A 144179-nucleotide genomic window follows, 5' to 3' on the forward strand; every position below is an offset into this window, starting at 1 on the left:
TGTCAATTCGAGAGCAATAGCTCTGGAAGTTTCTGAGCTAGATTTAGCATGTGTGTTGGCCATGCTTTGTCTTCCCACAGATGGTTTAAGAAAGATGACTGAGTCACGGGGGAGACACCGGGCAGGGGGTGTTAGCTGTGGGAAGCAATTCCCTCGCTCACGGCGTCATTGTATTTGGTCTCCCAGGACAGGCACACTGACACACTGCCCCTTATTCAAGTAGGACGGGCTGCTTGAGCAGCACAGTCTGAGGCATGTTTTGACATTATTTCAGCCATCCCTCCTTTTTTATCAAAGAATTCACCCGGCAGTGAGATGTGGCAAGTAACCCTGACGGGTTTTGAAATCTCATCCGGGCTTCCATGCTGATCTACTAATAAAGGTATTCAGAATGAGCAGAAATAAAGCACTTTCTAATCAATAGAAACATGCTTTTTTTGTTGTTTGATGCCCTATTTAAAATACACAAATTTCTTGTCTCCTACTAACAACAGTTAAAATGGTTCAATGAGCGATAAAACTGGAAACAAGGTCATCTGGCTTAATCCTAAAGCAGGAAAACACTTATTTCAGGGCTGTTTTATTAAGCCAAGACACATAGTTCCTATCAGACAAAAAGTTAGCATAATTTAAAAATGTATTAGAGAATTCCTGCTGTGGCAGCATATGGAATGACTTTTTTTCTTGATACACTGTTACCAACCAGAGGTCAACGTAAATTCTAAGGCTCCCTAAGACCACACCTTAGCACATACCTCATCTTTTTGTCTTCTGAGCCTACAAATATTGACACATGTAACACTGAGTTTTTAGGAGTTTAGTAACCAAATGTTAATAGTCAAAAGGACTATTCACATGACTGAAGTTAAGCCTCTGACTATGTGTTTGAACTGTCAGGACTTCGCACATCTTTTGTTCTACTAAAATTGATAAACACAATTTTTTTCTGGTGCTTGAGTTGGAAATCCTAAACCTGTTTTCCCTGAATTTTGTCACAAGGACATTTGACTTTCAAGACTTGTCAGTGTATGTGTGCAGTTGCAAAAGTGTCACAGATATTAATTTAAAATGCAGATAGAATCAAAGAAACAAACCAAAGGCCTCACAGAAATGGAAGAATTAAATTTACAATTACTGTGAATAAGTTTGTATGTCCTCTAGCAGAGAAGTAATATAGTATAGGTGATTTTTATTATTAAAGTTATGGAAAAAAACACTAGGTGACTACTCATAAAATCTGTGTTTACCTCTGCGGGGCTCATGACCAATCTGAGCTCACTTTCTGTAAGCAGTTCAGGCACAATGAGTAATGCATATAAAACCCAACATTTAAGTTTGCTCAAGTACCATCCAAATGAAAATTCTGGATTTGTGCAAACAAATATTTGCTTCCACAGAGTATGGTTTAGATGGGAAGAAATACTGTTGACACAGCCAAAAGGGAGATGAAACTTAGATACAAAAGATTCAGACAATTAAATGAGTTCAAGAAGGATTTATCTGCACCCTTCACAAGTAGAACTTCTGCCTCCAGTTACTGTGTGAAAACAGAATGACAAAAATTGTGTGACTGTGCTAAATGCTAACTAGCTACACATTCTGCTTTTTCAAAGAATTCTGCAGTGAACAAGCCTGGTTCTTCAGGGGAAATAAAACAAATAAAATAATAATAAAAAAACCAAATATAACATAATTTATTTATTTATTCCTAGTCTGAGATTTTAAAGATTTGTGTCTCATTGCAACAGACACATTCACCCCTGATAATTCAAGAGAATCACACATAAATTGCAGAACTTTCAGACATCACAGAGTTCCCAGTGTAGGCAGGGGAATATAAGTGTGCTCTTAAACTAAGCATTTTCCTAAGTGCTTTCTTCTATCTCTGTCTAACCCTTTATCTAGGGCTAGGATCAGTCAAAACAAAACAATTCCACACAATCTTTGGGACTGAGAATTACAAATGAATATCCAACAGTATTCAACAGTCCTGTGCAAATGTTTATAATTAACTAATAAATACTAAAACGAGTTTTAAATGCTGGTTGACTTGAAACTTTGCTCATTGATTTTCCAGAGGTAAGAAAGGGAGGGTCTGTGTAACAACTGTACCATTTTTCAATGATTTGGTCATCTATTGTGTTGGAACTTGAGCTTAACTATCTATCTCACTTGTCTGACTAAGCAAAGATCAAACAGTTAACAATCTAAGACCTGTACTCTACAAACAATTAGATGAGTGATCTCAGACTACAATGGAACTTCATGCATTACATTTGTAGGTTGAGGTATTGGAGAAATACCTTCCAGAATTTGTTGCTTCTATAAGACACAATTTCATTAGTTGACTACAACCACAGGTGAAAATGGGGAAGTAAAAGAGACCCAGGTGATAGTGATAAAATCATGATGGTGTCTTGGCTGGTAATGCATCAGATGTGGGTTTGAGGAGGGTTTAGTTTTAACCCTTGCTCCTGTAATACTTAGTCTGTAAATCACATTTAAAGTGATGATAAAGCTTCTTGAAGTCTTCCAAAATATTAATACAATCCCCATCAAAACCAAACCAAAACACAACCCCCCCAAAAAAACCCCAAACAAACAAAAACCAAAATCACAAACCTACCTACTTGGCCACATTCTCCAAGTGCAAGCAAGGTATAATTAATATTTTAAAACAACTTTTACAGATGATCTAAAAAGGTCTGATTTTTAAGTATATTGGCATTAAGGTAGACCTGACTAGTCTAAAGGAAGCTGATTTTTAAAAGATCACTAGAACTGTCAATTTCTGCAAGCATTTATTTAATAAAAACTTGTGAGAAAACTTCCCTTTCCAGAAAGTTCAACATTATTTCATGAGAATTAAAATAAGGACTGAAAAATGCCTCAGTAGGCGTTTTGGAATCAGTCAGTAAACCCAATCAACCAACTAACCAGCCAACTAAAAACAAAACAAGAAAGGAAGATCAAGACTTGACTTGAACTAAGAGAATGCAGAAGAAGAAATACAGCTTCTTCAGAGCTGAAAGGTGAGAATTTTCTTGTGAGTACTTCTCTTAGAAGGAAGAAAAAAATTGCATGCATCTTTGCAAATCAACTTGGAGACTACAGACAGCAATATTAATGAACACAGAAAAGCCTTCTGTCTGAACTAACAATGACAGCTTCATATAATTAAAAAAAACCCAAACCCATTCACTAGTTTTTTAAAAAAATATTTATTAAGCAGTCACACAGGATCTAAAACACACATCAGACTGATTTGCCATGATTCTGACTGTCTTGAGTAAAAAACCCCATATTCCTGTTTGTTGGCTTTATGATTACTCTATATGAAGAAATAAACTACTGCATATCCTAGGATGAACGCACACAACTGTATAATTGTGAAGGAGCCAAAGAGAGAAAACACTAAACTACTGCTTCTTCTAGTATCCTTGGACATTTTGTGGTGGCAACAAGGCTTGTTTCCTGTCTGAAGAAACATTGCATATATGGGAGACAGACATCTAAATATTTACACTGTGAAGATCTTGTTCTCTTGCTCTAACCTGAATTACAAGATTTTAAGGCTGAAATAAGAGTTCTTCCAGACACTCACTCTTCCTACCTGGCAGCAAAGGCTGCATCAAGCCCATTCTCATTTGAGAAGCATGTATGTAGGAGATGCAATCCCAAGGGATTCCTCTATATGGGCAACCCTCCAGCAGTCTTCAGTCTCCAGCTGAGGCAATGATGGGATTGCAGGACCCTCTGCCTTGTAGTCACAGGCAGTGACAACAGTGAACAAGCTGCTGGATCCATCCAGTAATGACACATACCTCTGGTTCCAGATAGTCAAAAAACATCAGGTGGACTTTGGTAATGTCACTTCCTGTCCATATGTGAAGGAAGTCAGTTCTGTTGTGGCTGAATTTTGGAGTATTTGGTGTTTTGTGTGTGATGACATTTATTTCCCACTTTGAACAACAACTAGATAACACAATTCATAACGATCAAATTATGTATTTCAATGTTTAGTTTCAATGTTTAGTTTCATAAACCTTAATGGATATGAAAAGCAATCAGAATCTTTGAGAATGCTATTCCCATGCTTAGACTCAGGCTTACGAAATATGAAAGAGAAGTGTAAACACATACTGATGAAAACATATAAGCAAAGAAAAAATGATGTAACATGACATTTTCATATTTACAAACAGCATTAAAAAATCTATGTCACACATGGCACTTCAGATGTGCTTTGTCTAGACCATCATTTGGATTAACTGTCTGTTGACCACATTATGCAGAGAAATTAGAACCGTTCCCTAAATTTCATTTTTCCTTCAGTTTCTCTTGTATAAGAAGAGAACTATATGGATAAAATTTCAAGAACTGTTTCACATGCTGTAGTAAGAAGTTTATAGCCCAAAAGATTACCAACTATTCAAGATGAATGTCAGCTAGTTGCTGTGGGCAAAAGCAAGCCTGTAACCAATGACAATACTACTGTTTTAATTCCTTTTCAGGCTTGTGGATGTCTACTAGGGGTATACAAATTTTCTAGCTCAATCGTTTTTGAGTTAATGTTTGCACAAATTTGTAAGGTTATACACAGATTAATCTGTATTCATAGCCTATGTGCTTTAAAAGTAGTTGGACTTTGTTCAAACATTCAAAAAATTATCTTGGGCTCCAACTAATCATGGAAGATTTAATTCCTCAAGGAAATTGTTCTGGGAAAGTTGTAAGCAGACTGAACAGGAATTTATAATGGAAGTTGGCTTGAAACCTCAGACTCTCATCTCAAAACTGTTTACACATGTGGGTATCTCATTGAAGACACACATAAGGCCTCAGTGTTGCATCAAGTACGAAGATGCAGACAGATTGTGGGCACCTTTGTGATGCTTTCCAGAAATCTGAGGGTTACACAAAGGCTTCTTCCAGTAGGGAGCTCATGCTGTTTTATCTGATCATCAGTTCTAAAAAATAATATTGTCTTGCTATCAGAAAAGGCAGAATCTTATTACATGTCAACTGTTTCATAGTGTCTGTATACAGGCAGTGTCCTAGAGCTGCAGAAGGAGCAAAGGTTGCAAGTCTGCCTTTCAGACAACTGAAGACCTGAGCTACATATCTGCATTCCAGACATAAAAGGAATTACGCTGCAAAAGGTGGGATTTGCTCAAAGCCACCCCTGTCCACACTCCAAGTGAGACCTAGATAAACTAGGCTAACAGGGAGAGGCAAGATGGAAGGGTGAAATTCAGGAACAAGCAGCAAAACCTCCCACTGTGTTTTGTGACCTTGAATCCTCACCCTTTTCACAAAATGGGAGCTAGAAAAACAGCTTTTTTAGTACCTTGGCAACTTAATGCCACGCAGTGAACATGGGAGACTCAAATCTGCTCTCTGCCTGAAGGAACTATTTACATCTCCCACAAGAACTCTCTAATGACTCAGCTGTATGATATAATACCTTGGACTCTCACAACTTTTCTCCTGTTAAAGCTCTACTGCTCTTCCCGATGTGCCTAAATACTCACTGCAGCAAACAGCAAATCCTCTTTCCACCCCCCGTGCCCTGCTGACTGTCCTAACCAGCGGGCTACTTCATAGTCAGGTTGCACAATTAGCCTAAGCCTGTCAAGTCCTGCAAACATTTTATTGTTCCATGCAAAGCAGACCATTTTAAAGCAGTGATTTGAAACACCTCCACCTGCTCATGGATGCCTGTGTTTGGAGACAAGGACGTGCTGCCAGGAGGTGGGAACACTACCAGCACTTCGGGCACTGGTGCACACCCTGCCACCGGGATGCTAGAGGAACAGGGGAGACGGTATGGACCTGTCCCCTTCTCTGCGGGAAAGAGGAATGCCCAATTTATCAGTCCTGGAGAGGGTCCTGCTGATGGGAGAGGTGGAGCAAAGGCAGTGGTGCCCACCTGCTAGATTCGTGTGGCCACAAGATACCTGCCCACCTTCTGGGCAGCTCTCAGCGTGCTACCAGCCGCAAGGACACAAAGGAAAATCTCCTGGCACACACGCATCCATCGAGCGAGCATCTTCAGAGATCGGACGGTCGTTGCTCCGAGACCAGGGGACACCTGGGGCAGCCCCACCGTGACAGGTGCACGGAGCTCTGCCACCTGGCTCGGCAGAAGGCCGCGCCGTCTTTCTTCCCCAGCAGGATCCCGGCACTGAAACGAGGGAAGACGGGTGGATTTCACCCTCGATTCCGCGTAGTGACTGAAAAACACCTTTGAACAGCCTCACGTTCGGAGCAGCGCTGCTGAACGATGCAGATGAACCATCTCACCTGACCCGGCCGCCCCGGGGGGGGAGGGGGGCCCCTCCCCCTCGGCACCGCGGCTGCCCCCCGCCCCGCCACAGCCCCGCATCCCGGCAGCGGGCCCGCACCTCCCGCCCTGCCAGCCACCCCGCTCCCCGCCCCGGGGCCCTTCCCGGCCGGCCGGCGGAGCGGGGAGCAGCCCGGGGCACCAGGGGGGATGGGTGGGTGGGCGGCGGCCATTTCGGGGAGCGGAGGGGAGGCCCCTACGGAGACCCCCCCGCCGGAGGGGGCCGGGGTGCGACCCACCGGGGGCACAAAGGAGAAGGCGGTCCCCGAACGAGGCGTCTCCGCTTTCCCCATGCGCGGGGGGGGGGGGAGAAAGGAATGGGCAGGAATATTCTGGACGGAGGGAGGGGAGGAAGGAGAAGGTGATGAATAACTTGAATAAATCCGCAACGGAGCTGAGGATGGGGGGGGGGGGGAAGGGAGCCGGCAGCGGGTCATGTGAGGCACAGTCACGCTGCGGGCCCGGGGCAGAGAGGGGCACCTCGGGGGGCCGGGGGGGCTGCCGGGGGTGCCCCCCGCCCCGCCGGGAGCGCCGCCACGCGGGGACACCCCCCGCCCTGCCCTGCCCTGCCCCCTCGGCGGGCTCGGCGCCGCTCGGCAATTTCCGCCACGCGAGCCGAGCCTATTTCCGTCGGCTCCGGCCAGACGGGCTTTATGTCTGCCAGCGGGGCGCGCATGCGCGGCGGCCGCCATCTTACGTTGTCTCTCGGCTGCCCTCCCCTTGGGTGCGCTTTCCCCTCCCCCCCGCAGCCCGGCGCAGCGACCTCTTCCAGCGCTCCGTAAGGAGACGGGGCCGGGAGGGGGAGAGACCCGCGGCGGCAGGGAAGCCGGGAGAGACCCGGAGGGAAGAAGGAAGGACGAGGCAGACGCGCAGGCGGGAGGAGGCCGGATCCCAGGCGCGGCTCTGCGGAGGAAGAGCGGGTGCCGTCTGTTATAAAGGGGGAGGAGGCGGAGGGGGAAGGAAGAGCGTGCGGAGCGGAGCCTCCTCCAGAGACAGCCAGACACAGAGGGAGGAGAGAGAAGCTGCCTGGCTGGCTCCCCCTTTCCTCCCTCCCTTCTTTTCATGGACTCTCTCGTTGGGCTGCTGCTGCTTTTCTTCCCTCCTCATTCCGTCTCTCTCATACCCAAAATGATTCAGCTCCATGGCTGCCACTGACGGGGATGTCCCTGCCCGGCTCAGCCTGCCGCTGCCGCCCTGCTGTGCGCCAGTCCTGTACGTATCTGCGCCCTCCTCCTCCTCCTCGAGCGGTGATGGTGAGGGGCGCCGGCCGCCGGGCCGGGCTGCCCTGAGGGCCCGCCGGTGTCCTCTCCTCGCCCCGCCGAGGCGGCGGCGGCCCGGCGGCGGGGAGGGCGGTTCTGCCGGCTACCGGCGAGCCGGGGGAGCCGCGGGGAGGAAGGGGCTCACCCCCGGGGCCGGCCGGCTGCCGCGGGCATTTCCTCCGCCCGCTGCCCACCTCCCAGGAGAAGCGCAGTCGAGAGGCGGGGGTGGTGGAAATCAGAGGTGGGGGCCGGGGGGGGGGGGGGGTTTGAGGGGTAGAGGGAGAAAGAAAGTGAATGGCGGAGGATTGAAAGTGTCACATTCAGAGGCGCTAATCTAAAGGACCCGTCCTCGCCCCCTCCCTGTCTCGGAGGGGAGGAGGAGGAGGGGTGGGGGGTGGTGGTTAGCGGCGGTTCCGAGGGCTTAGCCCGTGCTCTGCGGGAGCCGGGGAGGAGGGGGCGGGGGGTGGGTTGTGCGTGCTGTGTCTCTGCCCTGCCGGGAGCGCAAAGCTAACTGTGTGTGTGTGTGTCTGTCTCTCTCCATACCGGGGGATTGCACTCTTAAAATACACCCGATACAATGCACCAGCCTGACTCAGCCGCAGACATTAGTGCTAGGAAGATGGCGCACCCGGCAATGTTTCCTAGAAGGGGCAGCAGCAGTAGCAGCGGCAGCAGCTGCGTTACTGCTCCCACTGCACCAGGTACCGGCGTTGGGAGCACTACCCTCTCCGGTGAGGATTATCAGCCGCCTTTGCTGGTCCAGTCGCCGCCTCCATCTGCTGCATCTTCATCAGCGGGTCCACAGCCGACACCCCCTCCTCCACAAAGCCTGAACCTCCTTTCGCAGTCTCAGCTCCAGCCACAGCCTCTTGCACAGACTGGAGCTCAGATGAAAAAGAAAAGTGGCTTCCAAATTACCAGTGTGACCCCTGCTCAAATATCAGCTAGTATGAGCTCTAATAACAGCATAGCCGAGGATACAGAAAGCTATGATGACCTGGATGAGTCCCACACTGAAGACCTGTCATCTTCAGAAATCTTGGATGTTTCGTTATCCAGGGCCACTGACTTGGGAGAACCTGAGAGGAGCTCCTCTGAAGAGACTTTAAATAACTTCCAAGAGGCAGAGACTCCTGGGGCTGTATCTCCAAACCAGCCTCATCTTCCTCAGCAGCATGCTCCTCTGCCTCATCACCCACAGCAAAGTGTTGCGATCAATGGAAGCGTTCACCCCCATCATGTTCATCACCACCACCATCTTCACCACCACCATCATGGACACCATCATCCATCGCACCCTGGGATGGGCAGTGCCCCAGTTTCAGGAGGACCACCACCCAGTCCATCATTTAGAAAACTATCAACAACTGGAAGCTCTGACAATGTTATATCAACTGCACCAGTTTCTGCTGCATCATCCACTGGTTCCCCAGCATCTATTGTGTCTAACATCCGCACCACAAGTACTCCTGGCAATTTAGGTGTAAGTCCTGCTACTGGAACTGGTACCTTAAATAACATGGGTGGTGGTGGTTCTAGTGTGGCAAGCAGCGTGCTTGGTACTATGAATTTAAGCAACATCACAAGTACTGGTAATGTAAATGCTTTGTCTGGAACTAGCAGCAATGTTAATGTGAATATCTTGAGTGGTGTTGGCAATGGTACGAGTGCTTCCTCTAGTGTCATTAACAACGTTACTAATCCAACTGCAGGAATGGCAGTGGGATCAAGCCAGCAGCAGCCTGCATCTGGCACCTCAAGGTTTAGGGTTGTAAAATTAGATTCTAGTTCTGAACCTTTCAAAAAAGGTAGATGGACATGCACTGAATTCTATGATAAGGAAAACACTGTTGCAGTTTCAGAAGGAGTAGCAGTAAACAAAGCAGTAGAGACGATAAAACAAAACCCGCTTGAAGTGACTTCTGAAAGGGAGAGCACCAGTGGGAGTTCTGTTAGCAGCAATGTAAGCACACTGAGTCACTATACAGAAAGTGTGGGAAGTGGAGAAATGGGAGCACCTACTGTGGTGCAGCAGCAAGCATTTCAAGGTGTGGGTCCGCAGCAGATGGATTTTAGCAGCACTGCTCCGCCGGCAATTCCAGCATCTAGTATACCACAGAGTGTTTCTCAATCACAGCTTGCACAAGTCCAGCTGCATTCTCAAGAAGTAAACTATCCACAGCAGAAGCCAGGGGTCCAACCTCCTGCACAGGCTAGTCTAACCACTGTTACTGGGGTTCAGCCAGCCCCAGTTAATATACTAGGTGTATCCCCGTCTTTGGGCCACCAGCAGCCTGCTATTCCAAGTATGGCTCAGCAGCAGCTACCATATTCTCAGCCGGTGCAGCCTGTTCAGACTTTGCCAGTTGTGCAGCAGCAGCAGTTGCAGTTTGGACAACATCAACAACAGCAGCAACAGACAATTCCAACGCAGTTGGCCGCAGGTCATGTTAAGCCGGGGAACCAAAACTCTGTCACTGGGGCTATGCCAGACTACCTTCAACATCAGCAGATGCTTCAGACTCCAGCCCCTGCCATGCAGCCCAGCTCTACAGGAGTAGGAGCAGGGCAACCGGTTCCTGTTGCCCAGGCACAGAGCATGCAGCCTTCAGTACAAGCACACCCAGCTGCTGCCCCAGCTCAGCCTGTTGCACATGCTCCAGCAGTGATACCAGGTGTAGGGTCCAGTGGTCAAATGTTGAACGTTGGGCAGCAAGGAAGCGTAGCCACTGTGGTGCAACCACCATCTGCTGCAAACCAAATTCCACCTCCAGTGATGCCGTCAACGGCTGCTCCTCCATCTTCACAAGTAGTGCAGCCTGTGCAGACAGGAATAATGCAGCAGGGATTACAGGCTAGCTCTTCAGGCCTTCCTCAGCAAATGGTCATTGCTCAGCAAAACACCTTGTTACCTGTACAGCCGCAGGCACAAGGAGTGGATTCTGTAGTCCAAGGAATGACTGGCCAGCAGCTGCCCGCGGTTAGCCCTATACCATCTGCTAGTACTGTTCCTGCACCAAGTCAGCCTGGTTCAGCTGTGCCTCCTGGCATACCTTCTGCTTCTGTAGGTTTGGGACAGCCGCAGAATATAGCACAAGCTTCGGCTGTGCAGAATGGGAGTTTGGCTCAAAGTGTTAGTCAGCCTCCCTTGATATCAACAAGTATAGGTATGCCAGTGGCACAGAGTGTGCCACAGCAGATACCACTAAGCTCTACCCAGTTCCCCGCACAATCAATAGCTCAGTCAGTTGTAAGCCAAATTGAAGATGGCAGACGGCCTACAGAACCTTCCTTGGTGGGTTTACCTCAAGCTGCCAGTGGTGAGAGTGGTGTTGGAGCATCAGCTGTTTCAGAAGGCAATAGCAGCAACATGCCATCTTCTGCTTCTCTCTTTCCGCTGAAGGTGCTGCCATTGACAACGCCCCTTGTAGATGGTGAGGATGAGAGGTAAGAGTGCTTGTAACTTTTATTAAAATGTTGGCTGATAGTTTGATTTGCACTAACTTGAAAGTTTCGTTACAGCCATTCTGTGAAATGAAACGGTGTGATGTTTTTGTCTAATAAGAAATACTGTTTCTCAGGTCCCAACACGTGTAGGTATATATTAAATACTTGTTTTTCTCTTGAGGGGTGGGGTTGTATTGATTATGCTCTGAAGCTGCTGTGTGGGTAAATTGTGTTTAACAGTCTGTGACAGTGTGTATATTCCCATTGTATAGAGGAAGACAAAAGAATACTGTGGAATGTGGGTACGCTAGTGATGATTGCAGTTTAGATTCTTTATTATACTGAAATAATTAATATTTATTCTTAGGTAGATTTTTTTTTTTTTTTTTACAAGCCTAGACTTCATCCTGCCTCAGCTTCTCTTTTTCAAGTATTGACTTTACTCAGGTTGGACCAGTTGTGAGTCTGTGGTATATGTAGAAGTCTTGTCTTTGACAGCGAAGCAATGCTTTAGGCAAATGAGTATGGTGGGAAAAAGGAGGTTCAGCAACACCATTGTGGCTCTTTAAATTGAACTTGGGGCATTTTTGGTCTTGGTGGTTTTGCTTCAAAGCGTTAATCCATTGTGAGAGCCGCTCAGGCCTGTGGAGGGGTGGTTAGCCTTTGAATCTGGTGCACCAGTTCTGTGCAGAGTAAGAAACTGCACGTGTTCTCCCACCTTCACCTTTTCAATAAATGACCACTGGCTGATCTTGATAGTGTGTACATGGGCATGTTCCCATTTCTTTGACAGTGTGTGCAGAGAAGTTGTGTCAATTGTGAAAGGCCCTTGCACATGCAGGTTGAAGCGATATGAGCAGCAGTTTTAAAGTGCAATTGTTTTATACTAATTACGCATGGAAATTCCTCATGGTGTTGAGGACCACTTGTGATATGCATTTAGAAGTGGACGGGAAGACTGGTGGTTCTCCCCAAGAACTTCTTGTCTAAGAAGAAGCTATGTTAATGGGAGAAGACAGGAAAGAACACTGGAAGAGAGAAACTGAGATTCAAGTGAGGAGACAAAGTACTGCTTCTAAGGTGGGAAAAATGATGTAGCAATGGGAGGTGAACTACTTAAATATCTTCTGGGTGCCATGACTTAAATCAGAAGTAATATCAGTGGCTAAGCTTTATTAAAAAATAAAATTAATAAAACAGGTTACTGGGAGAGGCTGGATTCTTTTCTCAATATTGAAAATACTAACTCTATCAGCAGTCTCTGATTATGTTGATCAAGAGGTGTTGACTGCCTTAGTGGCTTTCATCACATCTTTCTAAGATGCCAGTGAGCTATAATGAGTAGCAGCTTGTCTTCCAGGAGTGCTAGAAGACAAGTTCCAACACTGTTTCATTCTGATTATGTTTTTTAGTCAATAAGTATGTGAAGGTGGTAGAAGACAGATTGAGGTGTTAAAGCCCAAAGTGTCACCATTATGCTACTAGCAGTCAGTTTTCTCAGAAACATATTTTTGGTTTTCCTTCTCTCAGTCTTTCTAAACCAGGACACTAATCCTTCTCTTTGTGGGTCCTGTGTGTGTTTTGGTAGTGTGTGCATTTTTTTTGTTTGAAAAAACAACCAGCCAAAAAAAGCCCCCTGAGATTTCAGCGGATCCTAGCTGAGTGAGAGGATTCATAAGCTTATTGATATTTTGTGTTTTGGAAAATGGCACATGACTGTACCCTGATTTTAAGAGCATATGTTGGCTGTTTGTCATGATTGGTAGTTTTTCCAGAATGTCTAAATCCCTCAGGTTAACAATAGCGAGAAATACCTTCTTCCTCTGTTATTTGGCTAGCCAGAGATCATATCCTTTCTTCTCGCATGCATGTTGCGTCTTTGTTCAATCTGTCATCTCCAGGTAGACTACACTTTTGTTTAGCTGCAGTTGGAAAATCATTTAGATTCTTTACACAGAGCAGGATATGACTCTATTACATGGAGACCAAAAATAATTGTGTTGGTGTTTTGTTTTTTTTTTTTGCATGACAGTAGTGGTCAGGTCACTTTTGTGTACACTTAGATAAATTACAGCAGCACTCCTCCCTGGGTATTTGCCTGTAACATTTAAAACTTGGTGAGACTGTTTCTGTATCTGTAGGATCACGAGGCAAGGTACTACTTAAATTGTCATATTGACTGGAATTTCTTCTGGTCGGGAGCTTAGACCTCACTGCTTATTAAAGGGTAGTGCAAGGTATGCTGCTTTATTCTGCTTGGCTTCTCATTACTTGAGCAATGGGATATCTCTAACTAGAGTTTTCTTGATATATATTTTTTTTTTGTCTGTTAGTTTATTCCCTCTTTTACCCAAAGTGTAGTGTGTTGTATATAAACATTTAAGAAGCAGGTATTTTGTAAAAATGTATATAAAATCCTGATTTCTCTCTTGATCTGTCTCGTGCACACATACATATGTCACTGAAGGCTTATATCAATTCATTTAAAGTGATTCTAAACCTGACAAGGGAAAAGGTAGGAGAAAGAAGTAAGTGATGACATAATTGGGCCAGTGAAGAAGCTGTAAAATTCCATTTAGTGTGCCTTTGAAAAAACATCTGACCCATGTAATACCTTGTTTAGATTAACTCCCAGCTTTCCTTAAACCTGTATATAATTGCATCTAAAGACGTGCCAGTATCTTTAAGTCTTTAGCTCTTTTCAGTTTTTAGAACACCATTTGCAGCATGTCTGTTATCAGAGCATGGCCTTTTAGATATAGACAGTGTGGATGGAGTGTATCTGCTTTGAAGACTGTAACCTTTATTTCCCCAGTATGAATTATTTTTCTTTTTTAAATCTTCACTGACTTGAAAGATGAGATACTAAAATTTGACTGCTTGGCAGGGTGCTATATGTAAAATTAATTTGCCAGCTTTGTTTATTAAAGAGAGTATAACTAGTGAAGTTATAGTTTATTAAAACAAAACAAAAACAGAAAAAAGCCACCTGGTTCTTCTGTCTAGTCTTTCTTCTTCTATGGGTATGGAATAGATGTTTATATTTTGGTAGATTCATCATCTCTTCTAATATTTCAGTCTACAAAAATGTAGGCCAGTATTTTGAAAGTAAATTTTTTTTTCTTGGCTTGAATCATCGTATGGATTCATTTTAGTGCGTGATTATCATATAGTTTCTTGGATTTGCAGCAGTTACCTCACTTTATTCAGTTCAATTATTAAATCCTGTCAGTTTTAGACATGGTCTTCTGAGTTGATTATTTAATCTTTGGAACTGTAGAAGAGAATTTATTTTATTTTTATGCTTTTGAAACTTATGTATGGAAAAAACATTTATATTACCACAAATTATTTTGTGTATTTTTTCTTAGAGTTGCAAAATCAGTTTTACATCTTCCTAGACAATGCTTTATTATGCTGTAGATGCTTGCAATAAGATTTGGTCATTCTTAAATTAGCTGTAAAGCAAAAACTTTAAAAAATCAGCGTATTTTACAGCACTTGTAAAGGCTGCCTAAGTGAACTTAATCTGAAATGTTGTTTACCGATACTCAACAGCAGATTTTGTGAATGAAGGACAAGAGCACTAATAACTGTCTCCCTGTCCTTGACAGCATTTTGTGAAGAGTTGCTTTCATTCTTTAGTCTGATGCAAGTAGTTTTCACCTGTTTGTGCATTTCATCCAACAGTGAGGGAAAAGAAAAAGGAGGAAAAGGTGAAGATAAACACTGACATAGAGATTGGAAATATTCTTTATTATCTGACAATCTCTCAATTTTTATTTTTATGAAAAGATCCCTCTACAGCTGGATGGAGCAAAAAATACGGAGGAAATGTTTTTATATAGGATGGATGTTTTAGCTTGTTATTAAATGTGTGGAGAACCTCAAGATTAAAGGTGAATGTGAGAATCGAAAGATTGTGAACAGCGTTTGAGAATCTCTAGTAGTAATAACTAGTACTAGCTTGTAAATCAAGAGTACAGTTAGGAAATTGGATGAATTTTCACCAGGCATTCAAATACATTGTAGGAACTTTGATCAGGTACAAATGAAATTTTTACAGATGTATTTGTACACTGGTTGAAGATGTTCATAGGAAGTAGTGAATGAACATACTGAAGTTGAACTGGAAGTTTCAATTCAACATTGTTTTTTTATGGTAACTTTTTTGTTTACTTATTTTTTAAAGTTGTTTTAGAGTTTATATGGGCTTTTTATTTATTGTAAGCTTTGCTTCAGTGTATTTGATGAAAAAGGGAGAAGACACTTTTAGATACTTCACAACAAAGGATTTATGGTGGCTTAGCATAGATATATGGTGGTGGTTTTTTTCAGTTGCATCCTAGGGGCAGTGTTGTTGTTTTCCATTTTTCAGATTTTAAACTTGCTTTAGAGTCTTGCCACCAATTTGAAACTTGCATAACTGAAGTTCTAGGAGATTGACTTCTTAAGAAAAGTCTCTTCATATCATCAATTTGACTATTTATGGAACTTGAAAACATAGTTACTCTCAGTAATGGCAAGTCACTTGAGTAAAAAGAGCACTTTGGTGAAGAAAATGTGGGTGCTGTTGTGTTATACTGAGAAGTCCAACTTCTCATTTCATCTGGTAAGATAAAATACCCACTGTTGGAGGAATTGATTTTATTAGCTCTCTGCTCCAAAGAGCAGTGAGGCATTTAGGGTCTGCACCTTATATATCTGCTGGCCAGCTGCAGGTGGCAATACCTGTTTGGATGGACCTTTTTCCGGTGTCTTTTATAGAAGCATTTTCAGCATGCCATGCTGTGCTTTGAATTGAGAAGTGCTACAGTGGTTGGTATTGCATTGTCTTTAAATACAGGAAGAACCAGCAGATTTCAGGGGTTGTAAAAGCAGTAATTTAGGACTTAAGATAAAGCAGATAGTTGGAGATGCTGAGGAATGTTCCTCTCCAGCTGATAATGTGATTTCCAGAAAATGTTCCTTAGAACTACAGTTTTGGCTGCTTTTTGGAAATTGTCTGTGTATAAGCAGACTAAACCATCCATATATGTAAAAACAAACAAAAGGCTTTAGAATATTTAATGTTGAAAAGTAATCTTTGTTAATTGTCTCAGGATTTGCTTTCTTTATATTACAGGCTAATCTGAAAATTAGAATTATCAGTCTGTACTGGTAGTGAAGTGTTTTCAGCCTTTACAAGTTACCATGATCTAGATAATGCCACAATAGAGTAATGACTGTGAGAGTCAGTGGTAAGCTACCAAAAGTAGAAGGATGTGAATGGAAAATTAATTTTTAAAAATACCCCAAAATAAACCCACCCTTCACCCTAAAACCCCTCTAGATTAATGTGTCTTGCTGAAGTTTAAGAGACCAATTGATAGCATGCTCATACTACAAAAAACCCCTGAGAACAAACCACCCTATAATAAAGCTGTTCAGTTTACAGAGGATAATAAACTAAATAAGCAGTTTCAGACCTGTCTTTAGCAGTTTAGGAAGTAGATCAAGTTGTAAGCAGTAGTTTTGCTAGTATAGTCTATTAGAAGAAGAAGAAGAAACTACACACACCTGAGCATCATTGTAATATTAGCATCTGTATTTTTTGTATGACCTTTTTGGGGATAATTTGTGGTCTGGGTTTGCAGTTCTTTGTAGATGAAACGTAAACAAGAATAGAAAAGAATTGTGTCTCTGTTCTCATTGATTTAATGCACTGGTTCTTTTCTATTCCTGATTAATTTATGAGACTAAAGTGTGCTATGTATAATATGTATTATACTTGAACAAATGACTGAACACTTTTTTTAAAAGTAGACCTATACCTTTGATTTACTGCACTGGGGCCAGGAAAGGCAATATTGTTAAGCAAAAACATGCTTTAACAGCATACTAAGCAGGGACTTAAGGGTAAGATTATTCTGTAAATTATTTAATGGTAATGATCACTGTAAATAAGGAACTGGTTTATTCTCAATGTGGTTGTACAAGAAACCATAGCCTAAAGCTAAGATGGAAAGAGCTCTTGAGTGACTGGAGATGCCACTTTATTTTAGCCTGTTCTAAAGCATTCATAGAGTTAGAAATTGCATGATGGAATTGCAGCATAATTATGGTGTCAGATTGGAGCACCTGTTCATCCTTTTGGCTTTAATGTCTTGCAGTGCTTTAATTCCTGGTATGTCTTTGGAATTTGCTAACAAAGATAGTAATTGTGCGAACAGTCTTGATGTAGAAACCCTTATCAGCTCATTTTGTGCAACCCTCCAAACACCTATTATGCATTATCAGTGTTTGAAGCAGGATTTGGTTTGTGGTTGCAGTTATATGAAAAGGCTCCATCTTCCACTGAAGCTGGTTAGAGTTTCCTGACAGATATGTAGAGGTTATAAATGTTTGTCAGGCAGGGATTGTAATGATCCTACACATGCAAATGCTAGAGAGTATTGTGTGTGATAGTTCAGGTATTTTATCACTATTGCTTACCTTATGGACTAAATTACTTTATAGGACCTAATAAATGAGGACTTCTGACTTCGGTGCTGAAATTAAGAGTAATATTAATCACAGTTCGAATACAACATTACACTTCCGTTATTAAACTTGTTCAATGTGACACATTTTTTATACTTGTAAAGTAGAATCTTGAACACTTGTTTTGGTATAAAAGTCACAGTAAACTTGTTCACTGTTTTCTTTGAGTAAGCAATTCATTTGTTTTTACACTTAAAAAAAATTTCTCTTCTACCTACTTTATTATCTCACTCTAATTTAATCTTTTTTAAAATTCAGTAATTTTCCAGAATTTCGCTAGTTTTTACTACGTGCAAATGTATGAATATATTTAAATCTAAGTGTTGCTCCATGTGTGTATATAAAGACAAGCTTTCACCACTGTGCTAAGTATGAAAAATTCACATGGAGGTATGCCTGTATTTGGGCACTTCAGCCAATGTGTGTTGTAATGTGTTTTTAAAATGTTTTTTCTTGGTGTCTAAGTGTTTATTATACTGCTGTCATGTTGTATGTACTCTGGGTGAAGCCTCATATATTGAGTACCTTTGACAATCACGACATATATTTAAGTACTGTAGGCATTCAAGCTTGCAGCTTTTGTCTCAGTTTATATTTCTTCTTGCTCTGCAGAGCTAGTGATGATCCAGGAGGGTGAATGTAACTTCTCTTTGCTCAGCAGAGAACTGCTACCTAAGCAAACTACCCTTTATCAGCCTTTCTTGCTGGGAGTTCTAAGTGGTATAAAAGCTGAAATAGGTTTAGAATTTTGAAAGTATGTTAGCCTAATAGTGAAGCAAAGAAGTCTGAGGGGGTTTTATCATTAAAGATTAGAAATTTAACCCTTTTTTTGAAGCTTACTGCAGTCCTTGTAGAGGAATAAATGCAGGTACCACCAAATTTTTTTTTCTCAAGGAAATTTTCAGAAAAACTCTGCTTTGTAGTTAATTTAATAAAACCTGAGGATTATCTTGATCATCTGTTTATAGAGTTTTGAATAGCCCATGTGGAGGAGTACAGTTTCATAAATTGCTTAAACAGGCAGCAGAAGATCTTCCACAAGTTTAGGCCTAAGAGATATGGATGGGCCTCCAGTCTGTAAACAGAAGATGTAAACAGTATTTCTGGTAAGGTACAGATTTGATAGCAACTGGAAGTTGCTTGCATAGCATTTTCTAGCCTGCTGCTTAAATGTGCTAAACCATTTGGCCAGGCAAATATGTGACTTAAGTACTGTTCATACCTTCTGTATGTCATATGGGTTTTTTTTGTTCTTTTAATTAGCCCAGAGATCCAGCAGGAATTTTTCAGGGCTTTGATTTCTTAATGTGTATGAAGATTTGAACTCTTCCAGCAGTATCAAGTACTGAGCTAAGTATTAGGAGAGTACTAAAAGCTGCTGAAAATGATGGTACCCATTCAACAATAGCCTTAGTATCTTTCTGCATTTAATAATAGGTTTTTGTACTACTGTCCTGTACTTCTTAAAGATGAGTTATGCAGATAAGGTAATTTCAGCACGCAGCACAGTTAGTGTATGCTTATTTCTGTATCCTCAGCATTACTTGGTTCATTCCTGTAAGATAAGAAAGTGCAAATCAAATGTAAGTTACACCATTTTTTGTGCAGCATTGTTCTTTTTTTATTTCTAATCTATTGTCTCATGGGTCAGTAACCTTCCTAGTAATTGGTAACTGAGTGTTAATCTTCAGTGCTTACGCCTCTGGTCAACTGTCCTTTTTAATTGCATGAAGTGCTAAGTTGCTGAACTTAGTATCTGTTGTGAGTTTCTTGTGCTCAGTTTAAAAATGGTATTTTCCTTTAAATAATTGTAAACAAGTATGTGCTACAGAAATATCTTTTAATGTTTTTCTTTCCAATAACTTTGAACTCCCTGTGTAATGCAGAGGGATGAAATCCCTGTCAAGATGAGAAAAAACTCAAACGCGTTTTAATCTTCCTCTGACCCTCACTTCACCCAGTTCTGTCAAAGTTGTGTATAGATAAGAGATGGATAATAACTGATAGTCATAACTTACATATAAGAAACTGTAAAAATCAAAGAATTCAGAATGTAACCATACAAAATTTGTTTCTAAATATTCAGTGCTGTTACAGCTAGTAAAGAAGATTGTGATTAAACAGTAAAGCAAACAACTCCTGTATGATTGCTTTGACTTCTGTTGTGACTGCAGTTTTGAAACATTTCTCTTTTAGAAGTGCAAATGAGAACTTCTCAGGCAGAATCTGATTTGTGAGTGACTTTTTTGGCATATGTTGCCTCTGAGTTGGGGTGAGCATAGTAAAAAAACCAAAACCCAACCAAACCACAACCAAAAACCAAACAACAAACCCCCAAACTTTAAACAATTTCCTGCAAGATTATTTTCAGCTTGGTAATTTTACTGCATGCATATGTATGTTGAAAGTATCATAATGAGTTTTTGTACCATGAGAAAAGATTCTGTATTTCTCTGAGGAAGTCTGTCTGTGAACTATAAACAGCATTTTAATTCTTAATTCCAAGTTGAGCTTGACAGAAGTGGAATGCTTTTGTTTCCTCTAGGATTTTGTGAGGGTTCATGTAGAAATGCCTGCCCTATAGAAAGGCATGGAAGGGGAAGCAGAGCAACTCAGGATGTTCCAGGATTGCCTTGTGTGTGGAAACTTGTACACTAGATTAATTGTCATTGTCCCTCAGTGTCACTTGCAGTGTGGGATTCTTAAAATCCGAGTATCTCTGAAACCTGGCAAGGAAGAATTCGGTAGAAACAATTAGTTTCTATTCAGTATTATGATTTGTTTATTTTAAAAGTTGTTTAGTGAATATCTTGACCTCATTTTAACTTGATTTGTTTACTAAGCATCTTGATTAATTTTTTTTGGAAATTCTTTGATCAAAAATTCTGAAAACTGCATATCTGTATACATGTATATAAGGGTATATAAAGCTTAATTCTTGGTTTAAAGAAAAAGAAAAAAACAGAAAAAAACATCTCTAAACAAACCTGCTGGTGAGAGAGAAGGAAGAATGGTTTTTATGGTTTCATTTCTTGCATTCTTAGAAAATATGACCAAATGAAAATAAAGTAAAAGAAACCATGAGTTAATGACTCCATATTTTAAGTACTTGTTAAATAATTTACTGTAGCACTCAAATGAATTCAAGGTATAAATGTACTTCTGTAATTGGTTGAATTAGGTTATTATGTTAAGAATGGATCAGCATACTGCACTGCCAAGTGTTTCTTTAGTAGGCCTAATATCCTAAAGTGGGTGAAATGGCAAGTTACTCATAAATGTTCAGGGAATGACGCAGAATGTGCATGTGTCTCCATGTTCTTTCTTTCCAAGTTGGTGACACTCCTTCCAATTCTGTAATTGCTTGTGAAGGGGAGGAGTTCCCAAACATATATATGGAGGGAGAGGAGAGAAGAAACAAGGTGTAAAATATTTGGTGGTGGTTGTGACTTTCTTCTTTCTTTTTCTGGTGGGGAAAGGGATTTTAGTTTTTCAAATGGTATCAGGCATGCATCTGTTAGAGCCAAGGATATACAGTTGTGAGCAGTACAGCCTCTTATTTATGGGATAGATGGTAGCTAAAAGGCCTAGTTGTGAATTTGGGCTCTGCTTTCCTGGCTGCTTTATAATGAGGAGCAGAAAAGGTGGTCCTAAAGGACTTGTTGTCTGATGTCCATATTTCTGAACTGATTTTATGATGGAGATGCTTTAAACCAGGCAAAATCTTAAATGTTTTTAGTGCTTTATGGAAAAAATAGAGCAGCAGAGCAGGATAGTAATCTCTGTAGTCCTGTAGAGATGTACCCTGTTAATAATGAAGTACACCATCTTTGGAATACTGCTGCATTGAAAATTATTTGAGTCACCCTTTTGTCATAACAGCATGGCTTAGTATCTTTTGTAAGATTTCACTGACTCTGCTCTTGGTATATGAAGATTCTTATTGCTGCTTGTTTATGCTGGAGCATAGTAAAGTAATTGAACAGTCCTTTTATTTCGTTGGAATTTAGCATGTAAATGGTAGGTGATGATTTGCACAAAGGTATTTTCAGCTTCTGAAGAGTACTGTGGTCTGTGGAATGGGAAAACAATACTAACATGTTATAGCAGAGAGTTGCGGCTAGCAGTAGTTATCTTCACTTCCTGTATCTGCCTGACCATCAGAATCCAGTTTGGGAATTTTTAACGTGTACATTTACTTACTGTAGAAAATACCTAAAATACTCAGAACGTAATTTTTAGTGCCTGTGAAGCTATTAGGTGAAAGTGTTTTCTCTGAAAGCATCGCAAACAGATGACCAAAGAATTCTGTAAAGGACATTGAAGTCTTGTTAAGTGTTCATATCTGTTTTCAAATTGAAGGCTGTCTTGTTATTTACTGACTTAAAAACTGTTTCAGAAGCGATGCAACCACCCTTTAAATACTTTTTGAGAGATGTGTAAGGAAGCTTGCTTTTTTGAACATTTCTTTTTAAAAGCAGTTCTATTTCACTCCAACCTCTGAACATGATAGATAAAACCGTTCTTAATGATTTAGGAACGTGCACATTTCATAAATATATAAAATTTTTTTATTTGTAAATGATGGAGTTTGCATATTATATTAGATGGAAGACCAAGTCAGATCAGTGCAAGATCCATGCAGTTAACAAAATTCCCAAACACCCTTTATTTCTTCTTTTCTTTTTAAAAATTCTATAATTAAATGAGTTTAGAAACACTCCCTAGAATTGCTTAAAGTTGCTGTCACACAACTCTGCAACAAAAATACTTCATGATAGGCACTAGACTGGCTGTGATTTAAGAAGGTAATTCATAGCTTCGGGATTAAGTCTGTAGCCTTTGTGTATGCAGACAAATCTTGCCATGATTTTACTATCATGACTAGAACACTAATGCAGATTGTATTCATCAGATAATACTGCCATGTAGCTTTGCACAATTTGGCATAGGCAGCTTGGTACTGGGAGGTCTGTCTTCAGAAATACTCACGTCTAAGTTTTAGTTTTCTGTAGTAAATTGCAATATGTATATGTAGAACATCTGTAAATTATACACTAGAATTGAGTAATGCTGTTTCTACCAAAAACTTTAACTTTCTTGGACACCATTTTTTAAAATGTAACTATAATATGAAAAATCATATAATAGAAAATTAATATATTCTGTTGCATTTTAGATACTAAATATATACACTATCCTAACATTTATAGTTTATAATTAAGTTATTAAGGTTATTTTTCCCTGTGCAAAATACTTTGAACATGATAGGTGAACACTAGACATTGTAGTTTCTGATCATCAGTTGCATGTTTTCAGCCACTGATTTATGTTGTCTACCTGTAATGAAGTGGCAAAATTTAGGGAACAAAAAAAAAGGCCTTTCGGAAATCGTGAGGATGCTGGAAAGATCTAAATTTTGCTTCAGAAATAAGAGATAGAAGAAGTAACTACCACTGGTAGTCTACTCTGCCTAAAGTGATTACAAAATAAATGTACCAAATATAATTGCTGGCAAAGCAGGCTTTTTTCTTTCTGCAAGAAGATCCGGCCATGTCTGAATAGTATCAGCGAATGTGACTAGTTAGTGTGAGATTGTCTTAAAGTGGTAAACAAGGGTTGCTTGTAATCTCAGACTGGTAGGAAATGGTTTTAAATGTGCTGAGAAGAGATTTGCAGTTTTTTTTTTTTTTCTGGTGAAGTAAGCAGTTCTCTCTTTTAAGTATATTGTTGTCAGAGTGTTGAATTAAGACTGCACAGACATGGAACATGATAATTAAGACTCTCTCATCAGTTCTGGCTTTTCTGAAAACTAAAATAAAAATTATTAAAACAGAGCAGTGATCACCTAAAATGCCAGAATGGTTGCTGCTGAATTGGCACCTTGGTCTTCTTGAAGGCTATAGTTGTGTTAATCCATCTAATCAAGTAATTGGTAATAGTAATAGAAGAAAGTGCTGCTGAATGAGGAAGTTGCATAGAGCCCTGTTAAGTGGAGGGCTTGAAAATCCTGAATTGAGGTTGGCATTTTGAAGCTATCAGTAATGGAGATGTATGAACCTTTAACCTTCTAAATGAAAGGTATCTATAAATGCATGAACCTCTCTTATCTTTGGCATGATTTCTTGGGAAGGAGTGAGAGAGTTTCTCTCTGCTCCCTCTTGGTGGATTATGGGCCAGAGACCCACTGCCATAGGAATAAGTGACTAGTGGAGAAGCTTTTAGTCAGTGTCAGCTAGAATGGTTTTGTAAAGTATGATTAAGTATTGTGGGGATGTTGTCTATCCTTGGAGGTGAGGCTTAGCTGTTGGGCCAGCATCTTCCAGAATTAGAAGTAATAGAAACAATTGGTTGATGTTAATTAGATATTTACCAGGTTAGCTTATTTTTTGTTTGTGCAAATTGCATTTTAAAATTTCCTAGTGTATTTGCTTTTCTTGACGTGAACTGTTTTTATTGTAGCTATGCTGTGTTGCTCTGCTTACATACTCAAGCTTCAAAGCTTTCTTCTGCTTTCCTGACAACGTTGGCAAAATGCAACACTTACAGAGCTAGGTGATGCTGCTTGAAGTAATTCATACTCTTCTAAGCCTGAAGTGATGTCTTATGTGTAGCCTGCTTCAGCACTGTGTTCTGTGCTATTTCCATTTGTCCAGATTGGTTCCACATGTACTGTTCTTTGCTTGAGAACTAATGAATTGTAAATATTTTGGTTCAGGAAAATGAGGATGACTGTTGGTGAGTCTTTACAGCTGAAGCAATGAAAGGGGATAAGAAAAAGGATGTTATCAGCGGTTAACTAAATTATAAGTTGCATGCTGCTAATTCTTCTTGTCAGACTGTGGGTGGACCTCCTTTTGTATTTTCCCTTTTTGCTTTCCTAGAGAGTCACTTAATCAGAAACCCTTTATATTGTCCTTGTAGTCTAGGTTTGCTTGGTCCTTACCTTTAGTGCAGGAAGTGGAGCTAGTGTTAGGGCCAGTGGCGTTCCTTTTCTCTTATTTCGCTCATGTTATTCAAGTAAAGTGTAGTACCTTACCTGGTCACTTTTGCCTTTCTAAGGATTCACTACTCTTACCCCCAATTACTGTTGTGAATTAATCTGTTTAAGGGTTCCAAATCTGTGAATGTGCCACAATGGTCATTCAGTTTTGGTGTGAACAGATAAAAAGCCCAGAATGTCTATCTTGTAAATCAAATGAGTGCTTTAACTTGAGCCTTTGAAAACAAAAAGCTAATGACTTAAGGCCTGATGTGTCCCTGGAGCTTGTCCTACAACATCTCAGAATTCAGTTGTGGTGTTCTGTGTTTTTTAAAAATGGCCAAAGATGTTCTACACTGAAATTACGAAGTAATACCTAAACCAAGAAACAAATCTCTAAAGATGAATGGTAAACATACATCAGAGTTTTGGTTGAGAAAATGACTCATAAGGAGCTTAAAGCTATGATAACCTTTCCACTTTTGTACTGCAAATCATAAATGAGAACTAGTTTTGAACAAGATGTGGACATCTTGTTCTAAGTTTAGGACAAGATGTGGAACTGGTTGAAAGGAAGAAGTCAGAGAGTTGTGGTTAATGGGACAGAATCTAGTTGCAGGTCTGTGACTAGTGGAGTCCCTCAGGGGTCAGTACTGGGACCAGTACTATTTAATATTTTCATCAACAACCTGAATGAGGGAACAGAGTGTGCCCTCAGCAGGTTTGCTGATGACACTAAACTGGGAGGAGTGGCTGTGCTGTCATTCAGTGAGACCAAGACAAGCTGGAGAGTTGGGCAGGGAGAAACTTGGTGAAATTCAACAAGGGCAAGTGTAGAGTCTTGCACCTGGGGAACAACAACCCCATGGACCAGTACAGGTTGGAGGCTGACCTGCTGGAGAGCAGTGTAGGAGAAAGGGACCTGGGGGTCCTGGTGGACAGGAGGATGACCATGAGCCAGCAATGTGCTCTTGTGGCCAAGAAGGCCAATGGCATCCTGGAGTGTATTAGAAAGGGTGTGGTTAGTAGGTGAAGGGAGGTTCCTCCCCCTCTATTCTGCCTTGGTGAGGCTGCATCTGGAATATTGTGTTTAGTTCTGGGCCCCTGAGTTCAGGAAGGACAGGGAACTGCTTGAAAGAGTTCGGTGCAGAGCCACAAAGATGATGGAGTGGAACACCTCCCTTATGAGGAAAGGCTGAGGGAGCTGGGTCTCTTTAGCTTGGAGAAGAGACTGAGGGGCGACCTCATCAATGTTTACAAATACATTAAGGGGGAGTGTCAGGAGGACAGAGCCAGGCTTTTCTCAGTTATGTCTAGTGATGGGACAACAGGTGCAAACTGGAACAAAGGAGGTTCCATGTGAAAATCAGAAAAAACTTCTTCACTGTGAGAGTGACAGAGCCCTGGAACAGGCTGCCCAGAGAGGTTGTGAGTCTCCTTTGCTGTAGACATTGAAAACCCACCTGGACACGTTCCTGTGTCATGTACTCTAGGTGATCCTGCTCTGGCAGGGATGTTGGACTAGATGATCTTTCGAGCTCCCTTCCAACCCCTAAGATTCTCTGATTCTGTGACAGTATGTGCCCTCAAATAATTCAGGAACAAGAGGACATAGGTAAAGTTGCCTTGGCTAATTTCGAGAAAGGTTTTGTCTGTGGAGCTTATTGCTACAAGATACTGTGGAGGCTGGGAAGTTACCATTGCTTAAAGAAGAAGATATGTCACTGCATATATATTATGTATGCTTTTGTAGGAGACTATGCAGAATTCTAATAGTAAGTGGAAAAGTAAGTTATTTGGGTCTTCAGCTTCTGGGACTGCTTCTAGCTAAATCAGGATAAGCAAGTGTATCTTTTTGAGGTAGATTTTCTCTAGCTACCTGTTGCACCTTTTGCAGTGACTTCTGAAATACTAGATGCTGGCAACTATTGAAGGCAGGATACTGTTCCATACCTTCTTATTCTGAACTGGAAATAAACCACAACTTAATTTTTTTAAATTAACGTGTTATTGAAAATAGAAGTATGAGGGCAGGAGAAGAAACTAGTAAGAGTCAGGTGGAACAACAGAGGAGCAGAAGACTGACTTGATGTAGTTGCTAAAGTTGAGAGGTTGTTGCATCTTTAAAGTAGAGAAAGCTGTGACAGCTGCCCTACTCTTTCAAAGTGAAGTCACAAATTAAGATGTCGTGTAAGCATAAGCAAGATATTTATTGTTACATTAACAAAAAAACCCCACTTATTTGCAGTTGTTTTTGTTTTTAGGAAGCTGTTCTTGTGGTTGAAAAATGTAATGGTCAGTACAGCAATGGCTGAAAATAGCATTTTGAATGCTGTAGTACTGGCATTAGAGCCCCATTGGCAAACACCCAGGAGGCCTGTAAAAAAAGGAAAGTGCTTTAAATGTTAATGCTTGAAAAGGCAGCTTCAGATATTTACAGTTTCTAAATGTTTGAAGTTGTATGCCTATTGAACAAAATAGAAATAAAATCCTGTAAAGAGTAACTTGATAGAAACAATTCTTATTGGAAACACAAAATAATTAAGTGTTGTAGGAGTGGATGGTGGGAAGCTAGCTGCAAAGAATTACTGAAGTTGTACAGAGTAAAGTGATTGCTGCACCAGTGAGGTAAAAAGAAATAAACCTCAGCAGTTGGATTTTTCTGCTCTCTGTGCTTGTGTATTTCTCAAATGCTTGGTTGTAGATCAGGATACACTTTAGGCCTTCCTAGGCAAGTTTTTATTTATAAACTTATTTATATGTTTAGTGGTTGTGTGGTGGAATTGAAGTATGTAGTTTGTCCTTCTGCAGGACACTGCAGGTACCAGGAGGAGGGATGGCCTTTAGCAGCCTGCTTCCCTGCTCCTCCCTGAGTCATCCTTGGTAGTTATATCCTGCCTCAGGGGAGGAAGGATGCCTTCCATTTCGATAACCCCTCTTAAAGTGTCTGTGGGTAACTCCATTAGCTGTTGCTAATGAATAAATAGCCAAGTAGCAAGCATTTAAAATTACCAGGTTCTCAATTTTACTGCTGCCTGCAAAGATCTCTGAATAAATGATGTGAAAGCTTCTTGCACTTCTGCTTCCAGTTGTGTCAGGTAAATGCTGTTAACAAAGTTGCTTTGAACTGTCTTCACAGAAAAAAAACCAAACCCAGCAAAACCAAACAATCAAGACCCAGGACAGTTCAGCTTGATTCATGCCTGTGTGGTCACATTTGCAACCAGAGCACTAAGTCTTTTTTAAAAGAGTGTTACAAGGGCTCATGGCATCTGGCATAATTCTTTCAAAACACTTCCTTATCATAGTGCTGCTTTTTCAGATGCTTTAAGTAACATTCAGAAGGAATGTGACTTTAAGCTGCTAATAAATTCTGAAGCAAGTTTTTCAGGACTTCCATATTTCTACAGTTGCTGGCATATAAGATGCTCTGCAGATCAGCAAGCGTGTCAGAGGTCACTAAAGCCTAAAGGAGACAAGTAATCTACTTATATTTTCCCCTGACTTTATTTAGAACTTGTAGTTTGTAATACATTATTGAAAAGAAAGCTAGTTTTAATATGATTTATCTCTATTGTAATCTGTCCAACAGCAGAATAGTTGCACAAAATAGAATGTATCTTGTCCAGTCTTTGGAAATAAATGTTTTGCTTAATGAGTTTGTGCTTGGACAAAACCTGAATAGGATCCCCAAAAGAGTACCATTGTGGGGAGGGCTTCAGTCAAAAGCTGAGTTAAGACAAGCCCCAGGTACCGTATCTGCTGGTTTCCTTATGTAGCTATTAGCTAAATACTAGTATTGTATTTGATTTACAGCACGTTTTCCAAGAACTCTTCTTCAGAAGCTGGAGGAGCCTGCATACTTTTCAGGGATTATACTTCAAGTTTGGAGAGGATGTTTGATTAGATTCTAAGGTGGAATGTGATGTGGATTATACACAGATACTGTTAACTTGCAGCATAATCGCATTTAAATGAGTAATAACTGTAGAAATTCAGGAAGCTTTTTTTGTTGAGCTTGTTTTAAATATAGAAAGTTTGGCAAAACTTTTTATTTTGTAATTAATTGTAGTTACTATAGCCAATAAATTGCGTTAGTGTTTTCTACATATCAAGTACAAACTATCTCAAGTATTTCCTGTTGGCTACGGGATCAGGTAGTACTGGAGGGCATTACTATGTTTGGCTGAAAACACAAAATTCAGAGAACAAATACTCTAAGTCACTGCGTGGTACGTAACTAATGTGTAAGACCAGTTAGCAAATGTAATTTTGTTTAGAGTTAGTGTCTTGATCTGAACTTCTATATTTAGTAAATTTTTCTGTCTGTAGTTTACTTTATCTAGTATGTTCATCTAGACTGTCTGCCTTAATGAAGCATCTAAAATATGAGATTAGTAAGTGCTGTATAACACTAAAATAGGATTAGCCGTGTTCTGTTTACACTTTGACTACTGTTAAGGAAATTGTTTTTTTTTTTTTTTCTTCCTTGTGCTGGATAATGTGTGTTTGAAATTTGCATCATGTTATCTAGGTGATATTGTAAAATGCTGCGTTTATGGGAACACTAAGATAATTAATTAATTGTTCAGCTAGTTTTGAATATCTTAAACTTTTTGGGAAACTGGTACAGAGTTGTTGGAAGTGGAATAAGATGCCCGTAAAGAAATAATCATAATTCTTACTATGTTAATACTTACCACATCCTCCTTACTTTTACTGGAAGAGAGACATACATGTGCATCTTTCATTCTTTGAAGATAAACCGTGTGCTAAATATTGTGGAGGGGGTTGCAACCACATATATAAAACCCTGATTTGTACCTTTACTCTTAAGAAAATGTGCCTGACCCCACTCTGATATAACTTTGTTGGTATCTCTGTAAAATATTCTAGGAGAAAGGGGTCTGAAGAAGTTGGCTTAATTGATGTGTTTTTTGGACTTGATCTGTATCATGAGAAAGCAATTTGTATATCCCTGAGCCATGCAGGACAGCACGGCTTTGGAGATCAGTAGTAGGAGCTTAACTGCAAGGAAGAACTATGCTCATGAAGGAGTCCTTAAAAATGCAGAAAGGGAACAGAAACACTTGCATCTTAAGTATATCTCTACTGAAAAACTTATTACTCTTGGTTAGTATGTGACTTATTTTAAAATCCAGAAGCTTTAGGAGATACCATGTGGAAAAGAACTTAAGTAGAGTTTCAATGATTGTATTTATTAATAAATGTATTATTCATTGGACTGATACTGAAATGCAAATATTTTTGCATTGTTTAAAATTAATATAGAAAATATGAACTTCTCTAAGGACTGTGGAACCTGATTCAGATACTTGTACAGTGCTGTTTTTCTATTTTTGTTTGAATGATCTGATCCCCCATGTTATTTAGGCTTTTCAGTTGCCACACAAAAGAACCTTACATAGCATTCCAGCATCAAAACAAGCTGTTAAATTCTTTTGTTTGTACTAATACTTTTCATCTTCTAAAGGTTAATATAATCAGTTCAAATAATTAGCTGTGTAATAGAAAGCCTACTTGATAATTACAAAAACCCGACACCTGAGGTTTAATGTATGGAAGTCCCAGCTGTGAAGGAGGAGGACAAACAAATCTTTTCCTTAACTTTTTAATTCATACTTGATCATTCTTGGAATTCTGAATAGATTTAGGAAAAGGATTCTTAAAATATTTGGCATTTATGATGCAGTAATTACTTTTGTGCTGCATCTAGGCAGGATTAATTTCAAAGCCTTTGACAAATCCTTATTATTTCTAGATATTTGGAACCCATTTTTCCTTGGAGGAAAATGAAGAGTGATGTAGCCAGGGAAGAATTTCCCATTGGTGTTTACTCATAGCTCTCTTTAAATTCATTGAGATTTTGTACTGCAACCGCTTATTTATGTTTCTTGGTGGTTTTTTTTTGTTTTTTTTTTGTTTTTTTTTTTTTAATCTAAATGGCTCTCTGAGGGAATGCTAGAAAGGAGGGGAAATGTGAATTGCCATAGTTTGACACAGATTTGATTATTGTAGTTCTTTGAAACTCATCACTCGCACCAATGAACTGAAATAGGCATCTTCCCTTTGAGTATTCTGATTTTTCCAACGTTGACTTTTGTTTTAGTAGTTTCTGAAATGTTTTGTATCTTTAAGTTTTCTAGTAATATAGCTTTAGTGGAAACCTACATGAAATTAAAGAGTTCTTATTGAAGCCAGTAGAATTGTTCACAAGTTGTGTTACATCTATTTTGTTTGCAGTATAGTGTTTTCTGTATCATTAATGTGGCTATTAGTTTATAAAAACTAGAACAGGTGTCATAGCTTTAAAAATTCCATGATCTTTTTTGTAAACCTTATGCTGTAATACATATATATAAATGTAATATGAAGTGCCCATGATAATTTCAGTCTTTTGCCCAGTTTAAATAAATCCCTGTCTTTAAAGAGTCTCAAGGGATTGTGTTTACTTAGCAACTAGGTAGGAGCAATGTAGTGCCCTTAATTCTGCTTATGGATTTCAGTTAATACAACCCAACGCTTAAAAAACAACAACAAAAACCCCTCAACCAACTAAGAAAACTCATGCTAATATTCATGCTTCAAGAGCAGTTAGGTTATTTGTTTTGTTCCTCTTTTTTTTTTTGGATTATTTTGTAGTCTTGGCATGTATTCTCTTCAAATGCAATGTGTTCCAAAGCGTCCCAATGAAAATCTCGTCAGTTGGTTAAAAAATTAAGTCCCTTGAATATTCCTTGCTGTCTTTGCTCTTTTTGGAACTGGCTCTTTGAAGCTTCTGTTTCTGTTCACGCTTTCTTTTTCATGTCTTTTGTTATTTTGTTGGTTAAGACATACAAATAGATAAAAGGAATTTCACACATTTTCTGTAGCTCTCTCTTGGCTCTTCAGTTTGAAAACAAGGAGTTTTAAGTTGAAAAATACTGTTATTGCACAGATTCAGGACTGTATCAGTTGGAAAAGAATTTTCCATCTTAAATGCTGTACACTCTTGAAAGGAAAACTTTTAGATACAAGCTTTTTATGTGATGCCCTAGTTTTGCTGTATATAGATATTTTAGTTAAAAATCAGTAATAGGCAATTCTCATCAGTGGAGGTGTGGTATATTGCCTGGAAGAGGTTCTTGACAAGCAGAGAAAGGCTTTCCCCTCAATTGGGAAATACCACATTGTGAGACATGAGTAAATAAGAACATTTACTGGTTTGATAGTGACATGTCAGAATGATATGTTAAATACAGTTACTTAATGGCCTTGTGGCACATTGTGCTTCACTGAATGTGCTTTAGTTCCTGTAAAGAAAATTGCCTGCTTTTCCAAAAATTATTCTACAGATCTAAATGCAGCTTCTGTTCCCATAATGAGGCACAAGTACTGTTTCTAACCACCTGTTAAAAAATGAGCTGGAAGAGGGGAAGGTGGTCTGTGGCTAGCTGCTAACTGTGCTTTGCTTCTGAGTCTCAGAAGTTGGTACACCGGAACATCTTGCAGCTTACTATCCCTTTTCTAGCTTGCTATTCCTGCTAGGTGACCCTGGTTTCAGTAGTGAGGTTGGACTAGGTGGTCTTCAGAGATACCTTCAAGCCTCAACTACTCTGTGAGAAATTCAATACCCTTTTATAAATTGCTCTTTTAAATTATAATACTTATGCAGCAAGGAAGAATGACTACTTGTTTGGTGATTGTTTCATTTTTTAAAATAAGAAATTAACATAAAAATTGAGACCTGTGATGGTAAAACAGGAACTGGATGTGGTCCTTCACTACAACACAGATAACCACCATCGTCCATCACACAACTGAAACCAAAACCTTAACTATCTTACTATGTTGATGTGTAGACTGCAAGCCTGACTTGCGTTAGCCCTCTTAAGCTTGCAGTTAATTCTTGTTTCTCTAGAACACCTTTAACTTACTCTGGATGCATACCTGCATTTTTTTTTTAGGTCCCCCCCCGAAACATTTTTCAATAAACTTGATGTAGGTACTGCTGTAAATTTCAATAGCTGGCTTTTTAAAAACAGCTTGCTCCCTTCCTAAGGTCCCTTTACCTTTCTCTGCTGTCTGCATCTTTGCCTTCCTCCCCAACCTGTTGGCTTTACTTGAAGGCTTCAGATGGGTAATTTTGGCAGGGGAAAGGAAGGAAAGTGTGGTGAATTCAGCATAGTATCTTATCTCTGTTAAGCCCACAGTTCTGGCACTGTTTACTGGCCATATTTATTTTAGTACACAATACGGTTGTTAGTTTGACATAAAAGTAGTAAGTTTTAGCAAGCTATAGAATTTGTGTAGAGCTTGCAAGTGTTACTGTGATGAGTATTTATTTTTAGTGAATTTAATTTACTACACTGTAGTAAATAATCTAGTTTTCTGTAAAGTAACATTGCTAGAAGGATCATAAGGAAACTTACTGGTTCTTCTCTAATCTGTAACTAATATTTGCCAGTTTCACCTTTTGTTGCATTATAGCCATATCGTGTCCCCTTTCTTGGCTCACTCAGTCTGGGAATCCACAATGCAACCAGCAAAGCAGGCTTGAATTCAACCCTTTGAGTCTGAGGGATTTTTAATTTGCTTATGTGTATTTTTGAAGGAGACCTCTAAGGAAAGAAAATGACTTCGTTTTGTTCATGTGTTCTGAATTTGTTTTCACTGGAGCTTGTGGAGGAGAAAAGAGGCTTGAAGTAATGAACTATAAAGTTTGACAGTGTTGCAGGAGAACCTGCTGACCTGCTGTTGTCTGTTTGCCAACACTTCCACTTGTCGTCATATGCTGTTAACCCATTGCTTTGGCCAGCAGCCTACAAGCTTCTGCACAGCTGTGCAGGCTCTGAAACTCCTTCTAGAGGAAGCAGCAGCTAGGTAGGTGTAGGCAGTTACGCAAGTGGAGAGGCAAATCCATTGGACTTCCTGTATACATCTGGGTAAGTCAAGAGATTGCTAGCTCTAACAAGGTACTTTGGGCCTATTGTTTCCCGATATTCTAGCACGGGAAGGTTTCTGTTCATCACTTAATTTTCCTAATTTTGTGTCTTCTGAATTACTAGAGAATGTGGCCTTAAGTGCATGATGGAGTGAAAATAACATGCTCAGATTTTCTTTATACTAGTAATTCAGGACTTGTTAGGTTTTTTTGTGGTTTTACTTTGGCTGGTGAGCAGACCAGAGTGGGTGTACTGGAGCCAAGAAAATTGAATATGCTTTTGAATCCTTGTTCAAATTTATTAAAACTATTTTTTTCCCCTGTTTTTTGAATTGCTGAAAGGCTTCGCTGGATAATTTGAGGCAAAACAAAGGTGGAGGAACTGGCACCTGCATGTCCCTTTTCAAACATCCCTGTCTTGAGCCTGGACTTTACCTTTTTAATGAACTTCTGTCATCCTGAATATTCCTTGATAAAAATGAAAGCAAGTCCAAGGATAAAGTCAGCACGAGGAATAAACCAGTGATTGTAGCCTTCTAATTCGGTTAAATTACCTCACAAATCAGACTTCTGAGGTTGTGAACTATCTGAAAACTGAAGGAAGGTGCATTTTTAGATACACAGCATAGAAACTGGGGAAAGTTCAGCAAAACTGTAGAAATAATTCTGTTGCATTTCTGCTGCAGTCTTAGGTTGAGAAGTCCCAAATTCTTCTTCTCAACTAGCCTTTTAGCAAGCTCTTTTTTTTTTTTTTGGTGTTGAATTCTTCTGAGAGGGTATTCACTACTTTTCATAAGTATTTCATAAATGTGGTTTTGCTTCTATGGAAATATTTTTAATTTTGCTTTGTTAAAGAAAACAAAAATAAGATTATATATAGTGAAGGGCATTTGTTCCTTCCCAGGCCCAGAGGATTGGAGAGAAACATTATTTTTTTTTTCCAGTGAGATCTCTTGTACTTTTGACTCAACTGTTGCATTCCATTTTATTGCAGCTTTATGTTCTACTAAAACCTCTTAGGTTTTAGTTGATTCTTTATTTCATGCTGTCTCTTGGATGTTATTTATTCTAGCACAGACTAGTGTCAATTCGTATTTTTCTACAATGCACTTGTATTGGTGGTCTCAAAGGAATGCTCCTGAAACTGGGCCAAGCATACTTCAAACTGGGCTCTCAAAATCCTTTGCAATTGGAGAACACTTCCAAGACATTAGTCCGTGCTTTGGTTGTTTAAAAGGGAAGGGATTTCTAAAATGTTAGGGTACTTAAAAAATGGGAGCTTGATGTTATTCTCCCCTAATGCAGGCAGTTCAAAGAGTGGGGAAAAACAATTGCATCTATTACAAAACGTACTTGACAGGGCCTAATTCTTGTAAATTCTTAGTTGCTAGCTCTTGTAAGTGCTAATGTATGCACCAATCACCCAAAAACCCTGCATGTACAGTTTTCTGGCTAAAATTTTGAGCTGTAAGTTCAACTCATTGAGCTTTTTGAAGTGCAGCACAAGTAAGAATGTGTATTGGTTAGAAGTTTTGAAGGCTGAAAGTTGTGTTACTGTGAATCCTCCTACTTTGTTTAAACCTTGATAATCTGATTTTTCAAAATTTCTATTGTAAATTGTCATGCTTTTTGTTTAGTATATGCCTCTCTGAAGAGCTTTGGTTTCAGGGTTTAGTACCAGTGATGCCTTTTCACTTCTTTGTATAGTGGTGCCCTTCATACAGCCTAAAGTAATAAAATGGAAGTAATAACAAAATGTTTTGCCACACTGCATGTTATTTAGAATATTAGAATATTAGCAGCCCTTGTGTCAAACATAGCAGTCACTGCTTTTAATAAATATATTCACTGGTAGACATGATTGTGTGGTATTAGAATGGCTCTTAAATATTTGGCAAATAAGGTGATATTTGAGCTGCATTTGAACAATATTTAAGAACAAAAACATAGTCTTGAAGTAAAAGCTGAATTGTCCTTAAAAATAGCATGGCTGATGCAATAGTTAAGCTAATGTTGAAGCCTAAGGAGTATAGTCATAACTTTGGCACCTGCTAATGGCTTTAGAAATGAAGAAAGTTAATGCTTCAGGAGTGTTCTTTCCAGTCATTGGAGTTCACTCCAGTCAGTGGTTCTGCTACAGGGAAGGGTGTAAGATACAGGAACCAACCTTGAAAGATTTGACTTTCAAGTCTGTTCCTCTCTGTGGGTATGTTTGTTTATTGTTTCAGAAACAAACAAAAAGATCAGTGAGTACTGGAGTTAAAAAGAAATAAATGAGGAGGGGCTGTGTGTAAAGCTTTGGTGCATTTCAGTCATAAGTCTTCTTGACTGTGTCATTGCATTTAACCTAACCTTTTCCTACTGCAAGCTGCTCTTGCCTTTGCCCCCAGTAATTTCAGTTCTTGTATCTCCTTTGCCTTCCCTGCTGTAGTTTCCCTTTTGCTTTTTGGCTTTTGGCTTGCTGGCTGCCTGAAAAAAAAAACAAACAGGCTGAGCTGCTGCTCTCTCATCTTGGGATGTTCTACCTGGATAGCTGGTTGTTGTCCATCAGAATGAGTAATGTTGAGGTGCCACTTGCCACCCCTTGCCTTGCGCTTGTGGAGGCCGAAGTGAGGCCCTGCTCATCTACTCCACTGCTGTCACTACACTCCTGTTCTTTGAGATATCAAACTGAATTTAAATTGGACAGTGGCTTCAAAAGTTGTTTTGTAGGGAATGTGCAGCAGAAATACTTGGTTTGTCATGTTTGGTTTGGTTTGTTGTTGTTCTGAACACTTGAATCAAAATTGAGGTAGAAATGTGTAGTGGGCACTAATCCTGTGCAGTCTGGGGGGTTTGTGACTGCAAGCCATGCAAGAGTAATAACTAGAAATATGCAAGTTTATGGAGTTTTAAGCTGTGTATGTAAAATCAATAAATTGTATTAACTTCTGGACACTAAAGAGAATTAATAACTAATACAATATGGTACTGAGTTTATTGTTATGAATCCTTTTTCCCTATAACTTGTAGTTTTTTTGTGTTCCATGTTAGCTGCAATTCTGAAATGGATTGTTAAGCTTGAGTGAATTTGGCTTCCTCAGAGTAACTCTGGTTCCTCCCACTGAATTGTGTACTTTATGATGAGGCTATATGGAGATGGATTACTGACGTCCTTGTCCATAGTGTCATGTTTTTACCTCAGATTAACTTTGTTTACACTACATGTTCTTGCTCCAAATGATCATGTAGTGCTAGTTCAAATTTACCTTATGATAGATGGAAGACAGAGTAGTCATATGATACTGATTTCTCTGATTGCTAGCTGCTAAATGGGCACTTTTTTTTTTAAGATTAATATTTAGGACACTGCTCAGAATAGGCATTTGCTATGATGTAAGTGATAAAGAAGAGGGAAGAAATGTGTGTTGTGTTAATGCATGCTGGGGAATGGGTGGGGAAAGAAGCCATGAAGTAGTTGTTTAGTGAGAAGAATGTTAAAATTTACATTTTGTCCCTTCACTTTCCTTTTAAAATACTTACACATTCTCAAAAAAGTCTTTTGCCACTATTCTTTAAGTTGCAGGTAAAGATTCCTCATAGATTGGCATACAGTATTATTTGCTACAGTTAAAAAGCTCTAGATACTGTGGAGCTCAAAAATCTGTACAGTCCAGTTCATAATTCATTTTCTTAAAGACCAGGTGGTCTTATGGTCAAATGATTAGCTCTTCAAGAATGGCCTGCCAATGCTTGCACACGCTGCTCATAGGTGTTCCTATGATCCTGTTGGAGTTGTGGAGTATCTCCTTCCCCTTGACCTCTTCCTCCCCCAGTCATCTATGTCCCCACTGTGGAGATGGGAAGCATCTTCCAGATAGTGTTGTTGAATGCAGAATATATGTTTCATTGCACATTCTTTGTAACAAACTGCAGTAGGTATGAAAACAAATTATTACTTGATTGTGGTAGTGACAGACTATCAGTATTTTGTTAGCGCTTTTGGATTTTCTAGTGCACCCATTTGTGTATTTTTTGAGAGAATATGCAAGTACTATTAGAATGCATTGTATTTGGTACCATATGCGATTCTACTGTCATACTTAAATGGTTAAATATATATGCATGCTATATTTTATAAAGCAGAATGAAAGAACTTGACTAGTAAATGGCAGTTGCCTGATGACTTGAAAAATGGACATTAAAAGATTGGGCTAGGAATAGCAGGCTGTTACAGTGAGTTGCTTCTTGAAGTATGAAGTTGGCAGTTCTGTGTGAAGAATTTTTCTGTTGGACTGAAATCTACAGTAAAAATAGCTAAGAAATGAAGACTAGAAAATTACTTGATGTTCCCATGTATAATTATATAAATGAAGTAATACTCGATATAATGCTTGTCCAACAAAAAAAGGAGTCAAAAAAGCAGTTATGCAATATGAAACAGTGGTCTAGTATGAAAAATGCTTATGGGGATTTCAGTTATGCAGGTGTTAAACTTTGAAATAAAAATAATTTAAAACTTGGGGAATTAGCTGTTTGGAAGAATAACTACACCTAAAATATACAGCCTCGTTCTCAGTTAAATTCTATATAATGTCATGCTTAACTCTGCAGCCTCTAGGGAATTGATTTTGAACACATACCAACGGTGAAGGACTTTTACTTTATTAGGCATCTGTATTGCAGTTTTCTTTAACTTGTGTATGTCAGGCTTTGTGACATGCTTTCCTTTTTGTACATTTTAGTAAGCTGGAAGATGGAGTTTGACTTAATTCTTGAATGTTGAAGTAACAGCAGCATGGAATGTTTGTGAGATTTTTTTTGCTTTGTTTTGTATCTGGAAAGCCATTAAGTAGAAAATGCAGTAGTTTGCGTATAAAATAGCTGAAGTCTGAGAACTGTAATGTAAATCTCTCTTGTTCTTGCTGTTAACTGTTAGAATCTTGCCTTCAAAACAAAATGTAATGGAAGGCAAGGAGCCTTGCTGGTCTTTTATAGGAGAGCTGATCTTAGGAACTTACAAGAGCAGGCATTTTATTAAATATAACAACTGTTTTGAGGAAACACTGACCTTTTCATTTTGCCACAGAAATTGGAGATCAGGCAACTCATTTCATGCTAAAAGAGTCATGTCAAGAATATCTCTGGTGTTTGTTTTTGTCAAACTTGCTTTAAAATAAACTGTGAGTGTTGTAGATATTAATTGTATACAGAAGTGTTCAGTGATGTTTCAAATGGTGTTGTTTTTTTTGTTTTTTTTTTTTTTTCAAGAGGGTTCATAGTATCTTGTGTTTGGTTGAATGCATGGGAAGCTCTTTTTAACTGTCCTGGATTGTGTTTATTTTTGTCAATGAAATCTTGACTTAAATGAAGGAAAGAGGGTCCTGTGAGATTCGCTTTATAGTTAAACACTCTCCAACCCAGATCAGTCAGTGGGTAAGTTTCTATTTTGGTATGGTTGTTTGATGTCTGTTGTTTTCCCTGTTCTGAAAAATTCTGTGAAAGCAGTTAAGCCTAGGCTAGAAATAGTTCTTAATGTTCTCCTATGTATTTTTTTATGTATGACTTGATACTGTTCTTTATTTCTTGCATGCAACCTAAACCAAGTGCTAATATTTCAACAGATACAGAATGACAGTCAGACACTGCACACTGGTATGCCTGTGAAGAGGCACTGCCAAAGTTAATTGTGTCTAGTGCAAAAGCTGGGAGTTCTGGCTGGTCAAAGCAGGTAGGTGTGAAGGTACTTGCATGGACAGAAGATACAGGGACAACTCAATATGAACAGTTGTACTTAAGCAGAGACAAATGATACATTTCAAATGGCCTTTACCTCAGCTGAACATATTTATTGTAAAACTTGTGATGGTCTTAGTCCCAGCTGTATTTGAGAGAATGACACAATTTTAGTTTGATACAAAAACATGAGTGAATTTGAGGCACTAGTCCAGGAATTGAAGTTAATTCAAAAAACAAGTTGTTCTCATCTAGCACGTAACTGACTGAACATGAGACTTTTTAAACTTGAATCTTGAACCTGAGAGTCAGACTGTATGTTTCTTGCACATCATTTGCAGGTCATGCCTCTAAATTGGTTTCTGTCTCCACTGTCACCAGCTTGTGTTATAAAAAAGTAAGCCTTAGTTACATCATACATTTCTTAGTGCTGGAGAACTAACACAGTTTGCAATAGCATTTGACACCAGTTTGTGTCTCAGCAGTAACAGCTACTAGAAAACTCGGTCTGGTTTTGACTATTGTTCTTACTGGTTGATCAGACTGGATGCTAAATTTGTAAGAGATTAAATAGAATCAAGAAGTTCTTTCAACATAAAAGATGTAAAATTAGTATTTGATATGGAAAGTAACATAAGTGCTCAAACCTGAAATGCATTTTTTGAGCACTTTCCAAAGTAGAACTTCTTAAAACTGGTAACTTTTAAAAGAGCAACTCATTTGTTTAGATTTATTTTTCTGTTGCATCCATGTTGCCCTCTACTAACATTAATCTATTAACAATATATATTTGAGCAAATATTGCATGGAAGGGACATTTTTGCTGTGTTTGAGTTCTCCAGAGATACCAGACTTCAGAGGAAAGTCATGAAGGGGTCAAAAAAAATCAAAGCTCAAAACCTACAGAGAAAAGCCTTGAGCTGTTCTCACCTCAAAATTCAGTCTGGAGCTCACCCCAGCCCCTTAAAACCCACCAAAATCGCAGGCATCCAGTGCGGTGTAACCATTGAACATTACTGGAATCATTCCTCTTAACATTGCTTATGTTGAGTATTTCGGCTTCCAGGTTCTGCAGATAGACTTACCCAGAGAAGTGTAGGAATTATGTGAAGATTGAGAACTCAGTAAGAAAAAATATGCTTTAAAAAAGAAATAAGAAATTTATGTAAGGGAATTGCATATAAAAAGGGGAAACAAGTCAAGCAAACCATGTACTAAGAGCTAAAAAGGGAAGAGGTATGACTAATGGCAGCAGGGCAACAAGTACAAAACCTAGAACAAGTTTTATTTTAGGAACTGAAGGTACTCCATTTAGCTAGTTTCAATTTAAAGTATCGTGTAGTTTAGATTTAAAAATTCAGTTTGAAGGTTGAGAAATAGTTGATCTAACTACAGGTAACTTGAATCGGGCATGGCAATTTGCATTTTGTTTCAGTGTTCTTTCACTTGGATCCTGCAGTTGTTTGAGCTGCAGTATTAGAAAAAAAAGTGTTGTTGCTTACGAATGTAGTTTTTTGCTTATTTTGCAGATGACATTCTGTAGACTTGACAATTGTTTAAACTCTTCTTTACTGGCTAGTGAGCTTCTGCTCACTGATGCAGAAAAATGGGGATCACTCTTCATTAGCTCTTGAATGGCAGTGAAACCTGCCATGTAGAGGAAGGTGGAAGCAAGCACTTAAGGGAGTTTTCCTCCTACAGTATCTATCAACAGTCAGGTCACTGTGGAAAGACATTGCAGGGATTCCTTTCTTTGCCCAAAAGGACATAAGCACGTTGTTTATAGGATTCCTCGCTGTCTTGTATGCTCACAGATAGAACTACTAGTACCTTTCCTCACTTAATCTGTATTTGAAGATCATGAAGGTATGTTGTTATTGTGTCAACGCAGCCAAAATTTCTTCTGCTCCAACTAGAAGGATCCCACCACAGCCTGAACTTGAGGTAAACCAGCAAACTCGATGGTACAGTGACTGAGAAGAGCTGTTGTATATTCAGGTCCTTAAGCTGGCTTTACATCCCATCTTGGTAGCATGAATGATTCTGATGATTGATGTGAGGCAACAAAAAAACCTCTCTCAGAATTCCCGTAAGAGGGATTCATTACTTTGGATAGTATATTCTAGACCTCTTTTCTGTTCTTTTCAATCCTTAGAAGAGCAAAGGAGTATTTATTAGCATTTCTCATCTCAAAATTCAGAAAGGTGTAGTTGTTTCAACCTGAAATACAGATCTGTATATAGGAAGCAGTCAGTCGAGTGTGGGGGTTTTTTGTGCTAGAACACTAAAATTACCAACATCATTTATTATTTAGACTAAGACAAGTCTGTTCAAGGGAAGACAGATGTATGAAAGGATGCAGATTGAAAGTAAAGGGTTCTCCTTTCTTGGAAAAGTAGAGATAGGATGACCTTGATGTAAGGAATGGAATTTAAACAAGTTATTCCTAAGGACATGTTTCACATTATTCCAGGAACTGTTTTGTTGTTCAGCTATTTCCATGAGGCAAACACCAATGCACTAAGACATAATAAAAACACTCCCTCCCCCTTAAATTTTATACTGGATCTTCGTATCCTCTATTGAGCTGCTACATGAGTAGAAAAAGACCACGTAATCCCCTCTTCTACACCCCTGTGCCTTCAACTTCAACAGATTTCATACTGTACAATATATTGAAGGTGATTTGGAGTCTTTTTCCAGTGAATAAGATCTTTCCCTGGTGAAAGAGGATTTCTAAAACGCAGCCTTATCTTGATACTACAGAGGCCCTAGGCAGATGTCTGTTTGAAAGGAATGTGCAATAAGCTGGGTCATGCTGCTTCATCTGGGTTGATTTGCTCTGATACCTTCAATTGCTTTGAGCTGGAAAAGAATATTGACTTCAAAGTGTTAGTTAGTTTGTAGGCTTCCAGTGTATTGCCTGAGATTACACCTATAATGCTGTATGTGGCATTGTAGTTAGGAATTGTAAGTAAAAGTATTCCCCGCTTGAAAAGTTCCTGGGATTTAAGGTATTCCAAGTTATCTGGTAAAAAAGGAACCTTCTATTTACAAGGGAATCTTAAGAAATGGGCTTTTAGTTATACTGTCCTCTACGATAGTTTCTTAGCCAGCAAGGACAAAGCAGTATAAATTTGCATTTAACATGTTTTGTTTGTTATATTTTTCCTTCTTTTTATTTTGTATTCTCTGCCTCACTGGAAGAGAGGAGAGTATAAATGCCATCCTGGACACACGTATCAGCCAAGTACATTTATGTGTGTGTGGTTAGTTACTCTTTCCAAACAGAAGAACCTTATTCACAGAAATATGCATGTACGATGAAAAGGCTGAACCTTGTTCTAACCTTTGAAAATTGATGTGAAACAACAGAAAAAGGCAATGTTTTGTCAAATTGAAGGTACAGGAAAACATGTTGGTTTCATGTTTTTGACAAGTAATGAAATTCCACTAAACGACAATTTAATCCTATTATTTCCACTAAATAGTCTTGCTATTATAGAGCACAGCCTTTTACCTTAGTTTGCAGTACCATCACCATATTTCATGTCTTCAGAGGATCCAAGAAGCAGAGTAGCCTTCTGCATGCTCTGGCAGGGGGGTTGGACTAGGTGATCTTTCGAGGTCCCTTCCAACCCCTAGGATTCTATGATTCTGTGATTCTATGCCCAAGCAATTTATCTGGAAGAGGCTTGCTGATTTTTGTTTTAATTACTGTAGGATATCAGGCACAGTCCTTGATGGTTTTATCTGTCACCTGTTTAAAAAAAAGAAATAATAAAAAATTTCCTGTCTACTACTCTTAACTGCAAAAACTAAAGGTGCTTTTTAAAAGAACATATTAATCACTGTGGCTTTAATGAGAAAACCTAGCTTTTTTTCCAGCTTCTCCTTGTATTATTTGGAGCACAATGAAGAAGAGTTTCTTTGAGGAGGGGAAAGCTTGTACTTGAAAGACACATGAGATGCCAAACCACATACAGTTACTTTGGGTGCATGCTCTAAAGGAGGGGATAAAGAAACACCACCAGAATTGCTCCAAAATGAATTCAGTGAAATTGCATCGAATGTAATGAGTAGCATATAAATTAGGTTAACTGCTGGATCATGCTCTACCTGGTGTCTTGAGAGCAATGCCCATAAAATGACTGTGCCTCCTCTGAGGGTCACAGCACAATGGCTACCGTAGATGCAAACAGTGACACTGTTGCTGTTGTGCAAAAGGTATTGCAGTGGATCGTAACCAGTAGATGCATCCACAAGCAGCTCTGCATATAATTGTGTTTTAGGTCCAGTGACTTCTGTTAGGTTGCATATTGGCTCCGTGCCACTGAAAAAATTTCACAGAAGTCTGTTAGCTTTCAGGATTTCTGAAGGAGAAAATTTCAGCTTTTATGCATTATATTTCTTATTCTAGTTATGACAACTAACTCCTAGGACAACTAGGTTTTCAGGAAAAAGGAGGAATATTCTAGAAATCCAGAAACCAGATCCAGGAACTTGGGTAGGCTTTTAGCTTCCACAGCATTCATGATGTGCATAGGTGAACTCACAGGTTGTCACAAGTGTCAGTGTTTGATAGATCTGATTTTGTGAGTACCATAGGAGACTTGAGATTAGAGCAAGGTCTTTACAGAGGAGTTGGGGGTGGGCTTAGGAAGTAGTTGGTGAGGGCAACATTCAGGTAAGTATGAACATTTCTTCTTAAAGACCTTATGGGGAGACTTTCACTGCATTGCAAAAGATGGCTTTTTTAATTCACTTACAAGAAAGTGAACAGAGGAGAGAACTAGAATTTTTTTCCAAGAAATAAGCACTTTAATGTTTTGAGGGTTTTGGTTTGTTCCCCCCCCTACATCTACTTGTAACAAATTGAGAGAACTTTCTGGACAAAACATCTTATGACTGATCTTGTCTGTTGGTAGATGTCTTAAAGTCTTGAAAGTTCACAGCACTTTGGGTTTTGTTGTGGTTTTTTTTGGGCATCAAAGCATGAAAAAACTGCATGTCTAGTACTCATCTCTTGTCATCCTCCCCTATTGCAGTGACTATGTGTCTGTCTCTGTGTGGCAGAAAATGAGGGAATGCAGTTCATTATTCAAGAAGTTACCAACTAGCACTTTTCCTTCCCCTCCAGTCTTTCTGCCTCCCTATCCTGGAAGTATGGAGTCCCTGCCTCAGCCTCCGGCTTCATTCTTTTTCCAGCTGCCCACAAAAGTAAAGAACCAGTGTGAGAGTTTGAAGAAAGAATCCACTCAGAGGACTGAGTCTCAAGCAAAAGCTCCAGGTTGCAGACTCAGAAAGAAACTTCCTTTGGGGAAGGATCTGCTTCCAGGATTTGCTCGTCTCTTTTTCCTTGGGCAAACAGAGTTCTTGAAGCAAACAACAGGGTTGCAGGTAGGTAGGGCCATGTTGAACTGCCGTCCACTCAGATGTGAAGGATGGACTTTGTTTCTCTATGCTTTTTGTTGATGTTGTCTTCAGCTTCTCTAGTCCAAGAGAGGGAAAGAGTGTGAGCAGTTGAAAGAAAAAAACGTGGGAGAGAGAGAGGAGAAAAAAAAAAATAAATCTTGGGCACTTGGAAAGAATGTTTCTATGCCTCTGTGTAAGCTTCCTGTCCATGGGTCATATTTGTACTTCTGTTCTTTGAAGCACTAATGACATTCTTTGTCTGACCCTTTTCTAGACAGGAAGCTAAGTCAAGAGCAGAAACTGGTGGCTGCGGCCAAGGCCAGTGATTGCATATGGCCCATGCAATTTCTATCTCCTCCCTGTCTCTTTACACCAGTGCTAGGTTTGAAGGTGCAGTAAGGTGAGGCCGCCAGGTGGGTTTGAAATTGATTCCCAGCACTGAAAAAGTTCCCAGTTCTAAAAGTGCAAATACTTTCTTCCTTCAGAGGAGCCTGTGGCTGCTGGGTTTAAGTCCTGTTTCTTTGACCATGTGAAGGAAATAGACTGGGATGCCCTGATTAAGGGGTTGTGCTACTAACCCACATGATCAGCAATCCCTCAGGCCCAGAGAAGGGTAATCAGTAGAATCAGCTCAGGTAAATTCTGCCTTCCTCACTTCACGCTGTGCAGAGCAACAGCCTCTTCCTTGCAAACATCCCTAGCCCATGGTCAGACCTCTTTTTTTCTCCAGCTATGTCATTGCTGGCACTGGAAGTTTATTCTAAATTTCCTTTTGATTTTTAGCAAAAGGAATCACTTGAAAACTGGCAGTGAAATTCTAAGGAGATTTTACCAGTTCCTCTTTCATGCTGAGTTGAAGTCATTTGGAACTATGTTACATGCATTATTACTTTGGTGCATCTTGTGACTCTTCTCTCCTTCTTCATTCCCTCCAAATTGCTTCAGGACACCTTCTAACCTTTATACTGCATCACAAGCCTTCAGCAGAAGATCTTGAAGAGCCATTTATGTTGCTGGAAGATGACTGGGTTTGGATCTTGGCCCTCCTTAAGCAGGATCTTCTGACAAAAATGGGATTGGGAAAGAAATGACTTCTTTTTTCCATCACACAAAGCCAGCCTAGAAATGGAGGCCTAGGCATAAAATTACTTCTTATGCATCGTTCTTAAGCATATTTTTTGGCCTCAAATGGTCCTTTCATTACAATGTCAAAATATGTCTCTTATAAAACCTAAATCTGGCATCTTCCTAACTGAAGATCAAATCAATGAATCCAAGGTTAAGAGTTTACAGGTCTAATAATGTGATCAGATCTTGCTGCCCCCTGCATAGGAGATGCCATGTGGTTCTGTGAAACAGGGTTCTGCTGTGGTTCAGACTGTTAAATTTGTAAAGCCTTTTCTACTTGTAGTCCATCTAAGTGATTAGAAATAATATTAATAAAGCTTCTTGTGAAAATGTTTTTTAATTAGGCTTCTACCTCTCCAAGTTTACTTAAAAACAATTTGAGCCCAAAATGTCACAATGGCAGTATTCCATCTTTTGAGGCTTCCTGTGATTTTGTGTTCAGAAAAGGTACGTTGGAAGTGTTGAGAGCTATGAAAGTGGAAAAACATTAGATTTTTCTTTAAGAGTGAAAAGTTATTTGTTACAAAGCAGAAAGCTTTCATTTTTTTCCTCCCTAAGGGATTCTATAGTCAAACTTAATTAAATGTCTTTCAGGATCTCAAATAAAAACCTTGTGTTAGGCAGTAGTGAACAGCACATGTGCATGCCCATATACTTTTGTTCTTTTCGGTACAGAAAATCAGTTTTGAAGAATAGGACTTTTAATGTTCAGATTAGGAGAGGGCAAAGCTGAGTTTGTTCTGAAGCTGAATATGCAAAGGGGTGGCAGGAGGCTGAACTGGACCCTCTGGCAGTAGGCACAGAGCATTTTTATTTTCCTGTTTTCTGCTTCTCGCAATTGAAGTAAACTAGTCAGATGCTTGTGCTTGGATCCCATTAATTTCTTAAATCAGTTACCACAAAACATTGTTTTTTAACTAATGCCTAGATCTTTCATTAAATTCGCCACCGTATTCAAATTGTTGAACTGTCTAAACGTAGCCCTGAGGCTACTGCTTCATGGCAGTTGTGACTTCTTAGTATGCTGGAATGCATTGCAGTCTTAGTACATTCTAAAAATAATCATTCAGATCATGTTGAAGTACATACTTAACTTGTGAGCTGCTTTCACTGGACTTTCTGAAATTTGGCTCTCTGGATGGCTTTTTAATACCCTTTTTTTTCTCCCCCCCCTGTGAATATCAGACTTCTTTGTCTTGCTGCTTTTATGTTTTTTGAGTAAAACGCTAAATTTATAACCTGGTATTTTTAGAAAGCTGATAGACGCAAGTGTTAAACTATGCAACCACAGTAGCACTTGTGAAATTTGAAGTTTAAAGAGAAACAAGTTTAACTCTATTCAATGTATGAAATTCATTACTTTGTTTTTAATATATGGAAATGTGTATGTGATGACCTTAAAATTGCATAGTTGTAACAGGTACAGACGTGAATTGTGTGCTGAATAGGAGTAATTTCTGAGTGATAAGCTGATCTGTGAGTCTCAGAGGTAAATACTAACATCTGTGGCTAGAGATCTGTCCCAGCAGTGCTTTTAGTTGAAGATACCTGTTTTTCTAACTCCAGACCTTTTCAAGTTTGATACATTTTGTGTGTGCCGTCCTTAAAAAAGGTATGTTTGCCTCAGCCACAAGTTTTGGTCATTTTGCCCAGGGAAGTTGTGGAAGCCCTATCCTTGGGAGTGTTGAAGGCCAGGTTGGATGTGGCTCTGAGCAACCTGGTCTAGTTGGAGGTGTCCCTGCCCATCCCAGGGGGTTGGAACTGTATGATCGTTATGGTCCCTTCCAACTCAAAAGATTCTACGATGTGATTATATGTTCTGTAGGATAAGGTAAATTTAAGACCATCAAATACTTCTGAACACTAAATACTTCTAGTAAGGGGCACTGAGAATTATTCCTGATGTTATTGCCTCAGTTGCTATTGTAGCAACTGACTTGACTCCCTGCTTACAGTCACAATTAGGAAAAAAAAAGTTGCAAACAAAGGTTGCTTTTCTACAGTCAGTATTTTGATGCCTCTTGTTGATCAGTGTTGTGCTAGCATATTACTATCATGCTCTGAGTTTTGCAGGTGGAATCCTGGATTCTTGTTATATCTTCAGAGTAACAACCTCCTGCCTTTGTGTCATTAAATAATAAAGATGTCTAAAACCATTTTCTTCTGGTTTATATTGTACTTAACATAATTGTATGACTATCAAGTGACTCTTCTGACTTCAGAATGCCAGGAAAGATGGAGGAATGCTGTATGATTTTCGAGGGTTCTAATCCGCAATACTAACAGAATTTCACAAGGTAGACTTGTAATGTTCCTATTTTTCCTCTTTCCGTGCCTTTTAAGATTCCTTGAGCATTTGATCTACCTAACTCACTTTACCTAATTCCTTACATCTTCTTGACCAGATGCCAGCTCCTCCTAATTGTTTCACAGCCAGTCAATAAAATCCTGGCTGTTGACATCTCCTTTTTCCTGTCCCAGATGAGCTATCTTGTTAAACCTGAAAGATTTGCTTTCTTCCCTCCACCTTCTATCCACCCTCTGTGACTTAACGTTGCAATTCCTTCTCTATTGTGGGATGTTTTTGAGAGTGAGGAAGCCTTCTGTAAAGATCAGGAAATTAAGGGGAAAATCTTGCTACTTCAGCCACAGCTAAACCTGCCATTAATGTGAGATACTTTGTCAGTTGAGATTATTTTAAGGAAAGGAGTTGTGTAAAAAAAAATTATTCCTTTTGTAAGTCAGAAAGTGCTGTTGATTTTATGAAGAAGAAAATGAGGATAAAAGAGCACAGGTTCTGGGATGGTTATATTCCCTTGCTTAGTGAGGGAGACGGGCAACAAAACATCAGCAGTTTACTGTGAACTTTTGAAAACCAGACAGGTTCCATCAGTAGTGGTGTGCTGTTAGTTGCAGTTCATTTTTCCAATCCTGTTTGCAGGGCATTGGGATTTGAGTGCGTAGCAGTGACAAACTTTTTTTTTTTTTTTCAATTGAGGAGAGTGGATTGATAGCTTGGTTTGCCAGACTGCTGTTACCAGTCCCTGAAAGAGTGAATGGGATTTAGGGATTAGTTTAGAAAAGTGTTTTTAATTGAAAACTGGAAAAAGGCATTCTCTGAAAGCAAAGGTAACAAATGGTTGAACCCTTCCAGTTCTGTTTTCTTACATGGACGCCTTGAAGAATTGGCAGCTACACAACTCCTAAGCCAAGTCCATAAGTTGGTATCAGCAACATGAGGTGAGTTGGGTTGTTTTAGGAATTTTTAGGTTTTGCTACCTAAAAAGGTGGGTTGTCTAAATGAGACAAAGGAATTATGAATTAAATAATTTTTTAAATGGTTTTGAAGACCATATTAAGTTCACATTCTTTTACTGATGATAGTGATGCTTTCCTGATCACTTTGTCATTTTTTTAAGAATATAAAATGACTGTTCCAATAAACTGTCCTATATTGTTTTATTTCCTGGATCCATTCTCACACATGGGTGGCTTTCATTTTTCTCTCCCTGGTAGAAACTGATGTTTCTTGCTTTTTCTATATACCAATCAAGTGGAGTTTAGGAAAATATGTGGGTTTTAGGCTTCTCTTACAGAGCAGCAAGTGAAGATACCTATCTTGTACAAATAGGTATCATGTTTTTGGGGGCAAAATAGTTTTATTTTTCATGTTGGACATTAGTAGCAGACTACATAAACTGCGAGGCAATATGGCTTGGGGTGGTTTTCTACTTAATAACTACTTCGACAATTTAAACCTTACCATTATCTGACCCCTTCCTGCCAAATTCAGATAAAGATAACAACTGTAGTTCTGCAGTAAATAGCTTTTGAGCAAATAATGCAACTTTGATTAGAAATATATTTAATGTGATCTTAACTGACTTCTGAAGGTTTAAATTTGATTTAGGTAGTAGCTTTCCCCAAAATACAGCTTTGTACTGACTTGAACTGAGGTTTGTTCATCGGATGGAATTCTCTCTTTTAGAGCCCATGTTAAAAGTTGCAATAATTTTAATGCAGAAAGATTGCCAGCAAATGTCTACTGCTATTAAGGGTAAGCACTCATTAGAAATTAATACCACTTTAAATAATCTTTAGAATTATTGGCATGGCTTATAGGGAAATTAACTGTCTCTTTGGTTTTAGCTTTTTTTGGTGAAAAATGAAGACTTGTCAAGAAATGCTGTAAAGACATTTTAGGTTGAACAGTGGATCAACGTATTTCCATAGTTTTAATACTAGTAAAAATAGGATGGAATTTTCTGCAGCTTATGCACTTTTTTCAGGACGTTACCTTGATTGAAACTGTTTTAACTGTCTAGGCAGCATGAGCTGGCAAACTGCTCTTTGTGGGTAGGAAACCTTTGTTAAAAAGAGAAGGTAAAATACACTGTTGTGTACTCCTTATGTGGGGCTACAGAAGGAATGCAAAGACTATTTGGACATGTCATTTTGCAGAAATTGCTGACAAAGAGCAGATTTCTACCAGTTCTTTGAAAGCTTGGTTCCTTACGGCTTGGGGAAGGCTTAAGTCATGAAATCTTAACTTCTTAGGGTAGAAGTTCAATTCCGTTCTCATCTGTTGCATTGTCCTGCAGCTGTATATCCTGGCATTTACCAGTGAGGGAGTGTATTATGGAAGGTTAGGAAATACTGTTAAATGTGGAGTATAAGTGAAGTAGCATGTGAATTTGAGACACAGTAGAAATTGCAATGAACACATGTAAGCTGTGACTGAGGAAAGCATCCTTATCTGTTCAGGTGTTTCAGGGGGATTTTCACACACCTGCAGCTGGCACGTATTTAGAACTTTCCAGAATGCTAACATTTGAAATACCTTTTAAGATGTCTTCCTCATCTGTGGTAGTACTGTGCATTAGATGAGGAAACATGAAAAAATAATTTGCAAAGTCATTTTTGAGTCCATGCATAAATGATGGAGAGATGAAATCAGACTGAAGCACGTAAGAGTAAATGCAGAACAGCTGAATTTAGCACAGTTGCCGTGTTTCTGGGTGACTTCAGGACTGCGGAGAACTTAAGGCCAAGTCTGATACTGGGTCAGCACAGTAATAGGAGTAACAAACAAAATGTAGTAACTGTCCTTTAACAGGCAGTGTTCACAGCAAATGACTTGCAGCAGCTAAGCTTTCCCACCGTGCCCTCTGTAAGCAGTGAAACTAGTAAAGTCTGAATTTCCATAGATTTGTAGCTTGTGTGGTTAGGTTCTCTAATGTTTAGTAAAGTATAAGTAGTGTTTTGAAGCTTTATTATGCCTTGGGTTCTCGTAGTGTTTATCACCTAATGATGTCTAAAACAGTTGAGTGAATACTGCAGCTGTTTTTTTGAAGGGGTAAGTAGGGACAAGTTAAAAGGGCTCTTGGACTTGCCCATTTGTCTTTATGTAACTTTTTAAGAGCTGGTATATCTTTGGAAGCTGTTTAACCCTCTGATGGATCTGGTTGAAATTAGAGACAGGTTAAAAAAAACTGAGAGGGACATGAGAATAAGGGCCTTCACAGAGAACTTATAACTACTCTTTAATTTATTAGGAACTGAAAATAAGAATGTGTTATACAAACTTTTTAGCTTTTCACGTGTTAGTCTTCTCTTAGTTTTACCTCTAATAGTACCCTAGAATGCAACTAGTATTTTTCATACATTGCTTAATTAATCTCAGAAGTTTTTAACACAGTATTTAGAAAGCACTTGAAGAAAATGTTTTCTTTTAATATATTGGGGAACAATAATGCTTTCTGCTGTTACGTATTATGCTGAGGAGTGTTCCAAGAAGTGACTTCTGCATTGACATGTTTGTTCCTTTATACTTCTGTGGGTGATACCTCTCAAGTATCTGTTTCCTTATATAAATGTGAAATCTTAGAGATTTTTTTTTTTCTTGGCTATTCTTCCTTATTCTTGCATCTGCTTTGGAGACTTTTCACATCTATCTCCATTGAAAGAGTACAGTCCAGTAGTCAGGTCTCCGTAATACTTTTTTTTTAGCTAGCTCAGAATTGATTTTTTTCATAAAGCAGTTTTACAAATGTGAAAGATTAACAGTATTACTACTTTGTTGAGAGAATAAATGTTTAGGAAAAGTCAAGGAAACTTTTGTTCCTGTATCAGTCCTCACATTGTTCTCCAAAAGTACATATTACCTGGGAGACTGTATCTCCTGTGGCCACCAGTCAAACCAGTGATTCCAGTGTGGCAGTGCTTCAGCTGCAGGGCATTTTGCTTGTCTTGCCAGGTAATCTCTGCACTCAAATTCCTGCTTGTAGTTGAATTTAAATTTTCAGCTTCCTTCAAAGACTTTAAAATTGTAATCTTGGTGGCAAGACAATAATGATACAAAGGGCTATGCTCCTTGTCTGTTCCTTATGACGTCGCAAGTTAAACATTTTTTATAAGTTCTTTAATCCCACATATGAATGGATGAGATAAATCTGGGATGTTTGCTTGCCTCTGTACTGCAGCAGTGAATGGTTTGTATTGCCACATATTGTCACTCTGAACTACCATCTGTTTTATGTCCCCTTGAAGCGTCTGCTGCCTCAAAATCTGGCTTGCTGTGTGATTCAGTGTACGTTATAAAGAAACTCTCCTTTCTGCCTTTACGTAAATACTGAAGTGTATGCAAGATGTTATGAATTGACTAGCTGTTTGTATTTGCTTCTTTGCACAGAGTGCAGAATTTTAGATGGGAAATACTTGAGAATTACTTGGAAATACATTGTGTGAGGCCTTTGTTCAGTGAATAGTCTCACCGGTTTGATTGGCATGTGATAGTTATTCTCAGGACTCTCCTTGGAACACTTTTGTGGACTGCACTGGAGTAAATCACATAGTGACCGGCTTTCTACAAGGTGGGTGTTCTTGTTGCCTAAAGGAGTTTTTTTCTGCTCTTGCTAAAAGCAAATACAATAAACCTGCCAGATGACCATATATTTCTTTCCCCCTTCTTTGCTCCTGTGTTTCCTTGTTGATGTCTGGCACAATGATATAATTTACTTAACAAACTCCCCCCACCCATCAGACTATCCTTGTAGGTTAGGTAAACCTGGAAAATTCATTGTTTTCAATATGATCCATAGCCTAATTAATTAAATACACTAGTCTCTGTACTTGAAAAATAAAAGCCTCAACCTCTATCAAAATGCAGGAATTTACCTTTTAGCCTAAAATTATAGTGAATGTATCATGCTATTACTGCTGTTTCCAGCTCTCCTCTCAAATCTAAACTTCGGTGTAGTCTGTATAAAATAATTCTGGATATAATTTTTCCCATTTTCCTCTCGATATCAAGAATGAGACTTTCCTCATCAAATGAGACCCATGGATGGTATTTCAGTACAAACATGAATTTTGTTTATAAGGCAAGGTTTTTTTTAATCTAGACTCCAGATTTCCTTATATGCACCCAAATTGTTCTCTCAAAATTCTGACGTAAGTGTAGGCTGTCATACAGGGATTTCATTAAGACAATTCCATGAAGATGGAGTTTGAGACCTCTAGTATAAAGTACAATATAAGCTATGCTACAATGTTTCTTTTTCTTTTTAACATGGCAGAAAAATCATCGAAGACTGGGGTACTGTCCTTTTTTTCCCCACAAAAGGGAGGCTTTGCTAGTGAAGATCTTCTCCATTTAAAAAGCTCTCTGCCCTTGTTGGCTAGTTCTGTTTTATTTAGCACACTGACCTTACTTTCTTGACTCTGTTTGTAGTAGTGTCTTCCTCCTCTGAAAGGAGTAGAAAGATTTTTAGTTAAACCTTCAAAAGTTTAATTTTTTCTCTACTGTGCTGTTAGTGACAGCTTTTGCTGTTGTGTTAGCCTTTGCTAAATTAAAGCATTCTTACAGGTAAGGGGACTAAACACATTTTTAGTGTTTTATATAAAGTTTTATGTTCTTGTACATAGAAGAAATCAAAATAGTATCTTTCCCAACCCATAAGTATTATCTGTGTGGGGGTGTGCAGACTTATACACAAATACGTATATATCGGGTTACAAGGGAACTGTGGTTGAGTAACTATATGATTGGTGTGTTTTACACTGAAGAAGAGTTTTGGAGATGGTGCTGTATGTTGTGTGACATTTATATTGAAGGGTGAAGGAAAAGTAGTAAATTACATTCTGATGTCTCAAACTTATTTGAAGAGTTGCTTCACAGCACTAGATGTTCATGCTGACCTTTAAAATGAAAGCTAAAACCAAAATAAGCTCAAACTAAAGCAACATTATTGCCTGCAGAAAATAGACTAACAAGTTCTGTGAGGATTCCAAGGGAAGTTATTCCTCTGATTATAAGAAGGTTGGGTTAAGGATGCAGATGACTACTTTTGAAGTGAGGACATGCAGTGAGAGAGGATATTGTTTTCTACAGCTTGAAAACCATTGCTCTTTGTATCTTTTTAAGTGCTCAGTAAGTTAAAGGCATGAATTTATATCAACTTCAAGCTCCTGCAGCCTGTAAAAGCATGTTGGAATATAGTTCTATTTTTCTGTGCAAGTGAGATATGTCTGTCTATATAAAAGCAGATATATAGATATTTCTCCTCCTGTAGATAGATACAGTGTGTTGGTGCAGAATATCACTTTTGTAAACAGCTTTGTCTAACAACTCTGAACTTGTAATTTCTTCCTTTTGACTTTAAAGTCCATCAAGCCCAGCAGCTAATCATTAAATAGATAAGGGCTTTAAAATGACTTCTTCCCAGCCTTTCAAAACAATGTTGTTATACTACATTTATGTGTTTATTGATGATGCTACACTAATGTGTAATTGAATGGTTTTGTCCCCACAAGGAGTGGTGATCAGTCACTGCAATGGTGGTGCTCCTCTTGCACTAGATAGGGCTGTAGGAAGCCTTTTTTGCCATCTGTTACGCCAATGTAATGCTTTTTTGACTTGACCTGAATGCCCCTGCCCTGTAAGGGCAGTGAGGTTTAAATACTGAGCACAAACTGATTAACAAGGTATTAAGTCAGTGAACTAATTCATCTTTAAATAAAGTATTAACATGGTCTTGGTGATCACTGATTTACAGTTCAAGTAAAAGGAATGGCTTACGTAAGCAGCATGGATTTGTAATTTTTGTGGTGTTTGGTGGTTTTAGTTCTTGATCCTTACATTGTGAAGTTTGAAGAAACTGCTGAATCTGCTTGCTCAAGGTAGCTGTTGCAGTGATGAAGAACAGATACGTTACTAACTTGTTTAAAATTGAAGGTTGTAAATGAATACAAAGAGTGGGTAGGCCTGGTTCAGAACAAGTATTTTTCTAAGTGTGGTTTTTTAGAAGGGATTTCCTTGTGTTACAAAGCAACACTACATTTGCTTATGAATAGGTGACCTTCCCCACTCCTGTGGCTTAGTACCCGAGTGAGCTAGCTCAGTGAAACTTGGAATAATTTGGTCTAGGACTTGAGGAAGGTGGAATAATGTCTTCTAGAAATGGTAATAAAATAACATGACCTATAACTTAATTTTTGATAATTCCTAAATTTCAGATATGGTGGACTTAAGTATTTCTCAGTCACAACCATAGCAGTGTATAAGACCAAGACCACGAGAGGGGAAAAAAAAAATAGTTAAATCCTTTTACTTTAGAAGTGGATTCAAACACTGAAGTGGCTCTTCTACTTTTGTGTTGTATTTACAGAATTTCTGTACTGAAAGAGTGGTGAGGCATTGGAATGGGCTGCCCAAGGAGATGGTTGAGTCACCATCCTTGGGTGTATTTAAGAAATGTGTAGATGTGGCACTTCAGGTCATGCTCTAGTGGCTGAGGCTGTAAGGTTTTTTTGTGGGTGTTTTTTTGGTGGAGTGTGGTTGGTTGTGTTTGTTTGGGTTTTTTTGGTTTTTTGTGTGTGTGTGTTGAAGGTCCTTTCCAACCATGACAATTTTGTGATTCTGAGATCTGGCGGCTTGCACCTCTCTTTCTGGGGCATATTACCAGTTTATTTATTAGAGCAGGTTGGAATAGGTGGTGTAGTTTGGGGCACATGTGGAAAGAAGGAGACACAGGCTTCAAGGAGAGGCTGTTCCTGGGAACTCTTAAGGATTGTGTAGTACTTGGTACAGTAAACACAAGTACTTCACGTTTATCTTGGCACCCCCCCAGCTGTGTATTTTTTGTGTGAAAGGCCATTATTCATGTTCCTGAAGGCCAGAATAAGATAGAGAAGTTTACTGCTTGCAGAGAGTGCTTCACGTGCAAAAATACGTGTTTTCTGCTTGTTCAGATAAATTACTTAAAGAACATATTGCACAGCTTAGCTTTAACTTTTTACTTGTGCTAACACAAATCTGAAGCTGGAGTTACTGTTTTCTACCAGTCCTTTTTCTAGAGCTTATTTTGATGTTACATAGACCAAATAAAAGTTGTTCTTAGCAGATTACTTGTTACAATAAAGGAACCACAATTTACTGAAGTAATTTACTGAAGTCTTGTGGACTGCCTTTTAAAATAGGACTGAAAGTGGAAGTGAGAATAGGAAATGGTGTTTGCTGAACCATAAAGACTGTTTTCCTTCCGTCACACATATACTTTGAACTAAGTACTGCAGTCATGGTTTTTGCATGGAAAGAGAATATGTACAAAGAACAGTTAAAAGAATGTTGATGTAAGAATAATAGATACTTGGTGATGTAAAGTTAGCAATTTCTTCTGCAACCTGAGTGGTGAAACTAACAGTTTGACTAGTGATTTTTAAAATTGTGTGCCTCTGACCAACAACGTAGAAATTGATGAAGTTAATATTTTTTTTTCTGTGGTATTTCCTTCTTAGAGTTTCAGGCCATATGTATCTGTTTAAGTGTCTCTAAAGATAACTTCTTGAAAGGCCTTTTCTCATGTCTTCATGTTGTTATTGCTGTCATAGCCAAGTTCTAATATAAATGGATGTGCTAGGACTTGCTGTTAAATTTGGTCCAATTTGTTACTGTGGTAATGGAATTAAACCAGTACAAATTCAACACTATTGCATTCCGATACTAAAATAATTCTAGTTCTCCATCAACACTGATAGTGCATGCGTTCTTTCCCTTCTCTTTTATTGTTACATTGAAAAATAATGTGGTTTTCTGATATGGTTTAAAAACCTGTAACTGTTGGTCTGAGTTGTCTTGTACCACTTCTTCCTTTATTCCCCAAGTCTCCCTGTAGTCCCCAGAATACCTTACGTTTTAACATGGAGACAGAATTGATGTGTAGTCCATTAACTACAAAGACTTCAGGCCCATATGCTGCCAGGTTCTGTCATTGTCTAAGTATTAAATGTGTATAGTTTCATAAAATTACTTAACCTGAGGAAGCAACTATTTAAATTAATTCTTCTACTGGGAATGTGCTTTTAGTAATGCAGTGTGTGTTAAGTAGACATTGTAGGGCTGGAGAGGTATGGAGTTGTGTCCTTTCTCCTTAGCTTTACTCTATTTCTAATTTTTGCTCTTAGCCATATGCTTTAAAATATTAGGAGTGTCATCTTGGAAGTTTTTTGGTGTGTTTTGTTTTACCTTTTTAGAAAAGTAGCAATATTCTTCTGTTTTGGCTACCCACTTCCACTTGGTGGGCATGACATCCTTCTTGCCACTTCCTCCCTCTACCTCAGCTGTTGTACTTTAGACTTCACAAGCAAATGGAAGCTTCCTCGCTCATGTTCAATACAGAAAAGATATTGTGTGTCGTGGAAACTTCAAAACAGTGCTAATAGGTCAGGTTTTGTGCAAAAGTGGCTTAAATCCATTGAATATCCTCTGGACTGATCTTTGTTGCATGTCTTTGTGTGATTCTTTGCCCTCATGTCCGTGTTGAGCTGCAGGCTGCTAACTGTGATGCCACAGCTTCCCCAGTAATAGTACAGGTGAGAAATCAATAATGATAAGGCATAAATCAAACAAAAAAAATAAGGTGTTTTATGTTGGGAATGTCTGGTATAACCTAAGCATATGGTTGTGTGGGTGGCTATAGAGTTTCTAAGCTCTGTGCTTAGAAAACCTGCCTCGCTAATATTTGGGTTAATTTCTAGTGGAACATTCAATTGCACATGCTTGGTAATCAGAATTTTTGTAGTCTCACCCACCACTCCATATCACTCATCTGTCTATTTTAAATACGTCTCTCGTGGAGTAGTTCTAAAATTACCCACTATTTTGACCCGGCAACAACAGCAATATGTGAGCTCGTCCTGCTGCTGTTCAGCTGCTGTAAGGCTGCTTACACCATCCAACAGAGATGATGTTTCTGCAGTGGAAGAATGGGACATTTTAAATGCTACGCTCATTCTTACTGTGTGTTTTACCTTTTCATAGCAATGACCTAGATGTTTTCAGTTCATCGTTGTGATGATGGGAGCGCACAAATTTGTTATGTCACTGTTCAGAGCTCCTCGCTGAAATTCCACTGTTAAAATGTCATTCCCTGTATAAACCCTGCACGAACCTGGTTTGGTTACCCTCAGTGAGGTTGCCCAGCCATGTGCCCTCACTCAGCTTGTCTGGCCAAGCTCATTACTCTCTTGGAATTTGAATGGTGGTATGATTTCTTGCACAAGGGAATACACCATTTAAAATCTGTGAAACTTGTGGAGGGGGTGTTGAGAGTGTAATTCAGGAATCATAGCTGTGATTGCCAGATTGTAAATTATGTCGTTGGGATTGAATAATTTGGAAATGCTGAGGTTTTCATTAAAATAAAAATAAGGCTCTGCTTTTCAGAGAAATGGAAATGAAGAGGAATTTGGAAGAGCTATCACACCACGCATTGGTAGAGAAGGACAGAATTAGGGTCGCTAGCAAAGGCAATGGGATAGAGCAGTTTTTTCAGTTGTAGCATAAACACAACCCTGGTTCCTCTTTGTTTGTTCCTCTTGCATTTTCGGACTAATTTTTTTTTCTTCTCCCCATGAAAGGATTTTCATCGTTGTGACTGTTTTAACAGCTAATAAGGAGACTTGAGTTCCTTCACCTTCTAGGTATAAAATAGTACTTGGTATATTCCAGATAAAGTCTTTATTTTTGCTTCATCTACTTTGCAGAGCTGTTGTATGATTAAAATTTCAGCTTCCTTGTCATCTCCTGTGCAGCCAAACCTTCCATACTTTTTAATGTCTTTACAGTTCCAATCTTTTAAATCCTAGTGTTGAATGAGTTTTTTTGTCATTCAGGCAATTTATCAAAAGTTAAAAAAAAAAATCTGTTTGGTGTTAGTTGTGTGTAATTCTGTGAATTGTGAACTAAGAGAGTTCAAAATCATTTGTTTGCTGATAGACAGTGCTGTGCAAATACTGTATGGTAGATAGTCCAGTTGCTTAGCAATAACATTAACAGTCATGAGTGTTTATAAAGCAAATATAATATGATATGGTCAACAAGGTATGTGGTGCTTTTTGTATTACTTAAGTGTCCTGATAACTGTTGGAAAACGTTTATTAGGATTACACATGAGCAAGCACCTGACACTTAAGAGCAACAACTTGAGTAAGTAAATCTGATAAATGATGTGCTTGTGTTTTTTAATCTAAAAGCCCACAACTTAAAACAAGTGGTGAACATGATGATTTTCCAAACATACAAACTTTGAACTTTGAAACATTATTTTCATGGCTTTGATAAATACGCTTGGAATGGCTTTGGATGTTCGGTTTGGAAATATTAAGGGTGATAGGTTATGTGATTAAAAGGCTTGTCTCCATTAGCACGGAGAAACCCTGAGGCACAGCAGCAGGCGGGGGAACCCTGGGAACCTCACCAGAGAAATGAGCCCCCTGACCTGGGTGCTGCCCAGGCTGTCACCTGGGATCAGCAGCCCTGGGGACTTGGGTAGCAGGCACATGATGTGTAAGTGGAGTGTCTCTGTCTCTGTGGGGTCAACTTCGTAAGGGGAGATAACCGTGGGGCTTATTATGGGATGCAGGGAAGAACATTTTGGAATTGTACACAGCTCAGCATGGGATACTTATGGGAGGGTCTGAGGCTGGGGAAAGGAGGAGGGATTTTTGAGGGAAGAAACAACCGTGGAGGCAATAGAAGGACAAAGGGATATAAATTATGTCTGGCCATGCCCTGTCCTCATCAGTGCAGTTTGGCCTGTCCCCTCTTTAAACTCTAGGTTTTCTTGGGTAATGGGGCTAACTGCTGTGTGTGCCTGTGGGGGTCTCGGTGTTAGCAGCTAGAGTCAGACCATGAGTGGCAGGGCCTGTGTGGCTGGGGTGAGTGAGGGTGCATGTGTTGTTGCTATGGATAGTGAAACAGGACTAGCCAGGTAGGAGGAGTCTTGGGAGCCTTTGTGAAGTCTGGGCAAAACATGTATGCATCTGCATGAGACAGCTGGAGGAGCTGGCTACTGGAGGAACGGGGGGTCCAGGCCAGCTGCCTGGGAGACTGGAGGGTCTGGCTGAGAACCCTTGTTTTTATATGTATCTTTGCATCAAATAACTGGAGGGAAGAGGCTCTGGGTGCCAGCTGATAAGTTGACAGAGTCCAAGGCCAGGTTCTAGAGGGATTTGTATTGAGTGTTTTTGAGAGGGTCTGAGCACCAGCAGTTGGAGTGGGGCCATGGGGGTTCCATGTGCTGGAAGCTGGGGTGACCAAGGGTCTGGGGGACAGCTGTTAGGGAAGTGGAGAGTGAGCCCCCAAGGCTAGTTACAGGGGTATCCCTTTGTGTGTGTGTGTGCACCTATGTACATATTCTCCTAATGGACTTTCACCCTGACCACAGAGGAGCAGGAGGGAGGCCACTGGTGCTGCTTGTGTTTACCCAAGTGCTGAGCTTCTGTTGCCCTGTGTGGCCAGCTGTGCACATATGTGTTGTGCACGTGTTTCTGTGTGCACCTACGGGGAGCATGCTCAACCTCACTGCTGGGCTTGACTGTGGTGCAGGGAGTTCACAGAATCACCAAGGCTGGAAAAGACCTCTAAGATCATCAGGTCCAGCCTATGTTGGGGCTGCTTTACCTCTGTTGGGCTGCTAGTAATAAAGTGATGCAGCTGTATTTTAAACGTGCTCCTCCAACATGTATAAAATACAAATTAAAGTGGGCATACTGTGTTTGACAGCATTGTGTCCCTTGCTGGACCTCTACTCACTGTTTTTTCAGACTGCTAAGGAGATCTTTTTGGTAGCATATTGTCAGCTATTTATTATTGTTACGCTTTGGTTTTAGATTACTTAGATGAAATTCAGGATCCTAAACTGACCTTGAAGCCTTCTCCCAACATGCCTCCTCTAAAGAAAAATCCAGACAAGCAGCATGTAATTAAGTGTCTCCAGTTCCTGGGACAGTCCTCTATTTTGATTTAGTGGAGGTTGCAAATCATATTTAAATCTGTAGTAAGTTTCTCCGTAATGACGTAAAAAACTTAATCTGAACAAAAGCCATCATCCATAAAACCTTCTAGATACTTAAAGACTATTCTTTAGTAATATTGTCTAATCTTATGTAAATTGACAGCTTTTAAAAAATACTTTGATGAATTCTCTCAGCCACTGATTTCACTGGTGGAAATATGCACCAGACAAAAAAAACCCCAAAACACCACCAAAAAACCCCCCACAAAAAACAACCAACCAAAAAAACCCCCAGAAAAACAAACCAGGGAAGGTGGAAAGCTACTTTTGCAGTAAGCATGTGAATGAATGTTTGACATGGTTGTGCCCTATGAAGCCTCAGAAATTTTACTGCAAGACTCTTTCAAAATGTCACAGGCACTATGTAAAGAGGTTGCTATTGTATTCAGCTATGTTCTTGTACCCAGTAGATACAGTTGTCACTTTTTTATTTTTAAAATGTCCCCAGACCTCTGGAGAAGGTCACATTAGACACTCAGCATCATTCTAAGGCCTCCTCTATTTTAAAGCAACTGATGTAGGGGAAGAATGGGGAATGGTTGGCTTCATGTGTATGTACTGCTAAAAAAACTGAATGGCTTGTGCTATTTGAGGAGTGGTATGCAGCCTAGTAGCTGAAGACCGATGTAACACATTAGAAAAGAGAGTTAAAGGTCTCTAATATCTTAATGTGCAATGTGGAATAAATAAACTAGTGCAATATATAAAAGCTGAGGGGGTTAATGAATCTGGAAAAATCTGGTTTAAGTTAAAATCCGTAGGGTGGAAAGCCTTTGCCTGCCTCATGAAGATGGAAGGAGGGGTTCTTTGTTGAATTTAAGATTTCAAAAACACAATTTAATTTATTTTTTTTTTAACTAGAAGAGAGCTGCCTCCTCTTTAATAAAAGAAAAACAGAAGCATATATTAATTTCAGCAGAGGAATCTTTTGGAAAGAATGTGTTATGCAAACCAAGTTTCCAGGGAGTCTGTAGACAAAACAGACTTTAAGACTTGATAAGCAAAATTACTTGTGTTCTGGTGCAGTTATTTGGGTGTATATGTGTTATCAATAAACTACTGTAAAGGATTGTATGAATCTTTAAAAAGATCTTCTTGTGAGTGTTTAGCAAGATGGACAGTCCTGTGTGACACCAATGTATTGGAAACAAGATTTTGTAGTTCGAGTGACCTGTGAAGTTCTGCATCTGGCCTTGGAATATGGGTCAGATCTTTGAGAGCTGTGGGGAGGTCTTAATTCTGGACAATAATGAACTGATGAAAAGTTTGGTACTTGATTTGGGTTTGGTTTTTTTTGGTTTGTTTGTTGAAGATCTTACTGGGCATATGTCCTTCTAGTTTTTGTACATTTTTGCACTATGGATACACAACACTTTTTTTATTGTTTCCTGGCTTGCTTAGCATGTGACTTGCTGTGATGAGTCCTGCTTATTGTTGGCAATTGAACACTGTGGCTCCATTTTAGGATTAAATCTTTGATTCAGAAGTCATTAGGTTCATCCTCTTTGACCACTAAGTACTGAAATAAATGTTTTCCATTTTATATTATTGCGTAGCTTCTACAAGACACAACTTGACTTCTAAAGCATGTTAGTATTTAATAATAATAAAAAAAGACAGGTCCCTTACCTGAATACTTAGATAAGAAGATTTTTTTGTCTATGTAGTGTCTGCTTTCTGATTACTCACTGTAAAATGCAAGACATCAGAGTATGGGAACAATTGTCTGCAATCATTCTGCATTGAATTTCATGATAATGTTTTCCCTTTTACATGCTTACATGCCTATTCCTGCCTTCACTTATCTTATAAAAGCTATCGGTTCTTTCCTATTCTTGCTTGCCAAGAAGTCTTAAGGTAAATTAGTTGATGAAAATATCTCTATTCTGCTGATGCTGAGTCAGAAGTGTTTATTTAAAGATGATGAATTTAGTAATCATCAAGCCACGTTTAAATCATCAGGAATGCTAATTATAAATAGGCTAACCTATATTTCTGAAATACTTAATGACTTGCAGCCCAAATCCTTTTTACTTAAGTTAATAAATGCATTGGTTTCAGTTGGAAATGGATGACACTGTAATTCACAGAAGACAAAGGCAGTAATTACCTAGACAAAAACATGAAACTTGTATCCCGTGATATGGCAAGAGAGAAGCTGAATTACATTCTCACTCTTTTCTATAAACTTTAGGGCAGGAAAAGAACAAAAATCTTTGAGGTTCTTTATGCTGCATATATAATTTTGACTATTTTGTGTTGATTATATAATCACTTCCCTGTGTTATGGTATATGTTGAATGTTTATAGCTCTGCCTCACTGATTCTGCTACCGTTTTCTTAATTCTCATGTTTTCTGTTGGCTTTTTTATTAGCTAATGTTTGAGGAACATACTGTGGATTATCCCTGGTGTGTTTGAGAAGAATCTGAGGAAGAAAACAAGTATTCCTTTTAGCTTAACTACTCATTCAACACTTCATTTCCAGTAACAATTTATAGCGGTAGTATCTATCACTAGGTAGAGTCACTTGCCATTGAAAGCTAATTCTGAGAAGCAGCATTTTTGAGAAGAGTGAAGTCTTCAGTTTCTTCTGTGTGCAGACAGGGAGACAGTTTCTTGAGGTAAAGCTTCAGTCTAAAATTGTGGTCATTTAATTTTTGTCCATTACATGTGATGAGGAAATAGCCGGATTGTTGTGTCTGCCCTTTGATGATCTGGAAGCTCCATTTTCTTGATGATTATGGAATGTAATGACAGTGCAATGGTCTTGCATGCTGATGTGGAGCAGTACTGTTTCACTAAAAGTATTGTATTTTCAGAGACCTTAATGCTATTGTTTCTAGTTTTGCTTTTAAAATCAATTGAAACCTGGGTACTTTATAGTAAGAATGTATGAAAAAAAGGTAAGAAGTTGAAAAAAAAAAAGTCTGACTAGTTTAGGTGAAGAATCTGTCCTCTTGTGCGTGATCTGCTTCTAGAAACTGATTACCAATTTTAGAGTTCTGTTTAATTATAGTCAGTTGAAAAATTGTTCAGTTACAGCTTCCTGATATGGATGCATTTCAACTTAGTGGACCTGTATATGTTACACTAACTGGTGCTAAATAAAATTAATGCTGAGCAGGTAGGTACAATTTCTCTTACTTAAGTTACTGTTAGCATGTCTGTATTCAGAATGTTCTTACATCAAGTTTTAAATAGAATTAGTGAGGCTGATGGGCTCTTCAGGTACATACAAGGTATACTTTATTTTTGAAAGTGAAATATAAAATTAGGTGTTGCACTGTAAGCAAAATGGATGTGTTTTATGGGCTGAGGGAATTCTTTTATTGCTGCTATGACTTTAGTATCTTATCTGTAGGATTTTTGTGGCTTCAGGAGAAACTGTGTAGATGGCATGGGAGCTGAAATAATGCTAAATTTGCAAAACTGGTATTTCCAACAAATGCTGTGGGAAATTCTGTTATGTTAATGAAGACAGATTAAAATGCCACTCCTGCTGAAAACCAAACTTACTCAATCACTAGGCACCGTGTCATGATGTAAACAAAGATGTTTCAAGCTTCTGAGGGTTTTGGGAAAGAAATGACTTGTGAATGGTGACTTCACTGAAAAGAATGGGTTTATCAGAGGTTTTCTTTAAATATTTCCCAAGACTCAAGAATCTCATATACACACATTTTCTGGTACCAAGTATGATCCTTCTTTTGTAATGTTGGGGAAAAAATAATAGGATTTTTATCTTGATGATGGGAAAACCCCAGGTTTCCATCACTGATTAACTAATTCTCTTCAGTAAATTCCTGTTGTGTCAAATGACCCATGGATGGTTTGGTTTGTTGTTTTTTTTTTTTTTTTTGTTTTTTTTTTCCTGTGACCTGAATCTCTCAAAACTTTGTGACAGCAGAGGATTGTCACCTCATTAAACTTTTGTATGGCTTTGGAGCCGGGACAGCCAGTGTTTGAGAACAAATGAGTCTGAGCATCGGAAGATTGTTTTGTGCCTGTGTAGAGTCCCAGTTCATAACTGCCAACTTTAGGCAACTGCTTATCTTTTGGGCTATTCTTAACCTCAGCAAACATGTATTGCAAACATTTCTAGCATGTCTCTAACCTTGTTGTTAGAGCTCAGTCTGTAGTACAATTTACAGCATAAAACCCGGAAAATTCTGTTTTAACTGTGAACATCAAGTTATTGAAACAGTAGAAATGTCAATGTTCAACTCATAGAAGCTATAGAAGGACATTTGGTTAAGTGTAAGGTTAATATTGGCAGTCAGTGCAAGCAAGAGTGCTTGGAATTCCAAGAGTAACTGGCTGTTAATAGACTTCAAAAATACTTATAATTATGGTTGTGTAACACACACGTTTTGAGAATAATAGTAAATGGGATGACAGGAGGTGAAAATACGTCTCGGGTTGTATAGTCTTAACACTTCACAGATTGTGGTTTCTTTGTTTTTTCTTTGAACTATAGACATTGGCAACATTCTTTTATACATCTCTTAAATTGATTTCTGCATCTCTTGATTTAAATGTTTCTGTTCTGCTTTCCGGCTTTATTTTCCCTTTGAGTTCCAGAAGTGACTGTAGAGACCAGTACCCACTGAGTTACTCATTAAATATACTTTCATTCAGGTTTAATTCAGGCAGCCTCCATTTAAACATTCAGACTGAAACAGTGGTTCATTGAGTGGTATGTTATGAAAGAAATAGTCCCAAGATACGCAGATGTTCAACTTTGTAAGTCATTGAGTCTTACAGAACAGCATTAAAATGTATAGAACTGATGCAAATGTATAGGCAGTTTTTTAACATGAAGTTAAGACCAAGGTATTATAATTTTTGCCTGTCTTTAATATTATTACCTATAGGTGCCTATTAAACAGACTTGGCTTTTTTAAAATGGGTTCTACTTAGTCTTAAGTCTGCACTCTTCAGATGATAAAGGTTTTTGCATCAGTCTCTTGCAGTTTTTAGATAGGATCTCTTGCTAGTTTGGATATAGCCTTCTTTCAGTGCTGTCTGCACCATGAATCATGACATCATACCTAATTACAACATAATTGTTTGTGACCGTTGTTTTTAAATACATAAGTGGATCTTATTAGCATGATCTGGTCTTAAATTGAGTTCTTGAGGTTTCTGGGCAGCTCAGAGCTAGAACCTTGTTGTGTTTACAGTTGCAAGGCATATGAGCATGGGGTTTCATCTGGGACACTACTGTAAAACCACTTGCGTTCTGTGTGACTGATGTATTTGGTCCTCATTTCACTGTAACTTTTCACTTTGATATGCCCCCCGTCTCCATAGATAAAATTCAATTTGAAAAGGTTTTCTGTACTGTTTCTTGTTCTCTTCAGCTGCTGCATTACCCACATCAATGGAAGACTGAGAGAATGTGACTTTTCTTCATTAAAACATCTGGGAAGGAAAAGAGTTATTCATACTCTTTATTTTTCAGGCTAGTATGATCTCTTTGCTTAAACTGTTGCAAGAAAATGTGTACAATATACTGAAGGCTGCTGTTGGAGAGCTGAGATTCTGGTTTGGCCTCCAATCAGAAGTGCAGAAACCGAATTGCTGAAGTAATTTTTTAAATACAGTTTAATGTAAGGTATGTTCTGAAGAGTTTCCTGCTGTACTTTCAAAGAGTTTCTCTTCATTCTCAGATCCTGGAACTATAATAGTTTAGGAACTGATTGCTAGTTCTTCCAGTGCTCTGTTCTTTTCCTCTCTGCTGTTTCAGAAAATAACTCGTGCTGTTTTAGTTGGGGGTGGAGGATCACAAGCACATAGCCTTTGCTGATCTGAATTGCAAGGTCCATATCAAGTCTGCTCTTTAGCATTACTACAGCTGTGTCTTTCAGACCGTGCCTTCCAGCTTCCAGTGATCTGTCTGGATCTAGTGCTCATGAACTTTGAGATCTGTGTACTCTTGTTCAATTTCTTCAGAAAGCAACTTGATGTAATTTTGAAGTTAGCCCTCCTATGAGCAGGAGGCTGGTCAAGATGAACTCTGAAGAACCCTTCCAATGTAATTTTTTTATTTTACTTTTCAGTGGTTGGTAGAATTCACAAAGTGGTTTCTGAGGCTTCCATTTTAACTACTTTTCTTGATAGCTTTTTTTTTTTCTTGGTTGGACCCGCTGTGTCATTATTTACTCCCATAGCTTGAAGGTATAAACTTCAGTTATCTAACCTGTAGAACCGATAGCAAAAGACATGTAGTCGATTAAAGAATATTTGCCCTTCAGTGTTTCTTTCTGTGTATCCTCCTCGAGGTTGATTTTAAGAGAGTTTTCTTGTAATTTCAAATGAAAAAGACAGTAATAAGAGCTCAGCTACTTGCGAAAGCAACAAGGAAAATGAAGGCTATTCACTAAAATAATAGGATAAAATATTGCTTTGATAATTAAAAGTATAAATATGGTTTTGATCAGATAACTAATAGAGTCTACGTGCAGTATTGAAACTACAGGAGTAGACAAAACTCTAGCTTGGCACAGTAACAAAAGATTCAGAGTCTTGTGTCAAATCCTGTTATGACAGTTGATTCATTACTAAATTTGGAAGGGTAGACTGCATGAAATGCCTGTTGGTTTTTTTTGTTGAGTTCACAATCCTGCAGGCACGTCTTTTTGCAAAAAGATGTGGTCCAGGGCATGTGTAGGTAAGTCAGCAGGGGAGCAGGTGGGAGAGTGTAAAAAAAAAAAAAAAGTCAAGGCTTAATCCCTTTTTTGTGACTACCTCTGCCTTGTTTGCAGTTGTTTGGGTTTCTGAGCCCATGTAACTTCAGAAGTGAGTTGAAGTGATTCAGTTTGAGGTGATCCCACATCTTTTTTTGATGGTCTTGTCTTGCCTTACAAGCTTTCACACTGCTGGACTAAGTCAACTAACAATAGTTTCCATTAATGCTTGACCTGGCAATGTCTGTGTTCTGCCTTTTCAGAGGGAAGGCCAACTTTACTAACAAAACAGTGCTGACATCACTTTTATACTAGTGATGCTTTTGGCAGTTGAAGAACAAGTCTTTGCCATGTTGGCTGATGCTCTGTTAAAACAAACAAACAGGAAAAAAAAAACACAACACAAAACAAAACACAAGGAAGGAAAAAACCAAAACAATACCTTCAAGTATTTGGATGTTCATAAAAAGGGAAAAACATTGAATTACATATTCATCAACACTGAAGATGATTCCATGATAGGAGTCCTCTTTTTTTAAGCTTCCCGTTTTTCATAAAGAAACACAGAAAAAAAAAATAAATTAAAAAATCTGTTTTTTTTGAAGTATATTCTAGCAGTTAAAGTCTTGAAAATTAAGACTGTCTAAAATCTGTGTGTTCTGACATACCAAGCTCACTGGAGTGCCTGTATTACACACATACACTTGTGAGTGTTTTCTTAAGACAGGTTCAGTAAGGACTTGCTTTTTCCTTGCAGTTTGCTTGGTAATAGCAGCAGAATTTGAGTCCACAGTATCGTGCTGCTTTAGCATTTACTCAAAGGTAATTGCCAGCAAGCAAAGTCAGATTGGCTTTTGGGGTAGAGTGCAATGACCCTTTGGCTTAAACCCTTCAGTTAAAACAACTCGTAGGATTTTTTTTTTTCCTCTTTTATGCTGCGAGGCTGGCGCAAAGGATAAGGGTCATTTCTCAATAAAGCTGCAGTGCCATGGGCATATTTGTTTTGTGTAAGCCAATGACCTCCTAGTAGTGGAAAGCAGTAAATTTAGGGGAATTTTCAGGAAGACACTAGAGGGAATCTAGTAATCCAATTAATACAAGGATTACTTGTTGTTTTAGCTTGACTTTAGCTGGCAAGTGTGGTGTCCTGCAGCCTATCTGCTGTGACGTTTCGGAGGTTAACTCTCCCAAGAAAAACATGGTGTCCTGAGTCTGATTCAGGTCACTGTCTGTTTCTGCCCCCATTCACAGGCCAGGCTCCAGCAATCAAAGCTGCAGTGGCTTCCTGTACCTGGAGTGCAGGAGAGATTTATCTGGGCTTCTCCTGCACACACACAGCCTTAGATATTTACTTAGAGGGAAAAGCAACACAGGTTTTGGCCCTGATCTCTTCTTAGATCTGAAAGCATAGTGAGTGACTGGGATGAATGCCCTGGAGAAGGGGCTGGCTGGTGTGGTTGGTACCCAGAGGGGCACCCCCTTGCTCAGGGCAGTCTGTAAGAGGGGATGCTGATGGGAAATAGGCCCAGGGCACAGATTTATTTCCTCAGGTTTTCTTTAGGACTCTTGTCTCTTCGAGTTTCCCCTTGGCATATTCTTCATGCACTGACTGCAAAGGACAGAAAATGACTGGGGGAGGATATAAAAAACAGGAGACGTGTGGCCCAGGCTTGGAGGATGCACAGCAGCTGGGGACAGATGTGCCTGGCAGGTCCCAGTTTCCCACCTGTGGAGTGTCCTTCAACGTTGTCCAAGGACCTGCTTTTTGCTGTAAGTCTGGTTTTGCCTGCAGCACCTCCGAGTGCTGTTGCTGGGGTCTGATACTCTTGCTGATGCACCCAGCCTCTGTGTTTTACACAGGTTCTTCTGCACCCTTCCCTTTTACCCGTTACCTGTGTAAATTCAGGCCAGATCAGCCTGTTGTGACTTAATTTTCAGGGACATAAACAGTTTTCTGCAGAAATGGAAGGAGAGCTGGGCACACTGCATCCTGTTTCATTTATACAAGGGCATGTAGTGTTGGAATAAGGCGTAATGGCTTTAAACTGGAACATTTGCGTTGGGTATTGGGAAGAAATTCTGCACTGTGAGGGTGATGACTGCTGGCCCAAGTTGCCCAGGGAAGTTGTGGCGGTGCCCCCCTCCCCCGGTGCGGCGGGCGGGACGGCCCTGCGGCAGCGGCCGGGCTCACAGCACCCCCTGGCGGCCGCGGCGGAGCGCGGTGCCGCCGCCCCCGTGGGGCTGGGCGAGCCCTCCCGGGGCTTTCTGCCCCCCGAAAGCGTCTGTCGCTGGGCAGGGGGGTGGGGGGTCCCTGCCGCCGCACGGCGCGGGGCCGCGGCGACCCGCAGCCTGTGGCGGTGGAGGGTGCGGGCGGCGGCGGGGAGCGCGGCTCCCCTCCGTCAGCGGCCACGAGGTGGCGGGGTCGGGTCACCGCCGCCTCCCTCCTCCCCGCTCGGCGCGGCAGCATCACCGGGCCCGGCTGGGAAGGCACGTCTTGGCCCCGCGCTTCTCGAGATTAACGGGAGCGGGGTAAATCCTCCCGTCTAAAAGAAGCAGCGGTTTTGTGGATGTAGCATCCTCGGGAATCTTGAGAAAACTGTCTGGAACTGGAGGGTTTTTTTTCTCAGTGGAAGGTTAATCTCGGGAGTGCCGCTTACAGCCGAAAGCTGTACCAGGGGAAAGGCCTTGCAAAGGGGGGAAGAAGGTGAAGTCCTCGTTTCCTTTAAAAACAACGACTCAGTTCGGTGTTGACAGTGCAGAGTGAAGGAAGTGGGCAGAATGTGAGGAATTTGCACAGTTGGGGCCTCTGTTTCCCTCATGAGATGTCAGTATTCTGAACTACTGATTTGGGTTTTACTCTTAGATAGCTTGTTTTGCTAGGAACAGGATTCAGTTGGAATACTGATAGCCTGTAAAAAACAGAACTGCTTTGGTCAAGAAAAACTCATGTCTGCACGTACTGGTGATTGGCAACACAGCAGGATCCACGTCTAACCAAGCTAAAAGTAGGGTTAGTGGGGAGTGGGTCAGGGGAAGGAATGGTGATGCCTCGTGTTCCTACAAGGATGCAGATTCTGCTGACGTGTGACAGTCATGAAATGGTACTCAAAGATAGGCAGAGCTTTCCATTGACCCTCTATATATGAGCCTCTATGGGGGGGCGGTGTGTTGTTGGAAGTAGCTAATAGCATGAAGGTTGCTTTTTCCAACACAAAATCTGGCTATATTGCATTTGTGTACGTTGGCGATTGTTTCACCTTTTTAAAGATTGATTCTGCAAAGCCCTGGTTTGGGGTTTCCTATTTAAATTTGATTTCTCTTCAACTTTTAACTTAGAATATGTTCAGAGCTAGACTTCTGGGGAGAAGTTGTCACTAGGGGCTTGCCTGACCTCTGCAAGCCAGCTGTGTATCTCTGACACGAGGAGTGGCTGCCTCTCCAAATCCACAGACCTCAACAGGGAGGGAAGTATCAAAGGAAGGAAAGCCAGAAAAAGCTTCAAAGCTGCCTGGGCTGGGTTACGTTCAGTTGAGGCTGCAGTGCCAGTAACATGTATTGGAACAGAGTTTGCTCAGGTATGGTACTTGCAAGGTGTCCTTAATTATTGTTGTGGTTTAATAACTCCCAAAATTTATGATGCTTAGGTGAAAAATAGTGAATGGTCTATACCTGTACTTACACTTTTTATCTGTCTTGTTAAAGTTCACAGTTGTAAACAGAGAGAGGCTTTTCATTCATAGCCTGACTATAAAAGTAATTGCACACAGAAGGAGCCCTCCATGGGCAGGGTTGGTGTGGATAATGTTGAGGCTTTCTGTAGTGAGACTGGGGACTTTCTGATTACACAAGCATTGTGCACTTCTGATTTCTATTTTTATGTGCAGTGTGCTGAATGGGAAGTTCACACATGACTGCTTTGGTTTTCCTCAGACATGATGTATGTGGTCAAAGAACAGGTTGCTGTTTTGTTTGTTGTTTTTTTAAAGAAAGCTGCATTGCTATTTAGGTGCCTATTTCTAGTGCTGGTATCAGTGGCAGTTTCATCTTGCTGTAGAATTAAGTTGGTGCGGAAGTAAAGAATAAGAAAAACAGGAAAAGTTGTGGGTTTTTTGCATTTAGACGAGTTTGTAGCAAAAATGGATAACTTGCCTTTTGTTGTTGTATGGAGATGTATGAGTGTTTTGTAGGCAGCTGAGCTATTATATAATGGGAACCTTGAAGAAGAAAAAAACAGCCACTTAGCTGGAGAGTGAAGGGAGTTTCATGTCAGCATGGATAACAGTTTGCTTTAAAAAACAAAATGTATTACATGGAAAACCTTTTAATTCTAGTGAAAACCTTATTTTGTGCATGAGCAGCAATTTGAGACTGAAAACTTTAATTTTCTCTTAATTCAGGTTGGCAAGAAAATAGTTGAGACAAATTATAAAAGTGAATTAAGACTACAATGTTCCAATTTCTTCTGTGCAGTTGAACAAAGGTTCAGTTCTTTAAAAATCATAATCCAGTTATTTTTCTTGAGAGCATTGGGAGCTGCTAGATTTTGACCACTCCTATGGAGCTGTTGAGCTAAACAGTACATATACCTGAACCCTAAGATGGCTTAGGATTAGTCTGTATGATTTAGGATAATACATAACGTGGGTTTTTTTTCTTGTTTTTGTTTGTTTTGTTTTTGTGTTTTGTTTTGTTTTTTTTTCCTGTTACCTTTGGTTTTAAAGGTACCAGACTGATCTTTTTGTGTGTCCTGTTTATCTTTATGTTCCTTACAGTGTGGTGGGTCAGAATAAACCATTTTACTCCATTCTCTAGGGAGGCAGATGTAGATCAGATGGATTATGCATGCTTTATATCCATTGCACTCACCCCTCTACCCTTACACTTACCTAATGCTTGGAACTTGATTGTCAAATACGTATTCTGAGGGTATTGGGGGCAGAAAGAACATCTGAAAGGTTTACTGTGTGCCATTCCCCTGAACCAAAGTGAAGAGACAAGAAAGAAGAGAGAACAGAAAAAGAATACAAGGGAAATGGGGATGGAGGAATGGATGGCTTAGAAGCCAAGAGAATGAAACACAGGAACAGGAAAGGTGCTACTAAGCTCCTTTGCAGTAAGGACCTCACCTTGAGTGACCTTGTGAAGTCAGAGTGCCATTAGGTGCCATGTAGAATGGCTTTTAGCTACCAGAATTCTCTTGAGACCACTAAATTAAATTTGTGTGTGTGTGTGGTTTTTTTGTTTGTTTTATGAGCTTTCCTTTTAAAGTTTGGCTTATGCTGGCCACTGCAAAAACTGCTTTGCAAGAGGGAAAGATATTTTTAAAGGGTAACCTTAGTGAGGAGATTGATTGTGTTGGGCTGCTTCTGAGATTAATGGAGAGTAAGGCAGGGATAGTGGGCTTTAAAGGCTGGGCACTGTCCTCTAGTTATCTAACCGTATCTATGCTAAAGGGAGCTTTGAGAAGCACCTCTTGATATACAATATGTGCATTCCTTTCAGTAAGATTGCAAGCAGATTTTTTTTTCTTTTTAACCATGTGCTTATCTTGAGGAGTTCCTTTGAATGGCGCAGACACTGTCACAGGTGACTAATCCATGAGTTAACTGTATTTCTTTGAATAATTGGCTGATGCTATATCAGTGTCAATACCTCTTTACTCTTAGACACAAATGATTCAGTTTCTTCTCAAATAACCTTGGAATAACAGGTTTAGTGTTAATTGTGCTTCCTGTTGTGTATCTTAATACGATAGCTTTGATTATAATTTAGGTTTTCTTCTCTTTTCTGCTGTCCTTTGCCTGCTTGTCTTCTTTGGAATGTGGTTCTTCAACTGTTCTGATAAACTTCTGACACAGGTAAAATCCAGTCTGTTTGTATTTACCAAGCAATGCCCTCTGCTTGGCAGTGTGTAATGAGTCTCTAATGAGACATGCCACACAGATGTAGACTGGGAAAGGGAAATCCCACTGCCATAAGTATCATTAGAAAAGATGAATAGCTGAGAAAATGGCATGGATATTTTCCTCCTTATCTGCTTTTCTTACTCATTTCCCCCATCCTTTAAAAACAACGAAACAATAACAACCAAAAATGAAAGTCACGTTTGCTTTTTGGTGATAGCCCTTCCTGTCTGGTGTTCCCTGGAGGACCTGATAGTGGAGTTGGCATGTGTTTGTATAAGGAAGGGGAAAGCAGCTTAGAATGAAAAATATTTATGTATTCTCGCTCTTCCTCCTCTGCCAGTCACTCATTTCTGCCCGTAGTTTTATGCTGTTCACATGGTGTAGCAGATAATTTTTTGGTTTTCCATCAGATCCAATTCAAAGGAGAAGGCAAGAACACGTGGGCAGGATGAAGTAGGAGAACCTTTCATGGCAATTAATGGGAGCCCGTTGTGAAATACAATAGTGGAATATGTGTAATGGAGTGAGAGGAAAAGAATGTTATTTAACTTGTTAGCTGTGTTCGTGCCTTATTAAAACATAGAAAGTTCAGCCTTTGTCAATGGAAAGCCTGTTGCCATGAATGCCTGAGCAGATTACTTATGTCTTTGGACTTAGATCAGCATGTATGTACCAACAGGAATAACTGCAAATGTTTAATGGGATATTGAACTGTTCACTGAAGGAGAAAGTAATAAACTGTATTTTTTTTTAAGGGCACCTTGGAAACAAGACCTCTTGGTTCTTGTAACTTGATAAATTGATATTTAGAGTCCAGAAGTACAGTGTCTTTCTGGAATGCACTCAGAACCCACAATCCTTACTGCTTCTGGTGCATTTTTCAGTGAACAATATGAAATATTAACCATTATTAACTACAGCTGAAATGCAGATAGGTCAATAAACTAGCTCTGTGTCCATCTGTCTGTCCTCCCCACTCAAAACACCTTCTCACTCTCTCTTCCTCCCTGTGCTCTGAAGGAGGAGCAAAAATAGTACTGAATTGTTTGGAGCTCAGAGGGCTGCTCTCTTAAAAAATCCTGATGCTTGCGGTGGCCGAATCAGTTGTGTCTGTGGGCGTAGGCTGTTTTTTTGCTTTTAATCAGCTGCACCATTTAACCCAGGTCCACTGAAGGACAGGTGCTGTAGCAGATAAACCGAGGGCTGCTGGTGCGTTGCTGAAGTGCAGCACTCCTGGCAGGAGGGGGCACGGTGGAGAGAGGCTGTGCGCATGGCTACAAAATGTAGGACAACAGCTGTGTCAGTCATTTTGCCCTCAGCCCTTTCCAGTGGCGAGAGCTGAGACACATAGAGGTCCTGATTAACATAACTGTTACCTCTGGTACCTTAGGTTAAAGTATTTCTGTAGTACATTGTATTTGGAGCATGAACTAGGGAGGGAGTCATCATAGGCTGGATGGTTTTGCTCACATATGCAGAGAAGACAGATTGAAAGTCTGAACCTTCTGATTTTTTGTTTGTTTGTTTTTCCTCTTTTCCAAAGCTGTCATCATGACGGTGATGCAGTGGCATTGGGTTAAGAATCAGAGTGCTGGTCTGCCAAGGGAAATTGCAGGGCTCTGGCAGCTGCTGGCTATAGATTTAATTTCTTAATCCTTGCCTTCTTATGCTTCTCTTTTTCCAGAAAAATCTGACATTTCCAGAAATGAGCTTTCTGTTTTTCAAATGCCTTTTTTTTTTTTTTTTTTTTTTTTTTTTCATTTAATACAGTATCTGCTGTAACCTTCCTTTTGGGTATTTTTAGCCCATAATTCCTTTATCCTCTTCATTCCCTCATGTGTTTTCTGACCCTCCTCTCTTTAATGCCTCACTCTCTTTGCTATTTTCTCTCACTACTTTTTTCCCTGTTCATTCCCTGCTTCCACTTGCCTGTATTTCTGTTCTTCATTGTTGAAGCTTTATTTAGTCCACTACTCTGCTTTTCTAGTTTCCAAATCTGTAGTTAGATGGTTTTCCTATGATTCTGTTATTCAATTTCATGATACATTTATTGGTCTCATTAATTATAGCATATATTACAATAATCTCTTCTATGAGATTCAATAATACTCTTCCAAACCTCTGTTTTGGTCTCCCAAATAACACCCATAGCTTTTACTTACCCCATTATAGCAATCAATTTCAAGAAAATTATTGATAATTACTGGTTATGGAAGTGAAGTCCTACTTTCTGGTTTAAGAGGGGCATTTTAGCACATCTGTAATATTGTCACATTCTGTGCTCCTTACTGGTAGGGGAAGAAGTGACAAAGGTCTCTGAAGAAAATGCTTTGTCAGAAGCAACTAATTTCAGAATTGGTTGCTGTTGTTACATGGCCAGATAAGAAAACTGAAGGTTGTGACTTTGTCTTTTCTGAAATAAACATTGCTGAACACAATCAGTTCAGAAAAATACCATAATTCATAGAGGGTAAGAGCTGTGCAAGAGTTAAACGTTCACAGTAAAAATAATAATATATAGGATTAGTGCTGTCCTCAATGCCTGCTAAACAAACTAATGCTTAATGTTAGTGTATTGTTAACACTTGAACAACTCATGGAATTCATTACAGGAGAGAACCTTGTAGTATCAGCAGCTCAAAATGGCAAAGTATTTAGTTTGCTACCCATGGTGGTGTTTTGTTGCTGCTGTTTGCCTCTCAGACTTATTCAAGCATTTGTGTATGTTCACAGAAACCAGCATATTTGGGTAAGTTTCACAGCACCATGCAAGTTGTTTGTATGAGAACAAATGATGCACAGAAGACTTGTCAGACCCTGAAGTTTCAGTTTCAGCAGCAAGTTACACCCTTTTTCCTTCTGCATTGCAGTGCCTACAGTGGGCTGCTTATGAGAGGTCCTGCTGCACAATTTCCAGTCCTGGTGATCCAGGAGCTAAATACTTGGGCCTGCTGGAGTGGCTTTCCTTTTGGTTGCAGTGGGTTCCCGGAGAGCTTTATTCTGGTTCAAACATCAGAGTATCACTTTTAGGCTGGATCTTGCCTTGCAGAGTGTCTGGCATAACTGAAGAGAATCAGGATGGCAGAGTGTTGCTCCCTCCTTGGGCAAATACTGGGGCATGGCAGAGAAACCCAGTCTCTCTGGAGCTTGCTATAAAGCATCGGACTTCTTAAAAATAAGACACTAGCCTCACAGAGCCCAGTGCTTTTGGGGCCTGAACTGCTGCTTGATTGCAGGCTACCCTCTGGAATCTGAAAGAATGGAAAAATCTGAGGAAAAAGAGCTCTAGAATTAAAAACACTATCTTGGTAATGGTTAGAATTACACTGTTGTGTATCTTTAACTTCTTTAATATGGATGCCACCACATGCCCAAGGAATGTCAGCTGTAGTTTAGTCTCATAAAGTTCCTGTATTACTGAGGAGTTTGTAGTGTACGAGAATAGCTGTAACTGTTAGCCCATGCCTAGTGATGAGTGTCAGCTTGGAGGTTTGGGCAGGATGCAGGTTTGTTTTGGAATTATCCTCTGAAAGTTTTGGGTGGCCTTTCTCAACAGGAAGGCTTTGTGCTGCATTTGTCTATTGACAGTAATTTACCCTTAACTGTGAGACTCCCTTTTGTGGATTATATAACTGGCGACTTCATAGTACTCTGAAGTCTTCTCTTGCATACATAGGTTAAAAAACCCCCGACACAAGAACACAGGTGTGTGTGGGAGGAGGGTTCCTTCCTCTCCAATCCAGCTGAGAGTCTGCAAACCCTTTATTATTAATTTTGTGTTCAGCTGATATAACATGCAAAATAAATTGACAATCCCTTGCAGCAAAAATGCTGAGCTGCTGCTATTGTGCTGTGTCAGTCCATGTTAATCAGGCTCCTCATTAATCAGGGATTCTGCTGGTTTGGTTTCACAGGTGCTACAGCAAATGAGCACTTGCTTTAGACTAGGATTACATAGCATAACCAGGGTAAAGAGATGCCTTACCTATAGAAGAGATTCTAGGCTTGTCTCCCTTAGGCTTCATCTGATTTTATTGATCTCCACAATAAAAATAGCAATATATATTCAGTACCAATGCTCATAATTACTTCTTCCTCCCCCAAGATAATTTATTCAGTTTTTAAAAACGCTTCTTTGTCCCAATACTAACATAGTTCCACGGCTTGAATATGCTTTAAGGACATTTGTTCTTCTTTATGATTAAATGTTAGAAGTTCTGACTTCCAGTTAGTGGAATATAAAGTACTCACTTGCAGGTGGCTCATTGTGGTTCTTGGAGAAGACTTAACTCCCTGAGGATGCTCCTTCATGCTTATGGTGGCTTCCACGTGTTCCTAACGTGTTCTTAAATCAGGTCTGCTCTAGAGATTCAAACTCATATTTCTTTAGCAGCGAGGGTGGTTGATGCTTCATACTTGGTAGTTTGAAAACTCTCTTCCCTGGGTATTTACCTCAGAATTAACCAACCAGAGTTTTACAAAGTCTCAGAACTGTGTGATGTGACTAACTTCATTAAAAGAAAACAACTAGACCTGTTCTTGGAAGAAAATTCCCTTGAGTTATTAAACACTAAGTTGTTCCTTCTTGTGTAGGAACTCCTTAAGCTGCTGGTTCCTGACAGGTGGGAGAATACTGTACAAAAGTTACTTTTTGAGCCTTTTTGAGTTACTCTGCAGTGTTCTGTCTCTGGCCATGCCTAGTGTTGGCTTGTGGGTTAGGTGGGTGTTTCAGATCCAGTAGGCTCTTCCTTGTATGTGTTTCTTCACCTTTCACCCAGGGAGGATTTTCTCTTTGGCCATATATGTAGTGATACTGAGATGAAAATAAAAACTAAATGTAAACCAACAGGGTAAACTGGTGCAATTGTAATGCTTATCCTTGTGTAACTTGGAAGCCTTACCTTTGTATTGCTCAGTGATGATTAGGAAGGATGTAAAAAAAATTCTTCAGGTGCTCAAGTGGAATATTAATAGCTAAAGACACTGGGTTTTTTTAGTTGCTTAATAATGGACTGATTAAAGCTATCTTTTCTAACCACTTCATTACATCTGTTCAAAATGTGAGGATAGCAAAGGTACAGCAGTGATTGCTGCTGCTAGTGTTTGGAAATGAGGTACTTCCTAGCTTGGCATCCATACACTTGTGTTTGACTTCAGTGCTTTGGTTTTCGTCATGGTGCAGATGTCTTTCTACAGCGTTTTGTGCTTTTCACTGTTTCTCGTCTATTTTATTTCCTTTGGTAATCAAGCATGCTTTTCTTCACTCATGAGATCTAACCAGTATTTTCTAGAGTCAGATTGGGGTTTTGTGTACTGCTGTCACTGACTAGCAGCCTTGCAAAACACTTTGTGCCGAAGTGCTCCGTAAAGATTGATTTAAGGTGGGAGAAAACATTAAAAAATCCCTAAGTTACGATGCAAATGGTATATGGGGCATCTCCTGTAACAAGAAGCACTTAAACTTCCTATAAATGTTTGTTTGCTGTTTTTGAAGTCCTAAAGCAGTAGTCTTGGAGACTGTGCTGTAATCACAAAACAAACTTTGGAAATCCTGAATACTGCTGGCTTATATAAATCTCAGATCACTATTTTAGTAAGTTTTTAACACGTAAGGATTATGTGGTTGTAACTTGAAAGCTTCCAGAAGACCGTATTTGTCTGATAGATTTTCTGCTTTGTTAAGCACTTGTATGCATGTCATAATTTTAAATTTATTCTTAGTTTGTTGCATCACATCAAAATTGACATGGTTACCATAGGGCTTTCTACATCTGTAGTCTAAAGGTTGGCTTGTGCTTTAATTTCTGCTTTTTCCTGTGGTAAAGGCTGGATTATTCAAGCTGTCTCTGAAGTCCTGTATAGTATGTGGAAAATGAACCTGCTAAATGTTTACTGCATGAAGGTATGGCAGCTAATTCAGTCATGTGTGGCATGCTTAGGAATTCATGCTCAAGTGCTGCATTTCATTTAGACTGACATCAACAGTAAATTCTGTTGGCTAAATGCCAGATGAATTCACTCGGTTAAATCTAAAGTTGAGCTAATGTATTTTTTTTAAAAAAAAGCAAACTGTCAAGGAGTACTGCAAGTGAAGTACATTGGAAGACCCTCCTCTCCTTTGGATGTAAGAGTCATGGGCAGAGGAGGGGGAGGTGGGGTGGGGTGGTGGTGAAACCTAAGTACCTGGATGTTACCATGCATAAAATCTTGTTGTGTTTGGTTTTTTTTTCATGGTAAAACTTAGCCGTATCTGACATCCTAGTGCATGCACAGTGATAACTCATCTATGTGCAGTCTGTCACTTTATATAACAGCTAGAATGGTTCAGGACAAAGGAAGGAAAGCATAGCTTGGTGCTGAATTCTTGAATGTGACAGGAGAAGAAAGAAGATCCTTGTACTTCAGGGATTTTTAAGTTGCAGCGAGAGGCTGTTTTTCAAAGCAGTAAAAACGTTCCATCGCTTAGTTAATCCAGTTGACTTACATTTTATTTTCTGGTTTCTATTACCTGTAAGTTGTTGCCCTGCACATAACTGAGCAGTAGTTCTAATTTGACTGCATTGTAACCAGAAATGGCAAATTTATGGGAATGCTTAAGAGAAAAATCAAGTGGTTATTGGAACACCTGCCCCTGCAGTGTTTATGTTTTAACATTTAATTTAATTTCAGTGTGGTAACTGACAAAGTAAATCCTTTTCTGTTGTTCATGAAGGTGATAAATAGAACTGGTAAGACTCCTCTGGGGCACAAAACCCCCAAATAAAAAAATACTAAATTTGAATTATGTGCTTTTAGATCAGTGGTATAGAAACCATTTTACTTGGTATTACTGGAGAATTAGCATCAAATGAAGCCTCTCAGTGTTGCCCTGCTGTAAAATCATCACAAGAATTTGGGCTGAAGCATAAGGAAAGATTATTTAGTGTTACCATAGATGGAGCTACCTAATATGGCTTCTCTTTGTGGGCCCAGCAGTGCACAGCTGAATATATTCAGTAGTCTTGTATCATAGATGCATATATAAATAAATATATATATTTGCTTTTCACTTTCAAGCTGACTCTGACTTGACTTCTTTAAATAAGCAGACCAAATTAAAAGGATTTTAGCGTAAGCTTATGAGGAGGATGCTGGAAAGATAAGTGCTTTTACAGTATCTTTTTATTTGTGTGTGGGCACGAGTTAATATTACAGTTAATTATCTTTCACAAATTATGTTTAGTGCTCAGATTTGTGTTTCTTAAGATTCCCCCCCATGTAATCTTAACATTTTGTGATCCTTCTGGCTATAAAGGAAACACATATTTGAGTCAGAGCAGTGTTGGAGCTGAGCAGTGTATTGGTCAGGTGTGCACAACTTACTGGACCTTGTTACTAACTGTCTGGACACAGCCTTTAGTGTGGTGGAGCTTCTGTTCGAAGGGAATCTTGCAATAGGAAGGGAGACAGTGAACACTGTCCCATGGGAAAGGTTAATGTCACTGCTTTCATCCCTTTCCCACTCCCAAAATACTTCACTGTGTATGCATTGTTTTAGGCATCCTAGAAAACACCTATGACCAATGCATGTACTCTATGCACAACATTTATGAGGGACTGTTTTCCTAGCTGATGTCAACCATCCAGCTTTACAGAGAGGAATACTGGGAACCAGGACGACAAGAAGGATGTTAAAGAGGGTAAGGAGAAGGGTAGCTTAAAATTAAAAGCCATCAGCTCTTTTGGTGCTGTTCTGTGGGATACAGATTCAGCTGAGCCACACTGCCACGTGTCAGCTGTGTAGTTTATAGAATGGCCAAGGGAGGATATATTGTAGGATACGTGATACTGAAGATAATGCTACCAGTAGGATTCATTGGGGATTGTTATTTTACTGAGTCTCTGATTATGAAAGGATATGTAAGGATGCTGCTCAAATGATAATTTGTCTTGCTTCAGCTTTCTGGAATTGTTTTTGAGCATTTCTCTAGTCAGCTTGATGCTTCAGCTCTTTAAAATAAGCAAGACTCCTTGTTTTAAGTAATATTTCATCTTCGATATTGAAGTTGTTCAATAATAGCGGGTCTAACATTCTCATCTTAATAGTTTGTGTAGTTCTACCATGTTAGTCTCCACTTGAAGCTTTCAAAAGTAGCTCTATTTTCAAGAGTGAGCATCCCTCTCACAGGGCTGTTACACCTGGCTGCCTCTTCTCCAAGGGCCAAGATCATGGAGTACAACTGCTCCACCATCTGGGTAGTCCCACCTCTGTGGCTTTTTGGTGTGAGTGAGAGAATGCTCAAATGAGCCATGTCTCGTGATAATAACATTCAGGGATAGGTTTTGCCTGTGTAAGAATTTTTTTTGGCAAACTGGGTACTGTCAATTCTGCGTCTAATTACAGTTGCCATTAAGCACTAGAACTTTGATTTGAAAAGCAGTACAACTCAGCTGCCTTTCTCTAAGCAGAATTAGCTACCTGTAGTGATTAACATGTGCTTTACAAAAAGTGGGATCTGGCTAAATCAGCTTGGGAGTTGGTGAATTCAGCACTGCTGAAAGAAGATGCATTTGTTTGAGATTTGAAAATGTAATCGTGAAGATTTTAATCTCTCTTGATGCTTTATGTAACAAAACACCATGTGGTCTCAGGATCTGTAGTGTCGTCACTGTTTGACCTGCTTGTTTTTGTTGATCGTGACCAACCACTATTAAACTCAGCGAACTTTGAATAGAAGCAAGTGGATAATCTTTAACGGGCGAGGCTTTGTGATTCTTGAAAGTGCTGCTGAGTTCAGGACCCGTGGTTAATAGTGGAATGCTAATGCTAATCTCACGGCTGCCACAATCCAAGAGGTATTTCTTCCGACCCTCCATCTGGGGGAGACTAAAGAGATACATCAATGAAAGTGACACTTGTCCAGAAAAAAGGCTCTGACCAAATAACCATGAAAATGTTTTTCTTGGAGTTGGAACAGCATTTGAAGAGGTATTTGTAAAGTTTTGATTTTTTAGATGCTCGATTTACTTCTCTTCCTCTTTTTTTTTTTTTTAACTGTTTGAGCAAGTACTTGAAAAAGCTTCTTTTGAACCAAGGTGCTTCGCACTTACTAAAACTATTCCAAAATATTTCAAGCTAGGACTATCATACTGGTTAAGAGTACTGTGTCACACAAAGTGGTTTACTTAATTCACTGAAATTCTGCATGTCTTGAAATATCTTTACTGCAATATTTTAAATAATCCATATTATAAAATATGCACCATTACTGTAGTTTTTCCTCTTTTCCTCTTTTTTAAAAAATGTTACTCCATTAATTCCAAATCTAAGTGACATAATGTTAAACAAAAAATGAGGTTTTCAAAATTATTTAGAATTTGCTATCAAACAAGTGCATATTCATTCAAGTATTTTTCATTTATAATATATACTATCTTCTGTCTTGTTGAATACTTAAAGAAAAGTTTAGTTAATATTTGCAAGTGTTTGGAGAGGCATTAAAATACAGCTTAGTATTCTGCAAGTTACATTTATTACTCTTTTCCATGTAAACAGTGAAATATGAAGTGCATGTTTTTGTTCTTGTTCCTTTCTAGTGTTTAAAAGTACCAAAGAACTTGGCAAATGGAAATAATTAATTTACTGAGTTAAAAATATATGATAGTGGGGGGGAAAAATGTTCTGACTCTTCATGTCGCAGAGTTGTTCTGTGTACAGAGGCAAATACTTTTCTGTGGGAGGAAGCACAGAATGTGTTCTGCATAACTTCTGATCTCTGAACTGGTGCTTTTGTTGTGCCACACCCTTCAAATCCAAATACCTTGTTCTTATAAATGTTTTGACAAATAATGTTTAATACATTTCACTTGATATTCTTGTAATTTTATGCCTGTGGTATTGCCTGTGGAGAACAGCATTCCTCTGTAAATGGTGCATCTTTAAAGAATAGAAGTTTATACATTGGAAAACTTTTTTTAAAACTTATTTTTAATTTCTCTCAGCAATTTAGGGTTTCTGAAATCATGCTTGAGCTCTCAAATGAATGTTAGAAATTATGCTAAATTAATTCATCTTAATGCCTAAGGAACCGGTGTAATGGAAATACTTCATAATAACAATTGAAATATAGTGTCAACATAGAACTATGTGCTTGAGCAGTATGTGTATACAGGACTGACCTATGTCATTACATATTACTGAAAAAGAAAGGTAGTGTCGAGATTATTTCCTACCACGAGCCCATCTGCTCCACAAAATGTATAATTAAAAAAGTGTGATGCAGTATGAGTTTTTCTTTAACCTTTCTGCATTATTAAGAGGTTTTGCTATAACTGGCTTCTGCTGATAAACATAGCAGCATGATACAGCACCTCTAGTCATAAACCAAAATCTGCATCTGTTGATATACAGAGAATTTGAATTATTTCTCCTGTGTTATTACTCAGCAAGCTACTTCCTCTTTATTTCTCATTTGCTTTTGTTTCCTCTAGTTTCTCCTGCAGAAATGCTAGTTTTCATCTAGTTGTTTTTCTGTGAATTAAGGCTGGCTGGCTGACACATCACCCTACACTGCAAATGTAGGAGAAACTTTAAGCTCTTTCGCAGCTATTCTTGGCTGATGTTGCATAAGGCTGTATTTTCTTTCCAAAACTTACCCTACTGAATGAATGGGACAAATCTAAAGAAGACTTGGGCTTTCTCTAGGTTAGACACGGAATCTCTTTTGAAAGAAAGTGAAGTTGTGTACAGCTTTCTGGAGGGAAGAGAAGCAATTCCTGGGTCAGGCATCTCATTTAAAACTTGCAGTATTCTGAAACATGGTGAATCTTTCCCCACTTGCAGTCCTTGGTTAAAGGCAGTTTACAGCATACTGAGAAGGGCTTTTACTCTTGATAAAATTAAATACTTCATACTTTTTCATTTTAAATTTAGCTGTCAGAATCAAGTCCAAGATCTAGAGTTCAGGCACTGGAGCTCTGCCAAGGTGCTTTGGAAAAGGGATGCCTAATGTCTGTGTGCTGCTGGGGAGCTGTCTAGCACTGGGCAGATGGAAATGATGATTGTAAGGGTGTGCAGGAGCTGCTACTTCTCTTGCAATGCAGACTGCAGACAGGTGGCTGTGTCTGCTTGAGATCTGGTGTATATCAGCACCTCTCATTCATACTGAACAAATTGTGTTGTGGCATCCTCTGTATTTCTTTTCGAAACTTGGTTGTAAAATGCAGATGATGTGAGCCTGGGGGGAAAAGCAATTCTGAAGATGCTTCAGGCTCTGGTTATTGCATCAAGCTGAGGAAGGGAATGCTGGGTGCACCTGCTAACTCTTGGGATGGTTAAGATGGGCTGCAGCTGGTTAAAATACAAAAACAATACTGAAGGCAGGGATGGAAACTTCTGTTTTGCATGGTTGTGTTTAGGTCATCCCTATCTGAACTTCAGTAACTTAGTTTGTTTAAAGCATACCTTAGTGACGGGCATCTAGTCCCTATCTGATGGTATCAAGAGGTAGAAAGCCCACTATAGTTAGGAACTAGTCCTTGCTGTTTTTAAAAGGCAGGATTTAATGAATCATTAAATAAATATGAAAAATTAAAACAAGAAATCTGCCAGCCTCTGAAACCTAGTATTTTCTCTATTTAAGAGTAATTGTTCACTCTAGTTTAAACAGGTCTGGGTCTTTCCATGGATTTCAAAGATCCTTTCAAGTACCATGACATCTTTCAGTCTATCATAAGAAAATTCTTCCAACCTCAATCTGTGAATTGGTTCAGTGGTTCTTTTCTGCCCATTTGAGTTAATCAACAGAGTTTTACAATGCTGAGTTCTTCAGAAATGGGGCTGAGAAACAGGTTTGGGGAAACTAATTCAAGGCAGGAGCTTATCTCAGTTGCTACCAGTGCTACCCTGTGACTCAAACATTCACTTACAAATATTTTTGTTTATAGCTGTCATGATTGCTTGTACTTGAACTGCTGATTGATGTTACCTTCTACATGCCCAGGGCCTCTAGCAATTAGTAGTGGCTGGGAAGAGTCAGAGAGGAATTCCCCGTGCTGTGCCTTGTGTGGGAGCACAGGGCCTCCTCAGATGGGAGGCTGCCTAGGGTTGTTTTTGTAAGAGGTGACTTGTCCTCTGTGCTTGGTGGGACACTGCAGCAGTTGTTCCCTGGCTCTACCAGTGAAGCTGGAAGGGGAGCTTTAAATCCTGTGTCACAGCAGAGGTTTCTTTCCTTCCTACAACTGGGGAGCCCTGTGGCAGGTCAGTGTGTTGATGCTATATGAGTGGCCACTGGGCCTCTGGGCAAACACCCCAGGTGAGAATGAGCAGATATACCTGGGAGCTGCTCTGGACTCCCATGTGTTAATAAGTGGGTTGCTCATCTCAGACTTCTAATACTGGAGTTGGTTGTGTTTTGAGGTTTTTTTTTTAAGCTGCAAAGGTTCAAGGTGTCATCTGAATGACAGTGGTTTCTGGAAGATGAGGTAATCTTTTTCAAGAAGTGTTAAGTGCCTAACAGTTTATACACGAGCTCAGACCTTATTTTGTACGAAAGACTAATATATAAGAACAGCTAACAAAACCTATTTTGCTTAGATATCCACCAGAAAACCGGCATCTGCAGCATTAGAGAGTGGAAAGGACTGCTTTGTAAACTGGATGGCACTCAAATTTAGCCAACTCTGCATAAAGACGATTACCCAGATACTGAATAGGTATGAAATGATATGCTGTAATCTTTCCTTTGCAAATTGTGGATTAAAAGATTAAGAGTCTGTCTTCTGCTGTTTACAGAATGTCTGGCTCAAGGGTGGCTAAATGTCAGTGGTGTCTGCCCCACGTGGCCACCACAGATCCAACAGTCTGTAGGTGCTTGCTATTGATAAGCTAGAAGATGCAGTCCTGTGGGGAATGAGGGCTTTCTACTGCTCAGGGTTCCTTTAGAGGAGCAGTAGGGTACTGAGGAAGGCTGCATCCCACCTGAAGGAGAACCAGGACTTCAGGATATATGGGACTTCTGCAGATGACATGGACCTATGCCAGCCCTTTGCAGTCTCTTGCCTAGAAGGTGTTCCAGGGATCTCTTCAAAATATGCTGAGCCAGCACATCTGTGTTCTGTCTGTTCTCTTTGGTTTGCAGCATGGCAGGATTACAGGAAATGTTGTGCTAAAGTGGGTAATACTTTTTCTAAAGCCATAAAGCAGAGTCAGGTCAGATTAAAATGTATTTATCTGCCTTTAGGTATTTTTAAAAATAATTTTTAAGCACACCTAATTGCTTTTTACGTACTTCCCCAGGTCTTTTGCATACTACTTCAAATCAGTATTGCTTTACCACTTCTTCCTACAGCAAGGAGAGCGTAAATACTTTTCATGTGGAGATACTGTGTTGGGATTTCTGCAGTCATGAGTCAGCAGGATTTGTGTTTCTTAAGTCACTGAAGCTATGCCTGGATTAAGACGCTTGGGAGTACTTTCCCACTCCAGAGTCTAGCTGTACCTGTTTCTCAGCCCTGTGCTGAGTTGAAGCACAGGCATACATTAGATTCCTCTCATATCCTTGTTTCCACTGGAGGGGGGTGGGAGGCACAGTGGGAGGCACAGTGCAGGAAATGGTCCAGCAAGTGCCTGTTTAGTGGTTGATAAAGGGAAGCAAGACTTTAGGATACACTGCACTGTGCAATAAATCTGGTAAATCAGGTCACATTCTTATGTGTTTCTGGAAATTCCCACACATGCTTCCTGAATGGGTGGAGGTACATGGGGCTTGATTTCTGTATGTGAACGTTCCCATTCAGGTATAATAATACCTTTAAATATATTAGAGCTAATTCAACCTGTTAAAGTGCACTTCTGTTTGACTGGAACATCAGGTCTTGAATTTCCTCTAATTTTTTTAGGAAGTCAGTGCAAGATTATAAACTGTGGATTCAGGCACAACTGAAGTAGGGTGTTTTCACCACTTGGAAATTAGGAAGTCTGGTATTACAAATTTGTGTAAGGTATGTGTATTAGAGCCAAGGGAGTTAATCTGAAAGCCATTCACCTACTTGTGCTAATACCTTTGAAGGCATTTGCCAGTGATTGCAGAGAGACTGAAATTGTAGGAATGTAAACAGACAATTGGGTAGAGGTCTGTGATCTTTGCCTGTTTGCTGAGAAAGGCTGGCATTGAATTCTCACCTTGTTGTTACACTTGTAACTGAGTGGTGGTGTTTGGGGGGTTTATTCTTATTTTAAAAGAATGGACTTAAAAATCGTTCTGCATAACAGGGGTCTTGCCTTACCTTTTCTTTTGGACTTTTCTCATTTGATCGTCATTGACTTTTACAATAATTTCAGTAGAAGTTGGAGTAGGGAACATCTATCCAGACTTCCTGAAGACCATAGGACGTCACTGGTTAATTGCAGCGGTTTCGTTTGTAGCAATTTTATCACACTAGCTTCTAGTGTGATACACTTTTGTGGGAAATGCAGGCTTAATTTCAAGTGTTAAATCAGAGTCCCTTCAAAAGGAGAACAATATTCAATGAGAAATGTAGGCCAGCTGTTATGCCATAGAAATAATTTATTCATAAGCACAAGTAAATTATTAGCTGATCCAAGATTTTCACTATATTTTCAAGGGGAACAATTAGAAAAAAAGGGAGGAAGTGGGAAAAGAGGAAGGAAGGGATTAAGTAGTTAAAAAAAATGTATAACGGATATAGGCTTTACAGAGGGCTGGGGACAGTGGAAATGGAGGAACTTAAATCCTTCATCCCTCCTTCCGCAATTAGCACCAGTCAGTAAGACTGAGTGTTCCCATTTCATATGACTTCTGCAGCCTTAAGAAATTGAAGATATTAAGCATTTAAAAAATAAGAGGTGTGACCAACCTATGACCTGTCTCAGTTACAGGTTAAATTGGCTGGTTTTTAATTTGATGACTAAATCCTGCTGTGTGCTATCAGGGTGGGGTGGGTGGGTCTCGGCCACAGTCCCTCCTGGGCTCTTGGCCCCCTGTGTCAGAGATGGTGTGTGATACAGAGAGTTTCAGCTTTCCAGATGCTTGTCATGTCACTGTGCCAAACCACTTCCTATACCTGTGTTTCTTATGTTAGGTGTAACTTTAAATGCTCCAGTGACTCTCTTTTCTCCTCTCTTGATTTAATTTTGGAGTACATGGCTGAAAAATCTGTTATGTAGTTAGAACAAGTGGGATTAAATGCTAGTGCGTTTTTTACTCCAAGATGGTGTTCTTGGCTTTGAGAAAAGCATTACGTTTGAAAGCTATATATAAGACCAGGGAACTGAATGCTCTTTTTATGAGTTAAATCTAAAATTATTTAACCCAGATTTCACAGAAAGAAAAAGTTAATTTCAATTCCATGCTTCAAATAGTGAAACTCTAGATTGTCACATTTTATCACTTTTCTACGTATGCTTTATGGCACTAGACGTTTTTTCTCCCCTTCCATCCTTGGGACAGCGACAGCATGCAGAGTGATGTTGTGTGCAGCTTTCTGGAGGAAAGAAAATCAATTCCTGGCTCAGATGTCTCACTTAAAACTTGCAGGATGCTAACATGGTTGGTGGGTCTCTTTCCACTTGCAGTCCGTGGTCAAGGGCAGTTTATGGGATACAGAGGAGAGCTTTCACGTCCAGTGACGTTTAGTATTTTACACATACTCATGTTAAACTTGAATATAAAATCAAGGAAGTCTGTGATTCCCAGACTAGATGTTACTGCAAATGTTCTGGCTGGAAAAGATCTTTAAGATCTTAGAGTCCAACAACAAATAGAGGTGGTGTAGCATGTGGATGCAATTTCAGGTTTTGAGTTACAATTGACCTCACTCACTCTGTGAGCAGACTTTGAAACTCAAAGGATGTGCACAGAACAGGATCCTTTATCCCAGCTGCATTACTAGGTGGTCAGCTGTGGATGATCTCAGGTAAGGGGATGCCACATATCCCTCTCCAAGTATCAAAATTGCTTTAAGATGGCTCTTATTTCCTTGCAGAGTTCTCTGACCAGTAAAGAGTAGATTATCTGTTTGTTTATATCCAGGTACTTAATATAGGCCTTATGTTTTATTTTGTCAGCATAAAAATTGGTAGAATCATTATAGTTCTCATTAAAAACAACTGGGGTTGACTTAGCAATCAGTTGCCTGTAGAAGAGAGAGAGGATATCCTCAGAGGAGCCAGTGAGAACTGCTCCTTGTGTTTTGATCTTACGTAATTATCTTCTTGCTTTTAAATGCAGCCTTCTGTCTCCTGTGCAGTGCACACAGCGTGATACCTCTGTGTATGCATTGCGATTAACGGTAACTGTCAGGTTATTTCCAGAACCCCAGCAGGGTGTAGGTATTCTTTCCACTCAATACTTAGTTTTGCTTGCACATCTGGGGGAAAAAAAACCCCACAACAAATTAGAAGTACAGTACATCATTTCACTAGCATCTTGCATAGCTTTCCGTTTGATCTGTTTTTGATGGAACTAAAACACACATCCTAGCGAGCCAAATTATAGATGCAAATAACTACTATGGAGGGGGAAGCTCATATATAGTGAAACTGGGAGTCATATCTGGCAGCAAGAGATTCTTCATTGTAGCAGGTACCTAATTGAAATCTGCAGAATTCAAACTAGAAATATTTGTTAGCCTTGGGAGCTGAGCAGTAAGTTCTCAGTGGGTTGGTTTCTTTAAATCAAAGGCTGGAAAAGGAAGTTGGCTAAGATCCTGTGATCTTTATTTAGACTATCTGAATGTGAACATGATTTTTTTTTTGTCCTTAATATGTTAAAAAAAAGTAATTATGACGTACTGTGGTGAAAAAAAATTATTGGACAGCTTCTTGAGCCTGTCTTGTGCCTTTAGTGAGATGAAGAAAAAAAAAGGGCCTACTAAAATAAATATTCATTTGGTCCTTGATGTCATCCACTGCCAGAATTTAATCTTCAGGTTATTAGCTTGGAGCAATTTTGCATAAGTTTGATACTGGGGGGGGGGGGTTTGTTGTCAATAGATGTAGTTAAGAATGTAATAATTTTAAGGCAGAAATACCAATTGAAATGTAGAGAAGTAATGTAGAATCTAATTACTGTCGTCTTTTATTCAGTAATTAACAGGTTTGGGGTTGGGTTTTTTTAACCTCTTCTTTTTTTCAGCCTGTTCTATAGTCGAAAACTGTAGTTGAAGTCCCTGGGATCTAAGTCTGTAGTTTAAGACGGAAGTGTGCTGTGACAGAAATTGCTGTTTTCTATTGCAGTTTCTGGTGTGGTCTCTTGGCAACCTGGTCAAAAATCAAGATTTTTTTATTTTTATTTTTTTTTTTAAATTCAGGAGATATGAGTCTACTGCTTTTAATGTTGGCATACATTGAGGAGGTACGTTAAAGAGAAAAATTGTAAGTGAAATAATTTTTGAACTCGCAGACTTAGAGACAAAAAGATTCTGCTGCAGCTTACTTCATTATGTGCTTAAGATGAAAAGCACTTACTTCAAGTGCTTAGCTTGATTAAATTGAGACAAGAGGAAATTATTTACTGGGAGAAACTGTTTAGGAACTGAAACACTGCAAGAGGTGAAGCATGATAAAAAGTGGCTACCGTATGTGTTTCAACATAAGCAGTTAACCTATCGGAGGATCAAAGATGCTCGTGATCTGCTTGTTTAGTGGTACATTGTATTCTGCCCTGCTCGTTTCTCAGTGACCCAGCCCGTCTTTTTCTCTTACATTATGCAGTCTTTGAACACCTGGGGTGCTCCATAGACATGCAAGCTTCCAAAGCCTGTGATTCTGAGTGTGAGGGGGCTCTCAATAACTGCTCCTCTCTACACATGCAGGGCTAGCAGGGGCATGAATTGATCCATCCCAGTGCAGACCCAGAGCGGCTTCACAGAAATGAGGAATTTTGCAGCTTTTCTCAGCTCTGCTCCCAGCAACGTAAAATTGTAAGCTTTTGCAGGAGTCTAATATAGTGTAGTATCTGTTAATGAGGTGTTAAAAGAGATGGCTAGAAGGTTTTGAGTAACACAGTAGTCATCTTGGTTTTCTTCTGGTGCTGTAAGGGTGAGAGGCAAAACAACAAGATCTGAGTGAAGTGCATGTGGAATGCTGTGGTTGAGGAGACAGGAGGGGAGAAAAGCAAGGGGAAAGGGAGTTTGGAGGATTATTTTCCTTGGATCTTCACGTAGAGTGTTTAATTTCATAAAAAAACAGCAAAACCCCAACCTTCAGCTGTGGAGTTCAGTCTCTGTTGTTGTCAGGCAGGCGATTGGGTGTTGAGGTGAGAACATCGGAGATTAGTGGTGCTCTTCCTCCCCTCACCCCGCCCCCAGTTTTGGGGATGGAAGTAGTACATGTCATGTTTTTTATGTCCTAGATGATCTGAGAGCTCAGGAGCTTTCTTAGCCATAAATGGACACTTACTGTTGGCCTTTCTTACACGGTGGGCAAAGCAGAACATGCATATTAATATCAGTCCTACTTACGCAGCTGACAGCTTTCTGTTGAATCACAACTCAGCTTGTAGGCATCTAAAAATAAATGAAGGCATTTGCTAAAAGCCCAGTGAAGTTAATGGAAGATGGTTAATGAGTTTAGTGGGAATTGGATTTAGGATCATATTTATTTCTTCTTCATGAAGATATATTAAAATAGATTAAAGGGGGCAATGTTATTTATTGTTAATTCTGTCTTGGAATAATAATTTTTGTCATAAGTGAATGATGGCATTTAATTATTACCGATCATTACAGCAGCACCAACAATCATCTTGGAATGCCTCCATGACTTTATTTTCACATACATAAATGAAAATAGATGTAAATGTCTGCTGCCTGTCCTGCAACAGCAAAGAAAGCATTTCAAGTGTATTTCTGTTTAGACATCTGAGTTTGCTGTCTCCCAGTGAGTTATTACAAGGATCTGATTAGCAGACATAGAACTTCTGTTTTTATGCCTATTCAGACCTTTTTTGATAAAGAGCTCCAGGGGAACGAGACTGCCCCTGAGCTTGTGTCCAGCTGCAGTTTTGTTAATTCTAATATCCTGCTTAGCTGCCATGTCAAGGAGTCATTTGAGACATTACTGATTTTCAAGCCCAACCAACCCTTCATAAAACATTAATTTAGATAAGTCTAGGACAGGACTTGATACAGATTCCAGTACAGATGATGTGCTTTTGGAGCTGTTTATGAAATGTCTCCCTTGATGACTGAATACGATGAGTACCATCATGTGTAGTAAGTCACCTCCGTGAAGAAGGTGGTTAGTTGAGGTTTATGTGCTATGTGTGGTTACTGCTGTCTGTCTGTCTCAGGAGGTGGGAAGCTAGAGCCTGCTGCTGCATATGTTTTAATGTGTTGCTTCTGATTTACTTGCTATTGAATTTGCAAGTCAATACAGGCAAGGGTTGGTTTTTAAAATCTTCCTTTAATTTTCAGTCTGTGAGGTGCTATTCTGTGCAACTTCCTTGGGTACCTGAAGGGCAAAGTGAGAGCTGTGCCCTTACGGGGTGCAGATCCTACGTGGTACTGGGGAAGCAGCTGTGAGGAACTCTTATTAAATGTGACCTCTCCTATGAATAGGATTAGTTTGTACTACTCTGCTGGCATTACTGAATGAAAGAATAGTAGACTAGGACAACATAAATAAACTAAGAAGGATGATGCAGATACGCAAATGCTAAATTTAGATTTAAGATGATTATGCCATGCCTCCTAGCTTTCCTGCTTTTCTGGGAGTAACACCTGTAACCTGTATGTGACTCTAGTTCTGGGAGAAGATTGCTATAGAGAACTGAAAAGGTTTTTGACTATATTTTTGTGCCTTAAAAATCACGTGATGCCTGATTAAAGTGCAGGCCTATAAAACGGTGGCTTCAGAAGCTGGCTGTGTCTTGTGGCAGTGCTTTATGGTAGTCGTATTCAGCTGTGGGTCTCATTCTAAACTGTTACGGGTAGAGAAGATCACTTGGACTGACTACAACTGTAGTGGCTGTGTTCCGTAACAGAAGAGTGTAACGTTTATTGAGAAATACACCACATTTAGGTGGGAGAAGAGTTCTTCCTAAATTATTAATGCACGTGCTGCAGCTTTTAAAGACTGTAAGTGCTGTAAGGTACAATTTAAAAAAGAGTGAGCAGGCATTTTCTCTGTTGCTGTAGAGGAATATCAGCTGGCTTGCTGGAAATCTGTGGGTTTGTGCTCTGTGTGATTTTGGTGAATGATCTGATGGCCGAATATTTGTTTCATAAATGGTTCTTCGGGCTAATGAGGCCTGTGTAAGGGATGAAGAGGGATCGATGCTGCTCTAGCAGATCTGTAGGAGCCGGGAACGGTTTTATCTGTAGTGTCCACCTCCGTGTGTGCGTGCGTCCAGCTTTTGCTGCCTTTCACAGGCGAAGCGGGCAGAGCTACCGGGTATGGGTTTCCTTCTCGGGGCTGAAGGGTGCTGGGGGCTCCCTCCCCAGCTGCGGCGGGGCCCGGTGCGGGCGGTGCCGCCGTGCGCCGAGAGGTGGCGGTGTCGGCACGGAAACGGCCGGCGCGGCCGCGCTCCCGCCGGCGGGGCTGGCAGTCCGCCGGGCCGGGCTTCCCCGCCGCTCCCAGCCCCTCTCATCATCATCATCATCATCATCATCGTTATTGGTATTTTCAAATTCCCCCTCCGCTCTCGCGGGTGGAAATCGGCACGGTAAGCCCCGCTCCAGCCCCGTTCGTGTCGCGGTTTCGCGGGACGGGGCTGGGGGGGTGCAGGGTCTCCCCCGCCGCCGGGGCCGTCCCGCGGGCGCTGCGGGGCGGGCAGGGCAGGGCTGCGGGCCCCGGGGGGGCTGCCAGGCGCGGGGCTGGGGGGGAGCGCTCCCTAATGAGATGCGAGGGAGAGGGAGGCGTGGCCCGGGCGGCGGCGGAGCCAATGGGAGGCGGCGGCGGCGCATAAATTATGGGGGGGGCCGGGAGGTGCGGGTTTTGTGCGGCGCGGCGGAGCGCTGACCTCCGAGCCGGCCGAGCGCAGCCCCGCGTCCCGCAGGGTCCCGCCGCCCGCAGCCGGCGGAGCCGCCCCGCCGCCCGGCGCTGCCGCACAGGCACACGTCCGGAGAGGAGCAGACTTGATTTCGGCGGGGAGCGCCTCTGGCCGCGGTTGCATGAATGCCCAATGTTGTAGACCAGTGGCAATGGATCTAGGAGTTTATCAACTAAGACACTTTTCAATTTCTTTCTTGTCGTCCTTGCTGGGCACCGACAACTCATCCCTGAGGCTCGACAGTAGGTAAATAAGTGTTGTGTCCGATGCGCTCTGCGGCGGGGCAGGTGAGCGCCGGGCGGGCTCCTTTGTCCGGGGAAGCCGCAGCGGCAGCACCGGGCGCCCGCCTCGCCTCGCCTCCCTGCCCGCAGGGGCTGCCCGCCCCGGCGCCCAGCGCTTCTGCCGCAGCCCGCGGTTCAGCTCCATCTTGGTGTCTGCTGAGGAGGGGGGGGGGCGGAATTTCGGGAGATGTGAGCCGGCTGCAGGAGGGGGGTTCGGGGCGGCTTCACAGGTTGCTTTGCTGCATTGGAGCATCCCGGTGAGGCGGCGGCAGGGCAGCGGCAGGACGGCTTTCTTGGCCAAGCGGCTGCCGATGCCCGCGCCTCTCGTCTCTTAAATAATTCAGCCGCTGCTAACGTTGTATTTTTTTCTCTTTCTTTCTGTCTTACAGCTCCTCTGGTGCAAGCGTGGTAGCTATCGACAACAAAATCGAGCAAGCGATGGTAGGTACCGATTGGGGCACGTAAACGGGTCGTGTTTAAAGCGGTAAACAAGATGGGGATGCGGCGGACGGTGCTTGTTAACCCCTGCGCGGCCGCGCTGGTGTAGCGGGGACGGGGGGGGGGGCACGGGCTTGGTTTGGGGAGGCTTGTTGTTTTTCGGTTGTGGTTGTTTTATTGATCAAAGGCTTCCTGTGGGGACGAACGCGCACGATTCTATCGATGCCGGGGAGGGAATGACGGCATCGCTTTTGCCTCCTGCCTCCCGGAACGATTGATCTCGGCCCCGTGCGGCGGGGGAGGGGCAGAAAGCGGCGTTTGTTCGGGTTTTGTTTTGTTTTTTACCCTTCCTACCCCCAGTGGGGGATGCATCGGGATGCATTTAATTTTTTGAACTCCCCTCCTAAGACATCCCGCTCCGGGCCGCCCCTGCCAAACGGGGGCGCCTCCCCCGCGGGCTGCAGCCGGGGCACCCTCCGCCCTTCTCCCCGCGGCCGCCACCGGCGTCTGGGTGCCCGGGGCCGGCGGCTTCTCCTCGGGGCTCACAAGCGCCCCGGCCCCCGCCCTAACCCCCGGCGCGGTCCCGCGGCTGGGGCCCGGCCGCCCTTTGTTACTGGAGCGGTGCCTGGAGCCGTTCTCACGGGAGCCTCTGCCGACTGTTGCTAGGCAAACTCCGAGCCTTTAACTCCCGGCTATAAATAACTCGCGCGCTCATTGGCCGGGGTGCGCTCTGACGTCACCCGCGGCCGCGCCGGGCCGGCGGGAGGGAGGGAACTGCGGCAACCTGCGCCGAGAACTGGCTGCAGCCGGTGCGCGGGGGGCGGGGCCGCGGCCGGGGGCGGGGCTGGGGCCGCACGTGTGCGGCGGGGCAGGGGGGTCTGACCCCGCCGCCCCCGTCCCCCTCCGGGCTGCCCGAGCCCTGGCACATCGGGGCTGCTTTGTCCTGCCCGACGAGGGGCTGGTGGGTTGCTGGGGTGGTCGTCTGTGCCCAAGCAGAGATGGGTTTGCGCCCGGCTGTCTGTGAAGGTGGATGTGCTGCATCTCCAGCTGAGCTGGCAGGGAGTCTGAGGCTGGCACTGGAGTGCTTTTCTCACAAACGTGCTCTGTTCTGTGTTTCAGGATCTGGTAAAGAGTCACTTGATGTATGCGGTAAGGGAGGAAGTGGAGGTCCTCAAGGAGCAAATCAAAGAGCTGATAGAGAAGAACTCGCAGCTGGAGCAAGAAAACACTCTGCTAAAAACACTCGCCAGCCCGGAGCAGCTTGCCCAGTTCCAAGCACAGCTGCAGACTGGTTCCCCACCTTCCTCTTCCCAGTCACAAGGGACAACACAGCAGCCTTCTCAGCCGGCATCACAGGGGTCAGGGCCTTCAGCGTAGTTCCAAGATGTTATTGCCATCGTGATCGCCGGCCTCTGGACTGCCCAGAGCAAGAAGGACTAGCGGGAACCCGCTGCAGCCACCCTTCATCCATTTCAGTGTACACTGCAACCCAGACTGAGGACTCCGTGCCCTGCACACATCAGCAGGGGCTTCTCTTGCCCTGAATTACGCACTCATCTTGTCTCCCTCTTTCCTCCTTTCCCTGTTTGGCTTGAAGGAGTCTTTGTTCTTAGGTTGGTTGAGGAGAGTAAACTTCTTCCAGAGAATTAGCACAAGAACACTGGGGACTTGAGCAGCTTCTGCAAATGGCTGAGAAACGAGGCTGCATGCCTGAAGTTCTTTGGTTTGTTTTTAAATCTTCCATTCATCCAGTGATGCAACTGATACAAGTGCTTTTCAAGCATGGAAATATGAAGAAATAGACTGGAGTAAAAAGTAATGGCTCAATCCCCCGTAGTACACTGGGGTTCCAAAGTGAGGACTGGTGCATAGGATCTAAGAGGAAGAGGGAGAAAGGTAAATTCAGTGTTTAACACTTAACTGTCACCTGAAACCTTAAGTGCAAATATTTGCACCGTTTTCTGAAGCATTGGACAGGTGCATAAAGCTGTATTATATATAGAAAGCAGGTAGGTGACGTACAGTTGGGTCATAGGATAATTACAATGAAGGTTATTTGCCTACTGTATATTGTGTATTTAGTGTAATTACTTTGTAAAATAGAAAACTGTAACTATTTAGGTTGTACAGATTGAAGTTTAGTTGTTTGATTGGCTGATCTGAAGAAGTTTGGGAAGTTTTTTTTTTTTAATGCTACATAAATAAGAATGCACCTACGCAACTGTTCAGAATTTGGCAGATTTATGCTGTTTGTGTAACTTCTGAAGTTCCCTGGCTGCTGATTATCTCCAAGTAAATCTTTGTTCATTGTAGTTTGGTTCAAGACAGGAAAAACCACTCCAAAAATTATCAAACCCTGCTAGCAAAGAATTAAAAAAAAAAAATATTAAAAAAAATTGGATTTCCCAGTTTGGATTTTTTGCATATGATCTGTATAGTAGTATGCATATGTTTTTGTGCATGTTCTCTAAACAGTTGTAACACGTCGATGTATTTAACTGTTGCACTTGTCAACTTTCAATAAAGCATACAATGTTGATAAATCACTGTTTGTATATTGTACTAATGTTAACTGCAGTCACTTTCAGCATGTTGCAGTGCAGTTCTACATCAGCAGTGGCGTCAGGAAGCAGAGGTCTGGGTGCGAGATCCTGCCTGTTGGCTTCAGGGCTTTCTTAAGAGTTTCAGGTGAAATGCAGCTCCTGCTTCCCACAGTTCCTTAGAAATGCAGTGAGTGTGAAGTCAAATGAAGGAGGGAGGAGTAGAGGGCTTGACTAAGAGCAAAGCTCCATATTACGGCCCAGTCCTTTGCAGTCAGGACTGTTGGGTTCCTTCTGTACATTGAGTAGTATATATACAGGAGCACAGAGTTCTGCTGTATGATCAGCCATAATTGTTTAAATCTCATGCAACAGTTGTTGCCTAGCAGGGAACAGCCTTTGCCTCACACGGGGTCATCCCATGCTGGCAGCAGCTCCAACACTTAATTTGAGGTGGCAAAGGCAGCGGGCATTACGTCTTTCCCAGCAGGGCAGCCTGAGCACCATCTTCTCTCAAAAACTAGTGCTGAGACCAGACTGAAATCTCAGTGTCTGAGGCTTTCTCTCTTTGATCTCCACAGCTCTTGCCTTGATTATTTCATATTCTATTTTTTGTGAGTTGAAATTGTGTGAACTTATATTAATTCTGCCTTGTTAAAGTGTTGAGGGGAATTTCCAGTCTCCTGTGAAGATAAAGCCATTTCCCTTCAGGTTGAAAAAATACTTTTTTCTTCTTTAGTCACTTCTGTAGTCATGATAATTAAACCAGAACCCAATCTAAACCTACAGATTTCTACATGAAAGGCTACAGAGACCTGTGTGATGGTCTGCAGTGGAGGAATGGAGGAACTTGCAGTTTCACATTGGATTCTGTTCTCTGGTATAAAGGATGTGAATCTTGAATACTTACATCGTTTACAATGGAATAAAATGGTCAGTCCTTTTGAGAAGTAGTAGGACAGTACTTGAACTGTAAAAGCTGTATCCTAAGATTTGAGTACAATGAGTTAATCTGCCTTAAGATGTAAGACTTAATTACAAAGATTTTATGACCTTACATGACTGCTTGCTCTCTGTAATGAAAATCAGGAGGTATTGTTCGTGTGGAACTTCATGTTACTGTGAATAGTCAGGTGTAGCAGAGGCAATGAGAAGACTGGGGGTTCAAAGGCAGGACAGATCACCTTTTTGTGTGATTTTTAGTTAAATTCCTGCCTTTGGGTACTCATCGTGCAGCGATTCAGGCACTGCTTAGCTGCATCTCTGCGCAAGCAGTTGGATTGCCTTTATTGGGATTAGTGTATCGGGGCATACATGAGTGTGTCTCTGTGTGGGAGTGTGAACTTTAATTTGTAGTTTATGTTCTTGAGATTTCAGTATATAATTTAAGAGTGATCTTAATGAGGGAAATGCCAGAGAGAACTCTGAGATGCTTTTTTTGACGGATTAAGCTAAAATTACAAATTGATGATAGCTTTTGTGGCAGAACAGCACTTGAATTATCTGGATCTGACAAAAGGAATGCTAATTTTGGTGCTTTTTAAATGGCTTAATTGTCTCCAGTTGCCTTTATATTCTGAATGTCTCTTCAGCACTTCCAGGCCATAACACTGAGTATATAAAAAAGTCCATCTTAACATGCAGATAGGGTTTTTCACCCCCTTGACTGACCAAAATTCGCAAAGAATTATTTGTTGTTTAAAACAGAAATTGACCTCTGGGTTTATTTAATTTACTTTGTTTACAGAACAGCCTGAGCATATTCTAAATCCAGGATTATTTTTTTAACTGTTCTTTAGTACAATATCTGGAAGTCTGAAGATTTTTGGTTAGGTAATACATTGATAATTTTAGTACACAGTGCTTCAGCATTGGCAAATCTGATGCTTTCTTAGCTCCTGAATATTTCTGAAACTACATAGTCGGTTTTTGGAGCTGTTTATTAGTTGGTCAAGTTAGGAAGAGCGGCATTTTGTTGCTGAGATGATTTTAGCAATAGCTCTGTCAAAACTGCTGCCTCTCTCCCTGAAGCAGATTCAAATTGACTGAAATTGCACTCGAGATCCAAACAAAGAGTAGACATTTCAGTCAGTTGTGCTGTAATACTTCTGGAATGAATTGTTTTGATTTTTGCTTTTGTTCTAGAGCAATTCGTTTTTTCAGAGAACATTAAATCAAATGTTGTCAAGAGTATCGTCTTTTTCCACCGGAATTTTTCTTTGTACAGACCCAGAGATGCTCAGGTTTTCATCCACAGTGAGAATTCATGTAGTCTGTCTTTTATATGTCAAGCTTTTTTTTTCTCTGCATATCTCCCAATTCAGTAATTCTTCAGGCTATATTCAAATTGTTTGTCATTTAACTTACTGTTGACATTTAGCTGCACACTTTATTTTAAACAGCAATATGATAAAACTGATCTAAGTAAATAATTAGAGAGACCAAGTTGGTTTTGTGTGGGGTTTGGGTTTTTCTTCCCTCTCATGGCATTTTTATTTTTTAAGCCAGTAATTTTTGGCAATAATTCTGAGGCAAGTCCAGATTGGCCAAATTCTGTGGGCTCTTTAAAATAATTAGAGAAAAGAAATATGCTTCGGTAACATGCCTGAAAACTGTCCAAAGAGCACCCAGACAAAAACCTCCCAGCAGCAGTGGAGTAAATGCAGTGCCTTAGAGATGCCTCTCCCTAATTCTTATGGAATAAATCAATGCCTTGGAGGCAGCTTCCTGTCTTTCAACTAGAGAAAGAACCCAGTGAGGCTATTTGGGAATTACCACCCTTGATTTCTGAGGCTACAGTGAATGTATTAATCTCAATACAAAGAACTTTAATTATTATTTATTCCTTGCAGGGTGAAATAGCAGTACTGGAGCTCTCTGACTGAAGGCATGCTTGTTTAGCTTAATGGATGACATTGCAGAGCCTCTCATTAAGCAAGTACTTTACTAACGGTTCACATCTTACAGTCATTATATATTTCTTGCTTTTCTCCTCTCTCTTTGGGATTATGCATTTTAACTTTCTGGAGAGTTTTCTCTTGGGGTGATCCTTGAAAGTTAAAAATCCAAGGCTTCACTTAAGCTGGAAACTAACCCAATTCCAGCCATTTCTGGTCAGTGTAGCTTCAGATGTATGAAAGTTAAATGGAGAATGATTTGCTGGAGGGAGCTCCTGGGAAGTCTGGAGTGAGCTTCGGTGTTTGAAATACTTGTTTGAGGATACTCTGAAAAACACCTGCCACTGGCCAGGACCTTTTCCTGCTATGAGTAAGCAGACTCTCCTGCCTGTTTAGTATGTGCTGAACGAGGCCAACAAGCAACATGCTTTAAAGTCCCATGGCAAGGAGTTTCCAGCAGACACTGGCAACTGCCCTCCTGAATCGGGGTCCGGTTTCCAACAGGAGCAAAGCCAAGCTCAACAATGAAGTTAAAAGCCAAACCATAAATAAACTAACTTCCTTATATTGTAACTACATCGGAAAAGGGCAGTGGTTCAAAAGGGAAAACAAGCAAAACTGTCATGACTTTCCTTGAAACTAAGTCCCAGGTGGTGCTTGTTCATTGAGCTGCTCCCGGTAAGTTGTGCTGGGTCAAGAAGCAAGAGTTTGTGTAGAATGTGGCCAAGAGGTCCCCAAAATGTAGCAAGACGGGAGTTGGGGGGTACAGAGTACCGGCCAGCTGAGGAGAGGGAAAATCGTTCTCAAAAACCTTGTTTGTGAGCTAAGCCAGGTTCTTAGGTCATCTTGAAGCTTAACTTGATTCTTCAGCTGTGTTGGGTGGGGGTTGCTCTTTAGTGATATGTATGTGGTAATACATATTGGATGCCATTCAAGTCATCATGAGAAAGTGGCTACAAGCAAAGAAAAAGGAAAAGGTCATAACACTCCAATTTACAGTCTTCTGGTTTGGGTGGACTGAGAACTCAGTTCTCACTCTTCGGAGCTTTTAAGGCACTGTAAAACATCGACAGGTTGCGATCTGGCAACTACAAGCTCAGAGTAAATCCATCTGAATCTTGGAATTACTGAAAGGGGAGAGAATAAAATTTGTCAGCCCTTAAAAAGCAAAGTCAAGCAGCACAAACCTATAGGGCCTTCTGAAAGGAAAGCAGATCTGTTGTTCATCAGGGAGTATGGCAAGGGAGGGAGATGAGCTTGTTTGTGGATTATTTAAATTACTGTCAGCTGCTTTCCAGTCCAATGTGCATTCAGGATCTCTGGAAGCTGGGTATCTGTGCTGAGCTCTCAGATCTCCCCCCAAAATCTTGTTTAAAGTATCTGCCTGCATTATGCTCCCTGCGGAGGCTGCAATAAATGGTCATTCTTCCTTCCATTAGTTTTATTACTGAGAACCAGCCTGTTCTGCTTCTCTGCTGCTGCCTTAATCAAAGCTTTGCTATCAGATAGCCATCAGAAAAGACATCTGCAATTCAATTAGATATGTGCTTAAACTCCTGATCTCTGTGAAACTGCCCTCTGCCAGAACACAGTGCCCTCCATGCTATGGGCTTGCCAGGGCTGCAGGGCTCTGCTCCAGCCCTCCTGCCCCTCTGGACCTGCAGTGGCACAGCAACAGCTTACAGATGCTTGAAATGTGTAGGAGACTGCTAGGAGCTTATTTCTTCTTCTTCTCTCCAAAGCAGGAGAGAAACTGGAAACTTGGCACCAGTCAGGAGCCACAAAATCTGCTTTATAACATACTGAGAGGGGTTGCTGCAGAGTAATGTCTTTCTGCCTCCAGAGGAAAGATTAAGAAGCTCCAAAGGTGCTTCAGCAGCTAATTATTGCACCTTTTGCATGGGCACGAAAGCATGATGAACTGATTGAAATGTCCATACCAAAAGAAGTTAGACTTCTTTATTTTCACAGACTTACTTCAGTCTCCAGTGCTGTAAATGCATATCCCATGGTGACCAAGGCAAGGTCCAAATATTTTCTGGGCAGGCCATACCAGACCACTAAGCCTCTGCAAGGAACAGCTCTTTGGAAATATTTCCATGCCCCTAGAGGTAAAGGTGATCTCCAAGTGATGTCAGGCTGATCCCTGACACCTACTACAGACTTGTTTAAAAATGCTCCAGAAGAATGTTACAGAGTGCTTTGGAGGTCTTGCTTAAAGCATTTCTAAGAATGGATTGTAAGTGCTTGCAAAATCACAAGTGAAAGCAGTCAGAGGGGAGGTTGTTGTGGGCTTCTTTGTGGAACAGATGCAGTTGACAAAAACCCCAAACCTGAAGAGAAGTGAAAAGCAAGGGTGAGCATGGGGAGTGGACCTGGCATGCAGCTCACTGCAAGCTTTCCTGCCTTCAGGGATCGGTGGCTCCCAGCTGGTAGAGGGACAGATGTAATGCTTACCTGGGATGGGAGAAAAACAAATAGGGGTCAGGGCAATGCAGCTGTATATAGCCCTGATGGATCAAGGTGCTGTACCTGTCTGCACACCTGGAGTGCAGGATTTAGCAGAGCCTTGGTAAGTGCCCAGCTACGTTTGCAGTTCACAAGGGATCCACCCTGACGGTGACAAAATCATTTCAGGTCTGCCAAGATGAGGTGAGAAGGGGATGGAAGTGTAAGTAGTCATAGGTGGTGCAGGAAAAAATCCCCTAGCCCTCTACATTGGCTTTAAATCCAGTGAGCAGTGATGGTGGATCAAGTTCAATCATGCTCTTAATGAACAGCAGCTCCCCATTTAATGGGTTCATGTAGAGGATCTGAGCCAGAACAGCCTGTTTGCTCAGAAGGCAATTACTCCTATTTACTACTTAAGTGCTATAAATGCACTTTGGCTTTCTAAGGAATGGCAGTAGCTGTGTTTCCAGGGCCTGTGGAGAAAATTGAAGCAGCTCCAACCAGCAACAGGACACAAGTCAGGGCTAGGGGTGCCCAGGTAGAGATAAGAGGAAGATGATGGGAGAAACCATATTCTCATGTGACCTGTTGGATGCCAGTATTAGTATTGGAAATGTCAGAGCTGGGCAGTGACTTTATTCCAGCCCTGGGCTGTTTTTGTGGCCTTGGAGCAGATGCCAGGGCCAAGCTTCCATGATGACCTCCAAGTAGATCAGGGGAAATTTGAAAAGACTTGAAGAGAGAGTCCTTGTTTTTGTGGGTTTTTGTTTGTTTGTTTGTTTGTTTTTTCTTTTTTTCTTCCTCTCTCTAATATTTATGTATTCTTAATATATTTTTAATACGAGTGAAGTCTAGCAGGAGAAAGGAGGGGTAGCATGGGTACATATCTGTTTTAAAGGGTTGCTAGTGGAGGAGGCTGGGGGCTATTTTTCTGAGAGCAATCTCAATGCCTGCAGTGCTTAAACTTGCTCCTGTACAGTCTGAGTTTTAGCAGAGCAGATGTAAGTGGCCAGACTCCCCAGGCTATCCATGCTGAGCCAGTTGCATCAGGAGGTGGAGCAAAACCACGGAGGACGGCTTCCAGCTGGCCATTGCCCATCCACACTTCCTTCGAGGAGCTGCAGTGCTCCCTCATGAGGGTTAATGCCCCTGGGCAAGGAGAGGGCTGCACCTCTGCACCATATAGCCTAGGGGAAAATACTCTTGTTCATCTCAGTGTGGCTGATGGCAGTCTGCCTGGAGGTGAAATCAACCTATGCCATAGCTCTGCATTTCACCACGCTGCTTCTGTGGCAAATCTCCCTTTCTTTAGAAGTTTCCTTTTGGGGATGTGAAACTACAAATATCAGTTATTAGGTTTTTACTAAGGAAAAAACTCTCTCATCTACAATCTGTTGTTTATGGGAGGGTTAGATCCTTTGCCTTTTCTCAAGACAAATTTAAGGTGGGCATCTGAATTAAGAAGAATGAGCAATGCAAAAGAGCCCCCAAACTACTTAAACAAAAACCATCCCTCAGAAGGTGAGGGCAATTCCCAGGGGGAATATAGTGTCATTCCAGCACAGCCTGGTAGTTCATCACCTTTCCAGCTCCTGCCTGACCAGGTGCCTGCTGTAGCATCCAGGACGTGAGTGGAAAACACAGCACTTAGTGAAGAGCCTGTCATAGAAACACTGCACCTCAGTGCTGGAATCCTGCCTGCCAACTCATCACTTACAAGCAATTGCCAAAGTACCACCCAAAATAATGTGATAATGTTCTTAAAGGTGGGGGTTTCTGTTAGAGACCGAGCCCATTGCTGTGGTCATGGGACCTCTTAGTGTGAGTATTTTAGAGTTGTATTTTACCAGTATCTATTTCTACTAATCTCTCCAGTGTAAGTACTTGCGGTACTGATGTTCTTGATGTCATAGAATCATTTGCATTGGAAAAGACCTTTGAGATCATCAGCTCCAACTGTTAACCCAGCACTGCCAAATCCACCACTAAACCATGGCCCTAAGCACAACATCTATGTGTCTTTTAAATACCTCCATGGATAGGGACTCCACGACTTCCCTGGGCAGTCTGCTCCTGTGCCCAACAATCCTTTTGGTTAAGGAATTTTTCCTAATATCCAATCTAAATCTCTCCTGGCACAACTTGGCCCCATTTCCTCTTGTCATAGAATCATAGGGCTTGGAAAGGACCTCTGAAAATCGAGTCCAACCCCTCTGCTGCAGCAGGAACACCTAGGGCAGATCACACAAGAACATGTCCAGACAGGTCTTGAAAGTCTCCAGAGAAGACTCCATAACCCCTCTGGTCAGCCTGTTCCAGTCCTTCATCACCCTCACAGTAAAGAAGTTTTTCCTCATGCTGAGGTTGAACTTCCTGTGTTGTAACTTGGTGCTGTTTCCCCACATCACAGGGCCCCACTTCACATCCACACTTCATCCGTCCTGTCCTATTTCTTACTACTTGTGAGAAGAGACTGACTCCCACCTTGCTACAACCTCCTTTCAGGTAGCTGTAGAAAGCAATAAGGTCTCCCCTCAGCCTCCTTTTCTCCAGACTAAACAACCCCAGTTCCCTCAGCCACTCCTCATAAGACCTGAGCTCTATACCCTTCACCAGCTTTGTTTGTCGTCTTTGGACTTGCTCCAGCATGTCAGTGTCCTTCTTGTAGTAAGGGGCACAAAAAGTTCCTCCACTTACAGTGTTGCTTTTTGCTCAGTATAAATTGAGCATTTCAGTATTACCTGTCTATAATATCCCCACCTGGGCTATTGGTGGGCACTGACACAGCTGGCCTAGTCCAGCACCTCTGATTTGCCATGGCCAGCAGCAGAGACACAGGGGAAAGTGTGGAACTGTCCTTGTCCCTGAGCATCTTCTCACCTTCAAGCAGCCAGCAGCTTAGGGACTTCCCAAACCAGATACTGCAGCTGGACATCCACATTTTAGAGTTGCCTTTGGTTGCATGCTCCAGGCACCTGTTCAAGTTAATTTCAATTCTTTTGCTCACTTTTCAAGAACAGTTGTTCCCTAGTTGTCCCTTTACAATCTGTCTCCCCAGGCTGCCCGTGCTTGTGCTTGCCCCTTAATGTAGCAGCACACCTGGAGCCTGACAGTGGCCCACATCTGTGCTGTTAGCCCATGGGTATCACTGCAGACATGGAGTTTTCAGCTCTGGATATGTTGCCTGGCACCCAGAATCACAAGCTCCTCTGCAAGTCCTCATCCTTGAAGTTTCAGATAGGCTTGCACAGCTGAAGTAGTGTCCTCTGCAGACCTTGTCTCCTCACCTTCACCACCCTGACCTGCCCACTCAGACACTTTAAAAAAGTATCTGCTTTCAGAAAAGGAGAGGACTTTGAGTTTTGGCATCCCTTATTAGCATTGATTTTATTTGCTTTTGTGGGCAATTCGTTAGACAAGACATTGTTAACTGTTGCACTTTGATTCCTGTGCAAACTTTTACTTTCCCATTCCCTGATGAGGATGTTACCCTGGCAGGGCTGAGGCCAGCCCAGCTAAGGGAAGATTTAAATGAAAGTTCTGCCACCCTTTTGAGATGTTGCATATGAAAACTCACAGATGTAATTTTCCTTTTTCTTTTTAAAATGAGAGAAAAGGAAAACAACCTCTACTTTTGGTCTACAGTTTCACAGAAGTCCATTTCTAGCTATACTTACCTCTAAAATTTGTCAGTGAGGCTGCTTGGCAGTATCAGTACTGACGTATGTATGAGTGTGTGTGTGTATATATATATGTATATATATCAGCTATGATATATTAGAAGCACACACAGGATTTGCTTTCAGTATTACTAATTTCTGATGACCTTATTGGGATGCCAGATAGAATTGATGTTCCCATTAAAGTCTGAGCTCCTGAAATCATGCTGCACCTCTGAGACTTGTGCTTTCTATTAAGAATGAGTCAGCTTCTAGCCTGCAGTTTCTGAGGAAAAGAGCTGAAAATATCAATGAGCTGCAATATATCAAGTCAGGAATCAGAAAAAAAATAAGAGAAAAAAAATCCAAAATTATTTCTTAAGTTTAATTGACAAATTCCAGACTGACTGAGGAGATTTTGAGATGCTTTGAGAACTCAACAGTGTTGCTGTGCCTTGTTCTTGTGCTCTGACAGTAGCACAAGCTGTCTTTGGTGTTATGGTGCCCTGATCCTGCAACATATTAGTTAAGAGTTTGGGCTTTAAAAGTAATATGAGGATCAGTCTCCTCAGCTCACAAAATGAGGCTGCAATTTTTTCCTTGATGTGTGGCAACTTTATGATATTTAAGTATATGTTGGATTTTTAATCTTAAATACCTTTTATCAATTTCTTTATTAGTGAGCATTTTTGTATCCACAGTATTGAGTCCAGTGACTCATATGCAAATGATCAAGCTGAGATACTAATTGCTTTTGGAGAGAGAATAAATTATGATATTGTTCTCGATCATCAAAAGCAATTCAGTCTCTTCCTTAACACAGGAATGAAGGTTGCAACCTTCTTTACAAAAGTGAAGAAGGCAAAAAGCTGCTCACTTTCAGCTGTGCAAACAGGTGAGGAGACACCACGTTCACTTTGGAGTCACACCAATGCTGCAGCTGTGCTGAGCCTCTGAAAATTAGACTTTGCTTTTCCTTCAGAGGCAATGATGTTGGTTTATTCACCCCCAGAAATGTTCTGGAGTGATTTTATTATGGCATCTACAATCTGGGTGCCGTTCAGCACCAACAGCTCTGTAGTAGATGGCTTCCTTGCAGAAGGGGCCCTCAGAGACCATACCCAGGCAACGAGGGCTAGTGCCTGTCAGCAGCTGGTGGGATGACCACCCTGCAGCCCTCGGCGTTTTCTCACAGTGGACCCAACAGTGAGGGCAGGTCCAAGGAACAGGAACCCTCCAATGACAAGCTTCCTAAAGCTCAGGCTGCATTTTGCAATGAAGGGTCAAATGAAAGCCCTGACTCTTTTGTTCTCCAGAAACCACTGGCTAAATCAACCAGACTGAAAAATAGCAAAGGCCTTTTCCAACAAAAATAACCAGCTGCAGTAACAATCCCGTCTCCAGCCTCCAACGTGTGCTGTCATCTTTGCAGAACTGGATCAGGAGCATAGCAAAGGAGACAAGAGCTGTTCTTCGACAAATGAGAAGTTGGACCTTTTTCTCTCCCAGCCCCTGTGAAACTGTATCTGTCTATCCTGAGCCTGCTAGGAGATTTAGTTTATCCTGAGCATTGTAAAATGTGTGGAGAGGGAGGTTTCTGAGGGGCCAATCCCTTCAACAGCTGTACTCTACCATCGGCCAAACAATTAAGCAAAACACCACAGCCCCATAATTACATGTGAGGCATTTCTCACGTGCCGCGTCCGTCTGGCAGCTGCTAACAAAGGCCTGGGTGCGGATGGGACCTCTCCATCTGGAAGATGGCTGGGTAGGCAGCTTGTTCCCTCAGCCCCTGCAAACATGGAGACAGAACATACAGTATGTCCCCACTGTGGCAGATGCCTCCTGACAGGGTGAAACCAAAGGGCTTTGCTGGAGCGAGTAACTAGGAAGGGTTTCCTGCACTGTTTGCTTACTGGGAGGCAAGGAACTTCAAAGGAGGGTGGCAGGCTGAGAGGTCAGTTCTTCTGGAGATGTCTTTGGTGCTGGGAGAGGCATTAATATCTTATAAACGAGTGTTTCAATAATATATTTAGGACCTGGACTACTCATGCATAGTGCATCCCAGTGTGGTACCCTGGCAATCTCCAAATTTTGCCTGCTGGCAAAGGGTGGGATATTTGCTGCCTGCTGTACAGGCAGTACCTTCACAACAGGAGCTGACAAGCACAGCCAAGTCAGCTGTCAAACACTGTGCTTGAAGGCTGTGCTGCACTTCTCCAAGAGTCTCTGCTGTGGCCTAGGAACTCTACAGAATCATAGAATCACAGAATGGTTTGGGTTGGAAGGGGCCTTAAAGATCATCTAGTTCCAATCCTCTGCATGGGCAGGAACACCTGCCACTAGACCAGGTTGCTCACGCTGAAGCTGACCTTGAGCACTTTGAGAGAGGAGCCATCCACAGCTTCTCTAGGCAGCCTGTCTCATCAGCCTCACAGTAAAGAATTTCTCGATAATATCTAATCTAAATCTACCCTCTTTCAGTTTGAAACAGTTTCCCCTTGTTCTATCACTGCAGGCCCTTGTAAGAAGTCCCTCCCCAGCTTTCCTGTAGCCCCTTCAGGTACTGGAAGGCCGCTATGAGGTCTCCCCAGAGCCTTTTCTTCTCCAGGCTGAATAACCTCAACTCTCTCAGCCTGTCTTTGTAGAAGGGGTGCTCCAGCCCTCTGATCATCTTCGTGGCCCTTCTCTGGACTTGCTTCAACATCCTGATGTGCATCAGCCCTACCCCTTTACTAGCCCAAATCAAAGTCCTTCTTCCAGGAGATGAAGGGGCATGGTGGATGGAGCCTCCTGCAGCAGGACAGCTTATGATGCCATGTGGCATTAATCTGCTGCTGGGCACCAGGTAGTCCTCACACTGGACCAGAGCGGAGGTTTTTGTGGATGTTTCTGACTTGTTGGCAAACAACTGTTTTTTTAGGCCACAGCTCCAAAATATTTTCGTTTGGAAAAGAGATGGGCTCCTTGGGAGTTGTGGTTGTTGCTTCCTGTTGGTTTCCCTCTCTTGGTGAGGAAGGAAACCCTCAGGCATGCTGGGCCGTGTGGTTGGCTGGTTTGTCCACAACATGTGGTGTGGAGAAATGGCACAAGCTTATTACTAACCCTGTGGGGTACTAAAGCATTGCAGGTGGTAGGAAGGCTTTGATTTTTTGCCTAGAGAGGATGAGAAAGGGGAAGAGATGCTAAGAGACAATAATAATAAACACTAACAGTAATAATAAGCAATAAACAACCTGTGGAAAGCAGGTTCTCTTATAGGGGACAAAATAACAAATTCTCAGCTTTCCAGGATAAACTGACTTTGCCTTGTGCTGACACACACTGTACAGGTTTTTTAGGAAGCAAAGCACGAAAGCTATGAATTTTGGGAGAGCCCTAGGGAGTGAAACTCGTATTCATAGAATCATAGAATGGTTTGGATTGGAAGGGGCCTTTAAAGATCATCTAGTTCCAATCCTGCCATAGGCAGGGACACCTCCTACTAGACCAGGTTAATCAAAGCCCCATCCCACCTGACTTTGAGCACTTCCAGGGAAGGGGCATCCACAGCTTCCCTGGGCAACCTGTGCCAGTGTCTCACCACCCTCACACTAAAGAATTTCCTGTATTTTGGTTTGCGACTCCCAGCCCACCCCTCTAGCCTTTGACCTTTTCTCTCAATGATTTAGTGTATGTTAAAATACTTACTGCTGGGTTGAAATGAGAGGAGTACACAATCCTACAGCTTTTGTTTCTAAACATCCTGTGTGTAAAAAGGAAGAAGATGAGCTAAGACTCAATCATTTCTTGAGCAGCGTTTGCTCCACTGATGCTGGAACGTTATTCTCAGGGCAGTGGCACTGGCTGCCCCAAGGCATCAGGGGTGGAAAACAGACCTCAAAGTGAAGTGGCCAGCTATTGCTATCTGTTTGTGCTGTGTACCCTGACACAAAACCCAGTGAGCAGCAGCCTGAGCTGCACGTGAATGTGCTCCACGAGTTGACGCTGCACCGGCATGTGGTTCTGTTGCTACAAACACCCCGCACCCCGGTGCCAAAACGCCCACAGATCAGCACTGCCTGAGGTCTCCTCCTGACCTCAGGTGGTGTGATACAGGTCTTTCAACCCCAGAGTGGTTCAAATGCATGTTTTGAAATGAAGGTATCTGGGAAGCGAAGGACTTTCTCTTGGAAGGGTTGAGTGTAGTGCCTGAAATGGCACATCATGGGTTTGGAAGACAGCAACATCCACCACCACCAACACAGCAAACATCACTGATGCAGCAAACATCATTGATTCAGTGGGCTGTGGATAAGGACAAGAGACCAGGTTCAGGCAAACCTGAGACTTGTTGTCACTGGGCTGGGATTCATCCCACAGAAGTGTAGGGATGTTGTAATATGGATGGTAGAATGGCTGAACCTTTAAAGGAGCTGTGTGAAGGTCGTCTGAGCCAACTGGCCACTCCAAGCAGGCTAATTTTGGCATCAGAGCAGGTCAGTCTGGGCCGTGTCCAGCTGAGTTTTGGAAACCTCCAAGGGTGAAAATCCCACAGGCCCTCTAGGCAACCTCTTCCAGGTCTCAAAATGTTTTTTACCCTAATACACAATCAGAATTTTCTTTGAGGCAACTTTTTTTCTTATTTCTACAGCAGAATCATCCTTGATTCCTTTACAATGACTGCAAAGACTCAGATTTTGGGCCCCTGAAGTTTCTCACCTCTTTAGGGTGAGGTACATTACAAGTTTTGATGAGCAGAGCCCATTTTTTTGCACTGGTGAGTCAGGCTCCACTCGTGTATACTGCTACCCTTCTACTGCCAGTTCTTCAGGGCTGTGGACACTCTGTCCAGCTGCCATGCCCATTGGAGCCAACTAACTCTTTCTCAGCTGTGGCTGTCCACCTGGAAAGCTAGAGTAGCTTTTCTTGGCAAAGCAGGAGTAGACCTGCTTTTAGGGGGAAGAAGAGGAGCTAGTTGCCTTTACCTGCTCCACCTGAAGCTCCTGTGTTCAGTGACCACATGTCCACACTCGTGCCCAGCCCTTCTTCAGTGCCTGAGTACTTGGTGCAGATGACTACGGAAGAGCCCTTCTCTTCTCTGGCATGCAAATTAAGACAGAAATGACAATGTGCATGTTTGCTGTTTCTTTTTTTTCCTTTTCCCTGAGTGTGTAACTGCAGTATTTGTGTTACTGACCAGTCAAGGGCTCTCTGTGGAGGAATCCTGCATCCCAGGATAAAAGGCAAACGTGTATGGGGAGCTGGTGGGAGCAGCGTGTTTGAGAAACATGGATGAAATAGTCCTTGAGCAATTAATTTATTTAGGGATGACAACAAATCCAGCAGGTGATTCTTTTGTTCTCTAACAGGGACAATAATCTTTTGTATACAAAAAAGGCTTTCAAGAAAAGCTTTTCAAGTCAACTCCATCAGAATTTTTTCAATGGAGTGTATTTGACAGAATATACCAATTTGCTGAGATGAAAAGGATTGCAAAAACATATTCAAAACATGCTACAAAAAGGGCATGAATCGGTAGATAAAAATATAAAGGGAATGCTTTCAATTCATAAATTGTTCATTAAAAAAAATCTGGAAGATCACACTGATATTTTGAATGCTACACGTTATGTAGGGTGGTTTTTTTAACATCACGTCTGACATGCCGTGAAATCGTCACGACGCATAATAACATCTTATCATTTCTAGCTCAGAGTGTTGCCTGTTTGTTGTAGTGAAACAGTTTGGCACCTGATCAAAGTGTCTCCTGCCTGTCTTGTAAAAAAAATAATGTCAAACTTCCATTACAACACAGACAGGAGACACTTTGATCTAGAGAAGAAAGTATGTTAGTGTTTACTAGGTGGCAGATGGTTTTAATAGTTTTTAAATGAAACAATAAAAAAATAGTAAGATATTCTTATATAATGTGCAGCACTAATGAAATACCATTAAATGATATTTAAAAAACAACAACAGCAACACATAGAAAAAGTGAAGAGCAAGTAGGAAAGAGCATTTCTAGAGAGTGAGGTGTGGGGTTTTTTTTTGGTGGGAGTCTTTCCTTTGCCATTGGCTTTTGACCAGGCTGGTTTTGCCAGGTGCTAAGCCTGTCCTGCACTCTGCTGCTGGGCTGGGGGCATGGAGCTGGCAGGGCTGTGAGCTGGGAATGCCTAACTTGTTTGAAAAGAGGGATGACATTGACCAGTCCAACAAGGATCATTCTTGCTTTGTTGCTGTTGGCTTGTTTAACATTAAAAAAAAAAATAAAAAATCCAGATGAGCAAGAGAGTATTTTTGGTGAATACATTTCTTAAACAAAACTGAATTCCAAAAGAGCTGCCTGGTCTGGTGTTTATGAGTGAAAACTCAAGATTATTAACTGTGGTACCTGGGGATCTATGCCAGGAATCAACTTACTGAGCACTATTTCTGACTCAAACCATCAGGCACCAGCTATTTTGAAAGTGGGTGCCAAGATCACACAGGTGTGTGTAAGCATTTTTGGGTAATAATAATATAATTTTTAAAGTTCCAGCCTCAAACAGAATCATATGGTGGTGTACACGGTATATGGCCTCCAGAAACAGACCTACGTGTAGTCATCACACAAATACACCCCAGGAATAGTAGAGGGAAGTCAACAGACCAGCTCTGGGCCATGTGACTAATATAGTTAAAATCAACAGAAAAGCAAAAATGTCCATTTCTTTTGCAGGTCCTTGCCCTTAGGTAGGTCTGTAAAAGCCAAGTGAGGGTTCCCACTCCCTTGGAATAACTCATCCAGCCCTATTTTTATTGTTACTTGCTAACATGAAACCATCACTGCTGATACAGCAACAGCTGAGTTGAGGGGTTCCTGTGTCCCACAAGCACTGGATGTGTGTGGGCAGCTGCTGGAGGAGGGGCTGGCGGTGGTGGGGCATCATACTGGTACAGGCTCCTGGCTGCACAGGCATCTGCCAAATGGGAGAGCAGCTGGCTGCTGGCCTCCTGGAGCAGACTGCAGCAAGTCTCCACAAGACATGAAATGGCCAGAAATGCATTTGCATTTATGCCATCAAAACTGAGGGTGTCCAAGCCTGAGACACAGCTGCTCTATCAGAATTGGGGAATGGCTGCGCTTCCCAGCTGTCCCTAAGGGCCTGATCCTGCAGTCCTCCTGCATGCCAAGATGTTGGGCATCTACCCACCTTATTGGTCTGTAGGTTGGAGCTGGCACAGCTGGCAATGAGCCCCGAAAACTTCTCACCATGGTATTCCTTATATGCAGCTTTGTTGGGTATTGCCTATAATATTCATAGAATCATTTGGGTTGGAAAAGACCTCCAAGATCATCAACTCCAACCTTTAACCCAGCACTGCCAAGTCCACCACTAAACTGTGTCCTTAAGCACCACATCTACCTGTCTTTTAAATACCTCCAGGGATGGTGATTCCACCACTTCCCTGGGCAGCCGGATCCAATGCTTGGCAATGCTTTTGGTGAAGGAATTTTCCCCAGTATCCGATCTAAACCTCTCCTGGCACAACTTGAGGCCATTTCCTCTTGTCCTATTCCTTATTACTTGTGAGAAGAGAGCCACCCTTCATGTGGCTACAACTTCCTCTCTCAGGTAGTTGTAGAGATTGATAAGGCCTCCCCTCAAACTCCTTTTCTCCAGACTAAACAACCCCAGATCCCTCACTGGCTCCTCAAGGAAAAAGATTAGGAAAAAGCCAGAGAGAGAAAGGAGGGGGACTGCAGGGCATTGAAAGGGGAACAATGTTCAGCTGGGGCATCAGGCTGATTTCTTCGTCATTATCTCCAGGGGTGTACCATCACACAGAGCAGGTGCTTGTAACTTCATGACAAATCCGAAAAAAATGAGGAGAGCTGGAGTGGGGAGTCAAACCCCATGTCCTGGAGGCTCTGACACAGAGACTGCAACTGCTTTTTCCTGGAAAAGCCAATGGGAGGGTGAGGAGCCACATAGATGCTGGGGGCATGGCATCTGTGTCTGCAGGGTGAAGCTGCCAGTGTCCCTGCCAGCCCCAGGAGTTTAAGGGGGTAATTTGGGAGTGGTGGCAGCCCTCCCACTGAGGACAGCAGCTTTCCACTGTGTTCTTCATGACACACCTCTGTGTGCTTGTGGAAAGCAAGTCCATGGCACACCAGGGGTTACTGGAGGAGGAAGCACTGGGGAAGAGGAAAGACAGATTTCAAGCCCTACATCAGCCAAAAAGCTGAAACTGTAAGAAGCTGCTCTGAAAAGAATTAAAAAAAAAAAAGGGGGGGAAAAAAAAAAAAGGAGATTTGAATAGATCCAAGCCTGCTGAGGGGGATGGAGAAGCAGAAAAACACTGCAGGCATAAAACCTTTCCAGCTGCTTTCCACAGACCCAGCATGGCAAATTTGTCGCAGGAAATAAAGCAGAGAAAGGGAGCGAGACGGGCCAAGGCAGGGAGGGCACATTGAGGGATGCTGAGCCCACCTCTGCATGTGGGCCTGTGGCCAGTACTGGATTTCAGGTCCTTTCAGAGACACATGGCAGGGACGTGGATGGGGCTGGATGGGGAAATGTCCCCTGAGGATCGGGCAAAGGCAATTGTACCAGCTCTGTGCCCGACTCACTAAGGGTGAAGCAGGAAGAAGCTGTGGGAAGTACCGGCTGCTGGGTCTGCCTCCTGCAGCACCCAAATGGGCTGCACCTTCTGCAAGCATCTAGATGAAGGATGCTCTCAACTGTGATTCAGAACATGCTGCAAGACCTATCAATCCCTCCCTTTCTACAACAGATGAATTAGCAAAATAATAATATATATATATGGAAAGAGAAAGGTCACTGGGTTCCTCAACCAGCTGCGGATCAAGGAAAGGTGTGCCAGTGTCCCACCACTGTGCTGTGATGAGGACATCTTCAGCAGCATTGACATTGTGCATCCACAGCATACTTTTCACTCCCAGGCACTTTGCAAACCTTAATCGATCCCTGAGAGAGATATACAGGTTTTAGTCATAGATATTTAACAATTTGCTAGAGTGCAGGTTGCCCCACTTCCTTCACCAGTGGGAGGAAGGAAACACCTCCTCCAGACCTACGTTATGTTACCTCTGGGTGGGACATGTTTCTCTCATTCTGACATGAAACACAGCCTGGGCTGGTGCTCAGGGATGGATGCTGCATGTCAGGATGCCTCAGAGGAGGGACACCTCTGGTCTATTCACACCATCACCACGAGGTGCTGTCTGGTCTCTCAACCCCTCTGAAGCTCTGGCTACCAGGGAGCCCCAGCTGAGCAGTGCCCACCCTGCATGGCTTCTACTGCCTGCAGAAGCAAATTAATGAAGAAGAAGGGGAGGAATGACACTGCATCCTCACATTCAAGAGCCCAGGTGGCCAAGAAGGCCAACACCGTCCTGGCCTGCATCAGTAACAGTGTGACCAGCAGGCCCATGGAGGTGATCTTATCCCTATACTTGGCCTTGAGCACTGTGTACAGTTTTGGGCACCACAGTGTAGAAAGCACATTGAAGTGCTGGAGAGGGTGTGCAGAAGGGCAGCTAGGCTGATTAGGGTCTGGAGAACTGGCCTTATGAGGAGAGCTGGGGCTGTTCAGCCTGGAGAAGAGGAGGCTGAGGGGAGACCTCATTGCTCTCCACAGCTACCTGAAAGGACGTTGTAGTGAGGTATTGGCCCCTTCTCCCTAGTGACCAGTGACAGGACAAGAGGAATTGGTGTCAAGTTGTGCCAGAGGAGATTCACATTGGATATTAAGAAACATTTCTTCACTGAAAGAGTGCTGAGGCATTGGAACCGGCTGCCCAGGGAGGTGGTGGAGGCACCGTCCCTGGAGCTGTTAAAAAAATGGGTGGACATGGTGCTTTGGGAAATGGTTTAGTGGTCATGGAGGTGTAGGGCAGACAGTTGGACTTCATGATCTTGAAGGTATTTTCCAACCTTAATGATTCTGTGATTCTGTGGTTCTGTGATCTGTGCAGGTGACTTCTGGGGTTACTAGGGGAAGAAGTGAGCAGGGAGAGGATAGGAAGAGCTTTAGTGACAGGCACCAGCAGAAATGAATGAAGACTGTTGCTCTGTTCTCAGAGGTGGTGTGTGAGGAGCAACGGTCTGAAGCTAGAGAAGGAGCAGAGTTCAGGTTAGACTTTGAGATAAGGACTGAGTAGCGGGGAGAAGTCACCCTTCGAGGTGAAGCTGCCTGGGCTCACATGGAGCTTGACAAGCAATTCGGAAACAGCTTCTGCCAGCAGGAAGAGATTGTCTAAACACAGCCCCCCCAGCCATCTTATTCAAGAACAAAGGTGGAGGTTTTGAGAGGCAGCACTAAACCCAGGTCATTATCAGTGCTGTGTTTTCAAGATGTGTCTCCAGATAATTCAACTAATTCTGTTTCTCAGGTGAAGTTTTCATGTAATTTGCTGATGGCTGAGCACAAATAATGAACACCGCTTAGGGTTCAATACTACAAATGTTTTTGCTCAGAAATCAATCTGTCAGTTTAGGCAGGAAAATCACGTTGTCTTCCAAATCCAGCCTTGAGCTTCAGCAGATGAGGCTGCCTGGTCAGCTGTGTGCTGTTGGTTTGCCCTTGGTCACAACATGCTTAAGCATCTGCATTCATTGCCTTCTCTTCCTCCTTCTCCTCAGCCTGATGATGCTCCAGGTTCTCTGGGGCAGATTTTATACCATTTGTTCCTATGGGCTGGTTTGATGTGACAAACACACAAGGAGGGAGTGCAGGAGGCAGCACATGTGCTGTCTGTCCAAGAATGCTTGAAACAGCTGGGTACCTTGCAAGGAACAGCTCTTTGGGGATAGTGATAACATACCAGATATGTCTAAGAAGCTGTTTATCTACAAAAAATAAAATAAAATTTTAAAATCCTCCTTAGTTAAAGGTCACAGGGTCAAAAAGCCACAGAAGCCCAAGTATAGCTGTCATTAAAAGATCAGGACTAAGTACTAAACCCAACTTAGCCAGACTTTGTTGAACCTGTTGTGCAATTCTGGGAGGATGCAAGTAGATAGCTTTACACAGTTATTTGTAGCATGCTTGTCCTGATATAAAGCCATCATGTTAGGATGTATCCAGCATGACCACTGGAGAGTGTGAAAAGCAAATGCCTAAGGTCTTCTCTTGTGGGTTACTAAAGCTATTCCACATGTCAGCAGTGGCAGTTTCTCCCCTCCCACACCAGATGCAAACCTGCAGCCCATGAGAAAGACCCCAGCCAGCACCCTGTTCTGCCCAGTGCCCCAGGCACTGAGCAAGACTCCCACCAACTTTCACATATTTTCTAGCAAGACTTAGCAGACTTCAAATAATGAATGCTGAAAGTTTGGGGAAGAAAAGTAGCAACGTGAATATTTTGGCATTTTCCAGTGCTTTTTCCTAAACCACAAAGGCAGGTTTCAGGGGGAACCAAGTCTGGTGGCTGTTTTCCACCTTCCAGCTCAGCTCGATGCCACCCCTCCCTGCCCACCCTTTGGAATGATGTTCATACCTTGTGCGTGGACAACAAAACCAAAGAAAGACAGCATCTGGGTCCTACAGGGGCCTTCTTCTTCTCTGGCCTTGAAAATATGGGTGGGGAGAGGGGAAAAAAAAAAAGTGGGTTGTTAGTGCTTTGCTCTTTTGCTCTACTAGCTCATGTAAAAATGTTCGCAGAAAGACAAGATAAGGAACTTTGTGGTTTCAGCTTCTAACCTCAAACAGCAAACGCTCCTCAAAAACAGTTTACTATGTGGTTGTGTCACTTAGAAGAAAGGATAAGAAGCCCAACTGAAAAAAACCACAATACAGTAATTGCAAAATAGTATTTAGTCACAGAGGAGCTGTAAATAAAATAGAGGATACTCTGAGATCTGAAAGCTCCAACAATATTTCTTTCCCAGGAGGTTTCTTCTTCTTTCTCTCTTATTGAGATACCTCAGTCACTATTGATACAGGCACCTTCTCCCAGTAACCAGCTAAATTGTTATTTCCCCTCCCTTGAATCCCATTAAAATAGAGGCCTTTCAGCGCGTGCCAGGAATATCCTTATGTGATCTGCTAAGATGTTGTAACTTCTATTCAGTTTATTTTGTGTCAGTACAATGAAGCAGCGTGAAGCAGGGCTCTGTGACTGGGGAAGAACATGGAAAAGATAAGTTCAATAGTTAGTAGTAAATTTAGGCCACTAAGTTTTATTTTCGTTTGTACCACTAGCACGATACTCATGGAACAGGTTGAAGATTTAAAAAAAAAAAAAAGAAAAGAAACAATTAAACACTGATGTTAACTATAGCACTTACAGCTTCACAGAAAACACAGATGTTCCCTAAATGTAGATGTTGCCAGGACTGAAATAGCAGCTGGCATATACTGATAATCGATCATTAGACATGTTCAGTGGGTGGAACTCAGAAGTGGAGTAAAGGCTGTGCAACAGGCTGACTCCTTCCCCCGGCTCTGAGGAGTGACTGAGTTTCCAATTTGACTTCCTTTTTTACTTTCCTTTCCCTTTCCATGTTTAATTTTGGTGCTCTTTGTGTCTTCCAACAGCCATCCCTTCCTCTCCCCCTGCCCTGGATAACCACCTGGTGGAGGCAGGTCCTGGGACTGCTGGCATGGGGGAGGGCGGTTGACTGCACTCCATCCTGGAGGGAAGCACTGAACAGAGAGGGGGTCTCATCCACATCAGTCCCCCTCCCACCTGAAACAGTGCACCTGCTCCATGCTGAGCATGACAACAGACCTTCAAATGCAATTTTGGGGCAGAAAGTGAAAAATCCCACTAACTGGTATGATGCAACTTAGCAGGATCATCCCCTGGACCTGAGAGGTGAGACCTGGAGCCATGTGGGGTTGTGGGCAGAGGAGGCACCAGAGCAGCAACTGGTAGTCCCAGGCTATTTATGCCCTTAGTCACAGGCACTTCAAACACAAACACTGCTTTTCACATCAACAAGTCTCTCTCTGGTTTTCCTATAGCCCCTTTCAGATACTGGAAGGCCACTATGAAGTCTCCCCAGATTGTTCTCTTCTCCAGGCTGAACAACCCCAGCTCTCTCAGCCTGTCTTTGTAGGAGAGGTGCTCCAGCCTTGTCATCATTTTTGTGGCCTTTCTCTGGACTTGTTCCAACAGCTCCATGTCCCTCTTGTCTTGAGGGCTCCAGAGCTGGACACAGTACTCCAGGTGGGGTCTTACAAGAGTGGAGTAGAGGGGCAGAATCCCCTCCCTTGACCTGCTGGCCATGCTTCTTTTGATGCAGCCCAGGACAGAGTTAGCTTTCTGGGCTGCGAGTGCACATTGTTTGCTGTGTCCAACTTTTTGTCCACTAGTACTACCAAGTCCCTCTCTGCAGGGCTTCTCTGTATCACATAATCCCCCAACTTGTAGTGATAATGAAGATCTTATTTCCAGCTATCTCATTTATTGGTAGATTTAGACCAAGCAAGAACTGTAAAGGAGTTTTAAATAAGTGCAGGCTATGCTTAAGCTAAAACCCTCCTTCAGAAGCCAGCTTTTGGCTATTGTCAGCTCCAGCAGCCCATAGGCTGGTGGGCAGCATTGGTGACTGGGTGGATGCACAGCTGCCATGGCCACGAAGGGGAGATTTTAGCTCACTTCAGCCACAAAGCCACCCCTCCCCTATATATATATTTATTTATATATATATATATACACACCACCTGTATCTGGAGATTTATGTGCAGGCTCAGAAGTGTTTGTTTTGCAGGGTGGGGGCTGACACTTCCTTTACTGGTTTCCCTGGGGCAGATGCACACTTTGCAATGAACAGGCAGGGTTTTTTTCTCCCTTTTGATAAGGAGGTCAGGAAAAAGCAACCCTGCCTGCTTCTGGACCCTGGTGGAGTACACCTGAGGCATCCCTCTGAAAGCCTCACTAACAGCCCCCCACCCCCTGCACCACCCTGGTATTGCCTTACCAGGGCTGGGCTACCTTTCCTCTCTAGTGGCTGGGGGTTTCACTGTGATTTTTTGCTTGCCATGCAGATCCACTGTTTGGTCATCATTGCTTTCTTATTTAATAAATATAAATATTAACTGTAAGTGTATATATATATAATTATATATATATTTACAATATTTTTTTTGGGTGTACAATTCTATAATTTATATTTTTATGGGGAGTGGTGCAGCTGGGACTGCTGGTGCCCGCTCCTCTGGTCCCCAAGGTATGCACATCTTCCTGTGTCACCTTGCTCACCACAGGCTGTGGCAGTGGGACACATATGGTGCCCCATGGGAGGTGGGCACACCTGCCCAGAGAAGCCTCACATGTTCCCTCTTGATCCCCAGTGCATCCCCACTGTGTGACCCCCATGCATCCTACCACCTGCCATGCGTGGCACCCATGCCCCTACATCTTCCCCATGCTCCACATGCTTCCCTCATATGCCCATGTGCCCCCACATCTCACTGCCTCCCCATGTGTCCTGCTGTCCTCCCACACCTGTCTCTCCATGCTTTTCCACCTGTCCATGTGTTCCTCTTCACCCTCATGTGTTGCCCGTGCTTGCACATGCACCCCCATGTGTCCCACATGTCTCTCTGCACCTTCCTGAGTGTACCTGTGTGCCATCCGTGTCCACCACACTCTGCACACATCCCACTTCCTGCATGTCCCCAGTGGTTCCCAAAGTAAGTCCCATGTCCTTCCATGCCTATCCCCTGCACTGTCCCTGCGTGTCCCCTACCAGTTCTCCCTGCTGCCCCACCCCTTGCTGTCCCTGGGGCAGCGGAGGCTGCTGACACCTCGGTACAATGTGCTGCCAAACCCTCCTGAGGAGGCACTTTGTGAAGCAGCTCCCACAGCAGCGAGGTCCAGGGCTGCCTCAGTTTTCAGGATATAACACATCTCCAAGAGTTATTTCAAGCTGTAGCAAGGAAAACACATGGCAAACTGCTTGCAGTAGCCCCACAACAAGACCTGTATTGTAGAAGCAGGACTACATGTAACACTGGAACGGGTTGCCTGAAGAAGTTGTGGATGGCCCATCCCTGGAGGTGTTCAAGGCCAGGTTGGATGGAGCTTTGAGCAACCTGGTCTAGTGGGATGTGTCCCTGCCCAAGGCAAGGGGATTGGGATTAGGTGGCCTTTAAAATCCCTTCCGACCCAAGCCATTTTATGGTTCTTTGAAAAGAGAGAGGATGTCCCAGGGCAGAGGTGCACAGCCAGGTGACTCCTGTCATAACCAATGTAGGTTGTCATTAACAACCAGAAAGCAATAAACCTATTGCTACACACTTTTTAAGCCAGTCTTCAGATGACAAACAACATGATGGACCTTCCCAAGGTTGGTATTCTGTTGTTTGCTTTGGGTATTGACATTTTATACCCCATTGTTAAGGACTGGGAAGAAATCCAGTCATTGATTGGGACTGTGCTATCTTCATAGAAAGTAATAGAGGCCTAATTTTCATATTATTTGCTATCTTCTCATTTTACTGGGCACGGAGAAAGGAAGGCCTTTTCCATGATGCTGTGTGGTGCAGAGACCTCCCACCTCGGATGTGTACTGAGGTGACACAGTGGCTGAGAGAGAAGGCTTGGCTGCGTGGGTTTGACTGGTTTTGCATCCAGCCCAGCATCCATCTCCAGCTGTGGCCTGATGTTTTAGGAGGAGGGAGGACAGGGCTTGTGATGCTTTTCCTGCCGGCCTCTGAGATCTCTGTTCCCTTACTGGAGGTTCCTAGTGCTTGACTTTTTTTCTTGACTGCTGCTGAGAGGGCTGAGCTCATGCTTTGGTGGGCACCAAACACAGGACTCAGCTCTTGACCAGCAGTGGTCTGTGAAGAGCCTGCATAAATCTAGGACTCACTTTCCCCATCAAAATATTTAGTTTTGCTGTATTATATGTTGAATTTCATCTACATGTTGACCACTCACCCTGTCTGCAGTTCTCCCCAGCATGTCTATGTCCTCAGATAACTTCTTATCAGCAGCAAACTCTTTCACCTCACTCCTCACCCCTTTTCCAGGCTATTTACGAAGATATCAAGTAGCTGAGGTTGCAGCACAGACCCCATGGAAGGTCACTGCTATCATGCCACTGTTGTGAGAGCTGGCTGTCTATTCCTGACCTCCATTTCCTGTTTTTCAGCCCGTTATCTATAGATAGCAGGACCTACTTTCTTATGCCTGAGCAGCTGCGTTTCCTGAGGAGCTTTCTCTGCAGCATCACACCATCCTGAGCAGCTCCCTGGGCTAAGGGAGCTGCTGTTCTAGCAGGAACGGGTTCACTGGTTCCAGCCCTCCTGAGCTTTGGGATGGCTGTACATGTGCCTGTAGATCTAGAGTCACCACACCACTCTGTCTTTGGTAGAAGGATGTGTGCTTTGGGTTCCCTCTGTGGTCAAAGGGAGGGAGGGGCAACTCTACCCTCCAAGGGGCCTATCTCTGCCCATCATCTAGGGCCCAACTTAGGGCTGAACAGCAAAAAGCAACAGTCCCCACTCACCAGAAGTCTGTAAGCACGTCTGGCGTATTTGGTGTACGTACATGTGCTACTGGGACCAGCATGGTTTCTGAACAAGCCCAGGCGATTTTTCAGTTGGGACGGGGCTCAGGGCATAAGTTTTTAGCACTACTGTTTTTCTCGTGTGGTGGTGAGTCAAGTCCAAGACCCTTTATTGATTCTGCTCTGTGATCAGTTCCTCCTGGTTGCCATTAAATACTCGAGGTGTGTAACCAGCAAGCACATGGAGTTACCCGTCACTAGCAGCACCTGAGAAGTCTATGCAGGACCTGTAGCAGCATCGTGGTAGCACGTACTGGACAGGCACGACTCCCTTCTCTTCACTCAACTCTGGGTGACAGAAGTAACATCAAATGGCAACAATTCTCTTATTGTTTTATTTCATGATAATTTTCTTCTCTCCTCCTCCTCCGCCCAACTGAGGGACATTTTGGCAGTTTCCAAACATTTCCCTGTTCACATTCACTGGGTGTTACTGCAAGCATTTCTTTCATGTGACAGCTTGAAAAAGGGATGTGAAAGCTTTCCTTCTTGTTGTCCTGGCCTTTCCCTTCATCATCTGACCCTCATGAATGCTCTCCAGCAAACAGTTTGCCTTTCTTGCATGGCAAGATCTGGAAATAATTGCCTGCCACAGCACTTATTTCCACCAGTGAATAAGCTTGTGTAATCATGCTGTGGTCTTTGCTCCACAGTTCATTTTCTTAACTCAGAAATGTGCTTTTTTTTTTTTTTCCCCCCCTTCACCATTACATATATTCTGTTAATCCCCACAATTCACTATTGCCAATAAAGTAGGAAAATAAGGCATAATCACTGCTTAAATACTTTCAAACCAATGCCATGTGTGGGAAAAAAAAAAAAAAAATCCTAAACCAAGGAAAAAGTCTTAGCATCCACAAAAGAATGTGCATCAAATCTGCCCTAGCCAAAGTACCCACATTTTGTAAAGGATCATATAAAAACTCAAGGTCCTGACAATCTGACAAGCCATGTTTTGATTCCTTGAATCCCCAAGCACAGAGCAAAGGTTGGTTCAGGCAGCTCAGTTGTTATGGTTCTTGCTGATCTTTTGTTTGTATTTGGTATAGCAAGCTCTGGGAGCAGTGAATGTCATAATCTTGTGGCATTGTATAGCCCCAAGGAGATTACTGATAAATAACAATAATATACACACACATATAATGAAGGCAGCAGCCAAACAGGAGAATAATTGCTGTCTTGGTGGAGCTTATTCACTTAAATTAGGCAGAAACAGTCTTTGGGAATGGATGCCACCTTTTTAATTTCCTGAAAAAAACCCACAAAGGCCAATGTACATCTTTCAAAATACGTGCCCTGAGAAATACAGTTCATGTGACAGGGAAAGGATATGGATATGTGTGTGGGTTTTCTTTGATAGTGTCTAGTATTTGCCCTGGGACTGTCCATAAAGCACTGAACTGGTCCCGTTTGATCTGGACATCACTGTGACCCAGACCCATTCTATGATTTTATGACCCCATCAGAGTATCCGTATCCTCACCGAGCATTGCTCCTGTGCACTCACCTTCATGAAAAGACACAAACCCAGGTGATTTGAATGTCATCCCTAAATCTGAGTGATATTTCAGTGTTTTGGGACAACTCCAGGGTCCCAGCATGCACCATTCAGAGGTTGTTCCCACCTCCCCCCATTTTCAAAGCCAGGAGGTCTCTGCCCCGGGGGCCCTGGTGCAGCTGCTCCACTGTTACACCTCCAAGCAGATCTAGTCCAGGTTTGCTGCAAACAAAAGAGCTCCCCAATACAACTGAGTACCCAAACCATTTCTCTACCTCCAGTGTTAGCCAAAAACCAACCTGTAATAGCCACTTGGTTGCCCACCCATGGTCTTTCTGTAAAGGAAATTATTCCAACAGAAAAATCCGGGCAAGCTTTGGCCAGATGCAACTACATGTGTGACCTGCTTTTTGCCATTCCACTTATGCAAAGCAGCAGTACACCCAGGTTAAGCTGCTACTTGTTAACAGATTCAACTCTATTTTATGTCTTGGGAGTAGGATAGCAAATCTATCTTGAATGTATACATTCTTTAGAGGTGAAGGTGAAATCCTGGTTATGTGTAAGACTTTTCCCAGGATTTTACATCTGCTATGCTGGGAATCCTGTCCAAGACTCACTATCAAGCCACCATCTTTAGGTTCATCTCTGTAGGTGCCAGAATTCAGCTAATCACAGCTGAAGTTCACTGAGCTGATGACTGCCAAGGAGGAGACACTGCAAGGCAGGTTTGCATCTCCGTTGCCTGCTGTTAATGTGAAGTCAGAGGAGTTATTCTCAGTACACACTGGTTTAATTAAAATCAGTCAGATCTTCAGTTAGTAGAAATTAGCAAAGAGGGAAATGTTTGGGAATTCCTCGCTGCTGAACTGTGGAGAAATGTGTGTAGTGATAGGATTCCCAGGTCCCTCTCTCAGCTAATGAGGTATGCCACACGGGCTGGGTCCCCTCAGTGCAAATCTGGGATAATCAGCATGGCCTGGAATCACACTCCTGGGAGAACCAGTCCGTCATGCTCCCACACCACAGCTTGAGTCTTCTCCCATTCCAAGTTAATAATAAACACAACCCAGCTAAGTGATATACGTGACACGTTTATTACCATGTCCTTTAGAAGCAATTTCCTTTCTGCTCTGTTTTCTCACAGACAGTATAATTACCAAGTTAAAGAGAGCAGAAAAAAAAAAAGAAAAAGTTTCCAGATTTGATCTTTCCCAGATGAAATGGCAAAATTAATGAACCAGTGTGTACTCTTCAGGGTTGTAAGGAGATACACCTTAGGGTTAACAGCTGTATTTCAGCAAGTCTTCAAGTGAAGTGACACAGTAAAATCAATTCCATATAGGTTCAGCTTAGCAAGAGGAGACTTTTTAAGTTATTATATGCAAGCCCTGGGTTTGTGCCCACATGGAAAGCAGGCATCATGACATTCCCAGCTCTGCTTTGCAAACTAAACCCAGCCACAGTTCCTCACGTAACAGATTGCTCAGTTCCATACAGAAAATAAAAATAAAAATAGTTTGAGGCAAAATTCTAATGCTGTGGGAGCAGGTGACCACTGAATTTACCAGAGCTAGGATTTCCCTAGCGTGCTGCCTGTCTTGGGTTGCACAGGGGATAATGCTGTGTGTTGCGCTCTCTGTTCACTCTAGCCCCAGTGCCAGGGGTCCTTTTTAAGTGGGGATCAGAAAAAAAGCCCTCAATTGCAAACTGCTCACCAACAGGTGCCCTAAACTGTCCTAATAGCTGCAGAAACCAGAAGGCAGAGAGCAATGGGAGTGAGGGCATGTGGGCTGAGAAGCGTGGGGCAAAAAAGGCTGTTGGATTTCTCTGCAGTGATGTGCCCAGTGAGAAATAGTTTCCATGCATGCTTTCAACCTCCTCTCCTTGGAAAGAAAGGACACAGCCCTAAGGCACAATCGCTACAATGGGCTCTATGTAAGATGCTGCATTACAAGCATTTGTTGAACTGCAGCGGGCGCAGGACAGTGTGGCAATGTGTCCTCATTCAGCAACCCTTCCCATGGGCAATGGATCACGCTGGGAGCTGGGCAGGCCAATGCCTGATTCTGGCAGAGGGAAGCAATCTGAGGTGCTTGTGTTTTAACCTCTAAAGTTCCAAATGATTTGGCTTCTGACATCCTCTGAGAGCCTGCATCAATTGTCTCTGCCCATGGGCCATCACGAGCAAGAGCACTGACCAGGTGTCAGGACCTGGGTGTTAAATCATCCTCTGGAAATTGCACTGTGGTTCCCTGTTGCTCCAAGGTTTGGAAACTTTCAGGGCATACTGCAAAATCTGCCATCATGCATGAGCTTGCCTGCTCCATATTAGCTTTCAAGGAGGGTAATTTAGCAGTGGCAAAACAAGGAAGCAGAGAGACCCAGCAGGAGGGCAATATGAATGGAGCGGTGACAGAAAAAACACGTGTGTGGTGTTGCAAGGACCCCACACTCACCCTTCTCCAGTACTGCCAGACCAAGGACACCCCAAGGGCCTCTCTAGACAAGCATGACTCTTGGAAGGGTCAAACCCCTTGTCCCTGTGGAGGAAGTTTCAGGAGCTGGTTTTTGGGGATCCCTGTCCAGTGGGGCTGGTCTTGAAAGCTGGTCCCACCAGGGAAGACACTGGGACCCTCCTGGTTCTCCATTGCTCCAAAAAACTGGTGTGTGACCACTCATAGCCAAGCCAACCGGTCAATGGGTCTGGTGCCACAGCACATTTTCTGCTTCTTGCCAAGCAGCTGTTGTGAGATTGGCTTGAATGGGAATGTTTACTACAGCCAAGGGGAGAGATGGGTATCCTTGGATTTGTGATGCTGGGATATCCCCGTGCTGTGGGTCAAACATAAAGAAGTAATTAAGTTTAATCCTTCCGAGGCAGAAGTTATGGGTCTGATTTCAGCTGGTGCAAATCAGAACGTCTCTGCTGGGGTCTATGGAACAAACCTAGTTTGTGCCAGCACAGGCTCTGGAGTGGTGCCTGTCATTGTGTGCAGTCACAAACACCGCTGAGTGTCATGAAATTAGAAAGAAAGATTAATAAAATCATATTTTGCATTGTACTCAACACAGGCCATGTGGAAGAGCAGAGCAGCCACGTATTGCCAGTGGCTCTGACCAAGGTTGTTTTCAAGACTCACTGGTGTGTATGGAAATTAATATGGCTAGATGGTGAAAACTATTATTCTCTATATTATTTGGTAATTAACCCTTATGGCTAAACAATTAACTTCATTCAGTCTTGTAGGTTTTTTTTTTAATTCACACATGCACGTCCAACTGCTTCATAAGCTAAGCTGTCCTCTAGACAACATTCCTGGGAACTTAGGAGCTGGTGGCCTGCAGGGATTTGCTCATAAGTTGCCCTGATACCAGTTGGAGCCAGGTATGTCAGAGAAAACATCTCTTTGGCTTCTCACCTCCTCCTGCAGTTCCTCCAGAATTCCTTTTCATTGACAGTCACTATGAGATAATGATTCATTACAATTTATGCTAAACATGATCATCTGGCAAATTGCAGTCCACTCCTTTCCTTTTATGATATGTATGACACTGATCCAGTGAAAGACTTAACGTGCAGATTTTTTTTTGTTTTGAAACAACGTCTTGTGACTGTGCACTGGCCTGACATTCTGCCCCTTTTCCCCTAAAAAATCAAATACATTTCTCTAAAATGCAGCTGTTTGCTACCTATGGGTTAGACTCCTTCCCCAGAGTTGTAATGGATTTTTTCAGGCCCTATCTCAAACTTGTTTGATGTGATGTTGCTTGGATATTAAAAGTTATTATTGCCTTCAGAACAGTAATAGTAGATCTGCTATTTAATCATATCACACTTCTGATTTGCAGCAGAAGCAACTTCACGGTTCAGCTGAACACTGGAGCTGAAAAAAAAAAAAAGAAAAGCAGATTAAATTTTCTTTCTTGGAAGTGTAATAGCCTTTATTCTTGCAATTACCTGTGTCTTCTCAGATTAGAGTTAATTACTGAAAAAGATAAGCTGTTCTTGCTTTCACTGTTACAGCAAGGGTGATACTGGATCAGTATGACAGGGTGCACGTTCCTTGCACTTTTGGAGACATATTCTCGACTGAAAATGGACAGAACAATTTCAGCAGACATAAAACCTTCTCCTGAATTTGCACAAGGCCTGCAGATGCTGCTGCAGCGGAGGAAGTTTTAGCAATGTTGTCTATAAATAGAGATCATCAGAACTGAGAGTATGATATTGTCTAAGAGGTTTTGAATGCTTCAATCCCCAGATGCCCTAGTGCTTCAATTTTATGTCCGCGGTGTAGCCAGCGTGGCTTGTTGTGCATTTCCTTGTACAGAAGGAGACTTGCTAGGCCAGCTGGATGACAACAGAAACCTTAATAGGCACACTTTGGATCTGCTAAAGGGTTGTCAAGTGTCCGCAGTTCCCTGTTTGATTCCTGCTAAGCTGGAAAATTAAAGGGCTTCTGAAATTAAAGGGTTTCCAAACAGCAGGTGCTGGGACACTCTTGGTTCCTGCCCTTGGCTGGGCTTGGGTTTCATCCCCTGCGTAGCAGAGAGCAGAACTTGGGATCTTGTGGAGCAATCTGACCTGTCGTACCTATATCAGATGTATCTCAAAGGCAGCTCTGATTTCTGCTAGATCTCCTGTTCCATGTCTTGCTAACGAAGACAGGTTTTTATAGTTAGAGCTACCAGGTCTTTATTGTGTGTCTTACCCTGGCAAACGTGTGAAGTTGAAACATGAACTCTTTTGGTGGGATTAATGTCTGGGCTTCAAGAGGGTACTGCCTTGGTCTTCAGGAGCCCAGTGTTTCTCTGTTGATCTGTCCCTCTTCCCTCTCCTTTCTCTCTTCATTGACTACTGAGGAAGCATGTAGACATTAGTCCCAGCCATCAACACCGTGTTCTACTCCTCACAGCATCCTAACTCAGTGCTCTGCTTGTGTCCATATCTCTTTCTGGCTCTGCACGTCATTATCCACTCTTAATCACAAGTTTAACTTAATTTCTTCTTTAAACCTGGAAAAAACTGACATGAGGAGGTTTTCACTCCCTGCTGCAGACGAGACAAAATGAGGCCAGCTTAGCTCAGCCCTGTACAACAGCAGGGCACTGGGCCAGGAGAGGAGGGAGGGTGGTGGGCAACCGGCTTTTCCCCTCTGCCACAAGCTTGCTGTCTAACTGGGGAGTCATTTAATCTCACTGTGCTCTGCCATGGCCTGTAACTGGTGTCCAGTGGAACATTTGCCCAGCTCTGTAAAACCCTTGGCTATTACAGGTGGGCTGCGCTTTCCAGGCAATTCTAACTGTTCTCACACCATTGTGCTTGGCTTCCCTCCTCTCTTCATTTAAATCCCCCTTGAACACTCACTCCTTCCAAGAGGCCTATAAATGCTAACCTATGTCAAGATAATGTCATTATCACTGGCATCAATGGAGTAACCCATCAAGCGCTGAAATGAATCACTTTCCCTGGGGATTACTGCCTAAAAGCCAAATGTAATCAGTAAAGCTTGGGTTTGACAAGGCTGTCACAGATAGAATTAATTTACTAATGAGTTGCAGCCTAAAGTCCACACTGGTAATATGTCTGTGGTTTTAATGAAACATTACAGAGACCTTCTTCTTAGCAGTTGTTGCTTGTTAGATATGCTGTTTGTCAGATATGTCTTCCCACTTGATGGGGAAGTTTTTTCTTCCTCTTCCCCCAGCTGAACAATAGGTCTCTGAGCATCGTGCTGCCAAATGCTGTTTTCTAAAATAATTTTCACTCCTTTGGAATAACACACCTCTTCAGCCTAAATCAACATGCCCCCTAAACAATTGCCCATCCATGAAGGGATGTTGCCTTTTTGCAGTGTTTTTTATAAAAGAGTTTCCCCTGACAACTGCTGAGAGAAAAAGGAAGGTGCTGCCCATTCACTGCACTATCAGGAGAAAACTGGAATCATCGATAAGGATGGTTTCTAAGCAACCAGATGCAGTCTACAACCATCATAACAGCACTTTGGAAGTAAACCACTTAGTCTGCTACAGGCAAAGCCCCACTCTCCAATTAAAGGTAAATTCGTATCAGGTCCATTGTCTGGCAGACACACATTACCAGGGCTGAAGTGGTTCTAAACCAACACTTTAAGCAGTAGAACAAAACTCAGAGGCATTCAGGTCTCCTAAAGACTAGTAGTTTTAAAGAGGTTCGGCAGAAAATGTCCTGAAGGTTCTAATAGAAAATAACAGTTCTTACCTTTTCTATCCTGCAGGATCTTCTGGTTGTGTCTCTGTTCAAGGGTGATTCCTAAAAGCTACAGAAAAGATACTGATTGCCATAGAGTTTTTAAATATTTTGCCTAACTTTCCCCATAGAAAAGTGATCTAAGTACCAGCAAGTGTTGTGTTTATGATAGTGCAGCATCTTTACAAAGAAAAATCACCTTTTGTAAGAGAATCATATACTGCATCATTGTCTGCTTTACTGAAATGTAAACAAAGGTCAAAATAAGATCAAAAATTACCTTTTTCATTAGGTAATACATTTCCTTGTCACAGTCCACTACTGAAAGTGTCATGCCTCAGCTCTGCTCCCTGCCATGCGTCTTCCTTTCTTGTCTGTTTCTCTTCTCTGTCGTACTCTGAGAGAGGGTGGTGCTGGTTCCAGAGGTGGTCCTGCCTGGGGTGGGTAGCACTTCCCTCCCCATGGGAGAAGGATGCAGGGCCAAATGCTCTTAGCTGGGGAGCAAGCCAAGATGGCTCACATCTTCATTTCCATCCTCCTGGTACATTTTAACAAGCAGGAAAGGACTGATGAGCCATGAAGAAGGAGGTAGTGTGCTAAAGAAAGCAGCCAGCAGTCAGTTGTTGCTCCTCATGCTTTTTGTGAGGAGGGCGAAGGCTGCAGTGACTAGTCCTCAGGTAGCCCTACCATGGACATGTTGCTGGGAGCTGAGTGCTGCTGCTGCCATGGAGCACTTGGAAATGGGAAACTGGGGTTTCAGCTGGTGAAGAAGGTATCCTTGGTGGTTAGGGACTAGCTATGAGGGGTGGCAGGGAGACCAGGGAAGCCTCATTCGCTGCTCCCTCATTCACTTATGCATGGCACTGAAAAGGTCACAACTCTGTGGCAATGTGGGAACAAGGACCAGAACTTCAAAAAAGCGCAAGTTTGCTGGGGGAAACACAGGCACTGTGGCCACCCAGGAGCCTGAGCAGCTTACAAAGAGCTTTTCATGCTGCAGTTTGGGTCCTTTTAAGTGGCAAGCTAAGATCTCCCCAGAATTTCTCCTGGCCCAGCTATAAAATGGGGGTGGAAATATTGCATCTGTCCTTGCTTTGTCTGATTTGCCTAGTTAGGCAGTGTCTGGCACAGGGGTAGTGCTGAACACCACTTAAATACAAATAACACCAAGTTACTTGCAAGACCACTGTAGAGGAGTTGTAGAAGCTCAAGGAGAGTGGACATCTGGGTCTGGGTAGTGGAGCAGGGAAAGGCTGTGACCTTGTGAGTATAAGTTGCAGACTTCTCTATGCCAATATACATTTGACATATATTAAAATAATAGAGGATGTCATCATAGGGTCTGTCAAAATGTAAAACTCTCCTGGCAATCTCGACGTGTTTAGTGTTGGGAACATACCCTCCATTTCTTCACATGCACACAAAAACCAGTGCCATGGAAGGACATCTGAGCAGAAGCCTCTCCACAGGGCACCATTTGGGGAGCAAAAGATCCCTGAGCCCATGGAGAGCAACCATGTGGCGATGATGTGTATGGGCCATGCATGACCAATAGCACCAAGTTGGAACAGACAGGTTTGGAGACTTGATGAACAAACCAGAGGTTTCAAAAGTAGTATTTTGGATACCTGCAGCAGCTTTCACCTAATCACAGAGAGAGCATATTTCGGTTTAGTGGGTTGGTGTTATTGAAACCCACCTGCCTGTGCCAGGGAAGTGTTCTTACAGCACAGGACCAAAACACTGAATAGTGGCTGGGTTGTTGAGAGGGCACAAGGACTGGAAAAGTCCCTCCCCTACACACCCAGCACAGTTACTCATGTTATAAATTACCTCCAAGGAGGGAATTCAGAAGTGCAGACGTAAGAGATCTCTGGGGTCTCCACAGCTCCTGCAAAAGCAGAGTTAAAAAGCCCAGAACAGGGCAGCTTCAGACATTTCTCTCCTTTTTTTTTTTTTTTTAAAAAAAAAATCAGTATCAGCTTCTCAGCTGTGCTTGCATATGGGGTACATATGGAGGAGGAGAAAAAAAAAGCAATGACTGGCGCCAAACAAGGCCCTGCTGCAGCTTTTACAATCCTCTCCACCTACTAGTAAAATGCAGCTTTGCCCAGTGAAAATGCTGCTTTATTGCTGCAAAAATACTTCCCAAAGCCATGGCCCTTGGAGCACAGCAGGGAAATGTGCTGCAAAGCAGGCGGCTCTGGGGTGGCAGGGGCTGAGAGCAGAAGCCAGGTCAGGCCTCCCCAGTGACCCCCAGCCTGGCTGTTCCAGCTGGTGGGGGCTCAACCCAGGGAGCTGCAGGATAGATGGGCTGGGGTTGTTGACAGGAGAAAGAAGCAGTGATGCAGGGTGTTCCCTGCTCAGGCTGCCCCAGGTAATGACTCAGGGGATGGGACCATGCTGAGGACCCCATCGAGTCCAGAGGAGGGCCACAAAGATGATCAGAGGGCTGGAACACCTCTGCTATGAAGACAGGCTGAGTGAGTTGGGGTTGTTGAGCCTGGAGAAGAGAAGGCTCTGGAGAGACCTTATAGCAGCCTTCCAGGACTTGAAAGGGCCTACAGGAAAGCTGGGGAGGGGCTTTTAACAAGGTTGTATAGTGACAGGACAAGGGGAAATGGCTTTAAATTGGAAGAGGGGAGATTTAGATCAGATATTAGAAAGGCTTTTTTTTTTTTTTTACAATGAGGATGAGAAACAGCTTACCCAGAGAGGTAGTAGATGCCCCATCCCAGGAAACATTCAAGGTCAGGTTGGATGGGGCTCTGAGCAACCTGATCTAGTTGAGAATATCCCTGCTCACTGCAGGGGGTTTGACTAGAAGACCTTCAAAGGCTCCTTCTAGCCCAAACCATTCTGCGATTCTATGATCTATCCACCATGTTTTGCCCCCTGCCATGCCTCCCTGTGTGGGTGGGTCTCCTCCATCTCACCTGGATGTCAGTGGGGATTTATCTCCAGCTCAAACACCCTTCTCCTTCACCTGGGACCTTTCCTCTTCATATCCCCTCAGTCCTGGCCTCATTTCCATGCTCGCCAGCCTGCATGCATCAAAAGGCAATTGTAGATGCCTGTTTGCATCCCACCACCATGGCCCAGTCTGGGGGCCAGCTGGTCCTCCCACTGTCCTGTATTTTGTATGACACTGCCCAGAGAGGTCACCCCCAGCCAGAGCTTTGGCCCTGGAGGGGGACAGGAGGAGAACTGGTGGCTGAGACCCAGAGGGCAGCATGCCAGCGGGGCCTGGGAAACCCACCCGCTTTTGACACCCGCGGTGGCCCGCGGCACTGCCGCTGTCCCCGGGAAGTGGCTGGCAGCTCTTTTGAAGCTGCCTGCCCCCCATCTGCCTGCCAGCTGCCTTTCCCCCGTGGCTGCCCACAAAGGCATCGTGGGCGGGAGGGACGCTGGGGCTCGGCGGGACAGAGGGCTGCCCACCACGGGGACAGGCGACGTGCCGCTGGAGCAGCAGGGGAGGGTGGGCTTTGGGAGTGGTGGTCGTGAGCCGCAGCCATGGCCCTCTCGCCTGTTCTGTAGCAGCTGGTTGTCACTGAGCAGCTGGCTGAAACCCACTTCTGATTAAGGCAAATTGTACTTCAGTGGGATGCCAAATAGTTGCACAGTCGTACAGAGGACATTTGGATTAGAGCTGCAGGAGGACACTGCCGGTATGAACCCCCATCAGGACAGTGGTGGCCACTGCGTAAACCTAAACTGCTGTTTCAGAGGCAACCAAGAGCAGGGGACAAGTCATGGGCTCACCGTGGCCCATGGTGTTTCTTAACTCTGCTGGTGCTTGCCAAATCTCTTAGGAAAGAGGGCTTTTTTTTTTTCAAGAGGTGTTTTCTTTCCTGCACTAACTGCGCCTGCTCTTATGAACTGTACACATCTCACCCACCCGATGGCACCCTCAGTGGTCTGTGATGGCTCCATTCCCTCTTCAGATGCAACAGGAGGCTGCAAAATGCTCAGTCATCAAAGCTCTTCCTTTTAGTTGCACCATGTCTGTAATAAATATCCATTCTAAGGCTTCTTGCATGACACTGCAGCATTTTCTTCAGCAAACAGATGCAGAAGAGATGAGATATGGTGCATTTAAAAATAAATAAATAAATAAAAATTGTTCTTCAATCTTTGTATTGCCTTTTATGTCATTTCAGACTGTATATTTTTGCATTCAGATTTTCAGAAATATACATTTGCACTTCTGAAGTAGACAGCCTTTGTTGCTGGTATCTGTTCACGTCATCTCTCCATGCCCAAGTAAGACTTGCATTCCTCTTTTTCCTGTAGCAACCTGCTGGTGAAGAGTTGAATTTTTTTAGCAAGTACAGTCAGCTAAGACAAAATTTTATGAAGTTATTTAAAAAACGGAAAATGGAATTAGAAGCCAGATTTAATAGGGAAAGCACTAGTTGCTAAGTATTAAGAGGTGGTAGGACTGGTAAGAAATACAGAAATAAAATAATGAGCTTCAGGAAAACTCTTTAGTTTTTTGTCAGCATAACTAAGTTTTCAGAATATTTTTCCCTCACTCAAAGTTACCCTTCTGGGGAAATGGATACTCTTTTTTCAGAACAGTCTCTGGGAAACAGTGAGAAATTTTATATTCTGTAACCCCAGCCAGCCTGAAATTTCTGTGGCAACCACAGGCAGAGAGAAGTGAAAAATACTGGTTCGGAGTGGAAAGGAATGAGCATCTGCTCTTGGGGTGTAAGAAAATAGCACAGGTGTTAAAGTGCCCTCCAGTGCCAACCCAAACAAAGGGTGGTCTGCTCTCAACTTTCCTTGGAGTTACAGGGCTGTAGTTTCCAACTACAATGAGATTTCTTTCTTTAAAATTTAGGCTAGGAATCAAGATTATTTTTTTAAACTGAAAACCTAGCAAGTCCGGGGATTTCTGGAATCATGTGCTTTGGCAAATGAGGTCGATTTTAATGGCATTAGCACCGAGTAGACAAATGGGACTAATTTGCAATATAGTGGATTCCAGATATGTAAAAAAATTGCTGGTGATAAAGATTTATGAATACTGTGTTCACGCTGATGAAGTGCCTGCTTGTTGCTACTTACAAGTTAATACTAGTTCCCCTTGGATTTTTTCTTTTTCCCCATTCAGTGGCCTTTTTGGAGGCAGGAAAAGAAGAGAGCAAAAGGATTGAGAGGATGCGAGTGGGGTGAGGTTCCGCACTCTCTAAAGAAGCAACAAATTGTTTGAGGTCACAGACATTGAAAAATCGCACGCAAAATGTCCAGTACTTTTGTCCCAGCTGATATCATCAAGCAGATGTTTGGTTGTTTATTAAACGTGGAGATAAAGCTGAGCTGGCATGGGGAGGACCGTCGCTTGCCGACGCAGTCTGCACGTGGCACCGTGCCAGCCAGGAGATGCTCCAGACCTTGGCTATCCTGCTTACATTCCCGATGAGCTGCCGTGCTTGTGGAAGTGCTTGGGAAGGGGTGGCTGAGACCTGGAGGGTGGTGGGAGTGCCCTAATTCTGCTCCCTCATGCTGCCTCCAAAGAAAAGAAGAAGGAAATGGTGTGGGAATTCCTGGCTGTTGCCTCCTGAGGCAAGGCACGATTTCTGCTGCCAGACCCTTGGTGGAGTTTCCAGTTAGTTCCATGAGGGAAACGGGTAGAAAGGGAACAGTCTTTCTGTCTCCTTGATGAATCCATGACACATCCATGCCCCTATGGGGCATAGAATCATAGTATCATAGACTGATAGAATAGTTGGGGTTGGAAGGGACCTTTAAAGGTCATCTAGTCCAACCACCCTGCAGTGAGCAGAGACATCTTCAGCTAGATCAGGTTGCTCAGAGCCCTGTCCAACCTGACCTTGAATGTTTTCATCTACCACCTCTCTGGGAAACCTCTTCCAGTGTTTCATCACCCACATGGTACAATTTTTTTTCCCTATATCCACTCTAAATATACCCTCTTTTAGTTTAAAATGACCACCCTTTACCCTAGCACTTCATGTGGCCTTTCCCTGTCCTGTGCAGGAGAAGGACAGAGCAGCTCCCAGATAACCCTGGGCAGTCCTGAACTCCCCATAAATTCATCTGATTTCAAAGAGATTTTTGCATCAAAATGTTATTAAGCACTGAGGTTTTTTGATGTACTAAAGTGTCAGTACTCTGGGAAAGGTTTGGTGGGCTCTCTGCTCCTCTAAACACATTTCCATCAGCAACCAGTGTCAGGGAATGGCTGTTGTTTTTTTCAAGCAGCATTGTAGACAAGGTGGGAGCAAAACACTTCTCTGGGCCATCCTGCCTACAGAAACTGTTGTCATGAACTGTTGGATTGGATGCTGAGTTTTTTAGGGTGAATTTCCGAGGCTCCCAAAATATTTTGACCTTGAACGTGGCCTTGTTCCTGTATTGATGACCAGTATTCTTCAGGTTTCTTATCTGACTGTTATTTTTATTTTATTTTTATTATTTTTTTAATAATTCTTGGTATCTGATGTAAGGAGGCAATTCCAAATCAACAGTGTTTCTTCAGGCTTATCAAAATACTCAGGGAAATGTCAGAAGAAGAATTGACTGGGCAAGTGAAGTTCTGTTACTCTATGCAATGTTCCCTTTGAAATGTGGGTTTGCAGTTTCTTATTGTACCATAAACAGCAGATAGCTCATGTGCCCTTCTGAAGGCTAATTCACTCGTGTCACTTTGTGTTACATGCCTTGTGTTCAGCCTTTATAAAAAAAACTAATGTTCTCTTAATGATTTTCTGTCTCCTGCATTTCTTGCTTTCCTTCTCACTTATTTTTACACTTAGAGATTCTTGGCATTGCTAATGTGGGATGTTACATGAAAGACTTAAACAACTGTAGCAGTTGTTTAAACATCAGCCTCAGCAAAATGAATGTAACATCATCATTTATTTCTAGTGGGAAGAGATTTCTCTGCTTCAGAGACCAGAAAATCCTAACGTAGCAGCTGGTGAAATAAATTCCAGGAGGAAAGAAGATAGCAAAGGAGGCAGAGACATACAAGAAGACAGAAAGAACCAGTGTCTTTTTCTATTTACCTGTAGGCACCTTCTGCCACCACACCTGCTCCTTAGCTCCAACGTTTGATGAGCTGATTTGAACAACCTGTACTCTTAGGCTTATTTTAATATTTAAGGCTCCATATCTAAGGTCTAGGGCTGGATTCATCCTATTCCTAGAACACCAGAGATAAACATTCAGCTGACTCATTTCCCTAATCTTTCAAAATTGGGCATCTTTACAGAGTGTTTAAAATGTTACATGAGCCATATCTCCATCTTTTCAAAATGGACTAAGGCCGGTTTTTGCAAAATGTTGTTTCAAGATCATTTGTCTTAATCAAAAATTCAGGCAATTCAGGAAGTCTTGCCAAGGAAGTGGACCTCCAAGTTACAATCCTAAAAAGAACTAGACAGAGAAATTGTTTCTGCCCCTTCCCTAGCAAGGAAGATTCGAACACAATTTAGAAAAGCATCTTTAAATCACGTTGCAAAGGTGTTTTGTACCAATGAAGATGATGTTGAGTGCTCAGTGAGACTGTCAGATGTCATCAAGATCTGTAGGAGCTAGTAAGGCAGCTCCTTTCAAAGGGTCTGCTAAGTAGAAGCTCTTTTTTTCCAAGCTGACATTTAAATGCTAAAGTATCTAAACCTTCCTGAAAATCCCATTCCTCCCCATTCTCCACTGCTTTTCAAAATGGTATTTTGTACGCCAAGTCATTTTTCAGAATGTCTTTTTGAAAAATGTTGTTGTAGATCCTCTTAGATGCTGCTTGGGACCACAACGTGTTGGGGAGGGGTTGTGATACCCAAGAAAATTTGATTATCAATTTTTTGATCATGTTCTTAGGCAGTACAAGTGCAAAGAGTAATTTTATTTAGCTTGAAGTATCTGGTAAACATAAAGAGAAAAAGGGCCCTGTAGTTGGACAGGTCTTATCTCAGTATCTCTTATTTACATTTTCAAAGAACACTGACGCAATCGAGCTACCAAAAGAACTGCTTTCCATCAGCCTGAGAACAGAAACAAATTAGTCTTTAATAGTGTTGTGTGAAAACTATGGCGAATGTTATGTAAAACTGTGCAAACAGAATGTTTGTGTTCTAGTTCCAGGTCATTTAGTGGGCAAAAAGAGAGACATTTTGTGTGAAATAGCCATGAAATGGTTTGTTATTATATAAGGAGAGGAACTGCTAGATCAAACTAATGGTGACATGCCGAGAACCAGATGCTTCAAAGCAAAATGCAAGACATCCCAGTGTGGATAATTACGAAATAGTCTGACCATAGGGGAAATTTCTGCATAAACGACTTTAGTCCTAAAAGGCTACATGTTTATATTGCTTCTGAAAAGGTTTTAGTCTGATTTCCCACAGACACAGGGCTTATGCAACCAGTGTGCTGCCTGGCTGTGCAAATCTCTGACTCTCTTCCTCCCTCCCTCCCTGCTCTGCTGCTTCCAGCTACCTCTGAACACATCAGATCTCTGCCAAGTGGAGCAGAGGAGAGGAGGTCTCACAAATAGTTAAGCTCCTACAGGTTTCAGGAATATAAGCTGCTCTCCAGTGAGGAGAGGCAAGTAATCGTGGCCGCTCAGGGTGAGCTTACACCTCATTAGAAACCAGAGAAACCACATGGGAGAGCACCTGATAAGTGCTCTAACTGTGGGAAGAGCTTCAACTGTGGCTTTCCATCAACGTGAGATGCAAATCCTAGGTAGCCACTGGCACTAATGGCACTGTCTCTTTTTCCTATTGATTATAACTTTGGATGTCCTTAGGATCTAATATAAATGCTTAATTCATTGTGACTGAACACATTCTCAGCTTTAACAGCATCCAGGGGCAATGAGTGCTGGTTGAATAACATGCAGATAGGACATTTCCTTTTGGTAACAGAAATCTACAGATTTCGTTGTAACTCTTCCCATAAAGCAGCTGGGCTTAATTATTGTGTGATGCTCTTTATGGGCCAGCAGGCTAATTTGTGAATTAGTTAGAAGTAAGTTGAAGGCAGTCTCACATCTCTTGGGAAGACCAGAATTAATTGTTTCAAGTTGTTGAAACCTTGCCTCTTTGCTGCACTGGGCTGTTTGACCCTTCTCTGGAGTCCAAAACACTTCAGAAGGCTTCTGTTATCTCTCTTCTCAACCCAGGACAGGACTGCCCTGTGGCATCCATCATTTTCACACTGAACTGCTACAGAAGCCTCAGGATGGAGATGCTGAATGTCTTCAAAGTTTGGCCACCTTCTAAAGGACCTGGGCCACAGTGAGCTGCCCCATGCCAATCCGTTCCCCTTGCACTGCTCAATGCCACATCTTGTACCACTTCTTCATAACCTTAACGGGAGCATGAATTAAATGAATCCTCTTGGGAGAGGATCCATGGTCCTTTCCATAGAGCTCACATTGACCAGGATGGTGTTTAGATATTGAACAAAAGTTAGAATAGGAAGTTCTGAAGTGGAAAGATGAATCCCCTAAAGTAGAAGGAGTTAAGTATGTGTATTTCCCACATAATTCAGCTGCTGGTATAACATTGCTAATGGGGTAAATGATTTGTAGATACTTTGGCAACTTCTCAAGGTAGTCTCATTTCCATTGCAAATGCACACCCCTCCCTTGACTTTTCATTAACATTTATGCAAGGATGGTATATGTTCCCAGGAGCAGTATTGGGAAGGCACTTCAACACACCAACCTATGGGTTGCTTGCTCCTGAAAAAAAATAAGTAAAATAAAATCAATCTATATTTCATTTGGAAGCCCAAGTAATTCATAAGATAAATCAACATGTCAGGGACAGTGTATCATGTCTCAGATGGTGGATTGCACATTTAAACTGCTTGATTGCAAACCTCAAATATGTGGAAAACTTGGTGCTGGAGTGTGTTTAGGCAAGATCTTAACTGAGCAAGTTCAGAAATTCACACTGTACACATTTCTCCCCACAATGAGATGACCCGTGTGTTCATTTAGTTTTCTTGGAGATGGAGCTTTTCTTCACACAGCTTGGGAAGGACACAGAGGCCTGGTGGCTGGAGAGAAAAGCAGCAGCAAGACTGCAGGTCTGAAAGGACAGAGGCCCTCATATCTCCCTTGTATCAAAGGAATCATGGGTGTTCTTAGCAGTTTCTTTCTGAAATGAGGCTCTGAAGAGTTTTGCTTGTTTTTTTGGTGAAGTTCCTGAGGAATATGTGGTTTCGACCAGGAACACCTGTTTTAATGTGACATTGTGCTTCTCCAAGCAGCTGAATCAACATGTTATTTTCTGTATCTTTTTTTTTTTTTTAACCTAAGATATTTATGTCCATACATCCAATATGCTTGACATTTCAGTCTTCTCTTCCATGTCTACCACACATTCCCATTTCCACACTCTCACATAATCTATCAGAAGGGTGATTTTTTGGCATTTGAGAGGGCTGTTAACAAGGATCAGATGCTTCCATCACTTACGAAACAGCCAGGGTTCCTTTACCAGCTGTGTTATGTGCTGGTAAAAAAAAATCCATCTGTGTGGACCTTAAAGCAAAGTTCTTGTATTTAGCAGGTGAAAAGTCCGTACTTGAGCTGTAGTAAGATTTGCTCATGGAAAACCCCTGGAAGCTGTTTTTAGCAACGGGACATTAGTCACCCTTGGAAGGCTGCTCGGTGCTTCTGGCTTGCACCGCGCCGTGTCGCGTGCGAGGACCGCTTTGGAGGCTGCTCTGTGTTCACAGCTTTGCCTCAGGTGTTGAGTTTAAGCACATGATTCCTGGTTATTTTAGGAAAACATGAGCTCACGTTCCAGACAGCTTTCTTTTCAGCCAGAAGACGTGCCTCGCTGTCCTTCCCTGTGCCAGGAAGGGGTAATGCTCTGCATCTGGGAGGAGCGTGCTGTGGGATTTCTGTCTGAACCCTTCTAGGGATGTGGGGTGGTGGGAAGACAACTCAGGGGTGTCTGAGGGCTGAGAAAGGGATGTTTTCTGTGCTGATGGAAATCAGGCAAAGAGGAGACAGTGGAGCAGTGAGGTCATGGAGTGAGGTCTGGGGAGTGGAATCTATTAGAGCATCAAAAGCAGTGGATTAAGTCATGCTGCACTAAGGCAACTCCTAAAAAAAAATAAAAATGGGGAAAATGCAGATGATTAGGGAAGAAGTAAGTCTGATAGACTGGCAAGCTGGCTTGCCCATAGGCATGCTGCCTTGCCCATAGGCATGCTGCCTCAGATCAGTGGCTCTCCTTGGGAAGAAAGGCAGCTGCTGCCTGATGGATGGTGACCCACCACCTCCAATCTCCAGTTTCCCCCTCATCTCCAGCACCCCTGGGCTGACCAGGGAGGGTTGCTGGAGGGTAGTGCTGGATTTGGCTGGACCGTGGTGCAGGGGAAGGAAAGCTGAGGTGAGGATGGCCCTGCTCTGGCTGTGCGGGCACAGGGATGCGCTTCGTCAGGAATTGCTGGAGGCTCAGCCAGGTCCTTTCTCCCAGACCAGCCAGCCCTCTCCTTCCTCTGTGGCTCAAACAGGGGTTTGCAAAGAATAAAGGCTGCTGATACACAGCATCATTGCTTTACAAGGAAATGTCTTGAAATATTACATACTTACAGCTTTTTAATGACGTTTTTATCATATGAGAGTCTAAGAGCTTGTGGACCTTGAATTGGATAAACAAAGCTGGGAACATTTTTTATGATGGAGAGTACACTTAAAGAAAGCTCTGGGAACAACCAAGAGGATTTGGAAATTCAATTTCTTTGTTACATATGGCCAAAATGAGCAAATATGAAAGTGTTAGGAAAGACACAGCATTACATTTAGACATCTTGTGTTGAAACACTGATATTTGCTTAGAGAATTTTCAGGGCCAAGTTACCTTTCATTCAGAATACCCAGAAAAATAAAACATGAAAAATAACAGAAAAAACTGGGCTGAGCAGAGAATCTGGTTCGATAAAAGGCTGTTGGGAAAGGAAAAGTGCTTGTTTCAGCTGCTGAATTATTCCTTCAGTTTTACTGCTAAGACTCTCCTGAATTGCTCCAATGGCACAATGGGGTCGTAAATCTTGCCAGGGGATCCTCCTGACCCAGCAAAAGCCCTGGGTGGCCCTAGGGCAAGGAAGTTGCTTAAGAGAGGCTAAAGTTGTGTTTAGACAGGGATTGCTCTCTCTATAGGGCCAAAAGCACGTAGGAAGGCACAGTGCAGCTGAGAAACTCTTTCCTCTGTTTCCATTTTGTGGCTTCTGCAATAATCTTCCAAGGGAACCTCATAAACCCCTAAGTAGTGGTTTTTTAAAAAACATTGCTGTTATAGTAATAGTTTAGTGCTGCCTTCTTTGTTATGTGTTAATGGTGCCCTCCTCTCAAGTTTACTAATAAAAGAAACTTAAACCTCAATGTGAAAGTCCTTGTAAAGTTACAAATCAAACACATTTGTGCTGTTTTCCCCTCATAGGCAAGACACTGGGATGGCTCTGCACTGGGGGCTCACATCAGACCTTAACCAAAGAGCTTACATGTCAGCTGCCACTGTGCATTTGGGGTCACCTCCTCTGTATTTGAGGCAGAGCTGCAAAGGAGCATTTTGCACAGCAAAAGGTCTTTTAAATAAGAAGGGAAGGGAGGGATGGGGAAATTTCACACACATTAAAAATAATAGGGAATATTACATCTGGAATCTGGATAGAGTGACTTATAATCTGCCTTACGCTTTGATCATCTCTTCTATATATTTTCAATTAACCCATGAAATATCTTCATATTGAATTTATTTCCCTGCAAGTGAATTCACAGAATCACAGAATCTTAGGGGTTGGAAGGGAGCTCGAAAGATCATCTAGTCCAACCCCCCTGCCAGAGCAGGATCGCCTAGAGCACATCACACAGGAAAACATCGAGATGGTCTTGAAATTCTCCAGTGAAGGAGACTCCACAACCTCTCTGGGCCGCCTGTTCCAGTGCTCTGTCACCCTCACAGTGAAAAAGGTTT

The 144179-nt window shown here is 41.8% G+C and overlaps 1 protein-coding gene across 5 annotated transcripts; it reads left to right on the forward strand.

The window, feature by feature from the left end:
* Positions 1 to 7059: 7059 nt before the first annotated feature.
* Positions 7060 to 97966, forward strand: TSC22D1 (TSC22 domain family member 1). Of its 5 annotated transcripts, XM_051614764.1 has the most exons (4): positions 7060 to 7558; positions 8192 to 11052; positions 95375 to 95426; positions 96543 to 97966. In XM_051614764.1, exons 2-4 carry the CDS (start codon positions 8225 to 8227, stop codon positions 96798 to 96800), a joined length of 3138 nt encoding a protein of 1045 aa, XP_051470724.1. In that variant the 5' UTR covers positions 7060 to 7558; positions 8192 to 8224; the 3' UTR covers positions 96801 to 97966. The 5 variants fall into 5 exon arrangements, with proteins under 5 accessions (XP_051470724.1, XP_051470719.1, XP_051470734.1 ...); XM_051614759.1 differs by lacking the exon at positions 7060 to 7558 and having other exon boundaries at positions 8183 to 11052; XM_051614774.1 differs by lacking the exons at positions 7060 to 7558; positions 8192 to 11052 and adding an exon at positions 92670 to 94377.
* Positions 97967 to 144179: the final 46213 nt, after the last annotated feature.

Source organism: Apus apus, chromosome 1 (genome assembly GCF_020740795.1).
Source record: "Apus apus isolate bApuApu2 chromosome 1, bApuApu2.pri.cur, whole genome shotgun sequence".
Lineage (NCBI taxonomy): Eukaryota > Metazoa > Chordata > Aves > Apodiformes > Apodidae > Apus > Apus apus.

Bases quoted from the DNA above. Each gene is read 5' to 3' on its own strand.
- TSC22D1 (XM_051614759.1), top strand. From the start codon at position 8,183: ATGCACCAGCCTGACTCAGCCGCAGACATTAGTGCTAGGAAGATGGCG. The intron at 11,053-95,374 runs GTAAGAGTGCTT...TCTGTCTTACAG, and splicing joins GTAGATGGTGAGGATGAGAG to CTCCTCTGGTGCAAGCGTGG. The intron at 95,427-96,542 runs GTAGGTACCGAT...TCTGTGTTTCAG, and splicing joins ACAAAATCGAGCAAGCGATG to GATCTGGTAAAGAGTCACTT.